This window comes from Plectrocnemia conspersa, unplaced genomic scaffold (assembly GCF_051122295.1).
Source record: "Plectrocnemia conspersa isolate PC_06_02 unplaced genomic scaffold, ASM5112229v1 ptg000002l, whole genome shotgun sequence".
NCBI lineage: Eukaryota > Metazoa > Arthropoda > Insecta > Trichoptera > Polycentropodidae > Plectrocnemia > Plectrocnemia conspersa.
This window is the reverse complement of record NW_028277166.1, coordinates 13,460,657-13,577,468: the sequence shown is the minus strand read 5'-3', so window position 1 is coordinate 13,577,468 and position 116,812 is coordinate 13,460,657. Positions and strand designations below refer to the sequence as shown.

General features: G+C 32.2%; 3 protein-coding genes and 1 long non-coding RNA gene across 6 annotated transcripts; 2 read left to right on the top strand and 2 right to left on the bottom strand.

Moving 5' to 3' along the window:
* Positions 1–3,747: 3,747 nt before the first annotated feature.
* Positions 3,748–8,087, top strand: mars (guanylate kinase-associated family member mars). 2 transcript variants are annotated; one of them, XM_088206085.1, is made up of 8 exons: positions 3,748–4,465; positions 6,065–6,204; positions 6,294–6,458; positions 6,524–6,686; positions 6,752–6,966; positions 7,030–7,543; positions 7,611–7,742; positions 7,807–8,087. In XM_088206085.1, the coding sequence occupies exons 1-8, from the start codon at positions 3,814–3,816 to the stop codon at positions 7,863–7,865; spliced, it is 2,040 nt and encodes a 679-aa protein (XP_088062211.1). In that variant the 5' UTR covers positions 3,748–3,813; the 3' UTR covers positions 7,866–8,087. The 2 variants fall into 2 exon arrangements, with proteins under 2 accessions (XP_088062211.1, XP_088062212.1); XM_088206086.1 differs by having other exon boundaries at positions 3,766–4,465; positions 6,068–6,204.
* Positions 8,072–17,011, bottom strand: Rev1 (Rev1 DNA directed polymerase). Its single transcript, XM_088206084.1, has 11 exons — positions 16,897–17,011; positions 13,079–13,205; positions 12,779–13,018; positions 12,364–12,723; positions 12,078–12,290; positions 11,773–12,020; positions 11,433–11,707; positions 9,498–9,667; positions 8,759–9,424; positions 8,336–8,700; positions 8,072–8,275 (listed from the first exon to the last, which is right to left on the bottom strand). Exons 2-11 carry the CDS (start codon positions 13,127–13,129, stop codon positions 8,134–8,136), a joined length of 2,730 nt encoding a protein of 909 aa, XP_088062210.1. The 5' UTR covers positions 13,130–13,205; positions 16,897–17,011; the 3' UTR covers positions 8,072–8,133.
* Positions 17,012–19,407: 2,396 nt separating this feature from the next.
* On the top strand, positions 19,408–32,324 carry LOC148237734 (transcription factor SOX-10-like). The gene is made up of 3 exons (XM_088205729.1): positions 19,408–19,994; positions 27,725–27,871; positions 31,388–32,324. Exons 1-3 carry the CDS (start codon positions 19,654–19,656, stop codon positions 32,034–32,036), a joined length of 1,137 nt encoding a protein of 378 aa, XP_088061855.1. The 5' UTR covers positions 19,408–19,653; the 3' UTR covers positions 32,037–32,324.
* A 22,837-nt stretch (positions 32,325–55,161) lies between these two features.
* Positions 55,162–104,742, bottom strand: LOC148237733 (uncharacterized). Of its 2 annotated transcripts, XR_015812689.1 has the most exons (4): positions 104,447–104,742; positions 94,984–95,021; positions 76,451–76,506; positions 55,162–55,869 (listed from the first exon to the last, which is right to left on the bottom strand). It is a non-coding gene; the product is annotated as an uncharacterized LOC148237733 (long non-coding RNA). The 2 variants fall into 2 exon arrangements; XR_015812688.1 differs by lacking the exon at positions 55,162–55,869 and having other exon boundaries at positions 71,483–76,506.
* Between the last annotated feature and the right edge of the window lie 12,070 nt (positions 104,743–116,812).

Genomic DNA, 116,812 nt, shown 5'->3' with positions numbered 1-116,812 from the left:
AAATAAAAAATACATCCTACAATATGAAATGTAACATACATATGATACCTTTTCTGTTGCTTAGCTCTGGCCACTTCCTGTCGATTGCTTTTTTCGGTGAGTTGGTTTTGTGACAGCAGCTCATAATACACCATATTCTATCTCTCATAATAGTGAGTTTCTTATGGTGTATCCAGGACCAGCCCGAGGGGCAGGCAGTACAGGCGATCACTTGGGGCGCTAGATCTTGTGGGGCGCCGTGATACCAAATAAAGGCGCAATATTCACTTAGAATTATCAAACAATATTGTTAAAGAATATAATCTGATATTAGTTTTATATACACTACTGTGTACTCTTTAAATTATTTCACACGTTAAAAATCACAACAAAAATAAATTATAAATTCTTAAATACCCACAATCGCAAAAAATAGCATGGTGTCAAATATAATAGGTATATTATTACTTTAATTTGAATTATATTTTTACGCTCATCAAATATTAATAGGGGGGGGGGTGCAAACTTAGTTTTTGAGTGGGCGGCAAATAATCTAGGGCCGGCCCTGGGTGTATCCAACCTTTGCGATCAATTGTACCAGCTGTATGGTTTTTATTTTTATTTTTTTTAAACTGTCTCGAAACTAAGATGACCAGATTTTTAAAATATCAAAAGACACTAAAATAAAAAAGTATGGGGGCCAATATAGATTTGTTATGGCCAAAACTGGTCGGCGCAGAAATAGCGGTGTTGTGACGGCTCCCTCTCTTCCGGCAAGCTTGTAAGGGTTCGGACGCGTGCCGTCGCGCGTCCGCCCCATTCTAACCATGTAAACACCGTTAACCGTTAAATAAATATTACTGCAGCGGCTCAATCTGTGTCTCATTGCCACCCGCCATCATCACCACCCCTAAACTGGTAACCTGCGACGTGATCCTGAGCACGTACATGGAGTCAGATTCAAAATGGCAGACACAGACGCCGCTGCAGTACAAAAGCCGAGCCGCTGCTGAGCTGTTTGCTGCCATCCCGCCGGTGCTTCCCTGGACCCGGACTCGAGCTGGCGGACCACCAAGACGATGGGCCTGCGCCCCCGACCATGTGCCGCCATCGTCAGCCACCGTCGCCACTGACAGACGCCGCCACCGACCACGTGACCCAGGAAGCACCCGGCGCCGCCACGCGCCTTCAGCGGGAAGCCACCGAAGTGCTGCCGTAGACCAGGCTCGAGTGGACCACGCGTGACCCGTCACGCACCCGTAGGGCTACGCCCCCGCGACTCCGAGCTCGAACCACATGTTCGGGGCCCGTCACGCGCGCGCCCTGTGTAGCTGCACCGACGCACCACAGGGCCCCGAAAGGTGCTCCCGGACATGCCCGTTCTTCTCGCGCCCCCTGGAGCCCTACGCGCCGCCCGGGTCTACGCGTGTTCCACTCGGCTTGGAGCGAAGCACGCCGCGCGTCACTGGAGGCCGCGCCGCCACACCATACGTCACGACTTTGCTACTTTTGCGCCGCCAGCATTTAATCAACAGCAGCGCCAAGGCCCCCATACCTCCCCCTGGTTATAGTTCGCAATTGTAAATTGCTAGGGCCGGAGCCGTATGGGGGCCAATATAGATTTGTTATGGCCAAAACTGGTCGGCGCAGAAATAGCGGTGTTGTGACGGCTCCCTCTCTTCCGGCAAGCTTGTAAGGGTTCGGACGCGTGCCGTCGCGCGTCCGCCCCATTCTAACCATGTAAACACCGTTAACCGTTAAATAAATATTACTGCAGCGGCTCAATCTGTGTCTCATTGCCACCCGCCATCATCACCACCCCTAAAAAAGCTATCTCGGAAATTTACAATTTTGTCTATATTGCTTTTATTCAGAATAAAGCTATACAACTATATTTTTTACAAAACTTTCAAACAATAATATAAGAACCACTAAGACATATTTTCAGTCTCAACGTTAAGGTGGGAATCATTATCGGATTTTGATTTAAAACTACATTGTGAAACATGATAACAATTTTAAAAAGTTCTCAGACAAATTAGGAATTGTTTGATTTAAATACTTAAATACAATATACAATGCGCAAAAATATAATTGATTCTTATGAATGGAAATCTCTTCCAAGTCTTAATTAATTTTGTATAGCGAGTCGTAGGTACTGATCATCCACCCTTTCTTTAATTTTTTTATTATTTCTGCAACTACTTTAATAATGGTTATATTATCACTCTTAATATTTGTTAGTATATCATAGAATTAGTTTTCAATGTGGATCAAACGATTCAAATGTGGGACAGTCCCACCTAATGGGAGATTTCTGATCATTTTAGTTTAATCGTATGATTATTCTTTTATTTTTTCCTATTTAACTAAAATTTACAATTAAATCACTATAATAAAATACATTTTGTCAGGGACGTAATTTCAGCTTTTTCAGGGGAGGGGGCAAACGTTGGACAGTCTGTGGTCGTTTTTTATATTTGGATTTTATTAAAATTCATAGTATTTCTTTAAATGGCATGCATTTTTCCGACCAAATTCAAGGGGGTCCCTGTTTAGAATCCACGTCAAAAGCAATAAAATCTATTGGTTATCTAGCGTTCATATTAAGACTTTTTGTAACAATATTACGACTTACAATGAGTGAGATTTGAATTAATCATACCTGAACCGAATTTTGACCAATAGGAGAGCGCAAAAATCAATTATCTCTTCCAGAAGTCAAAAGCAATAAAATCGTGTCGTCACCGTTGCAGTGGGAACGTTCACACTGCAACATCGCTGACACGATTTTATTGCTTTTAACGGGAACTTTTTATTTCTGAGAAGTGATAATTTTTTTTACGTCCTTCAATTGAGCAAAATTCAGTTTGAATACACTTTGACTAAAACTCTCATATCATATATCGTATTGTAGTAATATCGTTAACTCAAAATCTTTTAATGATATTTGTAACCCAGCTGATTCCCACGCGCATTTGTCGTCTTATATTTTTTTATACAATTTACTATCTTAGAAGAAATGTTCCATTATGTTTCATAAACTCTTGGTACTTGTATTATACTAATTTCGCGAAGCAAATCATTGCGTATTGGAAAGGATATTAAAAACACGCCAAATATACCTTTGTAGAAAAATTTTAATTATGTAGAAATTAGATTCTAAAAAATAACATATAACATAATTACGTAGAAAAAATAAACAAGGATAGCTATCATATTTTTAAAACATAGTGTAATATCAAAGTACAAACAAACTGTGGAGCAATATGTGAGATGCGAAGAAAAAGTATAGACTGTTATATCGGTAGTTTTTTCGTTTATTTTACCCTGAAAGTGAGTTGGCTTAGTTTGTATTTTGCACTTGGCCTAATGAAAATTCTAAAACTATAATTAATTTTAGAACTTTTATTAGGTTAAGTTTGGGTTAGAACACAAATGGACGTTTCGTAACTGCCAAATTGAGTTTCATATATTTTAGAGCAGCATATAATTTAACTAGCGCCTATCAGTTAATTTACATTTATACATCGGATATAAATTAAAGGGACAATTATACATCGGATGTAAATATATAATGAGATGTATGTAAATGTATTTATTACACGTATGGTAAAGTTAAAATAATATAATTTTATTAGCTGAATAGTTTTTTACTGGTGAATATATATATATGATTTCATTGAAATAACATATTTAAATAAGCCAAATGCTTAATTGCCCAAGCGGAGAAAATAAAAAATATTTATGATGGCCGGAATTGACGCCGTTACGAGCTAACGTGTTAGTAGCGGTCGTTTCGTTTGAAAGTCTGCTTATGCGCCGACGCTCGCAATGATGAATTTCGCCGAATTTATGCAGAAAGCGGCCGAAGGGCCTCCTCTGCAGTTGCGCGAGTTGCCCTCGGCGTCCGTCCTGGGATCGCTGCGCCCCCCGATGACCAGGAGCTCCACCAAAGCCGCCAGAGTCGCCGAACGCGAGAAGTCCCGATCTAACGCCAGGCGAATGTGTCACGAAGAAAAGCGTCACTTCAACAACCGTTCCGACGTCGCCCCTTCTTGTCCGTACGAGCGCGCCGCCCGCAGACGCGAGCAGCTAATGGAGTGGAGGTTGCACCAGAAGGTGAAAAAGAACAGAACGGTGAAATCGAAGCCCCCGTTTAAAGTGGGCGTCGTACCCAAAGATCTGAGCTTATACAAAGAACCCGCGCAGTTACCCTCGATGAAATCGGACAAGAGAAACCAGACCATATTGAACAGCACCATTAAATCGTTCGCTTCCTTTGCGCCCTTGAATGCACAATTCAAGGCTCCTACTATCAGAAAACGTGGAGAAATTTCTAAAGAAGAGCCCTACTCCATAACCAGTCTGTCCGAAAAGTTCGAAGACGCTTGCAGCACCGCCCAAGAGACAGATTCCTCCGTGCCGATAAGTCCGTACGTCACGGTCTCCCGAGGCAAATCTAAACGTCCGTCCAAAGATCCAGGTTTAACATATTTTTATTAATAACTCTTAAAACCCAACTCTGTCTGTTTTTATGACTATTCATGAGTATTCTCAAACTTCTTTGTTACTTTTTCTGTAATTCACTCTACAGATATTTTTCTTTCAATCTAGTGCTTGGCTTGTGACTGCTTGATGTATTTCATAATAAAAAAATATATACATATATTGTCCCTGCAGCAAATGTCCTATAGCCCATTGCTTTTCAAATTTTTTTTTACAATTTCCTGTGCGACCCTTTTAAAATTTAAATTAACATACAGTCTTAAAGGCTTAGTAACCCTAAGGGGTGTGTTAAAAATTTTATTAGATTATATTACATTTTACGACAGACTATGGGCGCGATGTTTTCTCTGAGCAGTGGCGGAGAAGACCTCAGAGGTCTTGTATCAATCTCTATCAATCTCTCTGGTGCGAGGGGCCATGACGGTATGCTGGTCTCTTCGAGTGTTTGCTCGTGACTACCTTCTTCTCATCCAAGTCCAGGCTTAAGTATCCAGGGCTGCTAAGCTTGCTGACCAATCACAATCATGCAGCGATCATCCAGCCAATCGCTGTAATCGCCTCTTAGAACACCAAATAAATATACGCCTCTAGAAAGTGACATTTGCTTGATGGGATTGTGTATCTGTAACAGGAATATTTATCTTCCGAAAGGTCCTTTACAAACGTGGCTGTGTGGTCCACCACAAAGCTATTGTTAAAACCACTTCACCCTCGATTTTTTTTTAAATTAATCTTTTTAATTACTGGTTATTAATTTAAATATAAAGTAAAAAAAGTTTTTTTATTTTATATAACTTTTTTGTGTAAAAATACAGATTTAAAAATTATCAATAATTAGCAATAAACGTAAAAAAGTGATGCTGCTTTATTTTGAATCATTTCTTTTTAAAAAAAGTTTTAGCTGAATTTATTTTAAGTTGTAAGATAATAATATGTAATAACAAATTTATTATTAAGTTTAGGGTTTGGATGATTCTCGAGATTGTACGTATTATTATTAAAAAAAATTAAGAAATTGTCCAATTTTCTCAAAATAATAATTAATGCAACCACCAAATGTTCTTTATTACTGCTAAAAATAAATCACAAAGTCAAAAACTGTCTGCCCCATATATTGCATCTTACTGGCACGCTCGTGCAATCAAGCAAGAGAGAAAGAAGTAGCAAACAAACTTCCATTCCACGCGTACGTACATAAAATATGGCTCTGTAGGCACGCACAGTAAAGTATGTAAATAAATTATTTTTCAAAAATAATTATAAACGGAAGCATTTACTGCTAAAATTTGAAGGTCTACGTATTCTGAAATGACTATAATTAAAATTAATTTTAAATTAGGAACGTTATAATTCATCTAAGACCATGTAGTATAAATCATTCTAAAACTTGTGTAAACAATTCATTTTTGTCAAAAATAAAGCAAATCAATAGTCAATCTTATTCAATGGAAGTGTTACCTTTTACACTATACACTTTTTTGCGATAATTATAATACGAATTTAAATTTTAATATGCATTTGTTTATATTTCTGCTATTTGTATTTATATACTTTTTTCTTCCTTATAAAACTAAAGAAGAAGAATATGAACAATCACCCGAAAAAACTGCTCAACACTTCAGATTACAACTGGATGGAGAAATAGCTCGCTTACAAGATTTATGCGATACATGGCGTACATATAAAGAACATAATGATCTTATTGAAGATAATCAGGTCTTTTTATTATTTTTCTTAATTTTTAATTTGTTTATTATATGTTGTGCTTATTTGTTTTATTTTTTTTTTGCTTGTTAAAATACTAGGATTTAATTAATCTAGCCATCGGTCAAACACAACTGCTAATAAATAAAAAATTTGAACAATTTAGAGGTTTGATTGTTCGCTGCGAAACCAAGGAAGTGATCAACGGAGAAGGGCTCGTTACTGTGGATGATCTTCAAGGATTTTGGGATATGGTCTATATGCAGGTATAAAAAATACTTTAAATATCAAAATTTATTTATTTTCAATAAAATATATTAAAAACTTCTAGGTGAGTAATATAGACATAAAATACCAAAATTTAAGCAAATTGAAAGATAACGATTGGAAGGATGTTGATGATGCTCCTAAAATTATTAAACCTAAACTTGTCAAGAAAGCTAATCCTGTTAAGAGTGTAAAAGGATCGTCAGGACTCAAAGCCATGATTCTTGGTAATTAATAAAAATTTAATATTTTAGAATAAATAAATGTATTCTAACATAACTTTGTATTATAGCTGCACGCCTAAAATCTCAACAGCAAGATGAGCCTACTATAAAAACACCAATAAAAAGCAATCAACAAAAGGATGTGATCAGTTTTGATGGTGGATTCTTTGCAGTAGTATCTCCCATAAAAAATGTTAGCGACGATAAGCTAACAACACCCGTCAGGTCAAATATTCGCAATTCCGTTATATCTTCAGAGGCTAGAAAACATTTACCGGTTCAGGTATTTTATTAATAAATCATTGGATTTTTTAATATTTTTATGTAATAAAAAAATCTTTTACAGACCCCAGTAAATATAACTGCATTGCTAAAGGTGTCGTCTGTCGCAAAGTGTGTAGCAAACAATGTACAATTATCACCTGATATAATCGCTGATGTTATGCCAATTGATTTAAATAAAACTCCTGCGAGGAGTATATTGAAAACTCCGATCACAAACAGTACATCTAAACAGAGCAATTCGACAGTGAAGAAGAATGTTAAAATATTGTTCTCTCAAGAGTCTGATTTAGTTGCGGACGAAAAGGATTGCGAAGAGGATGTTGTTTTTGTATCGCCCATTAAATCACCTAATAGTATTCAGAAAAAGAACTTTAAGCAGCCCAAAAAGAGGGTTGGAAAGAAAGCACCCATTTTAAGTGACGAAAATGTATCTCCTCTACTATCTGAACCCGAAAAATCTGGTAGGCGTATCTCGACGAGAAGTTCTTCATTGTTTAAATCTCCCATGATAAAGATTCTCAGTTCTCCGAATGCTATAGAAAATACTGAAGATCAAGACGGACCACTTTTAAATGGTAAGGATTCTCAATAATACCAAATATTTTATGTTTGAATTTATTATACAGTATATTATTTTTATAGAATCATTCCTGGAAGTGTTTGGCATGTCATTGAAATCAACGAGAAAATCGACTAGACAGAGTGTAGCTAGAAGTTTCAACGACTGCAGAGCTTCCATAAACTTAATATCTTTCGATTCACCAGTCCGCCCAGGTATATTTAATTCAATTAATATAACTTTTACATATATCTTAAATTATTATGTAATTTCTTTCAGCGTATATGACTCGAAGTGTTATCAAAAAGTATTCTAACGTTCCAAACCAACCAGAGTGATTTTTTTACATTTACAGGATGTATATAAAGCTTTAGTATTATATAATATATAAAACATAAAGAATTTCATTATCTTTATGATTAAATCAACATTAATAATCAACTTATATAATAATTATTTCTTTTAATGGACTGATAAATGTAATGATTATTGTACAAATGTTTTTTTTATATAGATGATAATGTAATGAATATTGAATAAAGAGTTTTTTTTTAATAAAATATACAATTTATTTTAAATAAAAACAAATCACAGTTTAATATTTGATTATATATTTTCAGAACAACAAGTAAATCTATGGAAAATCGCCATCCTTTTGCCGTATACGATGAGCATACTCTCTTGTACACAGAGCACCATTGATCTGAATACTTTATGCCAATCACAATCGTTCAATTTAGATATATCCCTGAAAAATTTTTTTTTTTAATAAATGCTTTTTAATAAAAATATTTAAAATAATTCATACTTGTAGACAAAATTGATTAAGAATTGTACATCTTCAATTTTTTTCTCAGTCACTAAATTCTGTAAGTACAGATTGACTAATTTTATATCACAGTTTAATGGTCCAGGTCTAGATTGCATCCAAACGTTTATCATATTGCAAATATCTTTGCACTGCAAGTTCAATATATAATCGGGAGAGTTCTGAACTAACGATATATTTGTATTGTCATTATATTCTTGATTATTCGGTGAAATTGTTTCAATTTTATTCTTCAGTTTATTAACATATTTTTTAGGCGATTCTTTTAATTTGCAAGCTGATATGATTTCTTGTCTTATATCATCCGGCAATTCCATTAAAACATCTTCATCTAGATCACTTATCTATAATAAAACGAAATTAATAATAAATTTAATTATTAAATAATAAAAATAAACTTACATCGTATTGAGTGTTCGTTGGTTTTGAATTACTACTTTTAAAAAAATCGTTTTTGAATTCGTCTCTCAATTTCGGCACAATTTTAGAATTGTATAAATTTTTCGGAGGTCTTCCTCTGCGTCTCATTCCTAATTGTTTAATTGTTTTATTTTCAGGTTTTACAGTCTGTTCTACGATTAACTTTTCTTGTTCTTCATTAGGAACAGTTTCGTTTCCATTGTTTTTTGTATTATCGTTTTGTGTTTTCTTTGCGGTGTTATCGAAGAACTTTTGTATGCCTTTGCTCCTGTCGATGACTTTATCGTTAATGTTTTCAAGTTTAGATATTTGTATACTGACTCCTCTTATTTCTGAAGGTTCTATATTTAACTTTCGACTAATTTTCATAACCTCGACGATCATTATGTCTAAGTTGTCAGTCGCTTCGGGAATGTTTGTGGCTCTAGTGATATTATCGCATACTCCATGACCCATGAATTTTGCCGTCTCAACAGGAGCATTAGCAGCACGTACCATCAACTTCAAAGTTATCGTCTTTCCGACAACGTTGTGATGCAACATTTCAGAATGGACTTCTTGGCACACTTGCTTTAGAAACGTTTCGTACTGATCGTTATCCTCAAATCTAATACCATAATTTACATTTTTAGATATAGATTTACGCACCTAAAAATATATATTGAATTGGTAAATATATATATGTATATATATGATACTTACTATAAAAATAAATACTAACTGTTGTAAAATTCAATGATCTATCATCCTGTCCTCGGCAATATTTATACAAAAGTTGTCCAGTTTTATTTCCAAAATTTTTTTGTAGCTTTGTTAAGTTTATTGATCTGAGAGACCCGCAAGTGATATATCCGAGGCTCTTCAGTTTATATTGCATTTGATAACCAACTCCTGTTAATAAGATTAATTTTATTAAATAGGCGCGTACATGTGTCAAAATGTATCTAGAAAGTAATAAATTATAATCGTAGATTTTGAACGTTACTTCATAGAGAAGGATTTGATTATAAAATCAGTAACTGGCTTACCAAAGACATGACTTTCATTATTGTCTATGATTAATTTAAAAAATTATTTACACTAGTTCTAAGAATTTATTACAGGTTGGACAAATCACATTTCTTCTTATTTTTCTTGACAAAAGGAAATTATTTTTTGTTCATGCATTTAATAATAATGCTTAATTTATTGCGGTGACGGTGTCAGTGGACAGTCATGCACAGAATAAAAGTTCGTCCCAAGCGATACATTCTTAGATTAACCGGAATTTTAAGTACTTACCGTGAATGGCTAGAAAAACTACTTATACCAATCAAGATATAGTCAGTTAACATATTCATTTCAATAAATTCCCAGAATCCACGTACAAACTAACCGTCAACGCTGGTAGCTCTATAATGCTGTTGAAGAATTTGGATCTACCAAAACCGTGCATTTATTATTATTTATTTTCTGTAAATATTTCGCTGCAAAATGACGCGCTAACCAAATGGAGTAACAATTATTAACACCTTCCAGTAAGTGGTTATACCTGCACTACACTCTCTGGAAGTTGTCCGAACCGAAGTTACAACTGAAGTCGGCCGAGATCTACGACTTCGAGTAAGCGACCACACTGTCGTAAATTTCATATGCCGTCCAGACGGCAGCCGTGAATGACGTCCGGACGGCGGCTTCTGTCACGTACAGCCCGCGTATTTGCACGCAATCGAAAAATGTGCCAAATAATCGCAATTTTTAAATTGTAATATTTACCGATCTAGGAAAATACATAAGGATATTCGAAACGATTTTTTTAACAAAATCAAGTACCACTATTTATTTTTTAATTATTTAATTTCATATGAAAAAAAATATAATAACTATATCTGTTAGAAGAATATACTATCAAAAATATAATTAATCCCTTTTGGTGCCCTAAAATATTCAAAGTTGTCAGTAAGAGTCTGTTGAAGTCCCCGATAAGCATGTGGTATTATAACTTGACCACGTGACCACGATGCAGCGCTCGACATGCGTATTAACCATAGGACGCCTACGCGCATACTGAAATTGAAGCGAGTTACTCGTTCTATCTCAGTTTGCGAAACACCATATCATTATCTCTCTCACTCTCATCACTTAACACGCGAGAGAGCGAAAGGGGAAGTATCTCACTGCTCGCGCTCGAAAGAGCAGCTCCGACTTCGGACTCTTTGACTCCGGTCCTTTTGCCGACAATGTTCGGAAGCGCTCGAAGCTGGCCAAGTCGACTGAATTACCCCCACTTTACCTCCCGTTCTCAGTAACCTCAGACAACTTCTGAGAGATTTTAGAGCGGACAGAACCGAACTCGACCGAAGTAACCCACTATATTCTCCGTCCTTGGCCAACCTTGGCCAACTTCCAGAGAGTGTAGTGCAGGCATTAGACACCAGACTGAAATCAGTCTGTAAATTAGTGACACCTTAATAATTATAAACTAATATCACAGTTTCGATAGATGCACAACCTAGCTAGATTTTATTTTAGACTCAATAGAAATTGAAAAACACTAGGGTTCATACGAAATTTGAACCCAAATCTTTTAGGTATTAGTCACTGACTACCACTGGTCAATCATGCTGGTACTTGTGGGATGAATGCTTTTCTCGTGGTCAATTTTATGTAATATTACCTGGTAAATCACTAAGTGGTATATCTTCAAAATACACTTCAGCATCTTCGTTCAACAAATGATATTGACCATCAGGTTTGGCTTTCTTGGTAGCCATCCGTGCTTGCAATCTATTTTCACCGAATCCCACAGAACAGGGACAATCGGTTTTCTTCCTTATCTCATCCCTTAACAAGCTCGAAAATTCCATTGGCGTTAAACCAACGACTTTCAACAACTCGGTGCAGTCCACGTACATTTCATCGCATGAAACTGCCTCAATATCTAAAGTATACCTAAACATACCAATTACACAATAATAATAGAAATTTGACTTATAATTATAATAGAAAATACATACTGAGCAACTGTATCATAAAGTGTATAAGCGACTTCTTTATATCCATCAAAATCGTAAGGAATAGTTTTTAAATCTGGACACAAATTTAAAGCAGGTCCCATAAACATTCCATTACGTAAACCTTTAGCTCTAGCTTCATATGAACATGATGCAATCTCGCTCATGGAACTGAACTTATCTTCTTTTGATAATTGATCAACTTTAGTATTGAGCTCTATTTTATCAGAGGTGGTCATCTTTAAATTTCTCTGGAAGTATAAGAAAAATTATTTTTCTTAACATTAAATATAAATAAAATTATTTACCATTCGTTTCTCTTTATATAGATCAAACTCTAATTTCCTATCTACGCCTTTCGTATTCTGCCTTTCGGGATTTCCTGTATTCTTAGCATGAGTCACAGCGACTGGCTGTCCTCTCAAATGAGGATGTTTACGTAATCCAACTGATACGAAAAAGCAATCCATGTCTATGTGCATAATGGCTTTGGAGTCGTCTTGAAGATAACTTTTATTACTCTGTAATTATTTTGAAACAATAGTATGTATACAAAATGACTTTAATTAAAATAACTGTGTATTAAACGCTTACGTGTTTTTTTAGATTATCTCTTAACGGAAAAGCAAAATCACTACTGTTCCTTAACTCGTTCACGTAATCTTTAAAAGCAGTGCCCATTTGTGATATATGATGAAGTCTAGAATTATTGTAGAACTCTGATAAAAATTTTGGATCAACTGCACTACGGATCTTAACGTTTGTATTTTTATCTTTATTTTCAATATCGTTTTCTATCAAAGTTGTTGAGTTATTTTTAAAATTAATCCTCGGTTGAGTCTTTGACGTATTACTGTATAAAATGTAATTTTTATAATCCAATAATAATCCCGATTGTATACTGTCGCTGATCCATTCCGGTTTGATTATTTTAGTCGAAGGTAAATTTTTAACCTAAAGTGGTATATTATGATGAGTATATAAAAACAAATTAATTAATATGTAATACCTTTGTATCTGGTAAGTTTGATGCGATAATAAACGAAGTCTTCTGCGGCCTAAAATAATGATGATATATTCCGCCATGCTCGGACATTAGACATTTTAATTGATCTGCTGAAGGCTTTGTATAGCCATTTACGAATATCGATATGCCTTTGAAAATGTCGCTCACTTTATTTTCTTCGTTTAACGCTTTATCGATGAATTGATCGTCTAGTTTTGTAATTTTTGCATTCATGTAACCGTTCTATAAATTAATTTGAGTTTAAAAGAAAGTAAAATTCATTAAAAATTCTGTAAATATTACCCATTGCTCAAATCCATTCTCTGGAAATCGCTCCTCTCGCTTCCTCCTCATTTTTTATAATTGCGTATTTTGCATATACAAAGAGCCGGTAACTAACCTACAAATTGGATGACAGCTGTCAAAGTAACTGTAAAAAGCAATTTAGGTCTAAATACGGCATATAATGAGTATGTTTTTAAATAAATACATATCTTATATATAATTGTTCTTATAAATAATTTATTTAGTTAAAATATTTATAAATGACTATTCAAATTTTAATTAAAAATTAACAGGCCCGAGGATACATAAATTCTAAAAGGGAAAAAATATTTTTCATGCGTTGTTAGGAGTTGATGCAAAATCATGTTAATCGTATTTTTGTATTCATAAATGCTTAGCTATATTAGCTATAACTCTAGAATCAGAACTGTACTTAGAAAATGTTGCGTCCGGGACAAAGCGTATGAATGTCTCTCACCCCCTTCTTTTTTATTCTTCCGTTGTAAATTAGATTATCAGATAATAAGATAAGGCAATTAGACATAATGAATAGCTATAAAGTAAGTATTAACAACCAAACTGAAAGTCTGGGAATCAGTGACATCTATTTTATTTATTATAAATTATTTTGTGTATTATAATAGCACATTTTTATAAATAAAACTTTGAGTCGCTGCTTGGGCACGAACCCGCAACTTCAGGGCTACTAGTTTGAGGCGTTACGGGCTGTGCTATTCCGACTTTAAATCTTATATATGTATAAATTACTATTCCTCCCCTCCCCTTCACCTAAATGCATTAAGTTTGCCTTTAATATTATCAACGCTTTAATTATCATAAAGTTATTTTGGTTTTTTAGATTTCACGTATAATTCAGTTGCTATTATTATATTTAAAAATAACTTTTAATTGTATTTTTTCTATTCCAATTGCAATCAAACTATCAACGCAGCTAATAAGTAATATTTTTTATTTGTATATATTATATTATGTTGTGAAACACATCCGTGTCAAACTTTTCTTTGGATCACAAAAACTTATCACAGAACAAGTTCATGTAGCTAATAATAAATTAGATTTAAAATTTAATTCAAATTAAATTATTGGGAATTTTGTTTAGCTAATTTTATTATTTAAACTTAAATTTTAATAAATGTAAGCTTACAGGTGCTATGTATAATTTTATAAATTATACATAGCATCTATAAGTTTAAGTTTTCATTTTAAAAAAAAGAAAGAAAAACCACTATTTTATTTTATTAAATACAGAATGATCTTATTAGAGTTTTTTTATATGGGTAACACTGTAAATCAGACAGCTGTCAATAATCACGCTTGTTCAAAGTGGCAAATGTTAGTTTGAAACAATACATTTACGAAATGGATCGCTTAACTCGCTTTACCTCTCTGTGTATGTTAATAAACAAAATTACCGCATATGAAGCCAGGAAAATCTTCATGTGGTTCACGAGAGACATGATAGAGAGACAATTTCGGATTGTCGGATTGTAACAGTCAATGGTGAGCGCTATAGACGCATGATAACCGGTTATTTTTGGCATAAAATCGAAGATATTGACGTGGAAGACACGTGGTTCCAAGAAGACGGAGCAACTTGCCACACATCGAGTGAAACGTTGTATGTTTTGCTTGAAAGTTCCCAGATCGCATTATTTTACGATTGCTGACGTCATCTAGCAGCTAAGATCATGCCGTTGGATTTTTTTGTGTAGTTATGCTAAGATCGTGTCTACGCTGATAAACCCGATCATTACAGCACCTAAAAACCAACATCCGTCAAGATATACCCGAGATTCCACCCGAAATGTACAAAACAGTCATCGACAGGATCGGTTGCTTCAATAGGTTCAGAGGCGGAAATTTAATTATTATTATTTTTAATATTTAATGAAATGTATCAAATGTTCGATTAAAAAATCTGAAAATATCCTAAAACTTATGGGTTTTATTTAAAAAAAAGTTAAGAAACTGAAGTTGGATCACCTTCACAAGAAACAATAAAATGGGGATTCTGGCGAGTATATTAAATGATATATGAATAAATAAGCATGTTCAAAAGTAAAATGCGTACGGAATTTGGTTTTATTTACATGTATTAAATATAAAAGACAAGGTAAGAATATGTTACTGATAATACCGTAGTTTTAAAATTTTATATATTTAAAAATTGCCCTGTATTTTTAAAATTATAATAAAATATGGAGATAATGATTGAAATGTAAAAAATATATGTAATAAGTACATGTCATTTTATAAATGATCATTTTGTTGATTTTTTAATAATAAAACTTTAGATAATTTCAAAACTCAATATGTAATGGAAATTTATTAAATTACAAATATTGTATTTTATTAAAAAATCTTTTTATGAACAGCGTGCATAATATATAATATTATTATCATATTTTTGGTAAAATAGTATTTTATATATTGAAAATTTTCCACAGTAATATAACAGGCGTTAGCCGGGTAAACACAATCAAGCACTACTAAATAAGTAGTTAGACAACAGTATTTTAATAATTATAAATCATTATACCGATTATAGTCAATATCATTAGACTAATAGCTCAATTTTATTTCAGTTATTCATCACGAAGGAAAATTTAATCTATGATGATCGATCGGAATTATAATAATTACTAATTCTGATCTCCCAGATATGTATAGGTATCGAACCCAGGTCTTCTAAGTATTATTATAGGTCACCGACATACCATTAGTTTATAGATTTTCACTCTGTGGTGTCATTTTTGATAGTAAAAAAACATATACCAATTACAATATAATCTTGCTTTAAATTTCACTGTTAACATATTTTTCATTTGCTGGTTTTAGATATATTATTTTTTTAAGCAACGCAGCAAGTGAAAAAAAAACGAAAGCTGACAAAAATATCAATGCATATAAGGGGTTAAAAACTTTTAATATATAGAAAATGAAAAAAAAATACTACCATGATCTGTAAATCTATTTGCAAATAAAATAATACATATATTAATATCTTCTACATATGTATATGTTATGTAGAAAATATTGATTAAATCTATGAGAGTAATGTACTGTCTGATTTTATAAAATACAACAATAAAAATCACGTATCATAATCGATTGGGTATATTGTAAACAGTCTCGTTTTTTAATAAACACTACATACATATTTCGAATTTGCCTTATTATTTTTAGACGGTATAATGTATTTTAATTATTTTAGATATGTGTAATAAATATTCTACATGTGTGTAATAAATATAGAAAACTATCGGTGAATTTATACTTATTTTATATACCTTCCGTTGAATTAAAAATACCAGTTTTAAAATAATAGCTCTTTTTAGATTTTCTGAGATACATACTAATAAAATATAAAATTATACCATCAACTAAAATGAGATATAATTTATTAGCATTACTCGAAAAATTTCATCATCAAGCATGATTCATACAAGAATTTTATCAGATAATCTTTTAGTATAAATAGCGCTAGAAAATACTTAATTTCCCTCAAATTTTCCTGAAATTCTATTTTAGATATATTTATTACGAGAAATCTGACGGCTGAGATCGCCCAATGATCATTCAGTAGGCGTGGTCACCTTACTGATCGCTTTGTGATTGGACGGATAGAATAATCCAGAGCATCTCCAATTGTGTTTTGATTTTAAAGATCAAAACTAATAATGCTAATATAATATAATGCAAATTGAAATATATAATGCTTTTGATATAACTATCACTATATTGTATTTTAGATTTCGAAAAATATATAATAAATTATCTTTAGATTATATTTACTTCTAAATATTACTACTTACGTTAGCACATTAAATAGTTGCGATTCTTGCAAATAAAAAATACCTGCAGCACCTTTATTTTATATGAATAATTATAACAAGCTGGATGGAATGGTAACTTTGTTTATTGTCGATATTTTATTAATACAGATATTATATATGTAATTAGTGATGTGTTTATATTTTTAAAATGTCAACTTATTTTTTTATCATTTTTCGATTCGACTCACTAATATTTATCACTTTTCACTTGTAAATCGAAATGTAATTTATATTGGCAATGTTTCACGCGAAGTAAACTATCCACTGCACATGAACAGCCAACAGTACGCAAGGTAGAACGAACTAAATTATATTTTAGAAGATACGTGTATACTTATTTATCCAATGCAAAAGCTAACGTGATCCTATCGAAAAATATCGACGTCTCTTTCTTCACTTCAATTATAGTATGTGAGAGAAGGAAATGGTAGTTGGTACTCACTATCCAACGGTTTTTGCTAACGTGCTTATGGGCGTTTGATTTTCGGAAGATCTTCAGAGGCTTTCAACTTTTAATGCAAATTTTCATATACTTGTATTGTAACTAAATATAATATGTTTTCTCTATAAATGATAACTTTTCTCTCCGACGTGAAAAAAATGCTATTAAAACTAAATATTATTTACAAACGTAATTCAAATGCAAATATATGAGAGCAAAGTAAGCACTTTTCTGGCGCTTTAGTTTATTTCCAAATATACCATTTTGAATATTATGTCTAAAATTCTAAATCTAAATAATCAATATTTGCGATCATACATATAATACCACATTAAAAAAATTTCGATTCGCATCTGTAGAGCAATACCGACCATATGTAACAGTGCAACATAAATTTGGAGCTGTGACAGTAAATATTTGCAATTTTACGCATAATTAATTTTTCTAAATCACTATGCTGTATACATATAAATAGATATATAATATTTTATTTTTAAATACAAATCACAGGCTTCCCAAATGCGCTAGAATGGCCATTAAACAAAAATATTTAATGTTTCATAAACATACATAATACATTAACTCAATCATACGCTCTTATACATACATATACACACTCTTTAACAAATTAATTATTCTTAAAGATTCACAAGTAATGTTAAATATGGAAAAATAAAATTAATTGTGCCACCTAAAATAGATGAGCACAACCCCGCTATTTTTTCCAGCTCCTCGTAGCCATCGCACGAAAACATTCTTATGTTTGGCAAGCTCATTGAAAAGCTAGATGGCTCGTGCATGAGAATCGTTCTCAAGAGCTGACGTCATAGTCGCGACGGTGAAGAATAAGGGCAGCGATCGTGACTCTTTAGGGAACTCTACGCTTGCAGCTGAAAGTCGTCGAACATTGACTGTTTGTCGGTACCATCTTTTAGCAACTTTAAAATGTGCTTCATTGAGAAAACTCTACGCCAAGAATGCAGCGAATTGTATTGCAATACTTCTAGAAAAAAGGCATTTGGATACAAATACGGATACGACCCGTACTTTAAGAATCTCTCGAACAACAAGGAGTAAAAGCAGAAAGAGCAGAAAGCCCAGATTATATCCCTGTTGTACACCAGAATGAGGGAAATTCACAAGTAACGCAAAAAGCTAACAATGCCGTTCAAAAAACCGAAGTTGCTTACCCCAACCGAAGAAGAATCTGTTGACAAAGTTTTTGAAAAATCTGTTGAAAAACTTTTTGAACAAGAGGTACTAACTTTTTACCTCTGGCTGTGGAACGACGCGGATGAAAAACGTGACAGTGATTGTGGATTGTAAAGAATTATATGAACGAACTCTAAAATTCTTGCCCCAAAAACTTCTAAACCACTTATTTGTTATAAGTATATATTACACATGAACTATCGATGGATTATTATAGAAAATAATAAAAAAAGTCAGAGACTATTTATATGTTACGGTTCACCTAAAATGCTACTTATCACTCAATCCCAATATAAAATGGTTTAGAAATATTACTTTACTTTGTATCTGTACTTCCAATTTTATGCCGCCCGGGGCAATCCTTAAAATTGATTCCCCCCCCCCATACATTTTTTTACAGGGTCATAAAATCAGCATTTTTTAAAATAATAAATTGATTATTGTTAAGCTCTTGGTATTCGTATATTTACATAAATTTTAATTTATTCAGGGTTAAAAACCACACTAGATGATTCCATTGCGAATATGCCGCCCCTAAGCAAGTGCCGCCCGGGGCGGCCCGCCCCCTCCACCCCCCATAGCTACGCCACTGATAGATATAAAAATAATATAAGGGTAAATTGTTATTTTTTATTATGATTATAAAATAGCATATAGACGGTAACATATTTTTTCAATCTGCTGAATTATTTATTTAAAAAAATAATCACTTCAAGTCCGGATAAGCTCAATAGATATCCTTGCCCAAGTTTATCACCCCTGTCCCGATGTTCAGCTTGAGGTATGTATATGTGAGCTTGTGGGAGAACAAGGGCACTCTTTCTACGCTTTCGGAACAGTGCGGTGGCATTCAGTCGGCTATATTTACTGTGAAGAGATCGGACACTAATATTAGGAGTTTGCACCAGAACACAATAGCTTCCTCTATTCGCAAAGTGTTGGCTCCTGGTGCACTGACACAATAACACCTTATTAACTACCTAACCGTTTAAAAAAAAGTGTACTATTTACATACGAGCGCCGGTGACGATTCTTTGCCAGGATTTGCGTATCAACATGATATAACTCTTTCGGTACACAATATGCTACCGAGTATGCACCATATGATCAAACCGGATAACGACTGCAACGGAAACCTTTATCAGAACGTAACGAGGGCTCATCCGATCAAAGTTGAGGGTCTCCATCGCGTTTCGGATTCATCCGAGACTATGCAGCAGAACGGCATGGGACAACCCTCTGGATGCATCCAAACCGGGATGAGGAGATACGGAGACGTTTATCTGCGAACTACAAGTCCAAAGTTGAGCGTCGGAGTTGTGGCGTCGAAGAAGAATGCGCACGGTCAGCCGACGAAGATCAACGAAGCTGTCACGGAGGTGCTGCAAGGATACGATTGGAATATCGTACCAGTCACATCAAAGTTAGTACCGTAGAATATAGTATATCTTGCACTATTGTGTGATCTCATTGTTTCATTTTTTTTAAACAGTTACCTGCAATTTCTGACGCTTGTCTTACTTAATTAGCTCCACAATACATCACCTTTGTTGTTGTGTTTGATTTACATGCTTTTTTGTGTGCGTAATTATTGTCGAAAGGAGAGCGTTTCTAAATGTTAAAAGTTCAAAAGAAAAGGCCGACGGCAGATTGTTTTAGAAACTGGTCCGAGCCGCTAATTAACCGACGGAACGATCCAAATTGATCCTTTTAAAAATGCGTCACATATCCATATTTGACGGATCAATATTGGTGCGTGCTAAGATACAGAAATGAGGATTCATCACGTACTCTAAAAAATGTTGAAACTTAACAAATTGTAATATGAAACATTTGAATTTTATAAGCAATTTTATTGAATTAATTTGTGGTATAATTTATGAATAACTTAATTGATAAGTGCTAATAAAATACACTCGTTTCTCGATTTGCACGAAGGATACGTTCCAAAGACTATTGTGCCAAAATACGTGTAAAATATAAATTTAAAACATCTCTAAGTTATATAAATAATAATAAAGCTTAATTGAACCTAAAAATATTAAATTATTAAATTTTGCTACTTGACAATACTTATGGTTTTTGCTGTTAAATACATATATATAAATATATTTTATGATCGTATTTAAGCAAAAAATCAGCATAAAAAATGAATTTTCTTGGACCGTGTCATTTCAAAACCGTGTAAAAATAAAACCGGTTATACCATACAGTATTATATCTGACTATTTGATAAAAGACGAATCAATGAATTTATCTGTTTGATCAATGTTCTAAATGCAAACTATATTATTTATTGTTTTTAAATATGAATCTCTTGTATTCATATTTTAAAATGAAATGAATAAGAATACTTTCAAATATCAACAAATCTGTTGCTAGGTATCAAATTAATCTTAGTAACAACTGTTTTGCCAAGCAGAGAACATCTTGAGCTTACAACCAATATCAGTTATGTCACTTCATATTTATTTACTTCTGAGTAAAAAGAAATAATCTATATTGTTGTTCATTAACATTTGGAAGTCCAAAGGCATGTCATGCCCAATATATTTTCTATTTTTTGTAGCCATTTTAAACGACTCGATAATAAAATTTCAGTATTTTATTTCATTAGTTACTCAGAGGTTCTATCAGTATATTACGGTAAAAAGATTTAGTAATTCCAACCATTTTACCTGGAATTGTTAAATGAATAAAATATCCATCGATGGATTTTGGAAATATTTGTTTGATATGACCAACCGCCCAAAAACGTGTTTTTTAATTTGCGTACATATTTTATTTTAATAAATAAAATTACTGTTTTTAACTCTACTCAATATATTTTTTGAACATTAAATTCTGAATCGTGAAGTTGATATTGACGAAGCAATTGCCATATATTTATTATTTGGTCCCCTATTAAATTATTAAGAATTAATTACGCTGAATGTTTTATTTTATTCAAGAGTAGTCCTTTAGTTATACAATAGATTTTTGCGATACATTGTTCATGTTGAAGGATCCAACTTCAGTCACCGAACTTTTTTTAAAAAAATACACACAAATTTAAAGATATCTTCGGATTTTTTATTATTATTCGAACATTTGCTGTATTTCAATAATTATGCACCTTTTGCAGCAGCCGATTCGATGTAATTTTCAATGACTTTTTCATACAATTCGGGCGGTATCTATATATAAGGATAGAACTAAACATTCGTTATCTTGTCATTGCATTTTTGGATGGTCTTTTATTCAGGTAGTGGTCCCAACATCTGGAATGGTTACACTGAATAAATGATACGTAAATAGTAGGTAAGAAACTTAGTTTTTGTAATTAAATAAATTGGATCGCAGTGGATTCAATAAGATTTTTTTTTGTCCGGTACAGACTAAACATTTACCTTTCTCATCATATTTTATAGATACTATACCATGTGTATGTATTTAATTTTATGAAAATTTGCATCATTTTAAAATATTAATTTGAACATAAATATATTCAGATCGTATTGGATATAACGGATTCTGATTAGATTCTTAATTCCATCTAATTTTTTTTATTAAAAATAAATGTCACAAATATTATTATTAAATGTTTGATGCTAGGAATTAATTTATTAGTAAGTGAATATTTTACATTTTATTTGTAATCACTTTTAGTTCAATAGCATCAAGTTTTATTATTATGGAGTTTTGCGAAGATTCACTTTACACAAAATCGCACAGAAAAACACTTTTTCGCAAAAGTTTGCAATTCTCATGGCGCTAGAGCCGAGTCGGCTCTTTTCAGCTTTGGTTTTGTGGTGCTAAACGACTAAGCCATTTTAATTAGTATAGGAGCGCTAATGTGTTAGGTGTCAAAGTGTGTTTGAACAAAGCTGCTTGTGTTCTCATGGCCCATTCATACACTTACCACCGACATATCATCAGCTCGACTACTATCAGTGCGATGTTATCCATTCGTTACGATGTATTAATGTTGTATAAGCTAATTATTTTATATCAACAATACTGATTTGAGATATTCATTCACAAGAATATTTTTTTTCTAACCGAAATAATCTATATTTGCTTAAACTTAGCATTTATTAGTAATATATTTTTGTACATAAATGTTTTATATTTAATATAATTAAAAGCTAATGAAAAAATAATAGTGGCTCAAAATTTATAGTTATGTAATATAACATATAATAAATATGTGTTTGACTACATATAAGTAATTTTTGTTTCATAGAAAAATCGAAATTTTGTTGTATTGTATAAAACCTAAAATTTGTTCCGATTCTCAGTACTTTGATATATAGATTTTTGTATTTTTAATTTTAGTGATACAATGATTTAGATAGTATTTGTTTTAAAATTATATTCTATAAAACTCTCATTCTGAAATCGTTATATCTTCTTCGTTGAGATTTTAATCAGTAATTAATGAATCACTGTCTAAAGAAACTTAAATTAATGGTAAAAGTCATAGAATCAGTTCTTCGTCCAATGAAATTATTTCTTTTTGGAACATCTAGGAATAAATTTATCAGTATTAAAATCTGATTTTTTTAAATTTTAAACTATCAAGACTTTCATTTCCACGTTCTTTAATTTTAATTTTCAGCTCTGTAAATATGTATTTGTACTGATTTTTAAGTAAATAATTACTTCAGCAGAGATTGGTGCTTCAATAGCAATATTTACTTTCACAAGAACTTCTAAAATATCTTAGAATATCAACTTCCGCCCATTAATTTCCAATACTAATAAGTTAAAGCCAGCTGTTAATGATTAATACATGAAAGACCTGGGAGTTCGGAATTAGTGATTATTATATAATTATAATTAAAATCGATTTAGGTCGTGCATACATGGTATAAAAAAAACATTTAATAAAAGCATTACTTTTACAGCTTTTTAATTTTATGAATCGTCAATCATATGAACCATAAAAAAATCCCACAATCACTAGTTTCATTGTTAGATTCTTCTATAGTTGTTATACTTATGTTAATTTTCTAAATTTATGTACAATACTTTCGTAAACTCTTTTTTCCTTTCCACTTGCAACAATATCTGATTCAACATATGTATATCAGACTGTTGATTTGTAAATTGTAAAAAACCGTTAGCGTATTTATGCGTCATTTATAATTATAAACACATAAAGTTGAAGAGAGTGTTGATATATATAATGAGTATATAATAGATTCTAAAACACATTATACATGATTACCTAATATTATTTTTAGCAAATACACTTCAGATGCGAGGTGTGGATTAATCATAATCACAATATACAGTTCGGATGTATCCCACACTTGATAAAAAGAACGCGGTTTTAAGAACGACGCGACGTGCAAATATATTCGAATACTATTGAGTAGAGCTTATAAAAAGTCTCATTTAATTTTTTTTGTTATTTATAAATACTCATTACTTGACTTTTCATGAAATTTTATTCAGCACTTAATAGTTAAGTAGTCAAATATTTTAAACCTCTTAAATACATCATATCAGAGGTAAATCGGACGTAGATAGTCCTTTTTTCTAACATTGTTTTTCATTCGGTAAAGCTTAATATATCTGGTTAATATAGCTATTAGATCAAAACATTGATCATATATAGTAAAATAATGAAGTAATGTTACAAACGAGTTGAAAAATATGATTTTAAATAAAAAGCGGAGGACATTCGTGTATAAAATCTTACATTTTCAGATGCCTGTATTATTATTTTCAATCTTTAAAGCACTGAACGCTGAAAGCAACATCGTATAAATATACTTTTGGTACTCAATGGATTTATAAAAAAAAATCAGGGAGTATAATAAATACCGGGACATCTCCATATTAGTTGTGTAATAAATCTCATCTTAATCAATCATAAAACTGCTATTAAAAACATATTAATTTCTACATTTCCTTCCTTATGTCAATCAGTTAGAACTAAATGAAGTAATATTGTATATGTATATCTAAATATTTTCTTTCTAATCATAAATGTCATCCAAATTGTTTTCGAGTACACATGTTAACGTTCGTCTGGTTGTTCAGTGTCAGTAGCGAGCTTTTAAGCTCTACAAGTGCTCGTGGTATATTGTATCGAAGTGAACGTCGACATTTCCAAAACATTTCCAAACATCGGCGGTAGGTGGGTAGTAAAATCTCCGCACGATCGCAGCATCCCGTTATGGGGTTGGACATCTGTGATCTCAATGTTGTAAATCAAAATTTTATGTTTCAGTAGTTAAAGCGCGAGTTTGTGTGCATTTCCTAGGCGCGTACTTAATAAGACGTTAAAAATCCCGCGTCGTAAAATCCGTGTTTACCCCTCGGCCGGAAAAGTGTAATGATAAGGTTGAAAGAAGTGAAAAAAATGTGTTTTAATTCCTAAGCTCGTAAAAATTTGTCAAGTGTGTCGACCGGTGATGTGTTTTATTTTTCCATACCCTTCAGAACGGCAATAAAAGTTTTTTTGATGCGGTGATTCTGTAAATTTGTTCTGGTACACCATAATTATTATTCATTCAAAATACACATATAAATGTATGTATAATTTTATTGTCCTTGTAAAATATTTAAGTTAATTCACTTCTAATAATTTACATATGTCGTTATATATTAAACATATCTGAGTAACATTTTTTGATTATAGTAATTTATAAGCTTATTTCAATTTAAAAAGTCTTACTACCGTCAATAATTTTTTTATACAGTGCACTAATTTTATTAGCAATTTACATACTTGGATAAGATATGTATTATAATCTAAAACAATATTTAGACATAAATAAAAATGTGTGAGTTAGTTAGTTAAATTAATTTATAATTAGTTAAATTGTTGTTCAAATGAGCTTTCATTTAAATTAAAACTTAATTTTATTTTGTCATAATTTTATAATTCAATACAGGGAAAAGGAACTAAAGAATATTTATCAAATATTTATAAAAAAAACACTTATTTGCATCCTTAATGACTTATGAAATATCGATATTTTCATGGTAGCGATATCATGAAAGTACAAATATGCTCTAATAAATAATTAATAATATAATTAATAATAACATGATTTAGAATCTCTTACACAAAAATAGTTAACCCTTTGAGTAGTGAATTAATTTATACACATTTTTTAATTTGTTAGTATACATTTTACGTATTTTTCCATAATTATTTCAATTGTTATTTATTTATTATAAATTTATATTACATTTATTGTAAATTATAAAAAAATCAGTGATTGATTGTTTTTTTGAATTAGTATGTTTTAATAATTTATTTACAACACTTTTCTATTATTAAATTTCGTTAATTTATTTAAAATATTTTTTATATATTATTCGGTTGTTATGATTTTTTTATATCAATATTTTTGAATAAAATATTTTTTGTTATATTCATTTATTTCGTACTATTTCATTTATTTGTATTATTTTCTATACAAATATTATTGATCCACTTATATATGTAAATCTATAACTATCTAACGTACCTTAAAACAGTGAAATATCGATCACCGTATATGTACGGCGATACCGCTCAAAGGGTTAATTGGATAGTTTTTATGCAATCATGATCACAAATTGTTGTGACACAAATACGACTCTTTAATTGTAAAACTCGGTTTTTACCGGTATTTGATAAATAGAATGAGATATAAAAAATAACAATATTACATATGTAGATAATTTGATATTTTTAGGAAAAAATAGTTCAAGTGAAATAATGCATATAGAGCAAAGCGTTCCAATGCTTCCATAATTCTTCGAAATTGTTCATACATACTTGGTAGGTACACTAGAGGCAGCTTTTCTCAACTAGTTATACGATTAAAATTCACAAATTCACAAAAGAAAGTTGACTAAAATTGAGCATATTTTCGCTCGTATGTTCTTTTATTATTTTTTATTTTAATATCCGAGAAATCTACCAAAGAAAACGCTGGGAATTTATATTTAAATGAAAGCTTAACTTTAAAAACAAATAATGTAAAATACAATAAATATGCTTTTATGTATTAAATATGTAGTGGCGTAGTCAGGATTTTGTCAAGGGGGGGGAGTTGTCAAGAAAAAATGGCAAGATAATTTTTGTAATTTATATTTAATTAACATAAAATCACCGGCTGCGCTCCGCCAAGGGGGGGGGTCCAGACCCCCCGGATCCCCCCCTTGTATATGTGTGTATGTATATACAAATTTGTATTTAAAATTATACATACATATACATATGTAATATGAGTAATTATTTTTTCAAAATAATTTCAAATTAAATTTACTTACAACTAATATTTCTTTCGACGCTGTATGTTCTTGGTCAAATTGATTTATAATACATTTAGAACTTTTATTTATTTTTCAACATAGTCAGTATGGCATTCAGTGAACCTGGTAATGAGTTTCTTGACTTCAATATCACAGAAGTCTCATGCATGCTCTCTATTTCAGTTTTCGATAGCCTATTATTTTGCTAACCATTTCTTAAAGTTTTAAATACTCATTGTTCATAAGTTCATTGATCGTTATACACCTATAAAATGACTTTTTCTTACTTTTTTTTTAATAAAAAAATTAATGTTTTTATCTTTATTATTTATGTAATATTTTCCTGTTTTTAATTACCACATTATGATAAATAATCAAAGAGCAAAGCTTGCATTTGTCATTATTATAGATTGACACGGATATGTTAAACACACGAAGTTTATGCAACTGAGGGCTATTAAGCTCTGCCACATAACACAAACCCTAATGTTGCCAATCAAGTAAAAATGATTGTTTTATTTCATTTCACTAGCCTTGTTTCTTTTTACGAAAATCCTTAACTATGCATTGCACGTAACTTCAAAAAAAATATTGAGATCTTCTGACTCTAAAATGTAAATCGATGTTTTTTAATTCCAAAGAAACTTCAATAAAATTTATTAATGTATGCACGTTTATTACCGTATAGTAAACAAATTGGAGTCAGATTTTTTATACGATTCCACAGCCTTGAAAAGTCACTAAAACAACAAATATATGTACCTACATGTCATAAAAAAATATTCAAAACCATATACCACAGTAAAAAATGTCATCTTGTAAAAAGTAATTAGTAGATTGATTTATCGTAAAATGATAACTTATATTTCATATATAATTTAATTACATTCGATGTTTCATTTTTTACAGAGTTTTGAGCGAAAAACAAAAAATGCACGTGAAGAGGCCAATGAACGCGTTCATGGTATGGGCACAGGCAGCTCGTCGCAAATTAGCAGATCAGCATCCTCAGCTCCACAACGCCGAACTGAGCAAAACCCTCGGCAAGATTTGGAAGTAATTAAATTTTATCCCTAATTAATTATTATCCCGTTTGCTTGCGTTCGTATCGATACTATTTTAATTCGACAAAGCTTTGTGAACGAACCACGCCGACGACGATTACGATCTCAAAATTGTACCCAGTCATCGTTACCGAAGTATTTACAAAAATGTACATGTTGATACAACAAATATCGGAATATCGGACTGTTGATTTGATTTAGGATTTTTATTTTTTCATTGGTGCCGTTAGATTTTTCATTTGAGACCGCACGCGTTGAGCTCTTCACAGATCGGAGTAATATAACTTATATAGAACTCGAAAGTCGAAACGTTTCTGTTATCTAGATTGGCGAGAGAGATGATTCCACGCGAGACGATCGCGATCTCGCTTGACGTTGGCCAGGAAAGCTCAACTTGATTAACGTCAAAGCTCGTAAACGGCTCAAGACGACGTTAAAATATAAACAATAAATATTTACAACCGTCGTTAAAGTATTATCGATATGCAAATTGAATGCTTTGGATATTTGCCAGGTTAAATTTGAGCAAAATATTTTATCGTGAGCTTCATTTTATGTGGTTATTATATTTTAATAATAATTCTTAATTTAGAATGATTTTATTGCCGATCTATTTTGCGACACAAAATTACATAAACATTTTTACGAGAGTTCAATATCTATACTCATTTAGATACAAAATAAAATTACCGATCGTAAAAATAAAAATTCTAATTAACACTAAGCAAAATTATTAGAAAATATGTATTTTTCCTATTTGAAAATAATTTTTCTTAGATCGTCGAAAAATCTCGTATGTTCTTACTTTCTATTAAATTTTTAAACGTAACACTTATCATCGATGTACCGAATCTTAAATCCACAATGAATCTAAATCATCTTATGGATATTTTTTAATACATATAAGATATTCTCTATGAGCTGAAGTAGCTCATTATACTTAATATATACGACCTAGCTCAATTTAATTAATCATCACAATCAGGAAAATCTAAGCAATCCCAATCTGTGATGATCGATCGGAATTATAATTATATATTAATCACTAATTTCGACCTCCCAGACACGATTGAAAAACATCAAGATCCATAAGAAATTCGAATCCAGATCTTTCAGGCCAATATGTAGTTACCGATTTATAGCACTTATCTATCGTCAGTGATGGACCTGCCATAATCATGAATTCCAGAAATTTTTGCTTTCGTTCTTGTCAAGAACGTAATCCTCTAAAAATATATATATATTTATATGAATAAAAATATGGTGTTTCTTCAAACTCGTAATTTAATAATAAAAAATATTTTTTCTGTTAAATTAGAAATCATATTCATAGTAGTAATTAAATATATCATTTTACTTGATTTAGAATTTAAAAATCTTCTACAAGGGTTAGCAAATAAAATTAAAACACAACTCAAATAGTTATTACTAAAAATGATTCCTTGCTAATTTTGGTAAAAAAAATTATAGTAATTAAATTTATATTTTTGAAACGCTACACCAAATATTTTCGAGGGTGATTCAGTTTAATTTTCCTGTTAATCCCACACGGCATCGTTACCGTTTTGGACTTGAATCCAAGCATGGAGGAGCAGATGAGATGACGATGTAGCGATAGTACCGGAATATTTGTACCCAAGTGAACTTATTCCGTTGACACGGTCTATTACCCGATGCGTTTTCCAGGAGATCGTTTTTTACGTCTCATAAGTGGGTCGAATACATTCGAGTACTCATATACATATATGTATACTTTGTAAATACTTAGAAATAACCCCCATTTTCTCCCTTTATTGTTCGGAAGCTTTTTATCTTTGACGGCAAACAATTAAAACAAACAGTGTAAAGTCGGTGGGAACCGGGAATATCCGGCGATGTAAAAAATGTCAAGGATTGCGAGTCCTGAATCTAGAAAATCATATCTATGGACGGATGTTTGCTCAATTTAAATTCACAATAAAATTACACGTGGGGTGAAAATGAGGAAATTTAGAATAAATTCGTGTGATGATAACGCTCCCCTTTATTTGAACGGGCTGATATCACATACATAAGTGCTAATACACATATGATAATGAATATACTTGAATTTATTTTATGGCAGTCTTAAACATTTATCAGTGAAACCCATGCCTTCCAATTTTACACACATACATTCGCGCGTGCTTCGAGTCACAAGAATAAAGTCATATACATCGCACGAAAATACAATACATGCATGATATATTATTTAAAAAATGTGATTACAAACTTTGGGCAGTTTTATTTTGTTTCGTTCCAACAAGATGTAGAAGAAGATTGGCATTGTTCTTGTTGAAACGGCAATGCTTATTTCAAGGTTTTTCATCTGTGTCACATCAGTCTATAAAAATTAATATTTATATATATATAATATAATCACAGTAACTGGTTGTCAACTCTTACAATGTGATTGTGTAAGTCCAGCGTCTGTATGTTTTGGATAAAAAGTGGAAGGTGTGATGCTCACTGATATATATACATACCTATAAATATTGATCATTAGGTGTGTTAAAAAAATGCTGAGTATCATAATACAATGATAAAAACGATATTTACATTGTTTATTTAACAACATTTTTGTACTCGAGGCAAATTGTAAATGTGCAAAATATATATAAGATATCAAATCAAATAATATTTGTTAAAGTTTTGTTTTAAACATTGCTGATTTTGTTTTAAAGTAATTAGCACAATTTATCGTTTTTATATTTAATTTATTTTATATTTATATTTCACTCAAATATTAAAAAAACATCTTAAATAATATGTACAATATCTAAAAACGAGATATTACAAGAAATAGTGACACTTCATAATGAAAAAAATTATCTTAGATTTATAGCAAAAATCCTGATTTATTAAAAATACACTTTATTATTGTTAATATTATGTTAATAATATACTATAAAATAATAATTATCATTAACAGATTATTTAATAATTTATTACTGAATAATTAGTCAAAACAGAGTTTAAGGTTTTTGATTAGCTAATAAGTAAATATAATTTTAGCTTTATTATTCAGTAAAGAGATATTTTTAATTAAATATATAATGATACTCTATTCAATGCGATTAATCACAGCAGAACCACATGCATCTTTGTTTGGCCGGAAGACGAAATGACCCTTGCGAATACTCGCATATCACAGTGACCCCTTAACGTTTTGAATTGAAGCAATTAAGATATTTATAATTTATTATTAAAATTATGATTTTATTTAGTGATTTTGCCGTTACAGATATCGAATCATAATACATTTTATCGTTTAAAGTTGAAATGAAAATGTATGTTTCATCGGCTGCTCTATATTCGATTATTATTAACTTAAGTATGTTTAATTTGTACACGTGCGCAATGCGGATTTATTTTTATATAAAAGTATGTACAGCTGCTTCCTTGTATGCTTAATAGATAAAGAATAAGATAATCATCCCCCCGTTTTTTTTTTGTTAGCGTGTATTGACTTTGCTTATATTTTCATCAGGGAACTGAACGAAATGCAGAAGAGACCGTTTGTCGAAGAAGCTGATCGTCTTCGCCTAATCCACAAAAATGAGCATCCTGATTACAAATATCAGCCGCGAAGACGCAAACCTGCTAAGGGTACTTCAAATTTAACAGGAAGGCGCAATCGACTGGAAGAAGGCTTAAAAGCTGAAGATTCCCTCAGTAGAGAAGGAAATTCCCCTCCAGCTGCCATAAGATCGCCTTCGCCCCCAACGAATACATACCGAAGTTCAAACTCTGGACAGAACAACCCTCAGAATCCCAATATAGACTTTTCGCGTCTCAACGTGGATCCAACGTTGATAAACGACGGTGGTTTGGACGAATCAGAGCTAGATCAATATCTCCATCATCCGATTCCTCATTATAGTCATTCTTCTACGATCGCTCAAAGCTATTGGTTGAAGTATCCAAATAATGTTTCGGAAGACGTTCATCAAGGGTGGCTGGGGGATAGGATGAGAAGCGGCGAGAACGAAGATGCCTATCGTTTTCATCATGACTTACAATCGGGAAGATATCCTAGTAATCATACTTCGTTACCAATTCCGAATTGTTTGCCAACTTATCCGTGTGTTCCTCCTCCACAATCGGCACCAACTTCGACATGGCACGAATACGCTTGAACGGGGAGTAATAAAATATATTTATATTTTTATATATAACCAAAAATTTACAGTTAAGGAATAAGCAGATATGATTACTTCTACTTTATGTTTATTTGCCATAATCGAATCTTTATTTTGATCTGTTATACATCATATTTTAATTATTGGGATTCGTTAATAGAAAATATTGTTACCTAGTTTGTAATTGACCGAACGGTTTTATTACAAATCCATATTATATTAGTTAATATAAATTAGTTAATATAATATATTTACGTTCATATTGTACATATTTTTTTATTATTTCATATTATTTATACTGGTTTTTATTATTGTTAAGATAATGTAATTTATTATTTCTTTACACAAATATAAGTATTCAATTTGTTTGATAATAAATATGTTTCATGTAAATGTGATAGTTTATTGTAATTTTTTAAATAAAAAATAGTAAAACACGTATGTATTTTTTATTATGTGTGATATGCCGATTATTAATTAAACAATTAACGCAAAAACGGAAGCTATTGTGAACGGCATAAATTACTGAAGAATGTGTGTGCTTTTAAATATAACCGACCGGTACAAAAATATATTAAAAATGGACTATTTTTGTACTTTTTGAGCGTAGTAAAACTACAGGTTACATTTTTGCCAAATTTATGCAACCATATACGAAAGTAGCTTAACAGGTAGAAATTCTCAAATTATATTTATCAGATGAAAATATTGATTTCAGTTTAATTGTCGAAAGACCGAATTATTATTAAACGAGCGTAGAACGAGACCATGCTATTCCTTTTTGTCATTGACGATAAAATCAAGCATGTGCGGCTTCTCAAACGTTCGCAATTAAACACAATATATTTTCTTACATTTTTTCTTTATTAATAATAATATTCAAAAATAAATGATAAAAAACATATATATAAAAATTAACCTAAATTACTTCAAATAAAACATAACATACAAAAAAAAATGTAAATGCCCAGCAATCTAGGTATTTTATTACTTTATGCATTTGACAGACAGCTCTGTGACAAACAAAATTCGATACATGAGATCCGATTCGTCGGAATCGTAATAACTTTCGACCATCGCTATAAATATTATTTAAACTAAAATTAGCTTATAATAAAATTATTAAACGAAGTAAAAATATTAAATATACTTGTTAAATCAAAAAATAATTGACTGCGCTTCGACGTACTTTCCCGACAACAGGCAAACAAATACTGACGCACGGTTGAAACGCCGTCTGATGCGTGCGTCAGAGCGTGAGGCACCCTGTCCTAGTAGCTACGTACAAGCGAATCCGTGCGCGTATATCAAGTCATAGAACGAACGTAAATTTTAGACGTATATTTAAATTATAAAGTAAACGAGAAAAATCTTCACCGACACGAGTGTACACCAGAAACAACTAAAGACACACTGTATGAAAAGTGGAAGAGGTTCCAGCTGTAGGTCAAGTGCAAGAAGTGTGAGTAAACTATTGCGTTTATATGTTGACGCGCTACACGCGTGGAAATAATATTTACTAGGATAAATTTTCATAAATATATTTATGTTTTAATGAATAAATCATATGTGTATATACAATACATTGTTGGTAACAAATACACATAAATAAATATTTGATTATGTAATTTAAATTTAATAATAATTTTTCCGTTGCTGACAGATTCGAAGTTGTATGAAATATAAAACACAAGATGCATTGATATTTTTAAAATATTACTCTTAGGAAAAAATAACAGCAATGATGAATTACCTTTTCGATAAATTTAACTTTGGATTTTAAAAATAATTATATCTATATATCTATCATTATTATTTATATATCTATAATATCTATCATTAACTATTGTTTATTTTAACGATATGTGTGTACATGAATATTTTGATTAAGTAAAATATTAACAATTATAGATCGGTTTTAAATTTCTATTCAAATAATTTAGTTTATGATATACGTATATAATATAAATGATATAATAGTGGATAAAAATTACCCGGAACCGAACCAGGTACCCGGCTAATTTATGGGGAAATACGCGTGAACCGTGTAATGATTTTGACCGGGTATTTGGATGCTCTATTGACAGGCCATTATATTTATTTAGTGACATATTTATATGTACATATAAATTTGAACTACAAACTTAAATGTTAAACAAGATTAAAAACATAATTAAAATTTTTAAACTAAATTACTTTTTTATTCTTATGTATTTTTAATATTCTGAAATTTATGCGATTTTTTACTATAAATTTGCGAGACAATTTTGGCACACGTGCTACCTATTTGCCATGGCTATTATACTAGAAAACGATGATGAATGTATAATTTGACGTTACACAAAAAATATATAGTCAAAGACATTTAGAATGTCAGCGATATCGTTCTAACAGGAAAGTTGAGGTCAACCGATGATGACCTCTGGGTAATTCAAACCAAATGTGGATTCTGCGAGAGGTCTCCATATTGTCCGAGACTCGAATCATTCGTTCATCCTTTTATCTCGGACGTTTAAAATCGCACGCAACATTAGCAACAAAATGCACCGGATAAGGGGTCATTCTGGGAATCGGTTTGTTTTATCTTTTAATTTAATTATGAACCATGATTGTGTGTTGTTTTCTTAAATGTAAAACATTAATGTTTTATGTTATAATTGACAATTTGGATTCAGAAAAGCATGCGAAAAGATTATAATTAATTAAAAGCGGAAATTATGTCTATTTAGTGATAATAGTGTGATTTATATATAATAAGTAACTTATTCATAACAATTTATAGCTATTTTCTTATTCTTATTATCTGGTGTCGTTTTCTCCTAAGAACGAAAAGGTTCGTAATCTCTACTAATCATGAATGTTTTAAATGTGTGCATTAAACATCGGGCTGATGGTATCGAGTGTCGAGCACGAGTGTTTCTCGTCAAGGAAAGGCTGAGGCCACTCGAGGCGGCTGTCGCCCTCTGATCCTGACTGGCAGCCAGTAGCCAAGCAATGATCCGCCACTGATGATGGATATTCCCACAATTCACATGCACCAACATATCATGTTACAACTGTATACACAGCGTGCACTTCGTCACCGATGAACTTGCTACGTTTAATCTCTTCCGTCGAGACTTACTGAAAAATCTTATCAAAATATTGTTTTTGCTCTTATTATGAAGGTGTCTTTACAGAAAGAACATTCGATGCTCAGTTGCACTCTAGGGACCCCGAGAATAAATTCTACTTAATCCATAGTTTTTTCAACTACAACTTCATCGAATATACAATTTTACCCCACATTAAACAAAAATCTCAGTGAATTTAATATAAAAAGTTATTTTTTCCAATCTACTGTAAGAGCATAAAATAGTTTGGTACACAATTTTTTATAAACATTGCGTGTTTTTTTCAAAGATTTTCCCAAGCATTTTATCTTATGTTTATAATTTACATTATTGATGAAGTCAACGATCGAAACATATCATATACTAATTACTTTATTACGAACAGATCCAACGTTGAATAATATACCATTACACCGCTTTGTTTGTTTACGATATCAAATAACTCTTTTACGACATTACGTAACTCGGGCACACACGAGTATCGATATTCATTTAAAACTTTGCACACATGTCCTATGTTCAATTTTAGAGACGTTTCTCGATAAATATTAACATAGATTTAACACAGAGTTTAGCGGTTTCCAACGTCGTTGACATCGTAACTCTACTTCCTCCATAGAACATCCGGTGCTTTGGTTTACTTTGTGGTATCGTTAACCCCTATACTATGATTTTACTTATTTATTCTATAACTTCTGTATGTGAAATGTTTTTTGTTTAATTTAATTTTTGCATTTAAAATATTTTTCTCGACACGTGCTTTTATAGCACAGATTTATTTATTTTACGTAATTTATTGCTCGTCAAGTAACTCGAGTTCAGAAAAGAGTCAAATGTCACCCGAAATCACTCTTGTGTTTATGAATCATTCCGAAATGTATACGTTTGGTTTTAAGTTTTTATTTTCTTTGTTCGCTAATCGGTTAACTTCATTCGGTAAAAATAATATAAGCGTCGTTCAGATTTGGAACGACAGGTTTTTATTTACAAGTGTGTCAAAACTGCTAGCGATTGATTTATTTACAAGAACCGTCTCAAATATCAAGAGGTTGTTTTTGATTGTAAATTACTGAATTTCATTTAACTATTAAAATGATTGTTTACTTCTCTCATACAAAGACGAAATTAAATATGTTTTTATTTAGATACACGTATACTGCATAACAGCTTTAAAGTACAGGAAAAAATAATAGATATTAGCAAAATACATAAAAATATATTAGAGAAACAATTAAATTAAATTATATGTATATAATAATGGCTAGACCATAATACGTCCACCAACTGCGATTACCTGGATGAAAACAAATCAATACTATCCGACAGGTTAGTAAATCGGATAGCTGTGCTTATTGAGTAAATGTCCAATACTTATCTTCTTGGGTACGGTAATTAGGTGGCACACAAAAACAAAGTTCTTCCAAAATCTCTATATTGTCAATATTCCCTACTAGCAACTTGTGCTTTCCCAGCATACCATGGATTGCAATAACGATAGTACTGGTATTGATAGTAAAATTCCCTTGCGGTACTACAGGTATTACAAGATAAAATACTGGTAGTACGATAAATATTTTTTTTTTAAATCAATATTTTTGTAAAATATGCGCGTTAACATAAAATGAATACATTAACTTAATCTGAAACAAGTCTAACGGTATCTAGTAGTTCTCAGTAATTATTTTATATACAGGAAAAATTACCACGTCGTCGTGACCTGTCGGCCCATTTTTATGATAGGGATGGCTGGCGAAGTGAAAACAAAACCAGGTATCAAAACCAATCGGACAAATTTTTACCCAAATAGCTCACGGAATATGCTTCACTAAATATAGGTATTAAATATTAGCAATAACTGAGTCTCAATAATTATTTTTAAATAAAAAACGTTTTTGAAATCCTAAGTTTTGTTAATTAGAATGATTTTTTAGCTCTTTAACAATTATTAGCATTTATATTATAACAATTAACAATTATTATGTAAATGTACATAAATTTAAAATTAAATTGATCTACAAAAATATATGTTGGGAACCCCTTTTTGATTTCTAATTTTTAAATACACACATAAATGTTTTACTACTAGTTTTTCATCTTGATTTGGTGATATAATATTACATGAAATTTTTTATTCAATTTCTTGAAACCCAATTGTGAAAATAACATCTCAACACATTATGCAATTATTCCTCGTTAGCCATTATTGCAATGTCACGAATTTACGATAGAAAAGCGCCGATGTGTTCGATTGAGGAACAAGTCCGTGCCGAATCGAATCGTACCGGAGAAAAAAATCGAGAAAGATCGAGCCGGGTCTGACGGGCCACAACAATCGCGCGAGATTAAGTATTCTTGTATTTTTGTGATATAATACCGCTAAATAAATATGTAATATATTCGACACTCATCGCGGCCATTTAAAGTGTCTTGAAAAAAGCCCCCAACAATACACCGGCACTTAATGAAGAATGACTGCGTGAATGGGCGCGAGGTGTGAGTGGTGTGTCAACTTCGGGGTCCGTCTTTGCGAGACCCCACAGACCCCGCCACGGATTCTCAATCATGAAAAAGATTATATAAGTGTGATGGTAACAAAATAAATTTAAAAAATGTACTTGGTTATTCAGTTTTTATCCAAAAGTTGTGAGGTGACATCTGACAACTTTTCACAAAAATTTGTTGGTTTCACTTTTTCGATGAATCGTACACACGGAGAATTCGAGAAATGAGATTCACTGTTGTTATATTGTCTTGGACATTCCTTTTAATCAAGCGGCTAAAACGCCGCATCTTTACAAATGCAAGGTAAAAATTTATATTTTTTATGTATATTTTTTAGCGGATCTTGTACATTAAATTAGGATATTAAAGTAGAATAATATTATCTATTTTAGTTTAAGAGGGCTGTAATATCAGTCCACCCTACCATAAAATTGAATTTAACATGTTCGATATTTTTGTACGATATTCGCGAAGTATCAACATAAAAGTAATACATTTCATTTAAAAGTTCAAATCAATGATTTTTAAAAAAAAACCCACATATAATAGGCCAAATTGTTTGCGATTAAAAGACAGTAATTACGTATTTTTCATTCCATAATATTTACATAAACATTTATAACTCAAATCTAATTATTGTTACTTTTAACATGATTAAAAATAAATAAATATACCAAAGGTAAATCTTATAAAAACAAATATTAAATGTGCAATAATTAAAATAAAATAATATAAAAAAACCACACTTAAATCACAATCATCAATCATATAAATCTGTTTTTAAATATGACGCATTTTGATCAAACAGATTTACAATTTATTTTCTACGAACTCCTTTCTCATAAGATTCTTTCGTATCATCGTAACTGACAAAAAATAATGAGTACTATATTTTATTGGAATAAATTGGCGAGTGGTGCTCTGGCTCCTGGTATAAAAATTTAAGAGGCATCCAGAAACGGTCGATCAAAGACGATGTTGTCATAGATTAATTGTTCCATAGAAGAAAGATTTGGCGCCCGTATTTACAAAAATATTTTTTTTATACTTAATGAAAATGTTCTAATTAAAGTATTTAATGTATCGAAACAATAGTTGCTGGGGTATTTAAATGCTTTGGTTTTGCTAATCAATAAGCATGGTAAATCATGCGAACGGTACTCAGATAATTTTTTCGGTCAATTAATTATATGTCAATACCGGTAAGATAGTGACTATTTTTTCTTTCGATAATACTGGTATTGACAATTATTACAATCCCTACTTGCAAGCAATGAGGTTTATAAATATAGGTGAAGGTACAGAAAAAGAAAAAAAATAATAGTCAGATCTTTGCCTTTAATATCAAGTTCTCCGTTTGGCTTTTTAATTTTTTTAAATACAAATATACAATTAAAATAAATAATATTAATATAATATTGCTACTGATATTAATATCCTGTAGTCGCAAAAAAAATCAGAATCATTCAGAATTTCTGGTAAAATTGTAAGCACCAAAGAATTATTTTTTCTGAGAATTCTTTTATGAATTTTTCAAAGTTAGCTGAAAGTTTTATTACAAACTTGACACATTGACACGAGGAACGCGCCGGTTGGTGGTCGCAAATGAAGTTTGACATTTGGTACTTGGATGTGTCGAATTTTGACTCGGTAATTAATTCAATGGAAATAAAATCAAACATTCACGCGCGTGCTAGTGTGTTGAATTAGGTGAAAATATTTTAATATGCCAGAAAGCGTGTTGACACCGTACATTTTCACGGCGGACATAATATAGATACCTAACGTACGCAAGAACATCGTGTGTGTTTATTTCCGAGAAAATCTCAGGGATAACCAACTTAATTAATAATACAGAATTTATTGAAAATTATTGAACCGATGCTTTGGATGCTACGCTCTTGATGTTTTGACATAATCACATTGATCGACTGTTATTTGGGCTTATTGTAACGACGAAGATAAGGAAAATTAGGAATTAAAACCCCTTGAAGCGAAAAGGCAAATCACTAGGAATCAATGTGTTTTTAGAAATGAAATATATTCTCACCTTTAAATTTCTTAGTCAGAATCATTGCTAATTCGGCTCTATTTGTGTCAGCAGCATTCTTAAATCATTAGATTATTATCAATAATAGATTTGCGACCCCATTGAACCAACGTTTAACTAATTATTATGAAAAAATGCAATTAAAATATTTTGTAATGCAGCTATAACTTTAAATAATTTGAATTTGAATGCCTCATTTGTTTTTAAAATATTAATGAAAAAACAAAAAAATCGAAATTTGTTATTAAATTCAGTATGTAAATAAATTCTACTGTTTGGAGATTAGTTGAATCTTCTTCGTCCTAAATTTCATTTATACAGTAAAGTTTTGCCACAAAAAATATTGTTTCTATTTAAATTAAATTCAGCTGTATGTCTTGGAAATTTATATTTGATTAATATTTTTTTTAAAAAGTCTGTCAAATACTAATGTCATTTTTGGTATAATCTTTGTTTTTTTATATACGGAAGTATTTAACAAAATTAAAAAATAAGCGTTTATCTATCTACGCTGATGATACAGCTATTTTAACGAGTGCTCACAGTCTTAAATCAATCGTGAATAAGCTACAAAAATCCTTCGAAAACTAGTTAAAATTTAAGCAATTAAAATACAATTAAAAATATGGCATATTACATGTATGAATATTTTTGGTGCGACATCACTGCTCTAAGGACTTGAAGACTACAATAGTATATCTAGATTTATTGTAATTCAACAGGTGAAAATTGTTTTCAAAGTTATATAATTTATTTATGTGATCGATTGACATCCCCTGGCCCACTTGGGTCTTCGCAGTGCACATCGGTATAGTTGTGCTCATTACGAGCGGTCGGAGTAGATCGCGCGTAAATTAATTAGGCGACGACGTCAATTAGAGAAGGCGACCGCGGACCATTTGCTAGCAGGGATGCTGCACACAGGATCGGCCCACTTGATCACACGTTTCACATCCATGTCACTTTTTATGTGCAGAGATACGAATGTATATTATTATTTATAAATGACAAATAAGTGCGTTTTTATAGTTAATATGAGTCGCCCATACGCGTAACTCTATCTATAACGTTGAAAAGTGTTCCTCTTCCGCATTTCTGTGGGGAGGAAGGGCAAGATTTTTATTTGATTTTAAAATATTATATATATAATATATTGACAATACAGATTATCGATTTTTTTTATTTATTAAGTAAATCTGTAATTCTCGTTTACTTTTGAGAATTTCTCAAAATTTTCTAAGAGAATCTGAATCCCCTTTGGTCGATGTAGTCAGTAGTCCAGTAAAGCTTCAACATAAGTTAATGCCAACTTGTGACTAATGTACCTTAGTACCTTCTTCACTTGCATTCTCACTATCACTTCCTTCTGATTTTGTTTGAGTGACAATAGGAACAATATCCGCATCATTTAATCAAGGACGGAAAAGCGTAGTCCGTAACGTCTCAGACTAGTAACTCTGAGTTGCGGGTTCGAGCCTCGGCATTGCATTACATTACATTCAATATAACGAATTTTCGGTATAATGAAATTTTCATCGGTCTCGTGAGCTTCGCTATACTGAGATTTCACTGTATTATGTTAAGAAAATTAAAGATACTTTGAATCGTCTTTTAATAACAATTTTATTTTAATCAAATTAAATTAAAAACTATTATATACGGCTTTATTTTAGAAAAAAAAAACATTAAAATTGTATTCTTAAAAAATAATTACAATTTTCTGAAACCATATATTTAGTGTTAAATAATTTCTTCAGGCAATTATAACATTTTTTAAGCAATAAAAGATCTGCTTACTAAATATGTTTTTAATTTTAAATTTAATTTTAAGATATGGTCGGATTAATTATCTGGAATTTAAAGCAATACCATTTCAACGTTTACCTTTCTTTATAACACGCGGAAAATACTCAAAAAAATAAAAATAACTCAATCCCGTTACATAAATACACATGAGCAAACCAGAATACGCAAAAACAATGTTGAAAGCAATTTGCAAATTCTCCATTAAGTGATTTAAACAACTAAGGCTAAAGTAATGGGTACATATTAGTCCATTCTGCAATATTTGTTTCATTGCAATGACATTTGTGTTTCGTTAAAAATAACGTTTTTTTAATATAAATACCAGATAGAGAATTTTCATACAGAAATAAGCAAATTAAAAAAAAATTACATAGAGCATTTGTAAGAATCTTAAATGTTTTACAACAGCTGCATTTTTTATACATCTGCATAAAAAAGGGTAAGTGCGTGCCAGATGTTTGAAAATGTGCATGCTTTCTTGAGTGCTTATATATATTTTTATTTATATTTTGATAGAGGTCGGAAATTTTGGAATGGCAAATAATAATTCATGTTTTTCTCAAGTAACTAATCGACCTATTTTTTGCTTCGGTAATCTAAGAACTACATTAATAATCAGATAAAAATAAATCGCTCCGCGAGAATCGACAAATTGCAAAAATGTATGGGAGCTTTCCACAGAGTTACGCCATAAAATTTACTCATCGGCGAACTTGGTTTTTTATCTTCTTCTTTATCTTGTACGTAAAATGAAAAATATAGTAAAAGTTGTTATTGACAATTTCTCTACGATTCGTGTATAAATATGGAAGCCTAAAATTCTTTTGTAACTCGACGTTTTGTTATCAATCGAATTGATGATTATTTGCGTTCATTATAACATAGCATCACCCTATTAAAATTTGTTCTCTTCTACGATCATCCAATTTTCTGTTCATTAGTAATATCAAGAAATCTACAATATTATGCTAAATTATTATAGTCATGTACTATATATTACGTATATTATTTGTGTATCAAAATTAAGAAGTAAAAATAAGAATTTTTACTACAGTATCTGAAAAGTGGGTTAATTTCAGAATTTAAAGAACATTGATTCAAAGCACTTGGCTTTAAAACAAAATATGATGGCTAAGAATAATGAAACTGAAGATGAAACCTGAGTTCACTATTACCAGACGGAAACCAAGAGGGTGGGTAAGAAATGGCGGCACACCTTCACTAAAATCAAAAGATTACGCTGATGTTATACCATGATGCAATCGATTCAGGTCGAAGATGATTGTTGAGATCTCAACTATCATCTTCTAATGACTCCTTAAAAATGTCAAGATAAACATGTAACTTAAAAAATAAATGAAATAAAAAAATGCATGTATTTATTGTATACTTTTATATTGTAAAGCTCAAAGGCGAAAAAAACTTGTCGCGACATCCCATTGCTCCATTGCAATTTGTCAGCTCTTCTTTCCGAAAAAAAAATCAGCAGAGCTATACAGCGTTTCAGCGACGACCACTTAACCGTATCGCTGCTTAAATATAATACAATCATAACACGCGACATGTGCTCGTTTGTGAGACATTTTCATATAAGCTCTCAGATTTGCGTTACGAAAAATTTGCGGGTTTGATTTGATTACGTCGCGGTTTTAATCATTATTGTGTCCGTGTAATTTAAACGTCGTCGTTAACTGGTGGCCTAATTAAATGCACGTTTGTTGGAACATACACATTTCCATTCGAAATGATATATGTGTGCGATGACGACGCCGCTTCTGAAGCCGAACAAAAAAGGAAGAAAGGATCCAAAGCGCTCGAGATCTGAAGGAGAATGGCGCGAGCCACTTGGGATCTATCATTATGTGAAACTGACGAAACGCGTTGCTATGGACGTTTTATATCACTCATATCAGCGATTCTCCAATGTGAGAAATACAATCCTTCAATTGAATAATAAAAAGGGTAGTTCCTAAATTGATACTCAAATTATTTTCCGATTGCCCACGACATTTTCAAACGTCGTTTCCATTTTGCTCATACCAGACTGATACATATATTTTGTAAAACCTACAATATCTTTAGATAAATCATTGTCTCAAGAAAATTTGGCAACTCCATTGTCAATGAAAGCAACACTACATATAGAATTCCACTAATTTGTTTGCGAATCAGAAAATAAAGTGTACGTGGAGAGACTGATGAAAAACTCAGAATTTACTAAATAATTATTTGTTCTTTCTGTAGAGTTGGAATTCACACTTAAGGCATCCAAATTTAATATGATTACCTGTAAGTTACCTTTTAATTTACAATATTAACAAGCGCTTCCATACTTCTTATTTTTATAGTTTTATCACATTTATATAATTATAATTAAATGAAAATATTTGAAGAGATTTCAAGAAATTAAAAAATATAACCTTATGCAGTTTTTTTTAATAAAGAATAAATAATAATAAAAAATCAATTTATTATTCATAATAAAGCTGCATGATTTTTTTATTATTTAATGCAATTTTCTGTAAAAAAAATCTTGCAAGCGTGGAAATTTTGCCATCCTTGTCTCATTTGGTGCTATTTTTAGTTTTTGGTATTACTTTTTTCTCAGTTAGTAATTAGCTTTATTATATATAATACATTACTATTAATGCTTACTTGAATTTTTAACTATAATGGTATATACATGTACATACATATGTAGTCAGATTTATGAATGCGTTTTTAAACGTTCGTCACACGTGTCGATGTAAAATCTGACTGGCAGGATGAAGAGTTCCCCTTAAATAATACTTACTACGTTAAAATAAGGGTGGACAAATTTCCTCTCGACGCCCCTCGCGTGTCAATTGGAATTCTTTTCTGTTGTCACTGAGAGCTGATAAATGATGATGTCAAATTTGACGATTTATTGAAAGGATCCGATTAAAAAGACGACCGCAGTTCGTAAATGAGGTACGAGTCGGTTTCTGGACAAAGGAAAGATCCGAGATCGGATGACTGGCGAAAATTGTTATTTGATTTGATGACCCAAGACTTCGTTTTGATGGAAGACGCTTAATTGGAATGTTGTGGTTTCATTTGCGTATTTGGGATAATTAATGATTGTTTATATCCAGCTGATAAAACTCATGTAGAATTACGTTCGTTACGTATTGGAATAACATAGTTTTTTTATAAATACGATGCGTTGTAGAAGCATTTTTAATTTCTTTGCTTATCTTTATAACGTAATTTATAACGCCATAATTTTTAGTAACGATCGTATTCTAATCATTTTTATACCATAATATTATAAATTACAGTTACATGTTTAACACATAAATAACATAAAAATAACAATAAATAAATTATTTCGTTCGTTTATTCTGTTAAATATAATGAATCATTTTCTCCCATTAAAACCTTAAGATATGAAACAGGAAATATCTCTTGGTGACTAATTACTATATATGGAGTTTTCTTGAAAAATTAATAGGTAATGTACAACGAATTTGTTGATATGATATATTATGTAAAAGATAAAGAATTTTTATTTAGAGACATCTCTTGTACGCAATTGCATATATTTTATTAAATTGATTTAGTAATTGTTTGTTGTAATTGTAAAAGTGTATCTTTTTCTTTCAATTTGATTGCAACGCTCAGGTGTATATATATTTAATCATTTTAATATTTTTATACGATTTTAATTAACATTTTTTACCTTTATAACATATTTTTATGCCGATTTTACTACATATAGCAACCTTTAACTCATATTTCCTCGAATAAAATCACCTCATGTAGGATTTATACAAAACCGATTTTTGTACATAAAAAATATTCTTATTTTTATTTTTTTCTGGCTATGTATGTATTGTCCTGATCTTTGTATCGGGGGTATTTATTTTGACTTAAGACAAAGTACAATGTTAAATATTATTGTGCAATTTGTATTTAACTTTAGCTATCTAATTAAATACATTTACAGTAATAAAGAGGTAAATCGTAAGTCATATTTAAAATTATTTTGGCAAGCTGTAAAATTTATTTTATTTTGCTAATGAAATCTATTTCTACAACAACAAATTCTGCGATGTATTATTGAAAAATAATGAAATAATGATTAACCTACATCTGTTGACAGTTGCGAAACGTCCTTTTTCTTTGTTCATACCAAAACCTAACTTAAACAAATTAACAAAACTCCCAAAAAATAAAACGAAAATTATCGCTTTTTATATAAAATCGCACTTCTTTGAAATATAATATAGCTCATTTTAATTTGTCAGCTGACCATGATTTTAATATGTAAACACATATGAATAATATTCTGTGGCTGATTAATTTCATTATTCTGCTGACCATATAATAACTTCGTTTATGATGTCCAAATAATTTAATAGCTGTGTTTTGAAATCATTTAATCACTTATCTTTTTTAAATTAATTGATCCCGGAATCTGGGTATTGAATTTTCTAGTGATTTTAAAATGTCATCTGGAGATAAATATTGCGTAATTTTAAAATTCTAAATAACTGTAATCAATTATCGAAAAAAATTCATTAGAACCATATAAAATCTAAATGGTGCTATTCAACAGGGAATTATTTAAAAATATATGTGCATTTAAATAAATACTTTGTTCCATAAAATGAGTTGTTTGTGCATTAATGTAAGGAAACAATCATTACAAAGGTGTTCACTGTTGTGACCAATGCTCATTCGCATCTAATCACAAGCAATTCATTTTATGGAGTAATTATTTTATATAATGCTCATTTAAATTGTCCTCAAATCAAAATAAGTTTTCATATGCGAAAAAGATATGTAATTGTCATAGCAAAGTATCTCTCTAATACCTTGCCATATTTTTTTATTGTTGCTTTTTATGACTTTCTATGTTATACTCCTGATATTAATTTTTTGAGTCCCTGACTTTGTACGAAAGAGGCTATATTTTTCTAATATTAAATCTTCTCGCTTAATTTTGTTTCGATTTATTACGAATAATATCTTTGTAGAGTAATCTTATTTTGTCATTTTAAATGATGTCTTTCAAACTCTCTACATATTAGTAAAAAAATATATATAGAGTTTAATATGATATATAGGAATTGAGAGGTATAGTAACGATACTACTTTATATTTTTCTGTTATATTTATGAGCTTTTTATATATTTTTTTATGTTGTGTAAATAGTTATTTAAATTCACTGTTCATTCGAATACAATATATTTATAATACAATACAATTATAATAGTATATTCATAAAATACATTTTATATAATACAATTAACACTATTTGACACATTATAGAAGACATTCTCTCAGGTTACGTGTAGATCTTCATAGGTCTTCCACGACGAATGGTCGACAAAATCAGCTTTCACAATGATCTCAGAAATCAGATCCATCTGTCAAATCATTATGAAAACCAGTTTTGTCTCGGGAGGAGGCTAAAAGCCGCGTTTCCGATCTCCTGGTGAGGTCCAGCGATGCAGGATCCCTGCTGGCAGTCTCCGTCATGCCGCCTTTTGACACGACCGTCCCAGCAGATACGCCCTGGAAAAAGTTAACACTATTTAACTAATTAACTAACGAACCCGTTGTTGTTTTTCTCCACCAGGAAGCTGCGAGGCGACGGTCTCTTTGTCGAGGCAGCGGTCTCTTTGACTTTCGGTAAGTATCGGTGACTTCAGGCTCCATTTCAACCAGCTGTGACACGAGCAAACCGATTCGTTAGGGGTTTCTAAGATGTCGAGGGACTACCGCCCAGATCATTAACGCCATGCCGTTGACTTGACATGTGTCTTATTTATACGTTACGCAATTCCGAGCACCTAAGCGCCGAAGTACGGCTAATCCTGAAATAAAAGTATGAGAAATTGTTATTCGGTCGGAGGGTGAGCGTGTGCTCTTGCATTCGTCGCATTCCAAGCTGCGAACGAACCATGGAAGAGTTCGCGGGAGGTCGCATGTGCATTTGCATGGCGACGACATGAAGTCTGTCTACTATCGGCATATCAAACGAGCTAATAATAAATCATAGTGATTGATGAAAATGCACTGCTTACGCTTTTGCACATAAACTAGCTATTCCAGATTGAAATACATTATTCCAAATATCTATGCTAAGTATGTTTGTATTGCTTATACATGTATACCTACAGGTAATCATCCACTTTCTATCTAAACATTGCTCATATGTATACTTTTTAAAACGATTTTTGTATTTGCTCCATTCTAAGCTATAATAATACCATGCTTCATTGAGATTTATGATTATGACTGTTAAAAGGCAGATGAAACCAGAAAAAATATCGAGTGTTCGAAATTGCTGCAAAGTTATTTTTTACAGTAGTGAAATTGAATAATTAAACCGTATGTAATTTTATCAGTAAAGTGAAAATTTAATAAACTAAATCTTAACCTATTAAATACATTAAAAAAATCAAAGACCACTAATTGTATGTATAAAACAATATTTAATTATATTAAAAAAAAACATTTTTGAGACCTAATTTATCGAAAATAATAAACACACAGATCTGCGATAAAATAATGAAGTTAATAACGAGTAAATTAAAAATAATAAAATAATTTAATTTTATATTGTTAGTAGCTCTAAATTTAATAATACACGTAATCAATATACCGTTACTTTTTTCCCAATAAGCAATTATTATAATATCGAAAAAATTACTTTTTCTGCTTTAAAAATCCATAACTATAATTTAGAGCCCAAAAATGGCTGTAAATAACTTTAATATATATATTATATATCTATCATTAAATCGACTGAAAACACCCGATTTATTTCCATCCCTTTCGCCTCGTAAATCGGTTAAGAGATATTTTAACCCTTTAGCTGCCGAAATCTGATAAATATGCTTTTTTTATATTTGCTGGAAATTGTCATTATTGAAGAAAGAATCAGATATATTTTTAATGGGCTGAGTAAAATAACCTCGATATTTGGATAGTAATTCTAAAAGGATTAGAAAAATCCATAATTATAATTTAGAACCTAAAATTCGTTTGCACATTGTCCGATGTTTGTCATTTGCATAAAAAACGTCATTTCAATTTCATATAAGAAAAATCACGTTACACTGCGTAATTATTATAACGTATTTATTTAACCCTTTACCAAAAGATCTCATGAAAATCATATAAACTAAAATTGTTTTTAAAGATGAATATCATTCTCTCGATCTCGAGCAAAAGCGTGCATTTTTTGTTTTATTTTCTAGTTTTATTTCTAACTTGCTATTTGAAATTCGAAAATTTCACAAGCTATATACATAAATATGTTTGTGAAATTTAAAAAAGACACGTGCATTGTTATGTTAACAATTTATTATTAATTTAAATAGAAGCAAGAGTTTTTCAAAAGTGAGCGAAGAAAAATTTTGAGGTTGACAAGTGGGTAATGAGGCAATTAAGTTTGAGAATCTATGGTTTAACGCATTCACAGGTGTGTTATTCAACGCACGAAGTCCAAAGCGAGTCTAATAAATATGCTATTAACCGTTTTAATGCCACGATATATTTCATAGCAAAGAACCCCAATACCAGCTATTTTTAGAATTAAAAATAAAATATATGTCAAGTGTTAACGACTTGTCAATGACTCTTATAACCAAAAAAAAACCTCCGGGTGCCGTTTTTGGTGCATTTTGACACACTTTGCAGCTGTTAAAAATCGAATTTCTAAGGTTGTCAAAGCAAAACAATATTGAATTAATTTTTGATTTATTAACAAACTAACATTTTTGCACAAGGTAAAAAATATGTTTTATAAAATATAAGCCAACAATATAACAATAAAAAAATCTTTTCGGCATTTTTTGCAAGTCATCCTATCATATAACGCGTGAAATTTTGTCAAGAAGTATCATATTACAAAGGCGCATAACTGAATACGTTTTAACCTTTGAGAAACTAAAATAATTTGAATCAAATTCTACACTAATTATCATCTGTTATTAAAAATTACGTTTCATATATTACGACGGCGTAAGTGGCTAGTAGCAAGCCTGCGACGTTGAAAAGAAGCACGTTAATTTTAGCCATATTTAAAACACCTATTCAAGCGGTAATAATGTTAAAGGTTTCTACATAGATGACTCTATACCTAAATAGTCTTATTATACACCAAAGCTCTTGGGGAACGAAAAAGTCAGTAATCATGGATCTATAGCGCTCTACATTGAGTGTAACGTTCTGGCCGGCAACATTTTTGAATAAATATGGACCAATACTTCCACCAGCCCATTAAGCAAACCAAACGAAATAAATTTGCACAATTTGCAAGTATTGTTCTGGCGTAAATCTATTCATGGTGAAATGGCAAGCCAAACTGAGCGCAAATCAGCTGTCAACTGTCAAATTGGCTGGAAAAAGTGTTGCCAATTCTAAATACAAAAAACACCATTTACATGTATATAAAAATAGCATATTGAACTTAAGAAAAAATACGAGGCGTGTTATAAATGATTGAACGAAACGGAAGACATGTTTTGTTTTATTATTAGTAATTTAGTAATAAATGTAGTAATTAAAAAAAAAATGTTTAATATTATAAATATAAATTAGATGATGTTTATTTTAATAACAAAATTATTATTATTATTACATAAAAAATATTAATATAATTCAATATATACATATGCATATTGATATTGATATGTAAGTATATAAAAAATATTATACTGTCTTATTTATGAAAAAATACGAGGCGATATATACGATTGAACGGATTTAAATCATGTTTTTGTAATATAAGAAATTTAGTAATAAATATAAGAGTAAAAAAGTTTAATTTGAGAAATATTAAAAATGTAAATCAGATGATAATGTTTATTTCAATAATAAAATTATTATTATTATTGCATAAAAAATATTAATATAATTTAATATATGTATATAAAATATTATATTGGTAAATAGTTTAGTTTGGGAATATTAAAAATATAATCTATAATGATGTTTATTTTAATTATAAAAATATTATTATTATATTTATAAAAGCAACAGAGACATCTATCAACGTGCATGTGTAATAAGAATATAATAATTATTTTTATCGGTTTGAAGCTTTGCTAAATTAAATGGTTTTATTTAGTGTAGTTTGACTTTACGCTAATAGATGGCGTTGGCGTTTAAAATGATATTTTGAGTAGTGCACCTATTAGCTAAGAGATGGCGTTGTGCAAATAATGTTATATTTGTTTTTCACATCGAGCTTTTAATAACAAAAAACATCTTTTACGAGACCGTGCGATAAGGCATTTTTATCTACATTTTTTTTTTTAAGATAAAGGGTAAAGTAAACATTTGGAAGTTATCGTGTGGGAATTGACGGGCATTCATGCCTTACAAAGCTTATTCATAAATTATTACAAACCAACGACTGGGCGCGATAACAAACGTTCACGTACACGACACAAACACTCGAACAATTCGTACCACATTTGATAAATCACGCAGCTATTCACGTATTTCCGGTAGTTTGTGAATGAAATATAACTGTCCCCTTGCGCGAATGTGGGACAAGAATTTATGGTTCGCGACGGCAACTCGTGCCAGTCGAATACGCACGATACTGAATGAGCACTGTTAATATTAAAATTGAATTTAAATAAAACACTACACACATGTCCGCAACTGACGATAGCGCGTCAATGAATAAACGATCGTGGCGCTAGCTTTGCGGGTAACTTTTAATCGCCGGCCGACCGATCGAGTCGTCCGTCTCGAGCGGCTACCGGAGCGATATTAAAAACCCGGACGGCCACCGGTCACGAGTCGATGACTGACAAGGCGACAACCGCCAATGCGAGTCGTTTCACTAATCCCAAAATCCAAAAGTAAACCGTTGCGTAACGTTCATTCGTCGGTACGTTATCAAGAGCCGAGCGCTGATCTCGCGGTGGTCCCTTTCCTCCGGGGGCGAAGGAAACTCGCGGCACGTGGGATTCTAGTTCGACACGTGGGTTCCGCGGACACCTCCACAAGCCGTACGAGAAATTCGTCCGGCGCCATCGACTTCCTGTCCACCCAATATGGACGTTGCCAGATACGGAGTCTCGTAGCGCTAAATACTTGTGCGACGTTTCGTAATCCTGCCTTTTAAGTCGATCGTGACCATCGACGGCTGGGCTATCGCCAAAAATTTCTCCGCCGCCGCTATTGTGATGGCGAAAGTGCCAGATAAGACGCGAGAGACACGATTTTCCCACGCCAGAACCAAACTGAGCGTCCCGGATTCTGAGAAAAGCGGACACAATCACTTGCCAAGATAGTGTCGCTATGTCTACGTATTTTCATTGACGATCTTCGAAGCTTAGATTGAAAGATATAAACCTATCTTAATCCTGAATATAGATATGCAGTTTTTATGTAATACAAACACGAAGAGAGAGAGAGAGAGACGAATGAATATAATACAATTCTCACACGTGATAGTTAAAACATTAACTATTTCAATCTAGACAAGATATTCTAGCATGTAATATTTTTTGAACATACAATCAGGGACGTTATTTCAGCTTTTTCACATAAATAATATATAAGAATATTTCCATTTCATTAAGATTCATAGTATATCATTAAATATATATAGCAATATTACGACTAACAATAAGTGAGAATCGAATAAAGCATATCTAAACCGAATTTTGCCTAATAGGTTGGCGCAAAAAACAATTATCCCTTCTCAGAAGTAAAAAATCCACGTCAAAAGCAATAAAATCGTGCCGTCGCAGTGGAAACTGCGACAGTAAATTTTTGACTTCTGAGAAGTGATAATTGTTTTTGCGCTCATTGACCAAAATTCGGTTTGAATATACTTTGATAAGCCTTCTTATATCAAAAGTTCGTAGTAATATCGATGATAGTTTTAAAACTTTCATTAGGTTAGGTTTGGGTTTGAACAGAAAATAGAACGCTCGTTACCGAGCGTTCCCATTGCGACGGCGCCGACACGATTTTATTGCTTTTGACGTGAATTTTTGACTTCTGAGAAGTGATAATTGTCTATTGACCAAAATTCGGTTTGAACATACTTTGATCAGACCTTTTATATCAAAGGTCTTTGAAAATTGCATGTATATTTTCGAGCATCTGGCATAGACCCACCCTTTTTTATGCAGTAGTATAAAAAATGCAGCGGCTAAAAAATATTTGAAAATATTAATATAAATTTAATAACCAATAAAGGCTTTATGAAATATTTTTTTAAGAAATTCTCGAAAAGAAAAACTAGTACCAAATATTTATTTAACAAAAATAATTTTGAAAAATCTGACGTTATGATCAAACGTTAAGCGATATTATTGTACAATGACTGTTTAATATAAATATACTATAGTCAATCGTATTATTTATGAAATTTAGCCCTTTCGTTGTCGAAATCCGACATATCGGTTTCTGCTACTTGGCGAGAATTGACAGGTTAATGTGTGACAGTGGGGAAATAATATCTATTTTTTATTATGCAAGACATCGATATTAAGTTGGGCAACCAAAGAGTTTGGAAAAATCTTATGATTGGAACAAAAAGACTTCAAAGTTGTGCATGCCTGAAAAATAAAAATGGTAACTTCTTATGCCTGTCAATATGCAGTATCATGAATACGTATTGGGTATTGATTTTCATTCGTACTTACCGATGTTAAATACAAACAAAACGGTATTATTTGATTATACTGTTATATGTATGTATATAAAATGGAAAATGTCTGTTTATAGTAAAAACGTAGCAGTCGGATTGACGTAAAACGAGCGTCATTCGTTCGCGGTTTTAATCGCAAACACCATAAAAGAGTAGATAAATAAATGTAATGTATTATTTTACGTTTCAATTATGATGCGCGTTTTCATTTCAATCGCAGAAATTAATCTCCATGCAAACGAGGGGCGCGTAACTACCCGCTTTCGCGTCGAATGGCAACAAATAAGCCAGACCTTGTTGCGACGGTCAATATTTATATCTTGACAGTATAAATACTACGTAACGATTGCGTATAACGTTGTCAACAAACAATTGTAAAAAAAACACATTTCCGACGTCACACGATCTATTTCACTACAAATTATGCAAAAGCAATCATACAAACATATACACAGATTCGTCGCCGCATTAATCGTCAATTAATAAATATTAAAACGTCAAAAATTGTGTAATGCTCCGGTCGAATATGGCAGCCAATACGCCTGCCTATTAACACCGATTTGTCGGAAAGAGTTTCAAGAAGAAAACAAACCCACGATAATAGGCGACCCGACACACGCACATCCGAATCGATAAGGTTTTACACGCACACGAATCGTGTGGAAATGTAGATTGTTGTTAAGTGTAAGTGTGTACCTATGTACGTGAATGTCATTGTGTGTATCTAATTATTATGTTATACGCGTATTGTACTATATATGGTTTGGTTTTGCATTCGATTATCATAAACGCACGAGCCATGATTCATGAACGTTCGATGGTGTATTATGCATGTGTTCAAATGACTCAATCGTAACGCCACGATGCAATTCTGATTCATGAATCGATGATTGTGAAGTTGGAATTCATTAATAAGCTGGCGTCAACGAATGTGTTGATTGTTTATTGATACCGATTACGAGATCAAATGATATCGACCTGAACTCCGAGTATCGTAACGTATTAACTTTTAACTAACAGTGTAATATCTAGTTCGAATTCAATCAAGATTGTCAATCAAATTACATGTGTATTTGATTTTCAAATGCTTGAGAAGCACTGGTTACATTTTAAAATAAAAGCTTTTTACAACTAAGTTTCATATCAAAATCAACCAAAAATGATCTAATGAAATCTAATGTTGAAATGTAAAAAGTAATGTTAAACTTTTTTGCTTGGGCATTTTAGTAAGTCAAGTAATTTATAGCAATTAATACAAATTCTATCAAAATCAGTTTAAAATATAATAAATAAAAAAAATGTTTAAAAAAAAAAGTTTGATATCTAACGCAATAAAAATATTAAAAAAATACAATTACAACTATTAAGTAGTGAAACACCATAATAAAATTAAAGTCTATAATCAGCGACATTTATTTAATTGAATATGAACCATTATTACAACTTTTCATGACCAAGCTAGATTTAATTTTAGTTATTCATCCGTAAGATTAGGAAAATCTAAGAAACCCCAAACTGTGATTATAAATAGGAATTATAATTATATAATAATCGTTAATTCAGATCTCTTAGCTATGAAAGAAATTATAAAACACTAAATATAAGTTGCATCCAGATCTACCAACATATATTTGGAAAAACTATGATATATTAAAAATACTTGAAACAAACAATTTATTTTATTATTCCAAATATTGAAAAAGAAACATAAAGATATTATTTAAATTACGATACTTAAAATAATTAAAAATCAATTCATGAAAGAAATTTTAATTAATTAAAGTTGAGGTGTTCTATAGTTATATTTCCAACGAAAAGTATAATTAATTCATAATAAATAATAAAATTTAGTATTTTATAAAATCATACAATACGTTATATCGTATTATGTACATATTTTATATATAATAGCAATATAAAATATATTTATAGAAAGCTATGAACAAAAACATATTTTTTAAATAGTTCAATCTAAGTTTGAAACCATTAATATTTTTTTAATATTTCATTATATGCGGATCTGCGTGTTTATTATAATAATGATTACACCGAGCATAATTAGAATCAGTTTTAGGCTCTAGTTAAAAAAAGTGAAATTTTCGATATAAAAAATACAATAATTTTACATAAAAATTCAAATCTAAATTTATAAAAGATTTACTATTATCATCAAAATAAAATATTTTCGCTGTATTAATTAAAAGTATTACAAAATTAAATAATTCGTGAGCGCCATCTAGTATGAAGTAGTGTAAGTTAAATAGTAATCCTATATTTTACGGGTGGAAGACCTAGCGGCGAGTAGCATAACTAATATAATTCTAACATTCGCCGCACAGCGTCGCTAGAGCACCGTGCGCTATTCGTGTTCTGTTTTTTCGCATCGCCCACAAGATGCTTTGCATTTTTGTCAAAGACCACTGACTTGACCCAATTTCGATGTCGAATTTTACGCCAGACGGCACCTAGACACATTAGTTATGTCAAGAACGTATGTGTTTTTCATTTGGCCCGAACTCGCGATTTATATTTTTATATCAAAAAATACGCGACGCCATAAATTATACACTCGACGATAAGCGCCATTTATTTTTGCCGAAAACTTACCACGAACACTTTGAAACGCTTACTAATTAATAGATTAATTATATCACACGCACAGTTTCCACAACACTGATATCGCCAATTTGTGTAGTAGATCTGAAACAAGAAGAAAAAACTTATTAGTTGTGTATAGATATATATTTATTTATAAGTAGATATCACATGACAAATCTAGGAATTTATGCAATTCAACAAGGAGCAACGGGCGACCTTCGTACACAAGTCACGATACTATGACTAAGTTGCGCATTCCGATTGTCTTTGTTTACACTCGGTTCTCATGATCATGATATCCCGAAGCGTTTGCATCCAGTGACATTCAATTATTAATAAAAACAAAAATTACACATAAAAGTTGTGTCAAAGAATTGAGATTAAACAGAATATCGCAATAAAAATAATATAATAGATACTCAAATGATGATATAATTTTTCGTTAACCAGAATAATAACAGAGTGTTCCAAAAATTTTTAAAGTGATACGAAATCATCGTGATGTAAAATCAAGTCACTATACTTATTACTATATCGATGAAATATAATCATTCATTTTAACATTAACTGGAAAAACCGGTGATGTACACTGTACACTCAGTGTACATGTAAAAATTTGCTATTTGAAAAAGTAACACCCGAATGTTATTACGATATACAGATCCAGATAAGTCAGATTTTGGCAACAAAAAGGTTAAATTTATCCTATTTTACAACTGATTACAATCTATTTATTTTTAAGTCAGTGCACAATAACATCGTTCTTAAGTAGACAGGGTGTATTAGATTGTAGTTCTCGAGATACAGCTATCGATAATTTTATCTTAACGCCCCCTTTCACTATTGCTAAATTTATTATTATAAGCATTGCCTTTCTCTACATGTTTTATTTAATTTAAAAAAATGGTTTAATTCAAACCGAAAAAAAATAAGGGTGTGGAATGTAGATAAAAATGATTAATTTTAATACTTCATCGACCGATATCCTTAACTAGCGACTTTCATTAAAAAAATAGGCAAAAAAAGTTGATCAAATATACAAATATCTTATCAAAGCGCATATATTTTAATAAAATTTTAGATTATTATTGTTAATAAAATATTTAAAAAAACGACCACTTACTGGCCATTTTTGCCCCCCCCCCTCTATCCTAGAAAAACTTAAATAACGACCCTGATTCTAAATCAAAACTTCTTGGGTTTATACCGCAAATAAAATCTAAAAAAAAACAGTCTCAAATGTATCCTGAAAAATTTTTTTTTCATATTTATTTCAGTGAAATCATATCGGTATACATTTTCACCGGTAGATATATATTTTTACCAGTGAAAATGTAATTTATCTGGCATGTGCTAGTACAATTATATGATTTCAACTTTGCTACATGTAGTAATATGTACATATACAGTGAATGTGTATTTTTGGATGAAGTTATATTTTCACCAGTGAAGTCCAAATGCATTTTCACCAGTAGATATTTAACTGATAGGAAGCTCATGAAGCTCAGTTTAACGGTTGCGAAAAATACATTTGCTGTTCAAACCTAAACCTAACCCAATGAAAGTAATAAGAGTAATTATAGTTCTAGAACTTTCATTATTTCACTGTTTTAAAAATATATGTTAGCTATCCTTATCGATATTACTACTAACTTATGATATTAGAGTATTGGTCAAATTGTATTAAAACCAAATTTTGGTCAATAAGAGGGCGCAAAAACAATTATTACTTCTCAGAAGTAAAAATTTCGCGTCAAAAGCAATATTTCTATATAAAATCAAACGAAATCATTTCAATGCTTCATGGTTTGTCCGCATTTTGGCGTTTCAGCATAACTTAAGAATTTAATAGATATCTTTACCGATTGACCATACTAGGATGGTGATGGCGCGATTTTATATTTTTATTTTAAGTATTGATCGAAGTATAATCAAACCGAATTTTGGTCAATAGGAGAGCGCAAAAACAATTCTCACTTCACAGAAGTCAAAAATTCACGTCAAAAGCAATAAAATCGTGTCGGCACCGTTGTAGTGGGAACGCTCGGTAACGAGCGTTCCCACTGCGACGGCGCCGACGCGATTTTATTGCTTTTGACGTGGATTTTTGACTTCTGAGAAGGGATAATTGTTTTTTGCGCTCTCCTATTGGTCAAAGTTCGGTTTACAGTGTTTCATTCGATTCTCACTTATTGTAAGTAGAAATATTTATATAAAACGTTTTAATATAAGCGCTAGATAACCGAGTGTTTCCACTGTGACGGAACGATTTTATTGCTTTTGACGTGTGACGACCTTGAATTTGCCCAGAAAAATGCATGTAATTTAATTGATATATTAAAAAAAAACACTGACTGGCCAACATTTGCTCCCCCCCCCCTTTCCTCCTGGGAAAAGCTGAAATGACGTCCTTGATTAGTATAAAAAGTATACATTTACAGATCAGGAATAAAAAATCGGAACGCCGTTCCCATCTAAAAATACTGCATTTTATAACCGTTTTACGTCTTCATTGAAAGTTGCGAACGTTTAAAATGGAACGGAATATTTTTGACAGAATATTTTTAAAGAGCAATATCACTGCACAATTTTAGTTGACGTTTTATATGATTAAATACTTATTAAGTAGTTGATCTTAAAATACTAATAAATGCAAAATAATCTGTGTACATTACGAGTGATTGGATTATATCGATTTTATATATAAAAATGGAGAAAAGTATTCATACATTGTTGTTTTAAGTTCATAAGAATCAGAGAAATTATTTTCTAGTAGTTTAATGTGCAAAAGTGTTTGAATCTATGTATATGTGGGTATTTTTGCATTTATACCCTCAAACAAAAGTGACTACCAGATCTTAGGCTTAGTTAATCCTTGTTTACATACAAATGCGGTCAATGTGGAAAATTTTCGAGACGTTCGAGGCGAGATAAAAGGCGTTCATCGTCTTATAAATGCAATGAACGGCACTCACAGACACACGCACACACTTTATGAATCAATGGAATCTGAACTTGTAAACAGGCAATTAAATAGCGGCCGACTGACGGTTTCGTAATAACGGCTCTGCTGCGTTGGTCGTCAGACAGGCCGCCGGAATGTTCAGTCCAAACTTGACAATGGGGCAGCACCAGCACCAACCAGCAGCAGCAGCAGCAGCTCAAGAAGTCGGTTGCCTTCATTCATATCCATCGGAACGGAATGTGCGAACTAGCGCTAGAAGTGCTGGCGGCGCATCAAACGGCCCGCGACTTGCGCAATGCATCGGAATGCACGAGAGAACTTATCCTCCAGACACGTGGGGGTTCACGTTTCACAACGATGCCGATTCCGTCGCGAAACGGTAACATTCCGAGCGTTCTGGACCTGGGCGTGAAACGATTGGACTGTTTGTCCGTTCCTGAAGGAACGAGCAAACAAACGATGCAATTCGCTCGGAATAGCCGAAGCTAAACGATCCGAAATTTAGATCGTTTATAATGAATCGAAAAAGATTGAGGTCATTGAGATACCCACGTAGTAAGACGTAGTAGGTCGTAAGTAGATCACTACGCCTCTAACACTACCCACTCTTCCCTTTTGGAGATCCCTTTTTATTCAATATAGAATTTGATTCTTGAACTAATTTTACAAAAGACCTTCAGTCAAGAAATTATTTGTTGTGCTACGATCTAGTGTATCAAATTCACATTCATTCAAGCCCTTGTGTGTTTTTGTTGAGATATAAAAGAAAACACCTCAATGAAAAAATTAAAATAAACAATATTTATTATAGGAAAATGATTAGGAAAATTGCACATGGTTTGGTTTAAAATAAACCGTAAAAAAATAATTTCGTGGAATTTATATTATATTATTATGGACTAGATATGTTACCCATCTTCGTCCGAGGACAACTTAGAACGCCTAACATTCGTTAAAATAAATTAGATATGTTTCGAAATTCATATTTGAGATATGATGTAATTATATACATACATATGTCACTAGACCAGGGCTTCTAAAACTTTTTTCATTCATGACCCCATTTATGATTGTGAGTTTCTTCGCGACTCCAGATAAATATAAAATAAAGATATATAAATATTTTGTGCTGATTAAGTAACAATATACATACATATGAAAAAATATAATTTTGGAATTTGCTTAGAAACATACAAACATAAAATTGTATTTATTTGCCCTATTTTTCAACAAAACTGCATTTTTTTTGCAATAACATAAATAAAAGAGAATATTGAGCAAAATATATCGTCGCTTAGTCCGTTCGAATATATTCGAGCGCTGCCGTTAAGTGGTTAAGTATACAAAAATTAAAGGGAAAAATCGTTTTTTAATGAGACGGATATGCTTGTTTTTTACTGCATAACAAATTAAATCTTGGTGCAATATTTGTCACTGCTGGACGTCAAATCTCTTCAACATTTTTTAGCGATCAACGATATTGGGATTTTATATGTATTAAAGCTGAAAAAGTAATTTTACATAAATATGTAGTGTTGAATGGCAGAAAAACACTTAATGCCATATCAGAGATTGTGGGAAATTCAGTTCTAGTTCCGATCCAGAATTCAGTCAAAGGCTTTTTTGGAAAATCTAGTTGTAAGTTTGAGTCACTCGAAAGCTCAGCAAATTCCTCTTGAGCTTTATATGGCAGGTGAACAATCTCACTCAAGCCAATCAAAAATGGTTTTTGAATATACGATAACTTTTTGAAATTAATATTTGATATAGCGGCTGCTGTCACGTACAGCTGGCATATTTGCGCGCGATCGAAAAATGTGCCAAATAATGGCAATTTTTAAATTGTCATATTATTAAAATTACGCTACTGATAATTATAAAAGTTTGCGTGGGCACTCACTAATACAATATCAATGAAAACTTTTCGGTCGTAAATATTCAATTTACGCAAAATCTTTGTCGGCTTTTGCAAAATCCCATAAGGCATAAAAATGATTCAGAATACGAACACCACATCTGTGACTATCCTAGAATTTGTCGTCGTTGATTCTAAATAAGAATTCGTTATGGTGTGACATTTATATAAACCGATCTAGGAAAATACATAAGGATATTCGAAACGATTTTTTTTAACAAAATCAAGTACCACTAATTATTTTTTAATTATTTAATTTTATATGAAAAAATATATAATAACGATATCTGTTAGAAGAATATACTATCAAAAATATAATTAATCCTTTTTGGTGCCCTAAAATATTCAAAGATGTCAGTAAGAGTCTGTTGAAGTCCCCGATAAGCATGTGATATTATAACTTGACCACGTGATTACGATGCACCGCTCGACATGCATGTTGTCCATAGGACGCATATGCGCATACTGAAATTAAGCCGAGTTACTCGTTCTATCTCAGTTTGCGAAACACCATATCGTTATCTCTCTCACTCTCGTCACTTAACACGCGAGAGAGCAAAAGGGGAAGTATCTCACTGCCCGCGCTCGAAAGGGCAGCTCTGACTTCGGTCCGATTGCCGACAATATTCGGAAGCGCTCGAAGCTGGCCAAGTCGACTGAATTACCCCCACTTTACTTCCCGTTCTCGGTAACCTCGGACAACTTCCGAGAGATTTTAGAACGGGCAGAACCGAACTCGACCGAAGTAACCACGAATTAACCCACTATATTCTCCGTCCTTGGCCAATTTTGGCCAATTTCTAGAGTGTAGTGCAGGCATTACAGAGATTTGAAAATAAGCGGCTGTTAAGGGCATGGCTCTTAATAAAATTTAAAATCTTAACAGTTATATGATCATAATAAGTAGCTTGAAAAAATGTTTTAAAACATTTAATTTAATTATTTTACATTAAAATCTCGCGACCCCAAGATTTTGCTAAACTACACCATTTAGGGTCGCGACCCTGGACTAGACCAATGGTATAGACTAGTGACATATCATACCTAAAAGATCTGAGTTCGAATCCCATATAGAACCTAGTGTTAATCAATTTCTATAGTATCTGGATGATCAGAATTAGTGATTATTATATAAATATAATTACAATAGTCACAGATTAGGTTTTCCAGGATTTACCTAATCTCGCGGATTAATATCGATATAATAAATTAAAAGAAAATCAGAAAGTCATGCATAGTGACATATGTTGATTGTAAGCTGTGATAATAATTAATAATTAATAGAATAGATATTCACTGATATCCCGTTGTAACGTATTGGGGTCAACGCCTGTCTTGTTTCAACGAAAGATTTACAATCAATTAATAAATATCAACGACACACGTGCTCATAATCTTGCGTTATCAAGAAGCAATCATAATAACCATATTAAAAATTTGGCACTTGAATCCACGTGATTGTTCTAATACGAATAAACAGACAAACCACTCTTAAAATAATTGCTGACATACAGATTATGACATATTCATATATAATAATGATTTCTCTAACTGTTAATATAGTGTATCGATTGCTTAAAGTGTAAAATTACTAACTCTATATTTGACAACTTTACATGAGAAACAAAAAACTAAATAAAAAATATCTCATGTTTATAGTGTTTAAAGATTTCGATGACATTGTTATCATTTTCACCCAGAAGTGGAGTTGGCAAATTTACACTTTAAGCCATCGATGTTTTATTTATTTATTTTAAGTCTACTACTGTTAGTACTACAAGTATTGTGATATAATAGGTATAACAATTTTAATATTTTTCATTGTCCACTCACAGGACATAAATTAAAAAGAACGATGATGAGCACGCGTTGAATGTTTATACATTGACTAGTTATAATAAATATACTGTAAATATTATTATATTATTGATACAGATAAGCCAAAAGTCATTTAACTATGTATTTAAAAAGTTTTACATGCCATTTTAAATAGCATGAAGGTTTTTGTGTCTATTTATAATATATTGTAAATTATATATATGGGTATGTTAAACTGAATGTTACTGACGTTTCATTGAAATCTTATCCTGCACTCTACTACGAAAATTCATAAAAGGACCTGTAATACCATAACTTCAAGCAAAATATCTGGCTATATCACTAAGATTACTCTTATAAAAAAGTATAGATACGTGCTTTTTAAATACTCCCTAAAGCCGTGAGATTTCTTGGGTACTTCCTGAAAAAGTCAATTTCGCTGGGTTTGAAGATAAACCTATTTGATGTAAATGATATCCAAAGTAAAACTAAATGAATTATATGCGTTGCTCGGTCATAAATTATTCCATCATATGCTTATATTTTTAGAATCTGAAATAAAAATAAAATAATATTTAATCTTGAGAAAGTTATTTAATTTTTAAATTGTAAAGTGACTTTTGGCACACCTGTATAATATTCTAATAAAAAATACAGTTTATTCACTGCGCATTTAGTAACTATTCGTAAATAAAATATTTTTCTAATCAAACTCAATAGCGTCCTAGAAATAATTAATAATAATAAAAAAAACACACACACACACACAAGACAGTTTAGAGAGTAATAACCTCGCATTTTTTGTTCACATACTTTACATTATATAAATAGTTTATGTTTACACAAACATGTTCGGTTGTATTAATTATTTTCACAGCAGCAATCTGAAAATTAGCTGATAATGTCAAAATAAGCAAAACAAACACAATAATATATTTTATACATGCTCATATTTTACGCGCGGATAAGAAAAATATTAACGCTATATGTAAATTGAGCAACAAAAAATCTCAAGATGTCGTTGAACTCGCGACAATTTTCATTTTCACCCTGGAAAGCCTCGCACGTGTATAGCATACAATGGAAGTCTAGTGTATCGGTGTAGGTACGCGTTTTATAAAAAGATCGCAATTGTCTGAATCACGTTTTTTTCGTGAATGGGATATGTCCTTGTTCGCGAAGATCGGATATAACGGAGCTTGGGGCTCCGTGGAGGTTAGCTATTCACGACGCCAGACGGATTCTTCATTGAGGATAACTTTTTAACAGTGTCTTTCGCGCATCTCGGACGTGAGAGAATCGCGCGGGTCAGTCGCTCTCAAAGGGCGTATCGCATACCGATTTTACTACGAAAATTCACGTATTCCGCAGCGTGCACATCCGCGATTGATTCTAGGGAAACGTAGCCAAATAAGAACGAGATTAGAATTTTTAATATAAGATCGAAAACCCATTCATTACAAACGTCGAGTATGACACTGTTTACTCGTATGTGGCAACTGTGTATGTTTGAGAAAGGTTTCACACGTTTTGTAACATTGTCACGGGGACTCTTCTTCTTCCATTTCGTAACGGCCGACCGACGTCACGTTAACTCGACACATGAGACGTAATTATTATGACATCGAAACATGGCAGTTTTGCGCATCGGGAGTGCTGGGTTTTTAACACTTTTGATGTGTGTCCTTCGCGCGTTTGAAAGCCTGATACAAAAAAATAAAACAATGGGCGGAAATCGTTCACGAAGGGGACGGACAGGTTGACGGTTCATATCCCGTTGTTCGAAAGCCCTTCGATCGCTACGATATGATTATTGAAATCTCGCCGATTGATATCGAATAATATTATTTAAAGTACACCTGTTTACTATACGCATTTAAGCGGTGATGGCGAACAAAAACGCCACGCTAGATCTTTTGTCTAATCACATCAATGATCCAATTTCGCCTTCCTACATCAATTCAGTTTGCTACCTTTACATAAAATTTAAAATATACAACTACTTGACTATATGAACAAAGTTCAATTCAAGTGCAGACAAAATTATAATAAAAAGAGGTCAAAGCACTCGACGATTTAAGATAATGATAATATGCGAATAAGTAGATCAATGGATGGCACGAAATAGTTAACGAGTGGGTTTTGTCTATGCTATTATAAATTGTGATCTGCGATTGGCAAGCTCTGACAGCAGGAGGGCGGTGACATAACGCGCGCCGGAATGTGGGCCTTGACCCCACATTCCACTGGACCCGCAAACTCGCCGCGTGCTAGCCCTTAGGGCCCTTAGACCCTCAGAGTACATTCACATAGACCCTATGAATATACAATATAATGTAATATATGTAAATTTCTTATGCGTCGTTATTAAAGTTTGAAATCAGTAAAAACCATTTTTAACAATGCGCAATATAACGGGATTTGACTAAATTTACCCAAAAATAGCAAATAGTAGCAATTTTCTTAATAAATTATTTAAAATACAGCTTCATGTTTAAACTATAATTATTAAACAAACATGGCTGAAATTTAATTTATTTATTGCAAATCTCCGTTGCAACATGATGCACGTAAGCCCAATGAGTTACAACGGGGCAACACAATAATCAACTGCCAGGTAAGTATGTAGTAAGTCATCAGTAACAGATAAGCTATTGCTATAACTTACAATCAAAATATATGTCACTATGCATGATCTAGCTCCATATTAATTTATTATTCATCACTAAATTCATCTGTAAGATAAGGAAAATCTAATCTGTTATGATCGATCGAAAATCATCAATGTTCATATAAAAAAAATGCTTTTACGCATTCGAAAAAAAAATATGAGCATATATCGGCGGTATATACTATGACCTAAATTCGCAGAATTCGTTAAACGAAACAAAAAGTATCTAAAATATAAAATCAAGCATTTTGACGCCCTCACTGATCAGTAATTCGCACAGCATTGTGTTATATTTTGTAAAATTCAAAATGAAAGTAATTATTTAAAATTATTATTACTTTATTTAAATAATATATGACACTTATGTTTTACAAAAACATGAGAAAAATTATCCGCAATAACCTTTTGAAAATTTGACAGATTGCATCCCTAGATTGAAAAATCTTGTATAAAAATCACGTACAAGTGAATTTGCGTGAATTAATAGTGTAAAAAGTGGTACAAAAAAATTTGCGTTAAAATGAAATCACATAAATAAAATTCGCATAACAAGCACTAATATTGTTTAAATTCGATCAAATTCTAAAGTAATAAAAACCACACCGACTTATGAAATTTTTCCCTCCAGAATTTATATACATCAATGTTGAATATTTAACACATATTTTCAAGCTTTTTTGTCAGATTTATGAACAATTTTTATGTATTAGCAAGACTAACTTTTTTTTTTTACTCCAAATTTTTGTGAAATATCTATTAAAGCTCCGCGGAACACCTATTTTGGATCCGCGGAACATAGTTTGGGAAACCATGTTCTAATAAATAAAGCACAATGATCTGAGAGTAAAAAAATCCGGTTAAAATAGTTTTTTTTATTTAATTTAATTTAAATCTTAATAGTTTGTATTATTCGATTTTATACACAGAATTGAGGCATCTATACCATAATATCATATCCTAATTTAATCAGTTGATTTATAAATATTTAATAAAAACGGTTATTACGGTTGCCTCCTTACGAATGAGTTGCACTAAAATATGTGCGTGCTTCAGTGAAATTTAACTAGTGTTCAAACGCAGCAAATTTCTTTTAACAATCGTTCTACGTTTTTTTAAGGCGTAGCCGGATGATGTAGCTACTGAACTTTTTTCTATATAAATATATAATTTTCACGCATACATATGTATAAAACAGTTTATATTGCATGCGAATAATAAAGATCGAATCACGCGATCGTGAAGCAGCATCGATCGGGGGTGAATTATACGTTCAGAAGCGACGTGAACGGTGGGTAGCTCGCGAAACCTGTCTGAATATTTTCATACGGCGCATGCGCAGGAATTTACAACCACACCGAAACGAGAACGTCTTGTGTGTAGGTATACGATACGTGTGTACGAGGTTTAGAAAGTATTAACACTTCCGGAATTTAATCTCGACAGACGATCCGTTGCTTCGTACATTCACACAATGCTCGGATACAGGTAGGTATGCAAGCGGTACATATCTACATACATGCACAGGTATGCATGTACGGGGATCTGTGTATGCGGTCGGATGCTGCGGACACCGTTTCGCAGACGGACGGGAGCCAATTATTATTATCGCTACGAGAAGATTGTGCATTCGCCGCTAATTATTATAATTTAAAATCGATTCGATGCGGCGTTATGCAACAGACAAACGGGAAGGATTCGGGTCTTTTCAATAAATAATAAACATCCATACATTACATACATTCATAGGGTTGTAGTAGTATAGAAGTTAAACCCCTTTCCGTTGATTAATGAACATTGAAATAAACTTTATTTTACTACTTTGTTTGTAGAATTATTAGTTTGCGTTACTATTGTATAGACTGTAATTATCCTCTGTAGCAATTATGAATTTTAAAGATATCGTTAATTTTATTATTGATATATTCTCAAGAAAATTCAAAGTTTAACTTAAATACATTAAGTACACATTAAAAACATTTCAATCTAAGTTTACAGTATAAACAATGTAACAAACAACAGACTTATTATTAAAAAAATTGTTGTTAATTTTTAATGAAGTTATTCAAATCAAACTTAGCTTTTATATAAGAAAAAATCTCAGCATTTATTAATCTACAATACATAATACTCTTGATTATCTGGATTATTGCTGGGGAGGAAGTGCACATCTAATTAAAAAAATACGAATATTGCAAACTATCAATTTTTGTTTAGTTTTAATATAAATATATAATGCACAACTTCAGAATTACAGAATTGCACATATAATAAAATTATAGGGATAATAAGCTCGCCGAAGATTGTTTTTTGGAACTAGATTTTTCGATAAGATGCGGTTCTGAATATTATGATAAGATAATTTATTTATTATCCTCTTCAATTGCTTTCAAAATAATTTGTTCCGCCCTGTGATTATCACATATATTATCCCTATCTACTGTTTAGTAATGCTGAAAGAAATAAATATACTTTAGTTGTGAATGTGTGTCGATCCTCGCCCAACCTGCGCCGTCATAACAGACAAGCGACCGATCTTTCTCTCTCCGTTTCGCGTTTTTTTCCGCGTTGGTTGTCCTAAATTATAATTGGCCGTAGACGTGTGCGCAGACGGCACGGCATATTTGTGAGGTTACATATTAATAATATTGATCTCGTTCGTTGAACTCGCGAAACTCCTCCATTCATACCGCCGCATTCCGGCCGACGCTCGTGTATGTGTGTGTGCACGTAGCGGGCCGGTATGCGCGTGACGCTCTAATGATGTCAAATCGTCAATGGCGGTTCCGTGAGGAGAGTTGGTTGTCGGCTACGAGTTCATTCCTCCACATTTCGTCCGAGTTCATTCCACCGTGCGCCGGTGCCGCGGCTGCATCGGAATTTCCCTGCTGGGCAACTGCAGAGCTGACTGCTATTGTTGGCCGACGACGCCAGCGACGACGTCAAATGAACGCGAGACTCACATCTGATAATATGCCGTTGGTAACACTGGCCAATTAAATATGACTAGGCTTTGCCAGACACACATATTTGTATAGACTAGGAAATCATCAAAATATCGCATACAACTCTCATAAAATCATTCGTCAAAGATGTGGTACACTTAAAAAAAACCCTTTCTCAAATAAAACAACGATTTTGATGAATATATGTTAAGAGTTCAGCTATGTTATGAGTATTCTCGACAAGACGCTGCATTCGCTCTAGAGTAATAAAATAATTGAAGACATTTTACTTTAACACAACAGAAAAGCATATTTAAATGTAACGACAATTTTACGATGATTCGTTTAAAATGTGTCGATGTCAACATTAATGAAAGAGCAATAACATACAAATTAAAAAATCTTTAAAATACGTTTTAGGTGAACTAATAAATGGACGCATTTCGCATAATAACAAAAACTGATACTTCTCACTACTTATTTAATAGTATACATAGTTCTCAAAGTTAGTATGTCACAAAAAAATCTGAAAATAAAATTATGTAGGTGGGTACAGTGGAACCTTGGATTGCGAATAAATTGGTTTAAGAATGTTTCGCAATACGAACATATACAGCGATGTCTTGCAATACGAGCAGTACGTGATGCGACTCTCCCCAATTTAGACGATTATTCCTCTCGCAGTGAAAACATACCAGGGACGTCATTTGGAGGAGGCAGGAAAGGTATGTTATTTAATGAAATAATATGAATCTTAATTAAATGGAAATATTAAAAAAAAAACGACTACTGACTTGCAAACTTTTCCCCACCACATGAAAAAAATTGAAATGACGTCTCTGATTTTAAACCAAAAATTCTCAGGTTATCCATTAACATATTCTAAAAAAACAGTACTGAATCTATCTTTTTTAAAAAAATATGTTCTTTCAGTGAAATCATATTGAAATACATTTTCATCGGTAGATACATATTTTTACCAGTGAAAATATAATTTATCTAGCAGGTGCTAGTGAAATTATATAATTTCAACTTTTTCATATGTAGTAATAAATACTAATCATAATTCATTTACATGCAATGTATAAATGTTAGTAATACATTTTCACCAGTAGATATATTTTTTACTAACAAAAATATAATTTAACTGATATGCACTGATGAAATTATTTGTTGTTCTAAAATGTCTACGAAACTCAATTTGACTGTTGCGAAACACGTCCACTCGCTGTTTAAACCCAAACCTAACCTAATGAAAGTTCTAAAACTAATTAATGTCCAAAATACAAACTAATTCAACACATCTCTCAGGAATAAATAAGCAGACAAAGAAGTTTAGACAGGCATCGCATCTCGCATATTGCTCCATGGTTTGACTGGACTATGTTTTAAAAATATGATAGCCATCCTTAAAATATATTACTATGGATTTCTGATATAAAAGAGCTGATCAAATTATATTCAAACCGAATTTTGGTTTCCCACTGCGACGGTTTCGACACGATTTTATTGCTTTTGACGTGAATTTTTTACTTCTGAGAAGTGATAATTGTTTTGGCGCTCTCATATTGACCAAAATTTGGTTTAGATATGCTTCATTAGATTTAATAATATTGTTATAAAAAGTCTGAATATGAACGTAAAAAACTAAAATGACATCCCTGAGACATACCTGTAAGAAAATTTGCCATTCTTTTTGGTTATGGATAAAGCTCTTGCTCATCTTCTACACTTAAAATGCACTAAGTTAAACTTCCTCCCATCACCATTCCATTACTCTAGCACATGGATTAGCAAGACATTTCGAACTTCAAAAAGCTTTACGCAAAATCACTATTTTAGTAATGTTTCGAAGTGACTGAGGGAATAAATCTTACCCTCAGAAACTCTTATAAAAGTAATTTCCACATTATCAAGAAAACCCTCAATGCTACTTGTAAAAAACTGTGGCCTAATTGCGTTGACGGGTTTGCTTATGAACGGGAACCTTTTTTCTAGCCAACTACAAGGGGATGAAAATGCCCCACTCCTTCCAATGACATCTCTGCTTTAAAACAGGCTCTAAAATTTACCCCCTTTTCAGTGTTTTGAGCTCAAAAATCCAACTTGTAAAATTTTTCTATAAAACAGACTTAATTAGTGAAAAATCAAAAATATTTTAAGTCCACAAATTTACCCCCATTTTTTATGGTTTCGAGCTCAAGAATCCATAAAAAAAATAAAAGTTAATGGAATTTTCCGTTTTTTTTTCGATTTTTCTTTAAGACGGACGTCATTTCAGCCTTTTCCAGCAAGGGGTAGGGTCATAATTTGGCCAGTTTAATATTTCGATTTCATTAAGATTCAAGGTATTTCATCGAATAACAAGCATTTTTCTAGCTAAATTCAAGGCGAGAGAAGCAAATGCCCCCACCCAAATAACGTCCCTAAGAATGCAATGAATTGTATCCCAACTATCCTATATCCTAGATATCTGAAAAATTTACTTTGAATTCTCTCCCAACAAGTACTTTGTTTCTCTATAATTTAAGGACGCTATGAACTAGCGTATCGTACAGAACGCGAACAATTTTGAGAATTCTAGACGCCTTATCGCAAGCTTTAGCGATGTGCATATAGAATTTCCATCCCTGTTCAAACGTCACTCCAAAGTATCTCTGCTTAAAACACCTACACCGAAACTGTAAGAGAATTCCACCGGGCAAAGGGGGTCTAAAAAATTCTATAAATATGATTTTATTGAACATCTCTTACCTCTCATTCCCCCATCATTTTATTATTAAAAATATTGCAGATAGTGTTCATTCCACAGAACAAAATTAAGAAATATGCGCCAAACAGCGAGTTTTATTTTATTGAACATAATCAGACTATACTATAATATAATATGAAAAGCCAGAAAGTAACCTAACCCATATTCTGAAATCTTTAAAAATAATTTTCTATGAATAAATAAATAAGCGTTACTCTTAATGATGAAATATGCAAGTGTTACAAAAAAATATATTTTGCAGGCCAACGTTGCACTGTGATATATGGTCAGTATCGCTCTATGGATAAGAAACTGTGCATGCCAAGCATTAATCAATGTATTTAAAATATTATTTAAATCTGAAACTAAAGATTTATTAAATGAGTACATGAAGCGTCTGCAAATATACTGTTTGTTGCAGAAAATTCATTAATGAAATCCGCAGATATACGACAATACATCTTAACTTAACCATAAAAGTAACCACAATATGACTACAATTATTATATACTAATACATAACCATCAAGTAACTTTAAATTTAGATTAGTGTAAATTGAAATGTTTTATACTTAGATAGAGTAATAACACGTAAGTAAAAGGCTCAGGTATATATACAGTTTGATACAATAAAACATGTTCAACGCTGTTCATTTTCTTTTTACATAAAAAAAAGATAGGAGAGATTGCATCTCGTTTTAACGAACATTCACAAATAGATTCCGTCTAGACTAGAGATATTCCAAAGATATACCGTTGTAAATACAGTGTTCTATCTTCAAAACTCTATTGCTGAAAAGTGTGCAACATTTCACGTAACAATAGCGACACAATTCGGAACAAATCGTACTCAATTTGAAACTATAAAAGCAATTAACGCACGCTAAAGTTTTGTAGCTTTTGACTTTTTTTCCGCCATCTTTGCGAGCAAACACGATTAAAGACATTTTAATTAACGCACGCAATATCTCATAAATTGACAAGTAAAATATACGGCAAAAATATTTTTTTACCTGCGATATAAGGCCACATCATCACATATAGACTATTATATTTTATAAAATAAGGTCAAATTGCTATTTCTACTTCTTCGAACACCTGTACACATACGAGCTGTGCTTCTTTGCAATAGCCTGATACGATTAACATAGGAGCGAAACAGTACAAAAGCGATTCAATTGCGTTTGAATTTATTTATATATGTATAAAGGGTGATGCACGAATATTGATTTAATAATTATTTCAGTTCGTTCTCATTGCTTTAATTATATTTGTAGATATATTGTTTACAGTATGCTTAGTAAAAGGCAGGAGCATTAAATAAGTTTAACGAATGCCAGATATATTTATTGAAAAACTTTTAGCAGAATTGAATTGGTAAGTTTCGTTGTATTTGAATATTATTAGACTAAGCTAAAAGCTTTATAATCTATACCAAACTTTAATGATACTTGTTAATTAAAAAAAACATGTATCGCTAATAATTGAAAAAAAATAATTAATATTATTTTGCAAACATTCGTGTATATATTTAATAATAATAATATACAGACTTTTCTGCGTGCAGTTAGTTTTAAGTGCAATTTGAGGTGAGTTACGTGGCGCGCACAGTTGAATGAAGACTGTCGAGTTTGCTCATTCCTCAGGAATGTAAATGGCGAAAAAGTCATTGTAATCAAAAGGTTTAGGTCAACGTGGCGAGCGTGAGACTATGCGAATGCACGGCGTTAGCGTTACGAAATAACAACGTGTGAGGAAATTTGTCATAAAAGAGGAATTTCTGAATGAGCAATAAGCTTGAGAACATACATTTTTTTTGAAGCACAAACAGCCGCTCCCGATACAACGAATTGCTCATAAGGCGTGGTGTGAATATAAAATAAACATTTTAGTTTATTAGAATTTATTCTAGATCTTTCAGAAGTATATATTTTATTGTTTTAAGAATCCGTATAAAGATATTAATCTTATTATGGAATATTTACTAAAATAATTCCAATATTGTGAATTATATATGGTTCCTACAGCAACTGCTGCCATGATCTTGAATGCAGTAATACAGAATCAAGGAGTGCAAACAATTGATTTCATCATCATTTGTGATTAAATTTATGCATTGATTTTAACAACAGTATACTTCGTTTTTATTACTGTAAAATAGACCTACTACAAATTCTTACGTTTGGTTCGTTTTTTTCCAATGGCCCTGAAACTTTTTCGGTAGCCTTATGAAAATAAAAAAAATAAAATAAAATCCATCAAGTTGCGGAACAGAATCACGAAGACAACAGTTGCTGCATCGTCGGGCCTGACGGTGGAAATGGCTCGCGTTATTATTACACTCTGCCGGTGACACAAAAGCGATTTGGGGTCAGCGGCGTCGGTGCGTCACCTCGCGGGCAGGCGTCTAGACGAGTCCTCTCTAGACGCGACTCGCTCAGTTCCGGTCGTTAAGCGCCCACGCTCCGCTCAGCTGCCGAATTTGCAACGCGACCGGGCTCATTCAGCGCGAAACGCCCGCCGGATCGGTACCGGCCCAACGGACAGGGGTCGGAAACTGTTAGTACCGCGAAGCGTGCGAAAATACTACCGGTACAATCGACCATCAAAAAAGTATACGCCTCCATTGCTTTAGAGACAATATAGAGTGCTCAATTGAACGGTGGTAATACATTGGTAAAGTATATTCATAGATTCATTAGGACATGGTATACAATTTGGTAACATACGAGGGCAGGTAAATATGATATATTCTCCAGAACTAATACGTTTTTATAAAAAGTACGTTAAGTTGGGTTTTGTAACAATTGGTTCAATCGTGTAATGCGGAATCGAGACTAATGTTAACAGTTGTCTACATTGAAGTTCTACAGATAGATTGGATCCTTTAAATAAGGACAATTTGGAAGGAATACAATAAAAAACATCGAAAGAAACCATAAATGTATGCTATAAGGCAGAAGTTTCGGCACAGAACTCCGACTTCCTACTTGGGTTGTCGCGAGTTACAGCCGCGATCGGTTAAGTAAGCACAAAACTATTGATCAGCATCACCAATAAATTTAAAAAAACAAGTAAGTCTAACCTTATTGTTTCTTGATATTTTTCATTTCTCGAAAAATGAGAATTCGCATTTTTACTTCTCGATTTTCTCGAGAATTCTCAAAAAAAAAATATATGTAATATTACATAAAGCAAAAATAAATATCGTTTTTTTAATGAGAAAAATGTACAATATTTATTTCGAAAGATAATTTTCATTGTTATTTATGATATTTCCAATACCTCTTTTGTAAAATTTTTGCGGTTTTGATTTAAAAATGGATCTAGATGTTTTCGGACATCATCTGTTGAATTGAAATTTTCTTTTCGAAGCGAGTGTTCCATGGATAGGAATAAATTGTAATCAGACGGTGCTATATCAATAGAATAAGGCGGGTGTAGTAAAAGTTCGAGATCCAGTTCTTTAATTTTCGCTGCGTACGGTTTTGCATTGTCATGTTGTAATAATATGCGCCGTTGATTAACTAGGACTGATTTTTTTTAATAGTTCCACCTTTAATCTCTCCAATTGAGTACAATAAAGTTCGGATGTGATGGTCTGACCAGATTTTAATAATTCATAATGAACAACACCCGAAAAATTCCACCAGACACAAAAAAAAACTTTTTTTAAGGTCAAAGATAATCGAGGTGTTGAAACTGGCGTTTGGCCTGTAAAAGCCATTGTTTTTTATGTGGATTTTTAAAAAAACATCCACTTTTTTCTTCAGTTACAAATGGATCAGTTTCATAACTGCTTAGCAGTAAAGAAAAAATTGTCACACGTTGATCCAAAGCTTATAGCGATAGACTATGCGGAATCCAAACTGCTTGCCTATGTTTTTAGCCGAGCCATTTAAAATGATCTTATACTATCGACCAGAGATAGCCAATCTCTTCTGATAATTCATTGATGGTTTTGCAGTGAAAAAACTGACTTAAAAACACCACAAAAAAAACAACGCTTCTTTTCGCTTTACCTAATATATACAACGTGACTATAATATTACAGTGTATTATTATTATAGATGTCTTTATATTATTGATAAAAAGAGAACCGCACGATTAATTAAGAGAACTTTAATAGGATGATGATTTGTTATAATGGATGCGAATAATCGAAGGACCACAACGGATCGATCTACTTCGATTGATTACATGGGCAGATTTACGAATTTCAGGCTCCCTTACTTATACCCGAATAGTAAAGAAATTTGTTGTTATTATATATTTTTCACATTTCGAACGAGAAAAAAAAATATTTAGCCGGTTTCTTTATATCTGATTATTAATGCAGTTCTTAAATAGCAAAAAACAGTATTTTGTAATTCAAATACTTTCGACCTCTATTAAAGGGTTCCAAGAAAGCATGTATGTTTTTAAGCATCTGGCACGGATCAATCCTTTCTTGTACAAATTTAATTTTTAACAAAAATAAAGAGGGTCTATAAAAATTCTCGAGAAATCAGCAAATATTTCAAAAAATGAAAATTCTCGATTTGGAATTTTTATTTTCAATTTAAGAAGGAACACTGCAGTATACCATTATCCAGGATTGACTAAAATAAATGGTTTTATTTCTCCCCAGAAAATCTTCATCCTATTGAAATATGAGTTATTGAAGTAACGACGATATCTCTAATCAATTTATGGAGACAGATAATCATCGGAATATCAGTATGTCATTTTTGAATAATACAAACAAGCGATTCTGTCTTCCTGAAAGATTCTGAATGTAAGAATGTAAGGGTAATAGAAAAAAAGGTGCGTCCGCGGTTCCAATAATACCAATATCTAATAGTGTATAAACCTTTGTTCTGACACACGATATTAAATATTCTTCATGAACATTTTGGCACGGTAAAAGATAATTAAGGATGAGTATTGATAAGTTCACATTGCTTCAGAAATAATCGAATCGCTGAGCCGACTCAAGCAGTTTCGGATATTCTTTTTGGAACAAAAGGGAGTTTGGAATTCAAGTAATGGAAATAAATTGTCACAGCAAGGCAAATATTTATTCCGAATAAAATACGCTATAAAACAATGCTAGGAAAAATGTTATATTGTTTTTTGCAATAAAACACAAGTTCACAAAAGCGTTTTTCAATGTCCTAATGAAAGAAATGCTTTACAGATTCGAGGATGATGTTGCGATAACAGAGCTTTTATGGTAGAATATATTGTAAAAAATCCAATTGTCTTATCCTTTGTGCAACGTTTTTGTGGCTAGTCATTCAACAAATTATTAAAAGCTGATTTTGCTAAATAGTAAGAAATATATAAGGACAGATTGATATTAAATATCGGTCCGGAAATTGACCCATTTAAGCACAGGGTTATGGGATAATTAAAAATAATATGACAAACAAATACAGTTAAATTGTGATTGAAGATAAAAGGAGGCATATTTTGCCTCTGTTTTTTGAAATTTTTGGATACTTTCTTGGAGAAATGTTTTGATTTGGTCTTTGGCACAGGCCTATCGAAGCTCGCCCCCATGGTCAATCAGCCCGCATGCAGTATGTATATTTTATGCACGCAAAGTATGAATATGTTCTATATAATTGACTACTTACTTAGAATCTTATGCTCTCGGTGCATTATGGTATGATAATTCTTAGTGTTGTTCTTTCTGTAAAAAAAAAAGAAAATTGTATTTAATATTTTATAAAATATAAAAATCAAAGCGAATAAAATGATCATGTCCTTGTTTTAACGCCATATACTACTTACTAAACAAAAAAAATAAAGTTTCCCTACTACAAAAGACAGTAGATACTAATGCTGATAAATCACTCGTAAACGGAACGTAAAATGGCAAACAAACGTCTGTATGATCTTTTGACATTTTTTGACTACACGACAGGAATGTACATTCAAATGGTAATTAAAAACACCGTATGCGGGTTTAGAAAGCAGGGAGACAGCGACAAATGCATATGGATGCTGTGAGAGTCGCGAGATGAATATTGTGGTCACGTAAATCTCGGCAAGGCGAACAAAAGACGAAAACACAAACATTCACGCGATTGTTCGCGATCGCTTTGGGAGCTCGCAAAACGAAACGTTCCGAGGGAGAATGAAAACAAGACGAGGAGAAAAAGAAATGAAAAAAAGTTAGCCGGCCGCTCAAGTTAGAAGAGCTTAGCCCAGATGCAGTCAGCCCGAGCAGCCTCCCGAGGAATGCGGTCCAAAGTTTGTTCCGAGCGGTTCTTGCACATCGAGAAAGAATACGTGCTGAGCTTTCATGCGAGGCCAGAGGTGCTCAATTTGAATAAACACCTAAGGAATTTCTAACATTTTCTATTCGAAAAATCAATAAATGCCTTGGTACGATTTCGTACTGTCTTCGGTGCGAGACGGAAAACAAAAGGAGCGCCGGGGAACTTGCACGGTCATCGTTGTTAAAATTAATGTACGAATATACATACCTATGTATGTAGGTACATGCTAACACACCTTTGTATTATGAAAGCGTGATTCACATCGTAGTGAGCCTCGAAATTAGGTCCGTAGACTAGATCGAGCTTTACATACATTAATGAGAAAAACTGATCGTTTAACTTCTTAAAAAAAATAAGTTTTACTTATAAATTTACATGTATATTACTCAAAATAGTAAAGAAATACGGAAAACACATAAAACTGCATTAAATTATTGCGTATTATGAAAAAGATATCGACGCGCGATCATTAACGAAACCTGACAGGAAAAATTATTAAATATTATTTTTATGAATTCTTTCACTAGTTCATTCTTTCATAATTGCCTTTAATTAAAAATGTATATTATCAATCAATCTTAATATAATTGGTCCGAAAAGGAATAAAGAACTCGCCGTCGTAGAATATCGTATCACAAATGAGTAGATATCGTACGATTGGTTTTAAGCGTATAAATTTTTCACAGTTACTACCAATTATCACCAGGAATGTGGACAGATGTTGTCGGGCGTCAAAAAAAGACGCCAACTAACAGCAGCAGCAGCAGCCATGAATGAATCGTGTCGTCAACATTAGTCTCATTCCCTGATCAGGTTCGAGATAACATCTCCGCGACGATGCCGAATATGTGTGTTTATTCTTCAACTAGTCCTGTTAATTAATTGCCGAGCAAATGTGCAAAACTATCCGACATTTGCGGGTCAAAGCCCCAAAGCAAACCTGTTCCATCGGCGATTGTTTCTCATTTTGAAATTCGATTCCCACACAAAATATATGTTTAATATTCATAATTGAAATTCAAATATAATAATAATAATAATGATAATATTTTTACATATTTCAGATGCGGCCGCGGACCGCGTGGAAGGCTTAACGGGACAGGTGGATATAAATATACATAAATACGCATTATTATTATTTAGAGTCAACATTGTAAGAACATTGGTTTAGTTATTCAGAGAGCAAAGACCAATTTTCAGTTATATTATTAATAAATATTAATATCCAAGTACACAATATACTAATGTATTGGACTAATGAAGTCTTTGAAGATCTTTACATACTGTTTATTGTATTTAAAGCGACTTATGATTACTATATCATAGTCTTATCAATATAGAGTGGTTTGACGGAGTTGTTAAATCCACGTTCAAATAAATAGTCAGTAGTTCAGAATAAATTCATAGCATCTCTTAGCATCTGTTTTATTAAATTTTAACTCTCGTAATTGCAATTCTGATTCTTCAACACTACAACCCAATAGGAAATCTTATGTAGTGCCTTCAAATGCTATTCACTGATAAAAAATGCAGATTTTTTAATCATTTTTTATCTAGATATAACAACCTTCGTTTTGAAAAAATCTGCTAAATAAATTATGCAACATTTGAAAAAAGTTCATCTAGTTTTCTTATAGTAAACAATCTTTGCTTTCAAAAAAACGTTACAAATTAATCGAAGAGATTAATAATCGACTTAAAGATGAACCCTTTGACAGCCAACAAAAGTCTTCTGCAATTAAGTGCATAGCTTCTGATTTTATTAACTACTGTAATTACGTATTAAAATGATCGATTGCAACTAAATATTATCGATGAAACCTACAATTCACAACCGAATTTTTAGCATTTTCTTATTGGGAATTAATTATTTTATGAGTGTTTATTCATTTATTTACGGTCAAAATTAGTCGGAATTGTGGTAACACGGTGGCGAAAGGCAGCACATTCTTTGGCGGACAGCGACGGGAGTTTGACTACCGGTGGTGCCTCGTTCACCGATCACTTATTTATATCATCCAATTAACACGTAACTAAATTGTAAACTGCAGCTACCTAATTCGTGTGTAATTACCACCCGTCACCGCTCGTCCGCCAAAGTTTAAACAAAAAATCAAAACAAGCAGAACACAACTGAATCTAAAAACGCATGTGCGTAGCCATGCGATTAACAATCAAATTTGCTTCTCGTCATCGTGGCAAACCACCAGCAAAACTCCGCGCGTGCCATCTAGCGGTGTATATGTACGTACATTCCAATATATTTCATTAAAAGTAGTAGATCGGTAAAATAACATACTGTTTGTTTTATTAAATTTGACGATATTTATGATTAAATTGATTATATTTCCCATGGGTAATATAGGTAATTTTCTTGATATTCTATATAACTTTCCGGTGATATTCAACAGGTACTATACAATGAACTGTTATATTGAATCCGTAGAAAAGGAAAAGTTGGTGTGAAAAGGCGTTTTCGCGCAAAAGTGAAGTAGGCAGGCAGTAGCACCGGAGCGGAGCGCAGTAGACGTGCGGCTCGTCCGGGGCGCTGGCACGCAGTGGCCGGGAGTGGAGTCAGGAGCGTGGGAGCGAGCGACAGGCGGCAGTCGCACGCCGCTCCTCCCGCGCTCCTCGCCCTCCACGCTCGCCACCACAATCGTCGTACTATATTTTTCGATATGGAAGAATCGGCCGCGTGCGCCTTTCCGTCAAAACTACGATGCAAAAGTGCGGCGAGGCATTGTCCCCTACGCGAGACGGCGCTACTTAAACTTTTGGATTTTACATTTATATTAATTTTAGAATAATTTAAAAATTAAATCATAATGATCACTGTATAATTTCGATATTAACATTTTTTTTACTGTGATGTACACTGAGTGTACATTATCTTATTATGTGAATATCTCTATAAATATATATGTATGTCGAATAGAATATTCATTCGCGATATAAAAGGTGTTTTAAAATTAACGCAAGATTTGATTTTGCCGTCATTTGTGCAGCAAATGTTGGCAACCCTGAAAAAAAAATTGACAGCTGAGAGTTTAGGGTTAGTGAAAATGGAGCGTTACACGATACAACAACGTGTTATCATTACTGAACAATATCTCAAAAATAATGAAAGTTTGGCGGCCGCAATTCGAAAATTTAATATAAAATATGATCGGAACAGTGTTTTAAGTTCGTCAACTGCGAAGAGATTAATCGAAAAATTCAGAGAGACTGGGTCGTCCAAAAACAAGCCGTTCAAATGTCAATGTCGAAGCAGTGCGTGAGAGTGTTGGTGAAAATCCCGGAACATCAATTCGGCGTTGTGGACAAGAATTGCAAATCTCAAGAAGCTCTTTACAGCGTATACTCACAAAAGATCTGTGTCTCCATGCTTATAAAATTCAATTAACACAACAACTGACGCATTTATCCGTTTTCAGCACTTATGCTACAACAATATTTACGACTTTGACTATTATGATTATTTCGTAAAAATATTTGTGTTTTTCCATTTTAAATCACTATTTTCTCATTATATTTTTTTACATGTAAAATGAGTATACATCACCGGAGCGCGCGAATGTTTTTGCACCGTAAGGGGAAAGTTAAAGTTGCAGCTTATTGTCTATTATAATCAGGGGTGTAGTGGAGGGTATACGCCGTATACCCACTGCAACATTTAGCATGTGACAAAAAATAAAATGCATTTCGGTAAATAATATTGTATTATAGATACAGCTTTTGGTGCAAAACATTCAAGTGTCTTTGTTTTAGTTGCATCTTGGACGAGACCAAAGAAATATGTTCGATCATGACTGATAAAATATCGACCATTAACTGACACTAGGTCGAGACTATGTAAAAATAACGAACGTAGCTACAAAGATTGATCTCGACGGTCTGTATGAAATGTTTTTATGTAATATGAAATAAAATGAAGTTGCTTTTTAACAGATTTAATTTTGACGAATCATTGTTTTATTAATAATTCTACAAAATTATTTTAATTTTTGTTCTTCATTATTTTAGTTCACTTTCCTTTTTCTAATCCACGGGATGGTAAAATACAATACCGAGATATGTAAGGGGGTATAAATATTGCTGTAGGGTATACGATTTTGTACAAAAACGCGTTACCGTAGAACTCTACGAATTTTAGGACTATAGCACTGATTTATAACCTACACCTCTACTGTTTTCTCGAATTTTATCCCACTCCTTTACGTTTAGTTTATATGCATCTTCAAATATGTTATGGCACTGTAAAAGATAGCTTTGCTAACGGTGGGCCACGGACAATGCCAAAGGAAAAAATCCTAATTGACTCTGCAACAAGATTCTTGCCACGATATAAATCAATTAATATATACAATTACACGCAGAATTCAGCTGCCTATCATACAGAGAAATCTACATGATCTATTGTGGCCGGACTCGTTAGCATATCCCTAAATGGTAGATAACGACAAGTTAACTGTAGCAGTTTTTGTCAGATTTTCATGAATCTTTTAATATCGAATCGATAGCCATATAATAAATATCGATACATTAAGTTTTATTTTAAAAAAATATTAAAAAATAAGTTATTTAAAAAAAAAGACAGGCATGAGCCCAATTCGTCACAACGAAGATAAAACTACAAGTAGTGTTTCTTCTCGAGAATAATTTCTTCCGAAAAATGCCAAATCGAAATTTTTCTTTCATTTAATTAAAATTTTTCATAGAGCCGTTCATTCTGTTCATCAATAATATAAATATATGTACAATAATATACTGTATTATTATAATCGCATCGAGAAAAGCGTGAAGTGAAAATGAGAATTCACATTTCTTGGGAACTGAAAAACATCGATGAACCAGAATGCGTAAATAAAGTAAGTGGTGAAACACTAGACTTAAACAAGTATAAGCCATAATTACTGCTTATAATCAATATATGTCATTTTGCAGTTAGTCTGCAAAGTGACAGAGTCAGTAGGAACCAATCCGCAGCCTCTGGATTATCAAGTTCAGTGCTATTCCGCCTTTATTACAAAAATGGAAGATATAAGGCCAATATGTGCCGTTCTTTACGTTAGGCAGAAAGTCAGCATAACGCAAAGAACCATACGTAGATAAGTTCACATAATATCTAAGAAACTGTATTGAAAAAATAATATTTAATATCATCTATAGATATAAAAAACTGACGATATTTCAAAGCTTCATGGATCATGATTGTAACGACGTTGCGAGCTGAAAATAGTTATGTTGGTCTATTAATTACATATTATACCTCTTCAAGGAAGATATGGTTAGAATCTAGGGGAAGTGTGGGCTGACTTGCAGCTAACTATAAATTATTTAACTTAAATTTACACGTTTCATTAACAAATATGGAATATAAAAAATGCAGTGTTTTATGTATGTAACTGTAAACATGAGACAGAAATGAGCAAAAAATATTGATTCTACTCGTCACGCATGCTGTCCAAAAGTAGTCCTTCAGACTTTTTATTTACATAATGACAAAGAACAAAGAACACCATGCATGCAATCTCTAGAATAAGATATACATATGTCGGTCGATGTTTTGGATCTACGATGGATCTACTCATGGTGGAGACTGCTCTTTGGAATTGAAGTAAATGTACTGATGAAGCTCAATGCAACACACTTTGTGGGATATAAAATATTCAAGATCCATTGGTTTGAGAGAAATATAAAATTTCTAGACGAACTCACATCGTGTAAATGCGGCTTTAGAGACGCGGCATCGGAAACGACCTAATATATCGATCGATCGCTCTCGATTTAGATCGGGGAGATTCCTCGGCGCTGACAATCGACGCCTTCGAAAGGTCGGCCGGTGATTCCATCACACCGGCGGCAAGCCAACGATTATTTCCGTAACAATTATTATTAAGCACCGACGTCGGCGCGAACACAACGGTGGACTTCGTCGAACTCTAGGCGAAAAAGAATCGCCTTTCGCACGGCCAACAGGTTTCCAGACCGCAAGACTTCCACTAGTTACGGTTCAATTGCGGTCTGCGGAGGATCTGCGACAATTAGCATAGCCTTCGATGCAAAAATACAACAAAAATAATACAATACAATTACTCGTAGCAACGAAAAAAACCTATTTCACCAGCGTAATGTCTATTTTTATCGGTCGTAATAATCATCATGCGAAAATCAATCTATTCTGTTGTTAGACAAAAAATAATACGTTTACCGTAATAAGGAAATTGTTAGATAATAAAACAGCGGGGGTGGTGATTTATATTATTTTTAATTTATTTATATAATGTTTGTGAACCATTTGTGCAACATAAATAATTTCGAATACAACTCCCGTTGAAATCCTATTCGCGGATACAAAGCCTCGCACGATAATAACAGAGATTTATGCATACATGTATGCATTTTCTCACGTACGTCCGAGCGAGTTGTCGTGTAAACTCAATGGCAGTGGTCAAACACAATTTTATGTTACCTTGCGCGAAATTCGACACGAAAGAATGTTTCTGAAAATCGACGGCGGCTGCAAATAATTGAATCGCATATTTGCGTGCACTAACAAGACTTTATACAAAAATATATATTTGCATAAATATTGAGAGCTGAAACAAAGCGAAATAAAAGAATAGCAGCAATCATGGAAAATGTACTTATTCTCCGCGAGAAAGCTTTCGAATGCAGACTGTTAAGTCAGCGAGCGCCATTGGTCAAATATCACCCCTAAAGTCTAATTTAGGCATCATTTTTTTTACTGATTTTCGCGTAGAGATTAAAAAAACATCAATCGGGCGACTAGTCAAATTTTACAAAATTTACAGATTATTTTACTGATTGACAAATAACATTGTGTCAATGATCAAGATTTAATATAAGTGGCAGCACGTTAATTTTACTCAATGGACAATATAATGGACGAAGATTTGATTTTTTGCTTCATGCGGCTTCAAACTCAATTCGCCTTGCCTTCACCACGACAATATATAAGTCACAAGTACAATAGCTCAATGCTACAGGAACGGTCAAGTGTTTAATGGTACAACATAACTAGAAAGCCGAGTACTAAAGCAAGCTATTTACTTATATACATATGTATAAAATAAGATACTTTTTAATTCATAGTGCTAAGATACGTACTACGTAAGTGCGTATGTGTGTGTAAGTGTGCGTAGTACGAAATAAAAGAAGAATGATGTGCATTGACCTCATTAGTGTGTACGGCACGGTCTGCTGGTATTATGAATGGGGATGTGACGTCACGGAGGGGAGGGGGGGAAGCACCGGAAGTGGATTGTTTCAAACAAGGATGCCGCTGCGTTCGCGCGCGAAACGACCGATGCGCGAAATCGCAAAGAAACAACAAAAATATACATAAGCGAGACGTTGCGAATAAGCGTAAATGCGCAAAAAACAGGGTAATTAAATTATTGATGAAACTGGCAGATTAGTATGTTTACTACGCCACCGAGTATGAGCGTATTCTATAAAATTATGGTATATAGTTAATCTACCGCTATAACTTGTTAATTTACCGTGAGATCAAGGCGTGCGTGTGACAATACTACAGACAAGTGATCGATATCTGGCAATTGAAATTAATATTAATAAATTACTTTTACAGCTCGGACCGATATTTATATTATTTGTATTATATGTTGCAGTATTTTAGTTACTTTTGAAAATTCGCTATAATATTTACACAATAGACCTTCTAGAATTCATAAGAATTTAAGATAGATTGAATTTCTCGAAATATTTTATCGCTCATTTAGAGTTGTTGTTATCGTTGTAAACTTGCGTAGTGAAAATATTTATAAATAATTATCGAGTAAAAAACTGCGATATTTATGTGTATTCAGCAATTTAGATATAGACAAGAAAATTTTACGTACAGTTACGTCGGTTATAGTCAATCAATCCAATGTTGTAATGGATGCAATAAATCGGGTTAAGTGTAAAAATAACTACTTACATGATTAGTGAGTATTTGCAAAACATTTGAGGTGTATACAGTCGTATACCTGCCCAAAAAAGTGTCTAAAACGCTTGAAATTGCCCAATCGACACAAAAATTGGACTGTTTCAGATAGAACGAAATTTATGCCCTTTGATGAGAGTAAAATAAATTCATATGTTTACGGGCAACTGCGAAATCAAGAGAGCTAGATGATCCGGGGGGGTGCTTCTTATATTCCGGAATGGAAGGTATTCCTACACATTGGATTATAAAACAGTCACGGATTTTCTTTCATCCCTTCAATAGAAAAGCACGTAAGCTCAAATTTGGACTGCATCTCGAGAATGTTCTTACATTCTGTCATCAGCAAAAATAGTTAGAAATGATATTGTGTGCAAATAATTCCTTATTTACATCGATAAAATATCCCTGAGCCATAATTGAGAAAAAAATCAATTGCACACTCAACGAGCAAACAAAAACCTATTGAAGTGATCGAAGTGAACGCCACCACGAGGAAATAATCCACGAAATCGTTGAATCATTAAATAAAACTACATGATTTTAAAATATTTTAGTTAAGCACAGATTCAATATTTACTTTATCTATCTATTCTTGTGCACTAATATTTTATAATTTGCTACTATATGTATACATACGATCCTGGATTATTGGATATTAGTAATTTGTACAATATTCTAAGGGCGTACACTCTCAAATAATTACGTCATTGCATATTCATTCGATGTGCACAAAGAGAGTGAGTCGCGAATTTAAAAAACATCCGACCTTTGCATGTGGTCCAATTCGAGAAGGCGGTAGGTGTCTAAAAAATGACCTATTAAACTATAAAAACGCACTAAGAATGTACTCGGTCGTCGGGCATAAAAAAGGCATGAGCGATTCTTTATGGCGTTTGAGCTTACATAATAATTAAGTAAGCTCGAGACATCGTGAGAACAATGAAATGTGCTCACAATATAAATATTATATAGTGGCGGACACATGCTGAGAAAACGAACTCGATAATGTACAGTTCGGGCGATGAGTGCCATAAAGAGGCGAAACACTATTGTAATATTTCATTCGATGGAAAATCTTGTCCATAGGAAGCATTAATATAAAATTAACAACATAAACAAACTCTCATTTTCCGCAAAAAAATGCCAATGCTTATTGACCGTACAGTACCATATAATAAAGACTATGTTGTAAGTTTTGATCGATTCGTTCGAAGGAGGAATGAAAACTAGCGTTCCAATTTGATATATTATTTTTAACCATATATGTAGCTGATTGTTGATATTAAAACGATAAGCTGGTTTATATATTATAATCTAGAATCTAGATTATAATAGATAAACCAGCTTTCGATATTATAAGAAGATTTCCACTGAGTAATACAGCATTGACGAAATAGCTCAGTGCGTAGAAAATTCTTTATGTGAGTACTTAAAAATATCTGAATTCTCTATACAGCTTCATGAGTCAACTTTGTCGGGAAAAGAAGCTTTACTTTTAGATTAATCCCAAGAACTGTTATTTACTAAATGTTTGGAAACTGAAATATTTAATGAATTGCTACTGATGGTGACCCGGCAATGGTAGGACAACACCAAGCCTTTCTGGCATACTTAAAATAAGATATAAATGTTGTAATATTATCATTCTGGCTATTTTGCAAGCATCGAATGCAGTCATACGAGCAATAATTAATAACGAGTTCTAAATGAATCACCGTGTTTGGCTTAACGAAAAATTGACAAAGAAGTGTTTAAAGATAATTGTCAAAAGAGAAGAAGACAATGCAAAAGTCAAAGGGACTACGATAAAGTTAATCGACGAAGTGTGACCGAATTAGTGTGATATTCATTTCTCATCTCGAATAGATATTCAAGATGAGAAATCTTATTTTTATCAATTTTATGAATTTCGAGGATTAGGAGAATTTTATTTAATTTTCTCTAGAAAATCGATAATTTTCAAAATTTATTAGGAACAACGTACATTTTATTTTTGAAATATTTTCAACTAAATACTGAAATAATATGAGACTAAACTTTTTTTCTTTTTTATAAATTGTCCACAAATAATACAGATAAAAATAATATTTACAAAAATATATCACGAATCACGATTTATAACAAGAAAGAATAATATATAATTATTTTGAGGAAAAATAATCAAAAAAATTAATGGAAGAATTTATTCTCTAAGAAAATGGTCTTTTATAAACGAAGACAATCTATTGATTTATCCGATAATTTTCAGAGAAAAGTTTTCCTCGTTCTATTGGTTTTATTATACTAAATACTGTTTTTAGAAGTTTTAGAATGTCCGTCAACTTTCCAGTTGCTTTGTAGAAGTTTATCTCTTTTGTCAGTGTCCGAAAATGTTCATCAGCTATTTAGTTCATCTTTGAATTAAGTGTTTAATGGATGAAACAGCCGTTTCAATGTTGCTTTGGATAATTTTATTATTTTGTGATTCGTCCAAATGAAAACAATTTGGGTTGTGCAATAAAATGAACAATGATATTAACGTCACACTCGTGTCTTTTAGAATTTTCGGACAATGATTTAATTTAGAATGCAATATAAAAATAAGGTACAAATTTAAAATATTCTCAAGATTGTCATAAATAATTTCTCAAGAATTAGATTTTCAAAATTTCAAAATAAAATATTCTCCAGAAAAGAAAATTGACATTATTCAGAATTTCTCGTTCACAATCTCTAAAGCTAGACTGAATCATGTACACTGCACAGTATACTCTCGATTATCTGGGCTAACGATAGGGAGGAAGGGCACGGATAATTGAAAAAATGGATAATCCGAACTACCAATATTTTATTTTATTTTAAAATATATTTTCAATACAGATTTTAATTTATTAAGAAAATTTGTGATTCTTGTTTATGCTTTTGAGAATCTCCTAATAAATTTCGAATAACAGTACGAATGTTTCTGAGAGTTATTATATTATTATATTCGAATCCTCTTTGTTCAATGTAGTTCAGTAAAGTTTCAAGTCTTGTGACTAGGGATTCCAATCCCGGGATCCCGAATCCCGGGATCCCGGGATCCCGGACGATTTTCAATACCCGATGAGTCCCGGGATTATAAAACATAATCCCGAATTTTTCGGATTGGTTGATTTATCAAGCACAATCGAATTATTATTGACAACATCGTTATATTTCGTGTACAAACTTGCGCGAGTTGCACATGTCATCTGTGAATCTTTGAGGCTGTCAGTCTGAACGTGCTTTTTCAGCAGCAGGCTGCTTAGGAACCAAAATCAGATCATGGCTAAATGATAAAACACTTGATGCTTTGATGTTACTTCGTGAGTTTATTCAAAATAATGTTTTCAATTAATTGTGTCTATGAATGTACATAGTATGTACATACATTGTCAAAAGTTCATTTTTTTCTTCTCAAATAAATATATAAGACCTTCCCTTTTTTATTTTTATTATATTATTTTCTATTTTAAGTCCAAGACTAAAATTATACGTACTTTATACATTGTACGTTATAAAAAACAGATGTAAAAATATATTGGATTATTCATTTTAAATTATTTTTGTCGATAAAATAACATGAAAATTATCCCGGGACTGGTCCCGGGATCCCGGGATCGACTAATTGCAATACCGAAATCCCGGGATCAAAATTTTGGCCCGGGATTGGAATCCCTACTTGTGACTAATGTAATTGTTAGTATCTTATTCACTTGTATTCTCACTATCACTGCCTTCCTCTTGTGTTTGAGTGACAATAGATCATTTTAATCGCGATCAAACTACTCGATGTTTTCCCGATCGACATTTTAAATTTCCTATTAATCTGTATATTTCAGATACATATATCACTTGCCGCAGTCTCAGTATTTTTACGTTAGGAAGAATCTTTCTCCACGATCGACCAAGTGTTACTGGCTTTACTTTTGACCATTAATCGAAAGTGCCCTGTAGCTTCCACTAGAAACTAGTGGTGATGACTTAGAAGAAGAATGGAGATCAGATACTAGATTCTAGAACATCACTGTGAATCAGATATTGTTGATAGCTTTAGCAAATTTCTTGCAAAACGACAAGAGCAGTTTCATTCACTACGCTCGCGATTTAACTCCATCCGTCCGATTATCGCCTTGTTTGGCGATAAAAAGAGGCGAAAACGAACCGGTAGCGTAACAGGAAGACGTGGAATCATTCACAATATGGCTCGCCGGAAACGAATCGAAACCGCAGCTATAACGAGCCTCGGTGATATGTGGCACGGAACGTGGCCGAATGCAACAACACACGCAGCATTTGACCGGACACTTTCGGACCGAAGATGCGGCGAGGAAGTGTCCGTCGCGTGCTGCAACTTGTTTTGGAACATCCGGCAGCGCCGGCTGCTTCCGCCACCGAGCATTAACGACTTCTTTATCTGGAAGGAAGCTATTTCCTCCGAAATGGTGAAATCCAGCCGCACACGTGAACCGGACGCGTGGCCACTAAACTGGCCACACACAGGCGGCAGCATCCGAGAAGACACTTTTTTCCTCTTATACAACAATCATCATCAACGCGAACGAGCGAGGAATGATCCAGCATCTACATATTTATCAATGGCCAAATTCTCGACTCGAACGTCTCATTCATAAAACGTACTACAATCATCTTGACACTGGCGTGGAAAAAAAGGGGTACACAACGCGTGCTCACACACACTTGCGCGTGCGTAGCGCCTCGCAGATGAACCTCCGGAGGGATCGCCAACTGTCGGTCGGCGGACGCTGGCTATATAATTTATTGCAGTTTAATATAGAGCGGCTGAAATGCGTGGACGTAGGATATGATCGAGAATTTAAATAGCGGATATTAGCTACATAAGTTGTGGGCGTGACGCGCGGAGACAGATTGAGGAAGTATCATGTTTGTATATCAAAATACGATTTTAAAAATAATCGAACGTAATTCTTCATATATTCATTTCCGGTATCATACCTCAAGACTTATTTTGAAAATGTAGCAATATTTGGTTGTAACGTATAATATAGATAAGTTCATAGAAATGAGGCGAAGGAAATGACTCATTCCAAAACTAAAGAAATCTCATTGAAGTGAATACGATAAGGTAAATTTTGTAACATTCGACTCATTTATTGCGTGATCAGCATATAAACACGTCAATTGAGATTGCATCAAGGAGAAAATTGAATATTAAGAACCATCAAAATAAAGTATATCACAAAACAAGAAAAAATATTAAATCCAAAGTAAACGTGGAACGTTCCCCTTCCAAGACTAAAAGTGACTCTTTGGAGTACAGTGTACTCTCCGTTATCCGGGCTAATGCTGAGGAAGAAAGGCAAGGATAATCGAAACTACCAATTTTTATTTGGTCTTAAAATATGTACTTATAATATATTAACAACACAGACTATTATTGCTTATGAGAATATCTAAATAATTTTCGAATATCAGTACAATATTTTTAAGAGCTATTATATCGATTGGTCGAGGTAGTCAACGATGTAATTTTCAGTGTCGTCTTTTGACTAATGTAATTGTTAGTATCTGCTTTACTTGTTTGAGTGACAATAAAAACAATATCCGCATCATTCAAGCATTGAAAAATCGGATCATTCTGCATTGAAAAATCGCGATCAAACTGCTCCTTGATGTTCCGATCGACTTTTTAAAAGCATTTTAAATTTTCCATAAATCTGCGCATTCCAGATATTTTGCTTCAGAACTCAATTCATCCATTTTTTAGTTAAGAATTTTTCTCTACGATCGAACAGGTGTTACTTGCTTTACTTTTGACCAAGATGTGTTATTCCCTGCATAACATTCAATATCGTATTTTTTCCCAGAAATTGATCAAGATTTTTGAATAGAAGAATTTTGATAAGACTAGAACGTAAGGGGCAGATTGGGAAATTTGTCCCCTTTGAATTTGGGCAGAAAAATGCATGTCATGTGATGAAATACTATGAATCTTAATAAAATCGAAATATTAAATAAAAAACGAACACTGACTGGCCAATTTTTGCCCCCTCCCCTCTATGAAAAAAGCTGAAATAGCGTTCCTGATTGTGAACCAGAAATTCTTGGGTTATCCCTCATATTTTAAAATATGAATTCAATGAAAGTTCTAAAATTAATTACAGTTTTAGAAATTTCATTAGGTCAAGTCAAAAAATAAACTAAGCCAACTCATCTCTAAGGAGAAAATACGTGGAAGAAGAAGAACAGAAGTAAAATATAATAGCTATCATTACCGGTACTACAGACTTCAGATGTAAGAGTATCGGTCAAAGTATATTCAAACCTAATTTTGGTCAATAGGAGGGCGCAAAAACAATTATCACTTCTCAGAAGTCAAAATTTTACGTCAAAAGCAATATTTTTAAATAAAGTCAAACGAAATATTTTATTAGAAATCATTTCAATGGTTTATCCGCATTTTGGTGTTTCCCCATGGCATAAAAATTGAATAGTTATCCTTACCGATATTACTACGAATTTTGATATAAAAGGACAGATCAAAGTATTCAAACTGAATTTTGGTCAATAGGAGAGCGCAAAAACAATCGTTTTTTGCGTCCTAAACAAAAATAATTTTTATTTCAGTCCCCTGAATAATCATCAGTCTCTTTTTTCAGAAAAAGATAAATTTTATGAATTTCAAATCTTCCAAACCGACGCGTATTTTCATTAAAAAAACAGATAATCCGCACTCGAATAATCGAGAGTATACACTGTATTTGGTAGAAGATCATCGGCTACCACAACATAAACATAAAAAAGTGGAGAAATTGATTCGAGAAAATGTCACACTGAAATAAAACCGATTAGAAATAATCATATTTGTATCCAATGACTATCTTAAAAAATTATGTCGAGATGTCTCATGAAAAAGTTTACTCAATGTGGATATTGTGAATACTGAAGCTACTGTATATGATGTTCTTGACAATATTTTCGATAAAATCCTTTTTAGATTTTACTTAAATATAATGAAGAAAAGGCGCACTACTTAAAAAAACTAGAAAAAATCTAATGATCAATTTTGACACCAATGACTACTTATTTTTAGTGTTATGGTTGAATATTTAAAAAATCAATTTAATTTTGTCCCTCCAATGCTTCTGCGTGAACTATCTACTGTCATTTTATATTTCTTTATATCTCTATGCAATATAAAGTATTCACACGTAAACGATATCACGAATGAAATGAAGCGTGTCCGCGTTGTGCTCCCCTGGATCATTCAGCTACTGGTATGGGATCCCAAGACGAATCTCGAGCCAGATGAATAATAGCCATGGGAGCCGTAGGACCGCCTGAGAAATAGGCGAGACCATAGTCTACACAGGAAGCGCCGGGGTGTTTGAACTTCAGCCGCTGCTTGTCTGCGGATTATTCACCCAAGACAGTTTTTACGCGAACCAAGCACGCGATCCGCGAGACGAAACGTACAGACAGACACGAAACGCGTTTACGAATGTGAGAAAATCTAAAACGGCGGCGATGAAGTCATTAAGAGACTTGCACGCTCGATTGATAGAATTTTCCAGAAAAATTGCTCTCACATGACCCACATACGGTAAAAAGCTTTACAGCTCATGCGATATGCTAATGATAATTGATATTTCATGTACAGTATTTGATTCGGAAGAAATAATCTAGATGGTAGGATTTCCCGGAAAATCTCTTTTATTTTTCACATACGAGGAGAAGTAGACGAACTCGCAGAATCGAGGTAAAGCTACTCATAAAGTGAGATGTCTAACAATTGGTTCAATAGATATTTAGTAATCAGCGAGTCAACATATAATTTTATGTTCAAGAGTGCAACATGGGGAAAATTTAATCAATAGCAATCATGAAGCTCCATTAAAATGAGTTGTAAGTATTATGTATACGGGAAACGTTTTACTTCTAGACGATCATATACAAGTGGTGGAATCTTCTATCATCGCTTCCAGAAGGATTTTTGACGCTACTACAGTAAAAAGCCAGTGAAATGTGGATACTGGAAATGGCTACGCCGTTTCGGAGTTGAGACGACTTTATGGCAAAACATATTACTGTCGATCACACTAGGAGTCAGTACAAGTAGCACACCACTTCCTAAGATGTTTAAGGTCGCATTATCGACTGGAGAGATCATGGTCACAATCTTGGATGCTGAGAGGATCTTGAGTATCGATTATTGCGATGATAACAATTTTCTCAATTCCATCAGCAATTTTACTCGCAGCTTAATTTTGGATTTGCAATAAATGCTTTACAGGATTTAGGTCTGGTGTCTGTATAGGCCATCCTAAATGTGTCAAATCCTTTGACGTAAACAATCCCTGTTTGTTTTTAGCGAATTATGGCACGCATGGAGCGTTTTCTTGCTGGAATCAGATGGTGGCGAGGTCTGTGCTTGGAAATATTTCCCAGGAATCCATTAAATTGGATTCTAACATTAAAATATAAATGTCACTATTCATACTACCCTCGCAAGTGTACAGGTTTCCTACACCTGTGCTGTCATGCAACCCCAGACCATAACGCTTCCGCCAAGTATTTGACTTTGGGTGCTACGCAATCAGTTAGATATTCTTCTCCGTACTACACCAGGGGTCCCAAAATTTAAAAAGTATGATTATTTTAAAAAATTACTGCTTTAGAAATTTTAGAATAAATTAAGTGCTTAATATTGTTTATATTAATCAATTTTAGTTTAAAATTACTTTAGAGTTAGATGCATCGGACCAAATGATTTTCACCCAATCTTCAAATGTTCAAGCTCGGTGTTTTCGGGCCCACTCTAACCATCGAATTTTATTTATTCAGTGTCAGACTTTATAACCTTTTGTCCCACATCGTTGAGCCTGCTTCTAACCGTCTGCAAAAATTCTCTGTTTGCAGAGATTTCAGCAGCCAACTTTGAAGATGTTTTTCGATGATTTTTAAGGTACTCCCGAACCAACATTCAATCTTCGCGTTCTTGCAGTTCTTGGCTTTGATTTGTAAGAACCACATTCATTGAACCGTTTCAAAGCATTTTGGACAGTGCGTCGTAAACAATTTAAGTGCTTATTAATTTACGATATATTTAGGCAATAATATGCAAAATCACGCAATTGAAAATAATGGTCACTTTAGCGAGACTAAGCAATTAAACTTGTTTTAACTCAAGTGAGCAGTTAAAAATGATAAATTCAATTAAAACCACCTGCTAAAATATTTCGGTGAGACTATGCACTTGTAATGAGTTACACGCCATTTTAAGGGATGCCCCATATTATGGCGAAGGCTGTAGGAATAGCTGAATTACAAAAGACATTAAAAAACGCTATCTTTGGTTGAAAATGTGCAGGAATTCTTTAATTATTATGGAAACCGTGCGTGCCATTAATCTATTTATATTGTAGCGTGAAATTCTAAAGAATTTCACGATAATTATATAAATTCATTGGACAGTAAATGATAATAAGCTTTAAATGTACCTTAACAGCTTAACATTAAATTTAAATAATTGGCACCTCGAGCAAGCACACGTGCATTATAAACCTCGGTGAAAATTCACATAACTTAATTGCTTTAAAAAAACGCAAAATAAACTAATTAGGATTGAAAACTCTAAAATGTTTCATAATAGCGTTTTTAGATTATCTATACGAGTTTTTAAGAATAATAATAAATTATCTGAATAATTAACTTGAATGCTTTTTTAATAACTTATTTTTTGCTTGAAATCCCCCAGTTTAGAACAAAAATAGGTTTAGAGCGAACGTAACTGAAACCCGTAATTTGAATAAGTGGACAGATAGGCATATATACATACGTATTACGAAAGATAGAGATAGAGCTTCTCAAAGCGTGCAACAATTTCTCTATAAAATTCACATTAGTCTAATTGAATATTTTCACTTACCGTGACGGAGATCAAAGACGATAAATTCACTCAAGAAACTGTAACAAAAACAAATTATTACGTTAGTTAATTATTTTAAAAAAAAAGTACGATTACACAAATTATGTTTTATTTAATCTATGATAATGCAAGAATTTGTACGTTTAGTTATAAATATATTTATATTACGTCACAAGTTTTATTAACTGATAACGTGACGCGTTTAATTTTTTTGTAGTAATTAATTAGAGTGGAGTTAAAGCTAATATTCTGGATGAATTTATGTTAAATGAAACACTGCGAGCCACAGTTGTAGGGTCGCAGGTAATACTAAGTGGCGACGAAAAGTTACCTCACCTTCATAATTAAATCAATAGGCTTTAGCGTTCGAGGCGCGCTTCATATTCATGAGTTCCGAAGTAAATTACTTTCAATGGCCCATTTGCAACGTCTTTCCCCCTCGACACTGTGACCGGGTTTGTTGTTATTCATAAACAGTGCAGCTAAGTATCGCACAATGGCAGTTTAAAGTTCGTCAACTTTTGCGCGTGCCAAACGGGCGCCAGACGCTCGGCGGCCTCTCGGCTGTGTAATGAGATACACCGAGACAGAACATAGAAAAGGATCCATCCGAGGGGGTTACCCTCATCTAATTGATGCAAAAACTCGCCGTAACGACCCGGAGAGTCGGACACGAAAGAAGAAGCCACACAGCCGAGAGGCTTGATTGTTTCGCGACGCTAATCTCCCATCGGGTTTTATGTATGGGATCAACGCCAATCAAACATTCACACGAGACGAGTACGTTTTGCACTCACACTATTTTCATTTTAATTATTTAATCGATTAAGTATTTAATTGCATGTCCGCTTTCAGCCCCGCTTTCTCTATGGCAAACGGTTTCAGATCCCATACGGTTTTAGTACATAAATTTTTATTTTTCAATTGTATATTCACTCATTAAGATACAGCCTTGGTAATTATTGCGAGGCACCTTATAAAATAAATATATATAGAGCATAAAATATCAGGCCAAGAACTGGAAGAAAACGAATGACAACTACCCAGTGAAACGAGAAATGTATCCAAGCATCATTTCACCACTACCGCTGGGTCGTAGACGTGTCAAAGTAATGGGACTTAAAATATAAATAATTAATTATGTAATCTGTTATCTTATACTTAATACCGACGTCGTTTTTAATGCTCAGGCTTATGGTGTTCTGTATGTGGGTTAAAAGTAGGAAAGCAATTTAACATGAGGTTACATCGCAGGAGTGGAGGTAAGAATAATATTTATATGAATGATACACCTAAAACGCAATTTTAATTTATTTTTTGAAATAATTTATGCCTTTAACAACACAATATTCCTTGTCAACAAAGGTGTGCATCGAAGGAGTTGGCGTTCTTGAATGAGCCTAAACAACTTTTGTGATATTTTATAAAACAGCATATTTAAAATTTGGCTGTGGAAAAAAATAATATCTGTATGGAGAAGTCCCTCTAACGATATAATTCAAAGGCTCTATTGGACAGGACATTTAATTGAATAGGAGGTAAAATATTCCTAAGACATGACTGAAGAGGATAGCAGCTTCTAGGAGATCTCTCGGATCTATGCTACGCTGGAAGGAAAGTGGCATCAGACGCTGCTTTGGTAGGAGGATTAAATTTAGGATTTAGATATGTGAATCATTTTCGTGGTAGATTTTCGGAAAATTTTACCATTGAGCAAATAATGTCCGAATATGTATTTCTAAGTTAGGTAAAATAAGGCAAAGCCAAAATTTCGATGAATCGAATACATATCCATAAATAGGCAATATGTGATAGTTATACAATCAAGATACTGCTCAAAAGAAAATGTAGCTTGTTAAGCGAATGAGTAAAGTGCGAGAAAGGTATGAAACATTAATTTAACCATAGGTAAAAAAATCATTATTTGAGTAACTATATATATATATTTATCACAATTATTGCAAATTTTTAGATCTATGCTTTGTTATCTTCTTTTGAATAATTCATAAAACAAGGCTAACTTCTAAATTCTTAAATTACAAAAATGGTATTTGAATTAGTGGAAACATTCTTAATTATCTTCCTATATAAATAATTTAGCTAAGTTAGCCACTCGTTTGCTGTAAGTGTAAATTAACTTCACTCCCACTATTCTGATAGATATGCTACGTAAATCTTACATCTGCAAAATAACTAATGCTCATAAAAAAAGCGTCTCAGAAAAATTTGACGACTCTATAAATACTGAAAAATATCATTTTGTTTGGGGACCTGCCAGAGAAGAAAATATAAGCGAACAAACTAATATGGTTATAAAAAAATAAAAAGTGCTTCGGAAGAACAATTCAGGATATGTAGAGATAGTAGGACCTTATTCATATGGTTATTGGTAGATTACTTTTTTATATTTATTTCTATATTCATTGACAATTAATAAAGAGCTTCGAATACATAAAATAGACGATTGAAATGCACAGTGTTAAAGGAAAGCAGAGACGAATGATAGTGACTCAAATATAGTGATGAAGAAGCACTAAGTGATTCTAATGTGGAATTGTACTGTAATGCTGCTTTTCTACTGAGGTTTCTGTGACCCATAAACGCCCATCCGCCCTTATCTGTGGTTTTGCGTCAACAATGACAATACCAAAGTCGGAATCGCCTTTTGGCCGTCGAACAAAGAACACTTGCATTTCACACCGGCGCAGTGCAATATTGTTATCGCAATGCATTCAGCTCAACTCTGGCAGTTTAGCGAGCTCTCCGCCCGGTGGGGGCCAACAGGGGTGGCGTGTACTTCATATTATTTAATCTCTTGAATAAATTTCAATTTCACGGACAAGTTCGCCGGTTCGATTCAATGAGCCCGCATGGTATAACCGGCACAATGCTCGACTACCGCAGCTGGACGAGTTAATGGTCACCTCGGCGTTACTTGGCACCGCCAGTCAAACGGGGGCCGACGCTTTGGACCCTTTTTCTTCAGCCCTATCATTATACTGACAATTAGGCTATGTAATGCGCGCCTAAACACATATATGCACGCACATTTAAAACAAACGCATTATCCCGAGATGCAATTAAAAATTGAGACACCGAATTGAGTTACCCTCGATCGTTCTGAAAAAACAAAGCGATCCATCATTCGATACGTTCTAGGACAGTGGCGTCCTGTAATACATCAACGCTGGTACGTCAGGACATCGCTGATTTATTATTATTAAAATTTGAAGCGGCCGCTTCGCGCGTTACATTGTGCAATGTCCATCGCGACAATGGACACGCTAAAGTGGTACACAAGAGCAGCTCGCAGTTCAGACTTTGGTTCTCAGAACTATTCTCTAACCAGCAGAAGAGCATTATACTGACTGATTTATTGTTTCCCTTTGACCTACATTAGGGTTTGGGCTTGTGCAACGGCCATGTGGACCAAAACGGTACTGGCGAGTAAACTCAAATCGGCTCGGATGATCCTCGACGGAAGTGTTTTTCTCGAATTAGTTCTAGGCAATTAGACAGGTGATTTCGGCTCGATTAACTCCGAAATGATTGATTTCGTTTAATCGATTTTTCTTCCAACGAGTCTCATCAATATGCTCGTGACGCATGACGCGCGTAACGAATTAAGTGGAATTATTACACTGAGTGAGCAAACTTTCTGCGAGAAGTTTTCAAGAGACAATCATACTCTCAATGAAAATCGCGACACAATAAAAACGGCGTTCATTCATGACGATGACGAGTCGTATGTGTATGCATGCAATTAATGATGTTTTCGTGACGCAAATTGAGTATTGGCATTGTCTGAAAAAAAGATACAAGCAAAAGACTTTGGCCATTTTTTTACAATTTAATGAGCTATTTTTAGAACATACTTTATGGTGACACATATTAAGGTCATCAATTAATCCAATGTTTTTTAACCGATGTGTCGCGAGTATTTTTAAATTTCAGACAAACTAGTCGTTTTATATGATTGAATAAAATTAACCCTTTGATTACCGAAATCTGATATATCAGCTATTGGTTATTTTGGTGAGAATCTCCAGATCGCTGAAGAAAACATTAGATACATTTGGGCTGTAGAGTATTTACTTTAGAGGGAAATACAAATTTTTCGAATTTATATTTTTAATCATGTAACACCATGCTACAAAAATATTGTTTTTATACTAAATTAACATTTTTATTAAGATGGATGCTTCTTAAAAATTCATAATTAATAGAATAAAAAATAATATGCATCATACCTTACTATAAAAAAATCATAAAAAGCATTTAGTACTAATTGGTCAAGATCGATGATATCTACAAAAAATTCATTATTGAAAAAATCCCAACATTCATCGGATAAACTATTTATAATATTTGATAAAAATGTTTAGAATCGTTTTAAAAAAATCATCCGTGTGCTGCGGCATGTAGAATGTTAGAAAACATTGATTTAGATCACAATCAGCGTTTATCTGGTTGTATTTGAATGAAAAGGAAACTTCTACGATCCAGTAGGAGACGGATCATTCCGGTTTTTATCGGTCACATTCCATTCAAGAATTTTACATCGCGATGACGATTACATATAAACAAATATTGAATTGTGATAACTGATAACGCGTACACGTAGGTAATTATAAATGGAATTAAATACAGCAACCATACTTTCCGACAGGATATTTAAATATTGTGCATACACGCGAGAACCAGTGTTATTCTTATCGCTTGACAAATCCTAGCAGGTACGTAATGCACGTCTGGGTACTAAACTTGACTAAAAATACATAGCCGTAGCGCCCGTAGAAAGTGCCATAATTATTTCATTGCTTTAAATAAGCTGCCAACGGTGTCAACTATATTTAGAAAGACAATAATTAACGCCGAACGGTGGGACGCGACGCCACTGACTTAATTACGAACATATCCTGACTTCATCGTGCGCTACATCAAACGTGACCGACCGAGAAGATCGATGCGAAGGATAAATAAACATAAATCATTAAATAAACAGTTCCGAGATATAAATGATTATATAATTAGTTGACAAAATAAATAAATAGAGCCACGGTTAGAGACCTCCCTGGATGCACGCCGATTCTGGTATCATCTAGTTGTAACGAGAGCGAGTTTAGTATCGTATAGTTAACACCAGAAACTATTAATTATGTGACATGCTCAGGGTGGTGAGACAAGCTACAAGAGGACTAATGAACTCGCTCAATTATTCTAATTTTAGATGTGGCTATAAAACCATCGATTCTTCTAATTGAACGCATCGTTAGAGTCGGATTAACATTTTCCGATTTAACTATGCAAAAAAAGTTTGACGCTTCAGTGCGAGATTACATCTCAAAACGGTTATAAAAGATGATGTCGGTAATATCACACACACACAACGTCCACTTATCACGGGCGGAATGTTTCATTTTAGGCGCCCATTATTCCAAGAAGAAGGGATTGGAATTTCAGGTTATCGTAAGGAGCCAATGCTGGTTTCGACTGGCGGCTTTTAAAACGCACCGCAAACCAGCAGCGGTTCTCATACGTGACATTGCCAATATTAATTTGAGTGCGGAGGCTGCAAAAGGCATCCCAGAACAGTCGTTCAACGAGTTAAGTTCCAGATTAGGTAAGCAGTGCGAATACAAGCAATATGTTCGGAATTCTTTCGATGTGATAATATTATAATAACACCACTATAAGACACGATTGAGAATATCTTTAGATCTTGCTTAAGATTAGTTTTTGCAACACACGTTTCCAGGAATCTTATTAGTGCATTAAAAGGTTATTTTTTTGAATATATTTATACATCGATGTTAAAATTGAATCTATCAGAATTGTGATAGTCAAACAATAGAACAACATCGATTCGATTAACATATCGTTTCATTAACGCCGACTTGGGTAATAATGTCAGCGAATTGTGCGTCGTGCGCAAGAAATTGACCTAAATTTTCAATTAATGCCCTAAAAATTTCAATATTACACAATTAAAAACGAGCACGAGTTAAATATGTGTGGAATCGGAGGCATTGTCCCTTTATGGTGCACAAAAGGTAGCCGAATTCCAAGAATATATACATTTATACATTCATACGTAACAAAAAGTGGGGCGTTTCGTCCCGTTTAATTCACAATTGAATCTTTAAAATATCGTGGGAAAATAGCACGGTGCAAATTCGGTCAGGTAAAACATCCCTTATTCTGACCGCTCTCACGCTATGTGGAATTTAAGAATAAAACACAAAATTTACACAATCTGCTACGCAAAATATTAAAGTAAAAATACACACGTGTATATACATACATTATATTATTATCATCGCTGAACTTGAGAAACGTGAACGCGTTCGCCTGTAACGATTGCATGTTGGTGTTAATGTAAGAAATAATTGGAATGCATAATAAAAGATGAAGCGAGTAGCGGTTACATTACATTATAAACGGGCGTGTGTGGTTAAATTAATTATATAAAATTTTAACTACGTTAAAAAGGGTAAATTAGTAAATGTGACGAGTTTAATTATAACCTACTACTACTACTTAATCAACTATTGAAATCGCTATATGAATATCCACTGACAAAATATTATTATATACTGCACAGCGTCAGAAGATGTCACTATAAAACTACAGTAATTTAAAATGTCACTATAAATTTACACTAATATTTTTTTAATAAATATCCTTATTAAAAAAATATACTATAATAAATTATTATATAATGGGAAAACTATAGTTACATTTTTTCGAATTTATAATAATAGACTGAATATTTTATTGAGATTTCCAAAATTCATTAAATAAATAGTATTAGTTATTGCAATTATATTAAAATCAATCTAATTAGAGTTAATAATATTAAAGAACCATTTTCATATATGTATTATTTATTAATTAAATATATAAGATCAGTTGATAGAATAGTTTCTAAACGGTCGTCAATAGATGTCAATGTAAATTTTATAATAATTTTCGCATTTCATCTACTTGGTTGCCGAATTTCGATATATCGGCTTATGCTATTTTGGCAAAGTTTGCCGGATCCTATGTCATTATTGAATAATTGGATATATTTTAATGGGCTGTAGAGTTTATTTCATTATGTAATATATTTAAATTAAATAAAAGCAACTAAATGGTTATTAAGGGGGTATGTGTAAACGTAAAATGTTCAGAACCTCTGCTCATCCATGAAGGAACTCTGAACGAAACGTTACGACTAGATAAGCGCCGTTCCGTATAACGGCACCACTATCTGTCAATTGTCGAATTAATTTAGTTACAAGGGAAAGGTGCAGGGAAAAATTCCCTACGCCCTTCAGACTCTCGAAGAGATGTTGGTCGACGAACTGAAAGTCCGAAGCAAATGCCGCTCTTATCGCCAACGCCTCAAAATACTGCTATGATTGCGGATGACCCAATTAAAATGAAAATATAGTTTTCCAAAATCAGAAGATTTAAAAAATACAAAAAAGATATCAGGTTCGATTCCCAGCGGGAGAACTGAATTTAATTTAGAGTAACATCGATTTGTGTTGCGATGATAAGACTGTCGTTCTCTCACTGTCGCGAGGTACCGCAGCTAGTACAGATGTGAGTTTTAGTTGTATTATAACTATTGCTTGAAAAGTTACTACTAAATCGCCATTGATAATAATTTTATAAAATTCATAAATTATATATTCACGGATTCGATTCTCGAAGCAGAATCTAATATTACAATTTACACTATATAAATATATTGTATAAATACCGATCCGAGCTGCAGTAGTAATTTGTTAATTTATATTTATTATACATAGTTTATAATTAATAAAAAAGACGCCCTTAACAACTGGAATTTGACCATTTTTCTGAAAATTGCCACACACACGCTGGCAATCCTTAGATTAACCGGCTTTGAGAAGATCACAAAAAGCTTGGTAATCAGCGGGTTAAAACTCGGGGGTCTTCCCTTGTTATCTTACGAAGGTAGATTTACAGCAATAAAAATAATATCTACAGTAACAACTCTTTCAAAAACTTCCATATTCATAACATCTATGAAGACTTGTTCGCATCACATGAATAAGTCGTATTATAGTCTAATTATAATCAGTTATATGTTAGTACTTTACAGTGTTTAGACAGAATACAGTTTTTCAATACCAAACAATGTAAAAATATAAACGAATGGATTGAAAAAAAAAATATTACGAAATGAACGACCTATATTTTTAAATTTTTAAGTCAATGAGGTTGTAAATGTTGTATGTAAATAAATCATGCATTGGATTTCAAATATTTATATGGGTACCGCACGAAATTCAGACAATAATGATACATATCAATGGATTCTTTACGCTAATCAATGCTTAACTTTGGATTACGAAAATATCGCTTAATTATATACTTGTGCATTATAAACTTAAACTGTCTAATTGGAACGTTTATAAGATGCATTGAAATATATATCCAACTTAATGAAAACTTGCCTTCGTTAATGTTTTCCTTGAAGTCCGAACTGAATATTTTTTAATTATTAGAGGGAGATTAAAATAACTAAAGTAAAGCTAATGAGATTCACTTTTATACTTAAAAAATCATTGCTCACAAGAATCTATTAAATTTCTGTGCGTGAAAGACTGACTGTTTTAACGACTGTGACTACCGAGAGTTCCGAAAATATTTTAAATTGTTATATCGTTTCTAAATATTTCGACAACTATTTGAATATTATAAAATTACTTGCAAAGGAAAAATTGATCCGTAATTTTATGTTTTTATCATTTTTTTTAAAGAAAGTAAATATGTGATTTCAAGCAAATCCAACATAAACTATTTAAAAAAAATAGAAACACTTACTGGGTAAACATTTTGTAGAAATTAAAATAAAAGCGCTATTTCGCATTGCAGAAAAAAATACATATTGTATTTGAAACAAGGACGTAAAACACAACGATTTTTACAAGACTAGAAAAAACTATCCCCAAGTGAAATTGGTGGAGATCAGACAATAACAACACGGTTTTATTGCAATCGGCTGAACCTTGAAGGAAAACAACAGTATTCCTTAGTTTTTACTGCACGACAAAAATTTTTAGGTAGTTATAAACACATTAAAGCAGAACTTGAATAGTATTATATTCTGAATTACCTACAAATAAAATAAAATTTTCGAGAAATATACTACTTTTATTTATTTCCGGTGCAAATAATATTTACAGTGTCAAACAAACTACGGTAGATTTTTTAAATTGCAACAACCTAATAAATAATATTTAAAATTGCATATATTATATTATTTTTTGCATATTTAATTAATGTGTATCTTAATCTACATAATAAAAAACTTTTTCATTACTTTGGTCAATGCATAGTACCAATTGAATCTATTGAAATCTATCTAAAGGTTTGATTATGAAAAATAGTTTAGAGCACTGTTTAAAGTTTTAATTTACGGTCTAAATTGCGAAAAACTTACCACGGGGTCCGATTGTGAAAAATCCACACACGCTTTAAAAACACAGCGCAACGGTCCGTCGGTCGACGAATTGCGCGCTTCCGGCGAAGAATTTTGCGCGAAAATTCCGGGTCCTCGCGCGCTCCGCAGACAGACGCGCGGGCGAGTTTTCCCGAGTTTTTCCGAGCGCGTTACGTTTTTTTGCGTTTCGAAAATCGGTCGTGACGTCCACTGGCGTAAATAATGCGCGAATTACGTTACGCGCGGACGAAGCCGACAACAACGTCGTTTCCCCGCCGCGATCCGCGGCCAACTGCGGCGCCCGCCCGGTTAGCAACAGTCACGGAGCGGCACTCTCGCCGACGCTATCGCCGTCCCTCTCAGGCGTGAACGGGAGGGACGCGAAAGAGCGGGACGAGAAGGCCGCAGAGGCTTTCTTGGCGGCGTCGCGCGCGATATCACATCGTCGAGTCGTGAACGCCAATGGAGCGGGTGCGAGAGTGGGGATCGATCGGGCGACCTTCGGTTCGCGCTCGCTAACCGGACGCTCGGCCCGCGAATGAAAGGATTTTCGCGAGCCCCTGCCCCCGCCCCCGCCCCGGCCGCGATCGGGGGCGCAGCGTAGACCACCCCGAGCGCCGACCCCCGACCCCCGACCTGCGACGCCGTCGAATCGCACCGACGCATCCCCGCGCAGTCGCACTCCGACGCCGCTCACGTCTCGCCGACGCCGACAAAATGGCGGCGCGCCTGCCCCCCGCCCGCCGACCCCGCGCACCGCATTTTCACTCTTTTCTTCGACGCTTTCCCGGCGACCTCCTCTCGACGACCGTTAAAAGCTGACGTTTTTAACATTAACTAAATATTTAATCAAAACTCAAAATAAACAAGCCGTGCGCGTCGCCAGGCGCCCGAATCGCAGCAGACGATCCTACGAAAAATTTGATGTTTCACCTAGACAGGACCGGATGAAGGTTTTACAGAGCATCGGAAAAAGTTATTAACGGGTGATTAAAATATTTTCAAAAACTTTTTTCAATAGAAAAATCATATAACTTTATTCAACAGTAAATACATATACATACCATATGTATACGTAGTCTTCACCTACGGAAAAAAAATCATTTTCCCAGAAATAAATTTATTCATTAGAAAGGTACACATTTTAATCATTCTAACAATACGCCGCATATAGTAGATTTACATCATAACGGTTATGGGTTTACTACCAAATACCTACACCAGTTTTTTACAAGCCATTGAAGGCCTAGTATTTAAAAAATACATTTTCCTAAGCAATAAAACCCCTCCAAGAAGAAGAATTTTCATATTTTCTCATAAATTAATGAATGGCACATAGGTACCTATACTGTTTCTCGTTTCTCGAGAAATGAAAAATTGATAAAAAAATTTGGACATGTATGTAATATACAGCATGTACTTATTTATATTATTACAGTATATATAATTTTATGTGAAAAATCTTTCTACTGAATCTTTCTATTTGGGCCAATTTTTATGCATGCAAATTATATTATAGTTAATAATTATAATATAAACGAACACAAAGAATGATCAAGAAAGAAATAAAAAACTCGTCATGTCATATATAGTGCACTAATAACCAAAGAAATTGAATTATATATTATTTCGGGGCTCTTTAATATCCCACCACACACACACACACACACACACAATATAACTATTTTCTAGGTATGTAAGGGGTTATAGCTTCAAAGGATCCGTGCCTTTTTCATATAATATATTACTCATTTTTTATCACCCGTAATAAGAAGATATAAATATGGGTTCCATTTTGTCTGGCAACTATATTTTTGTGACAAATATTTTTTTCAACTTTGTAGCCTGACAGGCATTAGTCTAATGTGTAACAACTAGGTAACTTAATCAATAAATTCATCAAAATAATAATAATAAAGATAAATAAGCAACCATTGGCCACGCTGTGTATAATATGTAATTGCTAGATAATACAACTTTTGACCTCTTCAGCCGAGAGTCTGTATCTACTATGGACCGGAAATGTCTTTATCAACTTCGATGAAATATTTTCCAAAGATAAATTTCCAGAACGAAACTTGTTAATCCAAAAGCAACATCATTATTATACACCCATATATTTCAGTCGTGGTTGTTACATTCAGAATCTTTCAGAAAAAACGAAATCCGAGGCAACTGATATTTGATAATATACAGTAAAGAGAATTTGACATTTTAAAGATTTATTCAAATATACAAATTATTTAAAATGAACTATTCGCGCTTTAGCACTTAAAAATTTACATATTATTTTAGAATAATCTAAAGTAATCTTATATATCACGAAATTACGTTTATATAGTAGTGCACTTGAGAATTTTTAATCATTTTCAGAAAATTGAATAATCTTTCTCCTTCATGTCAAGCATGGCTGACATGGCTAGCAAAACAAAAACCAAAAAAGTTAAACGTACTTTTTAAGACACTTATAACAATTAAACTAACACCAACAACTAAACTAACGCCATTCAGCGGGTGCTTTAAACTGCAAGAACAATCAAGACAAAGTTAGGAACTAATTTAAAACACGAAACGTTCAATGTGTTTTTATTTTTATTAAATTATAATAAATGTTCTGTGTATGCTCGAATATTTCATACTGTCTACACATTTAAAGAACTATTCTAATAGTTTTAATTTTACTATTAGATGTTCAAATAATTGTATGTTTAAATTTAAAATTTTTTCAGCAATTTTTCATCATCTTTCTTGAATCATACTATTATCAGATTTCAAATATATTTTTATTAATTTTAATTTCAAAAAACTACATACCTTAGAAGCAGTAAGATGGTTATTATTACATATATAATATAATATTAGTATTTATTTAATATTTTAGATGATGAACCACATGATAATCAACAAAATTTAGTAAACTATTAATAGTCGATTTATATTAATTAGAGTTTTAAGCAATTTTACAATTTAAAAATTCAGTATAGCTTCTAAAATAAGAGGGTACATTAAAATTACTGATTTTTAATATGCACAAAAAAATAAGAGAACAGAAACGTATACATTAATATAACTTTTGTAAATTTTATTTTCATCGTTTGAAAGAAAGCGATTGATTAATGTGGAAGAGGTCAGAAAGGAATTGAAAAGATTTTTCAGCTCAATGTAATGAAAGTTTTGACAACGTTAGAAAAAGCTTGTATAAAATGATAGAAAATGTGCTATTGGTTAAAATAAATAATAAGCCCACCGTTATTTTGCAGCCTGTCATAAAATCAAGTATATGAATGATTTCATGAAAATAACAGAAGTTTGAAAATAATTAGATAAATCTGTTAGTGTAAAACACACAGTGTTTTGATAATTATAGTTATTTTTTTTTACCTTGATAAAAAGGAAATAATTTAATCTTAAAAATCCAATAAAAAAAAAAAAAAAAACTCAATCGACTGCGTTACGCGTAAATTGGCTTTATTGTACTTCATTATCTGCTGTTAACAGCAGATAATAAAGTACAATAAAGCAGCTACCCAAGATCCTACTAAAGTGGAATACGACAGATCATTATGAGAATGATATACAATTCTTCTGTAATTTAGTAAAAACATACCTACATTATATAATATTTTTTTATATAAGTAATTTAGCTGTATAAGTTAAAATTGGGTAACTTTATTTATAAGTGAACATTACTTAAAAATGACACTTAACTCTCATCATTCTTTTACACACGCTATAAAAAAGCGTCTTGGGAAAATTAAATGAAAATAACACTGAATATACTTTTATTAAATATGTTATGTTATCTAAAGTTTTATTTTAATGATTTTGGAGAGAAGATTAATGCAAAAACACATGCAGTAAGTAAATGCGAAAATTAAACCTTGACAATTTCAGATATTTAATTATAAGCCCGAAGACCAATCCAACATATTCATTTTGTTTTCCTATATTTGGTTTTTTTTTTTTTTTTTTTGCTTTGTATTAAAATTAGTATTGATACAAAATTATCACGAAAAGTCCTAAATTTAATACAAACAAAACTTAACTTGAAGATATTAAATATTAAGGAGAATAATGGATTAATTATAATTAAGTATATATTGATAATATGTTGATGCATAACATGATTTATTTACTATATTATTTAGTTTGGCACGAGAAGACACTTGTGAATTTATTATTATATACAATTGACGAAACACGGCACAATAAACATTATTTTCTTTTTAAGTTTAATAAAAGTTATAACGCAACAAAACCTGTTAAAAATATACTATTGCTATTCGAAGCAGCCATCAATGGTTTTCCAAATTCAGACCTGGAAATTTAGCAATAGTCAATGAAAAGACTCTTAATCTCTGTAACCACGGGACTTTTAAAGGCCTCAAATTGTAATTAACTCGGTAAGTTAAAAAAATATATTTGTAAGCAATGCATATAACCGTTTTATAATATATACATAAAAACCAAATCATATAACTATAGTAGTACTTCACTATACAAATAAGATATTACTTTATTTTGTACTGTGCAATAAATGTTGCATTTTTTTAATGAAAGCATAAAAAGATTGAAATTTTTATAAAAAATAATTTTGAGATTTTTTCAGTATATTTCAAAGACTAGCTGTATAGCAAAGATTAAACGCTTGTCTTCACATTTAGAATCTTTACATTTTGCTTTTAATTCATTCGGTGGAAGAAGCCTTCCTGCGTTTAAAAATATTTGTCAAAATTTTAATATGTTGGTAGAAATTGCTGGGGTAATTACATCAAACAAAATCATAAAAGAAGATATAGAGAGCTCAAGTTGTATCATTGCAGCATTGAAAAACATGAATAAAATCTACGATTAAAAGATCAAATATGTGTTGAAGATAAATTTCATATAAACATTTGCAATTTTTTATATGAATTAAATAAAATATATCAAGATAATATAGTTTTCAAAGTAAAATTATATAGTTTTAAAAAAAAGAACCTAACTAATTATCGATAATGGATTCTTAAATGTAACCTAAAAGTTGAAAAAAAATCATTAAGGGTTCTGAAAATAATTTAAAATTAAATGTTATTGAGAAAATAGGACGTGTTTCAGATTAATTTGTAATTATAAGAGATTTGCATATTCTATTTCCATTAAAACTATCTAGCAAATTAAATTAAAAATTAAGCAATTTTATTAAAAGAAAGAATCAAAGCTTATTTAGCCGTATAGTGCGAATTTTTTCATATTTTTTGTTTGAAAATTTATTAATGGAATTTTAGAGAAATTAAAAAGATCAACACACAGAATGTCTATTATATAGATACATTGGAATGCGAATAATTAAATTGGTGAATTTGAGCATGAGTCAGTTCATATCAATTGCATAGCTAACGATCTCCATCCTCGAGGAGCAATTATTCTCATTCACATAAAAAACGAAAGAAAAATATTTTCAACATCATATTTAAATTGTCGCGATTTTATTTATGTTATTTTTTATTTTATTTAGCTAATAAAGCTAATTTTAATATACATATTTTCAAAGAAAAGCTTTTTAAATATCTTATATTTTTCTGAATTCATGTTTTGTAATGAAAATGATTATGTTGCACTGAAAAACTCTTAAAATTGTTAAATATGTATTATGTTATTTACATACATATTACAAATATAGTTTAAAACAATATTTTTAATGTCTATTTAATATATTATTTATTTAAGTGTTTCAAAAATTATAAAATTGATTGCTACAACTAAATAACAACTATCGTAATAAATACTCTTTCGTATGTATCAAACATGCTGTTAAAACTACTTTGCTTATTAAAAAAAATCGACAAAAAGTAGGTTATTATTCTTAAATAATTGTCAAAAAGTAGGTTGAAAACTTCTGAAATAATACACGTAAATTAGAAAAATAGTTTGAATATATATTGTCGTAAATTAAATAAACATACATACATATAATGTAAATACTTATTCTTAAGTCAAATATTTCTATACTTTATTTATCAAATATCCATAAAAGGAAATATGCGTATTTTAAGAAAATAAAACCCAAATGTGGCAGTTCACGTAAAAAGCGAATTTTTGAAAAGCTTTCAAAAATTCTAATTACTGATCAGTTACAGAATCAAAGAATTTAATTAGTGAATAATTATCACATCGACAAGATGCGCTTCCTTTATAAATAATTTCCTTTCAATTAGCCAGAGAATGACCCATTCTAATTGACTTCCTTTTGGTTTGTTCCTTTTGTTGCTAAGAAACAATTCACTTCCTTCCTTCCTTATGAATGATTATATATATAATAGCCTTTTATATAAACATTATATTCCTACACGTAAAGAGAATCCGATGATATTATATATGGTACTAATTCAATGACGATATACCGGTTCTTAATTTATTTTTAAACAATACGACTAATTAATTCAGTAAATATATTTTAATGAAAAGCATTTAAAATTATATTAACTATTAACAATAGTGAAATCTAATACTTATTTATTAAATGCGTATTGACTTTATTTTAATGAAAACATAATTTAAAATATGTACATTGATAGCTAATGATATAAACTCTTTGCTAGTTCTAAGGCATGTATAAGTCATACCGAAAATGATTTCTATTTTATGTAGCTTTTTTGATTACATTTCCAGTATTTTATTTCATTACTTCTATCAACATATTACGGTAAACTGATTTGGTGATTCCTAACCATTTACTTGGAATTGTCCGCATCTTTACTTATTAGTTGCGCAATAAAATAATTTTATTGTGATTCTAAAACAGCATTAAATAAAATTTAATTTTCATTAATATGGACTATATTCTTTTTTATCTTATTCTAATTTATATACGGGTTTTATTGACTATTCTACATGATTTTTTAACGCTATGAATTTATGTTTATTATTTGATAAAAATAATAAAATATAGATTTATTTTGTTGCTTTGCATAATTTTGTAGTAGATAAATAAATCAGCAAAAAAATCAATTTATGCAATTCAGCTGAAATATGTATAACAGTTTGTGAAATTTTCTTTTAAACATACGATTTGGTTAGAACTTCTTTAAATGGCGTTTATGACAACTATTCTTCTTTTTCATATAAACTATGAAAGTATAATAAATGGTAATAGTGTCGAAAGGGTAGAAAATCCATTGAAAACCAAAAATGCCAAGTGTATATATGTAATTTTTTATGAAGAAAAAGTTTTATGTGATTTTGAAGACTAAATCTTAATTTAGAATAAATATTTAGATAAAACCAGTGTGACATAATTTTATGTTTTCAGTCTGAAAATAACAATGTGTAAACTAGTATATGATATAATGTTGGGACAGAAAGGAAAATTTAATTATCGCATCGATTGTTACCGGTAATGATACAATGGATCACCTTAAAGTAATATTATTTAAGGATTTTAAATGTATCATTTTTAGTACACTTTAAGATAAATACGTAAATTACCAGGTATTTAGTCTATTGTCACGAAAATGCGATACATGTATTAGATATATGTACATAATTTACGGTATAAGGTAATATATTACTTCACTTCTTGAATGAAAACACTTTAATTATCATGGAAAATTAGACTTAATAATAATGCTTAACTTAAGCTTCTAAAACATACATTTACATTACTTTTAGAAATTATAATCTCTTTTAATATACATTATTATATATTCAATACATTATATAGTGAAAATACATACATAAAATTTCAATAAAAATATTAAAAGATATTAATTTGTATATTAGTAGTATAACACATTTTTGCTTGCAAAATATAAAATTTTCCTATTTTTCTGTTTTTTTTTTTTATCTGAATTTTAGTGTTAGAATAAAACTGATTAAGTTTTAGCTCTTGTCACTTATGCATTACACCATTACCCATTGTTTTTTATATTCTTCTTCTCGGTTTAGCCCCAATAGGCTTATTATTTCTATAAAGCTATACTTCAGAAGTACCGTTTACTTGAACGTGTAACATTCTCAGAGACAATGTGCATTAAAAGAGTTCCCTATTCATAACGAACATCATATTACTTACAATAATATACAATATGTATATTATTTTTTGGGGATTATGGTTTCCTGTATATAGCGATAACATAACAATATTTCAAGATTTCCCATTCTTTCACAGTTTCCGTCTTTCCACTTGGATCTTCCGTTTGTACTACTTTATGTCTAGCCGCATGGCCGTATGTATAACAGCTACATGTGTATGTGCATGTTGCACGATGACATCATCGTGAGTTGCTAGGCTGTAAGTGTAACGAGGCGGAGAGGCGACGGATTCAGCATTCGTTCACTCCGCGACTCACTTTCTTTCGGTGTCTGCGGCCGCCAGACAGATTTTGGCGAAATTCTTGACTACCTGCTGCCGGCCCCGCGGATTGTTTGGCAATACGCGCGAATAGACCTGGCCTCGTTCACAATGGCACAAATAAAAACCTAACCCATAGAGCCGATCGAGAGAGGCGGCAGCGGCGCGCAAACGCGGCACGCGGGCTCGCGCTTTCACCCGAAAAAGTCGCCAAACGAATTCGCGCACACGAGTTACGAAATCGAACGCTGTTTCATAATTAGACCTCTGTATTGAACCGTCAAATGTAAACATTAGAAAACCCGACGTCAACGCGACCGTAAAATCATATGCATCTACATAATGTATGTATATTTAATCATAATTATTTATACGAACGAAGATCAAAGGATTAATTTTAACGGAAAGAGGACATTCTGCTTATTTGATCAAGACCTACATAACATTATATAGATATGTAGTAATTGAAATAGATATTAATTATAGAAGCAATATTTACATATATATTTAAATAATTGAAAATTATTAAAAATATACTTATTTTTATTCATATAACTTTGGTAAAACAAATAATAATAAATAAGTATTCTAAGGCGAATTTTAGACAAAATTAAATAAAATAATATGAAATTAATGTATCTGTATTTAATTTATTAATGTAACCGTATCTCGAAAAAAAGCAATACTGTGTGTACTTACACGCACCGGCACATCCCCCACGGCGACCAACTAATCACTATACGTAATGATCATGCGTTGAACAGTTATTGTGCACTCTTTTTAATAAATATACAACATAATAATTATGTATTGAATACTTCTGACAATTTCCTGCTTATTAAGGACTAGAGATGGGGTAGTTTAATTTTTAAAATAAAACTGAAGAATAAAAATCATAAGTAATAATCGCTTTCCTAATTATTTTTTAATACGAATATATACATTTGAAGTATGTATTCCCACCATACGATCCTGTGACAGAAACTACAATAGATGCAAAGGAAATCGCAGATTATCTGAAAACACCCCTTCAAGCAAGTCCAATAATAAGATTTTAAGTAAAATCAATAAAACATATAACATTAACATACACAAATTTAAAAAAAGCGCCAGAATTTGACTTATATAGAATATCAGAAAAATCCTAAGTAATTATTGGAAAAAGGAATAAAAAGAATCACTACTGATCTCGCAAATATACGTTCAGAAACAATAGCGACAATTGCATCAGGACCCATTGAAAGCGATAGAGAACCTCCAAAGAAACCTTATCAAAATTAAACAATGGATGAAAGATTAGAATGAAATCTATGCATGTACTGTTCACATTGAATAGAAAGACCTGCATAAATGGTCAAATATTACAACACAAGGAAGAGATCAATTACCTGGAAGTATATTTGGATAGAAGGCGTATTTTTGGGAATGATGTAAAGAATATCTCAGATGACACTGGAAAACAAGATACTAATGTATAAATCAATAATCAAACCAGTATGTAACTACGGGATTCAAATCACCATCGCCTTCGTCCAGAAATTCCAAAACAAGGTTCTGCTAATAAAAATAGACGCTCCCTGGTATGTTCCTAATGACGTTATACATAATGACCTTAACATATAATCCATAAAATACGAAAGACTAAAACTCCACCCAAACAAACTGGCAAGCAAACTACTTGATTGTAGATCTTACGACAACAAATGATTAAAACGACTTAGACCATCTGATATACTTTACAAATAATAAATTAAAAATAGTAAATTGGTATAAACAAATAAATTAATTTTATATAAAATAAATTCGATTTTGTATAAATAAATATGAAGAGGCATCCAATGGGATGTTTTTTTTATATTAAAAAAAACTTTTTCATACATTTATAAACAGATTGTTAATAAAAAAATTAAATAAATAAAAAATATATACATATCTAATTATTAATGAATATCTCAAGAAAAAAATCTTCCCGATTAATAAATTAGGTGCATTTGTAATTCAGAATATATTTTTTGTCTGCTAAATAAAGTCACTACTGAATTTAAAATTTTTACAAATTTTAAGGGGTACAAATACATAATTAAATGATCCCAAAATCAGAGATGATATTTTCTAAATTTTAACTTAATATTACATTTTGATCATATGCAATATGAGACATTTCTGAAAAGTAACTTAAATTTTTTTTAAAAACAATTTATTTTGATGTGGAAATTAATAATTGTTGCCCTGAGCAAACTAAATAATACAACAGAATGGTCCTCTGCAAATGATTATATCTATAGTTTAGAACATATTTAGTAAACGACTTTATTTTATTTTCGATATTCTTCTTAAAACATAATTTAATTAATTAGCTAAGTAAATAAAAACGATGTAAAAGTTAATGAAATAAATGTATCGATTCAAGAGATGCCAGTTTGAACACATAGATTTTATTCAAAATAAGTTGTTCATTTAAGTTTTTAAATGATCTAAATCCAAGTAGATTACCACAGTACAGTAAGTAGTTAGCAGCGTTGTGAAAATATTATAATTGTGGCAAACCTGAGGCAAATCCTGACTGGTATTTCTAGCGCTTGATTTGCTTTTTTTACTCTAAACAACTTTAATTCCCAACTCGCAATATAGCTAAGTAGCTAAATATTGCATATAAACTTGGGAAATTCATATTTAGATTAATGTAAATTGAATCTCGCAATGTGACAAGTATCCAAAATAACAGATGTATGTGTTAGCAGATGAAAAAGTTATATGAGCAAATTTTAAAATAAAAAAAATTGTTATTGAGAATAAACTAAAAATATTATTACAGTCATGTGTTGCAGAAATGTGTCTAGAACTGTGGTGATTAGAAAAAGCAATAAACTTAGACCATTTAAGGGACTGAAATAAAAATCTACCTGTTGATTATTATAATCAAAAAGAAGCACGGATGGATAGAGAGATATTCGAAGATTAGTTCAAAAGCAAATTCCCTAAAGTGAGATTTTTTAAAGCAAAGGGTTGTCACAGAAAGTAGTATTGTTAATAGATAATGCTTTTTCTTATCCAAATGAAAATATATTAAAAACAAATGATCTTATGTTTGTAAATTTTTTACCGGTTAATGTTACAAGTATAATTCAACACATGGACCCAGGTGTTATATCAGCAATGAAACGGCTTCACCTAGTGCTAGTCTTCTCACAACTTGATCAATTTCTGGAAAAAAAATGATGACATTGGATGTTATACATAGAACAGTATAATCTAGGTAAAAAATAAAACTAATAACACTAGTTCGATCGTGAACAAAAATTCTTCCTAACGTTTAATGTATTGTATTCAGAAGAAACTGAGACAAGTCATATATCTGTAAATATGCAGATTAATAGATAATGTAAAACGTCGATCGGAAAAAACATCAAGAAATGATTCAATCACGATTTAAATGATGCAGATATCATTTATATTGTCACTCAAACAGAAGAGGAAAGGAGTGATGGTGAGAATACAAATAAAGATACTAACAATTACATTAATCACAAGACGGCACTGACTTCTATTGCAACTTTACTGGATGGACTATATCGATCAAACTGGATTAAATATAACGATATAATATTCTTTTGTTTTATTCGTATTAATATTTGAGAATAATTGAGAGATTCGTATCAAAAACAAATGTGAATAATATATTTTAAAAATAAACAAAAAAATATAATTTATATTATAAATATTAGATTGTACCACATGAACTTGCCGTTTTTCAGTCAGTTTGAGATCGATCACGATTGAGAAGGGTTCAATGCAGTATTCAACCCCTTCGGCTATTTGTAATTAACAAATACATTGTGCTCTTCTATTTTTTTGAATGAGAAGTTATTTGTGTTGTCGCTAAAAGAGTGTTTCATTATTATTTTTTAAGCCAGGCAAATCTTTTATAGCCGTTTCATATTGTCGTGAAATTTACGATTTAATCAAAAAATTAAAAAAACAGCCAATTTTATTAAACAAATATGCACAACAACGCTCGACAGTATACTTAAAAA

What these genes read in the sequence shown, in the direction of transcription:
- mars (XM_088206085.1), top strand. Translation starts at nt 3,814, where the DNA reads ATGATGAATTTCGCCGAATTTATGCAGAAAGCGGCCGAAGGGCCTCCT. An exon ending in ATCTTATTGAAGATAATCAG is followed by an intron (nt 6,205 to 6,293) that starts GTCTTTTTATTA and finishes TTAAAATACTAG; the next exon opens with GATTTAATTAATCTAGCCAT. An exon ending in GAAAACATTTACCGGTTCAG is followed by an intron (nt 6,967 to 7,029) that starts GTATTTTATTAA and finishes AATCTTTTACAG; the next exon opens with ACCCCAGTAAATATAACTGC.
- Rev1 (XM_088206084.1), bottom strand. Translation starts at nt 13,129, where the DNA reads ATGAGGAGGAAGCGAGAGGAGCGATTTCCAGAGAATGGATTTGAGCAA. An exon ending in AGAATGGATTTGAGCAATGG is followed by an intron (nt 13,019 to 13,078) that starts GTAATATTTACA and finishes ATTAATTTATAG; the next exon opens with AACGGTTACATGAATGCAAA. An exon ending in TTAATCAATTTTGTCTACAA is followed by an intron (nt 8,276 to 8,335) that starts GTATGAATTATT and finishes AAAATTTTTCAG; the next exon opens with GGATATATCTAAATTGAACG.
- LOC148237734 (XM_088205729.1), top strand. Translation starts at nt 19,654, where the DNA reads ATGCTACCGAGTATGCACCATATGATCAAACCGGATAACGACTGCAAC. An exon ending in ATCGTACCAGTCACATCAAA is followed by an intron (nt 19,995 to 27,724) that starts GTTAGTACCGTA and finishes CATTTTTTACAG; the next exon opens with AGTTTTGAGCGAAAAACAAA. An exon ending in ACCCTCGGCAAGATTTGGAA is followed by an intron (nt 27,872 to 31,387) that starts GTAATTAAATTT and finishes TATTTTCATCAG; the next exon opens with GGAACTGAACGAAATGCAGA.